This window comes from Pongo abelii, chromosome X (genome assembly GCF_028885655.2).
Source record: "Pongo abelii isolate AG06213 chromosome X, NHGRI_mPonAbe1-v2.0_pri, whole genome shotgun sequence".
Classification (NCBI taxonomy): Eukaryota; Metazoa; Chordata; class Mammalia; order Primates; family Hominidae; genus Pongo; species Pongo abelii.
In genome coordinates, this window is record NC_072008.2 from 124,824,371 (window position 1) to 124,968,549 (window position 144,179).

General features: G+C 43.0%; 2 protein-coding genes across 2 annotated transcripts; one reads left to right on the forward strand and one right to left on the reverse strand.

Annotated features, from left to right (window-relative positions):
- The first annotated feature begins 8,237 nt into the window (after positions 1–8,237).
- CT47C1 (cancer/testis antigen family 47 member C1) lies at positions 8,238–11,739 on the forward strand. Its single transcript, XM_024240414.2, has 3 exons — positions 8,238–9,066; positions 9,948–10,100; positions 11,142–11,739. The coding sequence occupies exons 1-2, from the start codon at positions 8,238–8,240 to the stop codon at positions 10,067–10,069; spliced, it is 951 nt and encodes a 316-aa protein (XP_024096182.1). The 3' UTR covers positions 10,070–10,100; positions 11,142–11,739.
- A 1,865-nt stretch (positions 11,740–13,604) lies between these two features.
- Positions 13,605–85,199, reverse strand: KIAA1210 (KIAA1210 ortholog). Its single transcript, XM_002832037.3, is given in 15 exon segments — positions 13,605–16,481; positions 17,992–18,097; positions 20,357–20,520; positions 21,518–24,718; positions 28,632–28,740; positions 28,954–29,082; positions 31,464–31,661; positions 40,025–40,180; positions 43,366–43,500; positions 44,147–44,273; positions 51,607–51,775; positions 58,711–58,781; positions 82,048–82,168; positions 84,910–85,150; positions 85,152–85,199. Coding segments are annotated over 15 exon segments (5,151 nt in total). The 3' UTR covers positions 13,605–16,305.
- Positions 85,200–144,179: the final 58,980 nt, after the last annotated feature.

Consider the following 144,179-nt stretch of genomic DNA (forward strand, 5'->3'; position numbering starts at 1 on the left):
CCTCTTCTACGAAGACATCTCTGATCACTCCACAACAAAATACTTTCTCACTACTCTGATCTCGGTGCCTTTATTGTTTGCTCTGTTTCTTTGACATTTTCTGGTTATATCAAGACTCTCCGGCTCACTACCATATCCTAAGGCCTAACACTACATATGGTTTAGTGAAGCGGTAGCATGTACTGTTATTTAACCTTTAATGCATGGGTTTTGTCCCCTCAGCTGAACTCTAAGCTACTCGAGGGCAGGAATTATATGCTGAGACCCATATGTTGCTTATGTGCCGGGCTTTGTTCTAAGATTTTACATATATTAGTTCATTTAACACTCACAACAAGCCTATGTGATAAGTGCTCTTATTATCTACATTTTTCATATTTTAAAAAACCCACTGAAGTTCAGGGAGGCTAAATAACTACCCAAGATCACGCAGGTACTAAGTGGCAGAGCTTGAGTTAAAATCCAGGCAGTTCAGCCCCCGAGTTTGACAAATTCTTTTTTTATATTCACAGCAGGGACATCTGGAATTAAAAAGTACCATCCTCTGGAGAAAGGCATCCTTATTCATTTTTTCCCTGGACCTGAGGTGGCTCTCAAGGAGTTGGAGAAATCAGAATCTCCCTAATAGAGATGAGCTCAAGGGTTAAAAAAAAAATGTGATGGATAAGATCTAAGCTTACTACGCAGATAAATGACTGCATATTACCCGCATACCAAAGCACTTTTTCCTTTACAAAACCCTTGTCTGCAAATTCCTTCAAAGAGAAAGCACCCTAATGCATTTCAAATAAGCTCTCTGTCTGCAACATTTCCCTTTTCAGCCCTCCGCCATCTCTCCTCACCCGCTCCAACTGTCAGTGGAGTGGCTTGAGTGGGAACTGCTATAGGTTTTTAGAACTTATGGTAGTGAATGTGTGTCCTTTTAACTTCCAGAAGACTCTGGAGGTCAGTGGGCTGGTGAGGCAACCTGTTGCCAAACAGTGCCAAACGGTCATTTGAAGCTAAACCAGCCCAGAAGATGAGCTGTGGGCTGTACTGCAAAGGGAGTTGTTTGGTTGTTGGCATGGGGCTTCCTGAACTAGACCTGTCAAACAGCCCATGGAGCTGTCTTGAAATGTTCTTTAGTTACAGTCATTTACAGTAGCTCCTTCAATTGCCCCATCGATAGCCATTTGGAATATAGAGGAAGGGGAAATCATTATCTATCATCTATCTATCTATCTATCTATCTATCTATCTATCTATCTATCTATCTATCTGTCTGTCTATCTATCTGGCCAAGAGCAACCTGATTTTTGTTCTCATTTCTTTGAACTGAGGTCCACTCGGTTATAACCTTGCTTTGTTCTTTCCAAGTCCTAGACTGCCATAGATAGTGGGCTTGTAGCTTTGTATGGAGGCATTCATTGGGCACCAGTGCACTGACAGTCTCTGAAGAATTATTAGGTCAGCTGGTTCCAAAGCATTTCAGGCTGATTAAGGCCCTGGAAGAATCTTTTTCCTAGCCCCTTCTGTTACCTCTTCTGTGCCTTCCCCTCCAGTTCACTCAGAGGCTGGTTCATGACCGATTGCAAAAAGCAGGGTAGTAGCGCATACTAATCTTCTCTCTAAATACTCTTCGGATGTATTTCACTTTGTATAATACGTGTTCTTGAAAATATGCATTAATAAAATTGTGTTTGCTTGAATAGAGAAGCTACCATCACTGTGTGGATTAGAATGGCATTGGTGTAAAAATCTATGAAGATAATACATGCCAAGTTAGATCAATGCAGTTTGGTATGTGGTATCTCCTTAGATCCTCACAATGCCACCCTTATCCTCCTGTTACAAGTAAGAAAAATGAGGAAGAGTGATTCCCAGAAAAAGCAGAGGAAGACAAGATAGAGAGGTAAGAGATAAGAGAAAAAAAGTACAGGAAGTTTTGGGCAGAAGGTAAGAGGATATTGGTAGAGCTTCGTGGGGGTGGGTTAGGAGAGGTGAGGGGAAGCTTTTAGGTAAGGACAGATATCCTTATTGTGAATCTGGAAGGGCACAGAAAAGAAACCAAAACTTAAACATTTCTGGAGGCACTCACTGCCTGGGCCACCCTCCTGGAATGAGAAGATCTGAGGTTAGAGTAGCTAAAAAAAAAAAAAAAAAAAAAAAAAAAAAAATCCTTCTATAACTTATGCCTTCTCTTGGAGCGAAGTGGAACCTCTACTCTGAAACAGAGTCATACAGCTCCACTCAGTGGCAGTCTCTAGGTAGTGCACTGAGAGTGTCTGCAGCAGTCACCCAGACTGTTGAAATCAGAACTTTGAAAGACAGAGGAGAGGTGGTTATGTTATTTTATTTAATCCCCACGAGGTTTTGATGTGATGCCACATTTGAGAATTTCAGGCCAAACTTGTGCTTTCTCTATGACATGAAGACTTTTTAATTTAATCCCCACGAGATTCTGATGTGCTGCCACATTTGAGAATTTCTGGCCACACTTGTGGTTTCTCTATGACATGAAGGCTTTTTCTGATGCCAATCAGTGTGGCAGGAGGCATCTGGGCAAAGCAGAACCTAGACCCTCTCTTTGCTCTTTGCATTCTCTTCTTAGGAGTTTCCTTCTTTCTCATCAACTATCACTTCTCAGTGCGTGATTATGTATTAGGTGCTGTGGTGATATAGCATGGCACAAGACAAACAAGATGTCTGTTCTCGTGGAGCTTACAGGGAGAAAGACAGCAAATCTATACTTACAGATGGTGATAGGTTCTATGAAGGTAGTAGACAGATATGGCAGTGAGACAGAAAATAACTGAGGTCAGAGAAGGCCTCTTTGAGGAGTTGACATTGAAGCCGAGACTTGAAGGTTGAGAAGAAGCCAGCCATGGGAAGAGTAGAAGCAAGGTCTTGCACACCAAGGAGCACAGCTTGGCAAGAGGACTGCAGGCTAGATTTCGGCCCACCCTACACCTCAGCTGGATACCTTTGTGTAGAGAACAGTCTGCACGATCTTACATGAGAGTAGGGGGTAAGGGGATTGTTCCAGCAGATGGAATTTCATGTGTAGGAAAGAACATGTATTCTAGAAATTATGAGAACAGTGCCAGGAAAAGACTGATCACAAAGGGTCTTATGGAGTAAGATAAGGAGTTTGTATCTTATTTAATTCACAAGAAGCCAGTGAAGGTTTTTAAACAGGACGACTGAAAGGGTATGAATTATATTCTTTAAAAAACTCTCTAGTTGTGCAGAGAATCCACTGGAAGGGGAAAAACCAGTTAGGAGGCTATTGAGTAGTCGAATCAGAAATGCTAAAGGTTTGCATTACAATGAGAGTATTAATAGCTGAAGAGATGAGAAAGGGACAGATTTGAGAGACGTTTAGGAGGTAAGCCAGCAGATGGAATGGATGTAGAAAAGAATTAAAGAGGGCAACCAGGTTTCCGATGAAAGCATCTTGGTGGGTAGAAGTGCCATTTCCTAAGAGGAAAGAACAAGCAGAGAGGAGGAGCAAATCCAGAATGACATTTTAGTTACTTCAAGTTGGAGAGATCTGTGAGATACTCAAGTGGAGATGCCAAGTCAAATTTGTTATAAACTTGGAAGAGGGGTTTGAGACACAGGTATCAATTTGGAAATTATAATCATTGGGTTATCTTCAAGGCCTTGAAACAAAGATTAGATCACTAAGGGAAGGGAGTATAGAAAGGCGAAGTCCCAGAACAGAGCCCAGAGAAACTCTAGTTTGGGGGAATGAGGTAAAGAGTGGCCAAAGAGGAGAAAACTCAGAAAACTGTAATGCCACAGAAATCCTGAAAGGGGCTGTTTAAGGAAGAATAATGTGGGTAGCTGCTGCTGAAGGATCAAGAAAACCAAGAATAGAAAGAGACTGATGGCTTTGACCACGTGGTGGTCATTGCGGACCATAATCGGAGCAAGGGCACCAAACTGGAAAAATAAGAAGTGGTGGTCAGAGTGTGGAATTCTTAAGATTTTTTAATCTTGAGATTTTGGGAGTGATGTATATTTTCATTAAGAAAGGTCTAGGATCCTTGGCATGGTCCTGAGAGTAAGTGGACAAGGTAGGGTAGATGGCAAATCATTGGAAATGTAGAAGCTAAGAAACAGAAACGTTTGTGTGTTCAACGGCAAAATTGTCAAAGATTTGGGGTGGAGAGAAAGTGTAGTGAAACTGTGGTTGCCAAGCAGTCTTGAGCATGCTCATGACCACAAATTTTTAGTGAATTTAGTCAACCAATTTTCAATATTTTTATCTGCTTCATTTAGTGGCAAGGAAAAAGTAATATAGTGCAATTGAACTAGAGTTTGGGGTTTTGCCTAGTAGATATGATAGACAGCTAAGAGGAGAAAGGGAATGGAGTGAGTGAGTAGGTATCAGTTTCCTATTGCTGCTGTAACAAATCACCACAAACTTTGTGGCTTAAAATACAGACTTAAAATATTAGAGTTGCAGAGGTCAGAAGTGTCATTGAGCTGAAATCAAGGTGTGGGCAGAGCTGGAGTCTCCTTCTGGAGACTCTAGAGGAGAATCTGTTTCTTTGACTTTTCCAGCTTCTATAGCCTGCCCACATTCACTGGCTTATAGTTCCCTTCCTCCATCTTTAAAGCCAGCAACATCAGGCCAAGTCTTTCTCAGGCTGCCATCTCTTTGGTTCTCTCTTCTAATTCCCTCTCCCACTTTTAAGGATGCTTGTGATTGCATTGGGCCTATCTGACTGATCCAGAATAATCTCCCTATCCTAAAGTCAACTGATTAGTAACACTAACTCCATCTGCAACCTTAATTCCCCTCTGCCAGGTAACCTAACAGACCCACAGTGTTCTGGGGATTAGGACACGGGCATCTTTGGGGAGGCCAGCATTCTGCCTGTGATAATAACAACACATAATGGATGGAATTTAAACTGGGTAAGTAGGCAAATGAAGAAGATGGTAGGAAGGTAGAGTGAAAAAGTGGCTAGGTCAGCAGATTGGGGAAATAATCTGATGGGATTGAAACATTGCAGCAGTAGAGAAGAAATTTTCTAAATGGTGCCATTTCTGGTAATGGAAAAGGCTAGTGTAGGACCATGGGGATAAGTATCTGATGTAAGGTTGTAGAAAAGATCAGATGAGGAGGTCACGGAAGTGGAATTCCAGGTTGTGGGATAAGTCATCCCTGTGGATGTTAAAGTCACGAAGAATGATGAACAAACTTCAGTGTAGGAAGGAAGACTGATGATGCAAGGAAAGGCATAAACCCCACAAGCTGGATGAGCCTGTAAGTGAAAAGGAGCCTGTGGTGGTGCAGACTTGCCCAGAATCAGAAGGATGGAGCCCTGACATGCAACTCCATTCCCAGGGGCTGAGCTCAAAGTCACAGAGTCTGTGCAATGACCCCCTTGGGATGTGGGAGCCAAGGTCAAATCCCAAGAGAGACCAGCATTCCAGACTGTCCCCTGCCCCTCCCGTGGCTTCCATGAGCAGCAGGAAGTGCTGGGCTTGAGGACCGTGGGCTCTACCTGGCCTGGAAGGAGATGGCACTCCTGTGCCAGAGTAGGCACAGAGTAGGCACCCACAGCCTACTCTGGCTGTGACACAGTAGACTAGGAGGCAAGCAAGGGACCAAGTCACTCCCTGTATGTCGGGGGTGGGGGAAGGGTCTCCCATGAGGGGTGAGATCCGTCATTGTCCCCAGCCTCACAGCAGAATCACACTAGGTTGCAAGAGCAGAAATCTCACACGAGGCCAGGGAGACGATCCCAAGAGAGAATGGAAGAGGAGATAGCAAGGCCCTTTGTAGACAGTCAAGCCCTAGGCAGATAGAAGAGAAAAACACCATTTATGGTGATAGTGATTCCAAAGCAGTTTGATTAATTTAGCAAACATTTATCAAACATCAACCTGGTGCAGAGCCCTGTGGCAGGCACCGTGGGTGTTACAAACTTCAGGCAGGCCTAGACATTCACCCTAAAGGGCCTGTGCTTTCTTAGAGGAGCTAAACCATGTCCACACATACCACTGTCATTCAGGATAGTGTCTGGTGAGGGTGGTGGGGGACAGATATAGAAAAGTAGGCTGCCTGGAGGCCCTGAGTTTTGAGCCAGGCTGTAAAGGAGATCTTTGGGCTGGTCTTCCAGGGGTGTTCCCTGTCATCCCAACATTAAGTGGAAACCTCTGAGGGTTGTTGTGGCTTTAGGTCTCTCCCACTGGCCCATCTTGACCTTTATGGTGGGTCTGCAAATGGAAAGGACTTGGCCACTTCTGTTGACTGACAGAAGGAGGTGGGGTGGGGAAAGAGAGCACCTTTCCCTAAGAAAATCTGAAATCCTGGGTTGTGCCAACTACCTGGCTTGGCAAAGATCAGATGTCATGGGTGGGATAGCTGGAGATAAAGGAAAGGTAGCAACTACACACCAGAGATAAGGGAATGTGACATCCTGGATGGGTCTGCATCTGCAGGCAGCAGGCTCAGGCAGATAACCAAGGCTATGGAGATTGTTCCACGGACTTCTGGCTCACGTACTTGCCATGAAGAGAGCCCCAATGCAGGAGCTAGGAGGACACTCTCCCTCAGTTTCACTTCAGGTAGTTTCACTTCACTTATTGAAAGCACATCTGCTCAGCTTTTTCCTTCCTCTTCTGTTTGCTGGTGCTAACTCGTTTCCCCTCCCAGGGACTTGAAAACAACTGGTAAGATAGCTTACTGCCACTGCAACAGAACCATCTCCTCCAGGATCTGCCTCACTCCTTCACAACAACTTGCTCCATAACAAGCCCAGTGCCCAGTCCTATCTCCCTGCAGAAAGAAGCAGCTACTGCTGTGTACTTTTTGCCCTAGAGACTTCAAGATTGACAGCAGTCATCACATTGTGTTTCACACTCACTGATAAGTGGACAAGGCAACTGAAGAGGAAATGATTTAGTATAAACTGGAGTCTCGGCAAGTATATTGGAACGTTGACACTCTATGCAGCTAGGAAAGCTCAGCTTCCAGAGGTCTTAGCTAACCTCCACCCCAAAGAGGGGCACAGGAATGATGGGGGAAGAGGCACTAGGATGTAAAGCATGAGCAGTCTGTCATCTTTGGATTTCATCAGTCAAACAAGCAAGAGGTACAAATGACAGTTGTAAGGAGGCATGGCATTGGTACATGTAAGGCACTCAATAAATTTGGTAAATGAATAAATAAATGGTTTAATGAATAAAGTTGATCACTTTAGGTAGGAGATGAAGAAGATCAGAGGGCACTGACCAGGCAAATACAGAAAATAATGGTGGTACAGGCCGGGCACGGTGGCTCATGCCTGTAATTCCAACACTTTGGGAGGCCGAGGCGGGCGGATCACGAGGTCAGGAGATTGAGACCATCCTGGCTAACACAGTGAAACCCCATCTCTACTAAAAACACAAAAAAATTAGTTGGGCATGGTGTCGGGCGCCTGTAGTCCCAGCTACTCGAGAGGCTGAGGCAGGAGAATGGTGTGAACCCGGGAGGTGGAGCTTGCAGTGAGCCAAGATCACACCACTGCACTCCAGACTGGGTGACAAAGTGAGACTCTGTCTCAAAAAAAAAAAAAAAAAAAAAAAATGGTGGTACAAATAGGAGTATGTGTCCTATGGAAGGCAGGAAACCTACTTAGTGATAGTAATTACATAATAGTCTTGATATTGCTTCTGGGCCTTGCAGAACCTAAAATGTTTCCTCTCTGCCCTTTACAGAAGAAGTTTCCCCAATCCAGGGTGCCTCCACATTGGATCACTATAGTGCTGCTAATAATCGTAAAATGAAAAGGAGAGGACTCGTGTGGACCTAAAGGCTAGCCCTGGAGGCTAAGGCCTCAAAGAAAAGGTAGAGTTCTGGATTCTGAGTTGTCCTAGAGCTTAAGGGCCTTGATCTTCATTGGACGCAGAGCATGTCAATCTGATGTTTTCAGCAAATGAGCTTAGAGCTCACTGAGAGCCCCTCCTTGACCCTTCCAGTTCCGCTCCCTGTCACTTACCAACCTGAATCTTTCCCGCCTTGTTTAAGTCCTCTCAGGCCAACCTCGGCGGGAGGCTCCTGGGATCAGCTCCCTGCCCTTCCCACCTTAGGGTGTCCTCAGAGACAGACATTCCCTCAGTAAGGAGGCAGACTCTTATTCTCTCAGCAGCCCAGCCCCTCACCTCCCCTCAGCCACAGCCACGTCAGTGGCCACCGTCTTCACCGTCGTCACCTCAGCCTAGTCGCCACTCCAGTTGAGGCACTGACTGGCGTCATGTCTGCCACAGGAGATCGAGACCCTATCCAAGAGGACCAGGAGGCCTCAGTGAGCCAGGAGGGAGTGCAGGCCGAGGCCGGAGGTGACCGGGAGGGTGGTGACTCTGGCCCCGAAAGTGGCAACACGGTGCCCGCGGCCGAGGTGGCCGGAGTCGCAGGGCCCATGAGAGGCCTCGGGGAGGAGGAGGGTGAGCAGGCGGCAGGCTTGGCCGCAGCCCCCGGGGGTGGGAACGCCGAGGAAGACTCAGAGATCAGGATAGTAGTGGAAATGGTGGAGGAGGAGGAGGAGGAGGAAGAAGAGGAGGAGGAGGAAGAGAGGAACGAGGCAGACAACTTTGACTTGGTCGCGGCCGCCCGTCGCTACCCCATAAGAGGCTTTCGCGTGGAGTTTCTGGACATGGTCCACTCCCTTCTCTGCCGCATCTATCACAACGACCACATCCTGATCGGGATGCGTGGCGGCCGCCTGATGCCGAGGCACCGCACTGCGGCGCCCAGTGGCTCAGAAGAGCCCCAGCTGTTGCTGGTGCATGAGAGGCTGGGCGCGGGGGCCGCGGGCCCTGAGGGCGAGGGCCTGGGCCAGCTCCAGGAGGCCGCGTCAGTCCCAGAGCCTGAGGTGCCAGCAGACCCAGCCGAGATAGCCAGGGAGCCTGCAGAAGAGCCCGCAGAGGAGGCCTCAGAGAAGCCCACAGAGGAGGCCGCAGAGGAGAAGCTTGCAGAGGAGGCCGCAGAGGAACCGGCCACAGAGGAACCGGCTGCAGAGGAGGAGCCCGCAGAGGAACCGGCCGCGGAGGAACCGGCCACAGAGGAAGCTGCTGCACCTGAGGGTGAGGAACGGGCTATCTGCAGTGGCGGGGAGGCAGGGACCCGTGCACCCAAGGGTTCCAGGCAGGGCCGCGGTGCACGCACAGTTGGTGAAGCGGGTGGTGAAGTGGGGGTCGGGGCCTCGGGTGGTGAAGTGGGGGTCAGGGCCGTCCTGAAACTTAAGGCCAGATGTGTCCCAATGAGTCGAAGCCCAATTCTCTAACGACCTCTATGATTTTTTAGAAAACATGCTGCCCTCTACCAACCTGTGTTTGATAGAAGATCTGAGATCATCAATGCCATTTGGGGGGCCCACAGATGAATGGCCAGGTAGATAGGGGTTCAGGAGGGAGCTCGGCAGGAAACAAGAGACAACGGAAAGAAAAGAACAGGCAAATGGCAGGCATCCTTTTTTGTTCATGACTTTTCAAAGTGTAAAGATTCTTAGAAAGTCGATCCCCAAATGATGAAGCATACAGGGGCCCTTGGTAAAAATGAAACATTCAGGGGGTTGAGGAACCAATGAGCTTCACCATATAATTTGTCTTTTGAGGCAACAAATATTTTCCCAACAAAGTTCTGACCAAAACACTTAGAATGAGATCAGACACCATGATTCTGATCTCTTCTCCAAAGAACTAGAAATAATCAGCAGCTTTGGGTGGGAGATTTACTGGAAAAAAGGGAAATAGTGTCACTGTGGAAATGATCAAGCAGCAGCAACGTGAGGGCCATGGCACTGTTGTGAAAACCAGTAAGAAGGTGCCCAGCTATTCCTTCCTTAGTTAAGTCTATCCTCCTGCTTCTCCTGAGGGTGGAGTACTGGGTGCCGCTGCTAGTTATAAATTGGGCTATATTTTCTGTGAATGTCTGGTCCCAACATCTGTATTATTCTTCACTAAAGAAGTCACTAAATATCAGCATGAAAAGTGGGATGAAGAGGCTCAAGATGCTGCAGGCGAGGAAGAGAAAGAAGAGAAAGAGAAGGATGCGGAAAACAAGGTGAAGAACTCCAAAGGGACCTAGACGCAGCAGAGGGGAAGCAGAGAAAATCCAGGTATCGGTGTATAGCTTTGAGAATCACTCAACTATTCCTGGCATTTACCTGTTGCTGACAGTTTTATTTAAAAAAAAAATTCCCAGTAAATTAATTAAGAAAAAGTTTTAGTTTAAGAATTCAATTTAACTTACTTAAAATGTTACTAGAATATTCATGTACCTAGTAATATGAACTGCAGTGTGTTCTGAAATACACTTCATGGCTACTCATTTGTTCATGTTGAGGTCTTTTGTCCTCTGGCTGCAGGACTACTAACAAGTGGCAAATGTATCAGACCTACTACCTAAGATCAATATTTGTGTAGAAAACAGTTGCCAGACGCAGCATCTAACTTGCTTGGGCCACACATTAGTTGGGACTTCATTACTTAGCCACAGAAATGCAGGCTCCCATAGTAACTAGAAGACAACTCAATGCCTTTTACAAAGTGACTACTTACAAATAGCAAAAAGCTAAGAATTTCAAGTAGGACCACATTTAATGACTAATACCTAAATATTTGTTTAGCTATATATCTTTGTATTTTATGTGACAAATGAAAAGAATGTGTGTAATTAAATCTTAAGGCATATCTGTCTTTGAGTATATTTAAATGGTTAACATTTTTTCTTTTTTTTTTTTTTTTTCATTTTCACAGCTGTATTATTTCAAAACAGCTTCTTTCCCATATGGTAGATATGGAAACCAAGGGTCTGGGAGAGTAAGGGAGTATCATTTGTGGAACTAGCACAGGCTGTTAAAGCTTGAGAGATTTATTTAAACCCCAGAATTGCCTCTCATGTAAAAACAACAACAAGCTTTTCTGGTGCTAGGGAGACAAGGTTGGTGTGATCATTTGACTGGAACCATCAGTTCCACAAGCACCCTGATATCTAAGCTTGCGAGTTACAAAAGGAAAAGGTGTTCTTTTCTACTTGTTTAAGATACAGCACACAAATGTTGCAGATATACACAGAGCTGGCCATTTTCTTCTATTTAGAAAGTCACTGGTGCTGGTTATGTACCATTGTTTATTTTTTTTCTCATTTCATTCTGTAGTTGGGAAGAATAGAAAGAAGATGAAGAAAGAAGACTCTGTTGTTCATTGTTTTTATTTTATTTTATCCAGATGCCTGTGAGAATTTTAACACATATCATTCCAAAGTTCATTACCTTAAAAGTGATATCTAGTGACATCTAACTTTTATCTTTCACAAATGTATTTGACAGTGATTGTTCAAGTTAGAAGTAAAAGTTTGTTTTAAATGAATAAATTGAAACGGGGAGATTTTTCAATAAATAATTCTGACTCAAATCTCTCTTTTACCTCTTTGTTTTGGCCCACCATACCTTCATTGAAAGGTATTACTTTCCACCATTTAGTAAGACTGTTTTAAATTCTTTTACTGCATCCAAAAGTCAATTAAAACGTCAAGTTTAAAACCATTTTTGAAAAGAGAGAGATGGGGCTCAAGTCTTCAGAGCTGTACTGTCTATTACCTTAGTCACTAGTAACGTTGTGGCTGCTGAGCACTTGTAATATGGCTAGTCTGTTTAATATGTGCTGTAAGCGTGAAAATAATATTGCATATCTTACTAATGATTTTCATACTGATTACATGTTGAGATGATAATACTTGAATTAAAATGAAATATTAAAGTTCTTGTTGGTTTCTTTTTATTTTCAAATGTGGCTACTAGAACATTTAGAATTACCCATGTAGATCACATTACATGTCTATTGGACAATACTGCTCTAGAGCATGGTTTTGAAGAAAACTTCATGGATGGCCCAGGTTGCCTGGAAGCCACATGGTATTGCTGAGCTTGGGCCCAGACTTTGATTTGGAGCAGTGGTTCTCAAAGTTTGGTCCCCAAACAGCATCATCAGCATTACCTGGGAATTCTCAGACTCCACCCAAGACCTACGGAATCCGAAATTCTGGGGTGGGGTCAGCAATCTGTGTTTTAACAGGCCCCCCAGGGGCTTCTGATGAACACTAAGGTTTGAGAACCACTGGTTTCAAGCAACAGAGGAAGAAGCTGAGCACCTCCTGTCGAGCCAGGGTTAATTCACTGGCTGGGGGCTGTTTAGGTAAATTGAAAGGGACAGCAAGGGATGGGCTGGGGAGGAGACTAGAATTCACAGGGGCTGAGGCCTAGAGAGGAAAAATGCATAAAGGAAAAAGTTGAGTCCAAAAGGATACAAACATGATACCATGCATATGACTTCTAAGAAAACATACAAATGATCACCATAAATTGATTATGGGTACATATAGAGAGACTAAAAGATGTGCTTGTAAGAGATGCATACAAGTGTAGCATACAGAAAGGTGTGCATTCGAAAGAAGCACATTTGAGATGGTGGTTACCTCTCAGGGAAAGAAAGGGAGGGGCATTCTAGTAGAGAAGGCTCCACAGCAGGCATCAACTATATTTGTAATGCTACATTTCTTAAGCTGAATAGTAGATACATGGATGTTTATAGTAATGTTTTCTACAATTTTGTGTAGGTCTGAAATATTTCTAAAGCGGGAGGGGGAAGGGTAGCAGTTCTTTCCACACCACTGGGGCAGGACTTAGAGGAGTCTGAGAATTCTAGAACCCAGCCTGGCCTTTGAGGTCATTATGAAGGTACATTTGTCATGGAAGGAGATAAACCATTAAATAAAACATGCTGTATTCGTTTATTTAAACATTTCAAATATTTAGGCATATGGTATGTGGATCCCAAGTTGAACTCTTGTTCTAAACCCTGAAAATGTTACAGGTGAGCCAGGCTCATTATCTAGCCTATAACCCCTTTCCCTTCCTCCCTCCATGCCACTTTGTTACCTGAGCACAGTAGGGCCCCTTGCTTCTGAAAAGCGCTTGTTGCAGTAGCCCACCTTGCTGTAGGACTTGGACTTCGTCCCTGACCCAGGCTACAGTGCAACCACCAATCACCTTGTCTCTTCTGCGCGCCCCCCAACCACACCCCCTCTTTATTCTCCAGGTGTCCAAACGCAAAACCTCTTCAATGGCCCTTCTCCCCCATACCAAATATCAATGCGCACCTGAAAGCCATCAGCTTGGTCAGGCAAACCTACGTGGACGCCCTTTATTCTCAGAACCACCTCTTAAGAACATTTTACTTCGGCCGGGCGCAGTGGCTCACGCCTGTAATCCCAGCACTTTGGGAGGCCGTAGATGAGCAGATCACAAGGTCAGGAGATCGAGACCATCCTGGCTAACATGGTGAAACCCCCTCTCTACTAAAACTACAAAAAAAATTAGCCAGGCGTGGTGGCGGGCACCTGTAGTCCCAGCTACTCGGGAGGCTGAGGCAGGAGAAAGGCGTGAACCTGGGAGTTGGAGCTTGCAGTAAGCCGAAATCGCGCCACTGCACTCCAGCCTGGGCGACAGAGCGAGACTCTGTCTCAAAAAAAAAAAAAAAAGAACATTTTACTTCTTTGACAACCTTCAGCTCTGAGTTGTCAATATCCTATTTGATTTCCCGCCCCATGTCACAGACAGAGATGGACTACAGAATAGGCTTTATTGAATTTATTTGCTTTGCATATATCATAAATCAAAAAAGCTAAAGAAGTAGAAAAGCTGTCAGAATATGCCTTTAGGCATTTAAAGAACTTAATCTCTTCATTTAAAAAACAGCTTTGTTGTTAACTGTGGAAAAGAAATTGTTATTGGAGAGTTCTCAGAGTGAGAATAGCTGAATACAGGTTCACTGTGAAAAAAAGGAAGGGAGGTGTAACAGCTGTGTTGTTAGCTGTGGAAAAGAAATTGTTATTGGAGAGTTCTCAGAGTGAGAATAACTGAATACAGGTTCACTGTGAAAAAGGGAAGGGAGGTGTAACAGCTAATATACCAGGAGTACCCAGATAAAGGGCATCTACCTTAATATATTGTTCACTATGGGAATACAAAGGAAATAAAATTAATCAAAATAGCATTATCAAAATGGCAAAGGCACAGTATCAGGAAAAATAGATGTTATATAGACAAAATGCAAAATTTAGCATGTAATTGTACTGTGTCACATTATACCAGCATCAGCAAAACCCAGCACCAAGTGTTTAGCTCTGACACCTCACTACCTCTCTGGATTTTTTTGCATGGGGCAGCACCCCACTCAGAATATAAAGGCACAGTCAGATGTCCAGGTCTGCATTTCTGTTTAAGCAAAGCAGCACAGTGTAACAGAGGCAGACACAGTGATAACTACTCAGAAGTCACTTCTGGGTCTCCCAGAAAAATGAGCTAGGTTTACTGCCCAGACATCTAAAGGGAGCTCTCCCTTAGTGTTTAGTGGGTTTGGGGGATGGAATGAAGGGAAAGACATAGAAAGGAAGATTTAACTAACTTCTAGTGAACCTAGATGAGATTCTAGGGTGGTCTGCATCTCAGAAAGCCAGCCAATTAAGGAACTGGCTCTGGGGGTAAAGGTGCCTACATCTTCATCCTCAGCTGAGGAGTTATTAATAGAGGCTGTGCTACAAAAGAAAAAGATCGTGTGGCAAGATGGGAAGGGAGGCATCAACATTTGCTGGGCTACTTGCCCCCTCCCCCTCATAGCTGACCATCCCTCTCATCCTCTTTCTCACTCTCCCTTTTTGGTCTTCCCTCTTCTCCGTGGCTGGGGGATGAGTGGGTCACTGGAAGGTAGGGTCTCTCCAGCCTAGTAACTTTTGAGGTGTGTGCCTCTAGGAATGAGGGTGGGGAAAAGCTGATTTACTCACTTAAAGCTTCCGGGTAGCAGAAAGTTCATTTCTCTGTGGCTTTGGGATTGCACTCTTGCTTTGGGCTAAAACCTTGTGAAGCAAAGACAGCTGAGGGGAAAGGACAAGAAGCTACATGGAGTTCTCCACCTTAATGATGGAACCAGAGAGGAAGGTGCTCCAGTGGCTCCAGATGTGCATTGAGGCAGTAAGCTTGCCATCTGCCTGATGGAAAGTACAGCTTTTGGCATCTGTAGAACTCTAATTTCAATAGAGTCTTCAGTGCTTAACAGGATATACGTGATAGGCAGTGATTTCTGTAAAATCGGAGAGGGTCACAGTAGTATTGGGACAAGAAGCAAAACATTGATGGACTAACCCTCCAGAGGAGTAAGATAATTCCCAACAAGCATTCTGCGTCATAGGGAGGTGCTCGCTGCAGCCAGGCCTGTGACAGGTCGACATGGGGCATGTCCAAAGAGGGAGCTTTGTGTAAGTGCTCTGCATGTTACTATCACCCAAGGAGAAAGCATCAGGGGCCCCCAGGGACAAAGGGAAGATGTTTCAAGGGGTGATAGGCTGATTGGAAAACTAGCTGTGCAGAAATTTTCTTGGAGACGCAGAATTTTCACTTCCACCACCTCTTTTAGGATCCCTTGCAAAGCTTAGAGCAACAACCAAATAATTGCGGCATCTATCTAGGCTCATAAAACCTAAAGGTCAATCTTTGGGTCAAATCATCTGACTGTTTCCATTAGAATTACTTTATTTGGTTGAGGGAAATGACAATTTTCTAGTTGCTCCAACAAAATGTTTTTGCTTTCTCCCTTCTAAAGCACATTGTCCAAAGTTAAAGATTTTGCAATTTTACAGCAGTGCAAATGTTTTCCATAGTTTTAATAGAGGAAATGCTGGGTTTCTGGGTGCTGGCAGTGATTACATGGAAGGTTAAGCATTCATGGCATTTATTTCATTCAAATAATTACGTTTTAATTAGCATTTCTAAGGCTATTTTTCTCAATAAATTCTTATTTTGCTTAATAAATTCTTAGTTTGCTTAATACTTATTTTGCTTAATAAAAGTGGTCACAGTAAAAAGATCACTACATAGAATTAATACAGCTATTAGTAATTATCATTTAAAATGCTGATGCTTGGCCAGGCAAGGTGGCTCACGCCTGTAATCCCAGCACTTTGGGAGGCCGAGGCAGGCGGATCACGAGGTCAGGAGATCAAAACCATCCTGGCCAACATGGTGAAACCCCGTCTCTACTAAAAATACGAAAACAAAATTAGCTGGGCGTGATGGCGGGCACCTGTAGTCCCAGCTACTTGGGAGACTGAGGTGGGAGAGTGGCGTGAACCCGGGAGGCAGAGCTTGCAGTGAGCAGAGATCGCGCCACTGCACTCCAGTCTGGGTAACAGAGCGAGACTCCGTCTCAAAAAAAATAAAATAAAATAAAATAAATAAAATAAATGCTGATGCTCCACACAAGAGCTCTTTATTGCATGATTTCTGCCATGTGGCTCCATGCTTTGGCTTTCTTCCTGGCCAGGGAGAACCAGACAGGCTCAACTGGCTCAACGGGCTTCTGGAACTTGGTTGGGAAAGTTGAAGATCGTTGGGTTTCTTTTTCCATGGCAGGCACTTGCAGTATCTTCTGAGCCTCAAATTCAACTGGAACCACAGCAAATAACACACAAGCAATAAGGAACCCCAAAGATATTGGGGTATGTTGTTTATGGAATGCCATAAAATGTTTCCTCCTTTCAGGTTTCCTCTGATCCCCCTGCTCTAGTGCTTTCTAAACCCTTCTCCCTTTGGTGCCAGACTTCTAAAAGTTAGGACCTGTGTGATGCCATGGGTGGTATGTCAAAGGGGTAAAATGAACATGGCTATGGCCACAGGGCCCTGGGCATGGGAAGGCCCGGGAGGTAATACTTATGACTATAACTGCCAGTCTTCAGGTGGTTATTACTGGATTGTCTTACATCTTTGAACTGAGACCAGAGGGAAACATATTGTATCTACTTAGTTTCTAAAATTTCAAATAAGGTAATGTTATTTGTGTTTGCCAATCTATGATTTCATGTGAAATGAATTGATTGATGACTTAATAGATGCACCCAGTAAAAGTTGATGATAAATAATATTGTACCAACCCAACTACCCCAGCCAAGGAGACTACCTCCCTATTCCTAATTCCACTCCCTCCCTCATCCTGCTTATGGTCAATTGACTTAGTGACTTAGACGCAACCAGTGGTTCTCAATCCTGGCTACACATTAGAATCACCTAGGGCTCTTTTAAAAACACCAATGCGCATGCCGTTTCCTGAAGCAAATGAATTAGAATCTCTAAGGATGGAGCCAGGACCATCTGTAATTTTTTAAAAAGCTCACCAGGTGATTCTGATGCACAGTGACAGTTGTGATTCACTTGATAGAAGTATAGTGCCCATGAGGCCATTAAAAGCTGTGAGCAAGTCAACTGCTGCTATTTCATGGCCAGAAAATGGGTTTCTGAATTCCTGGTCTAATTTCTTCATGAGCGGGATTAAGGGAGAGGACAAAGATGGTTCAATACAAATCCATCCTCCACTCCCCTGCTCCTGCTGAAAAAATTCTCTCTAGCACACAACTCTTTATGGTGAGATCACATTCTATTATATCCCAGCAGAGTATTCCTCTCAGCTGTCAACATTTCCTCACCACTTACACATCCCTGCTCAGAATACAGAGAAGCTTAAACAAGCCTTCTAAATAATTAAAAACAATTGAATACCACTGGGCCTTTAGAGTGAATTATTTTCAACAGTTTCATTGGAGATGTAGAAAGTGAGAAAGTACTGCTTTGCTATGAACTGGAAAGTGACTTGGTACTTTCCTCTTGCATACCCAGCCAGAAGAATGTTTCAGTGAGTGACCACAGTTTTGTGCCTAGACAGCTTCTTTGATGAGGCAAAAGACTGGAAGACCCTCTGAAAGTTATACACTGGACTTGTATTAGTCAAAATAATTAGATTTTCCTAAAATAAGCTAATATATGTATCTAATTAAAGAGCCATGCGAGAAATCATTAAGCTGACTTAAGGTAAGAGACAAGTATTATCTGAGCTTGAAATTGCAAAAGTTTCACAACATTCTGCCGGGGCTGTTTTTTGAGAGGTCAGAATGTAGGCTTTTACCTGATTTTGTAGGCTTAGGTGGCTTCATCTGTGCTCTCTTCTCCTGTTTATGGACACTGGAAGTGAAAATCTTTTTAGGTTGGTTTTCATTTGCAGAGACAGCTCCCTTTAATACAAAAATGAAAACAGAAAGCTTGTAAGTTCTGACATTAGAATGGCAGATTGCTTATTCAGAGGACCATAGAGTGCAAGCCCTGTCCTGGATACTACGAGTTTAACAGTATCCAAAAGGAAAGAGATTAGGGATATAGAGATAGATAAGGAGAGAAATAGCATTGAGCCTTTTGGCTTAAAATTTAGGTTCACAAAACCTAAGCTGGCTCTAGTTTACCACCTTTCAGACCAGAAAGAAAGAGCTAATTTTACAAATAGTGAAAGCAGGTTAACAAGATAATTATTTAACTTGAGAACAACCTTTTCCTTAGCACTTTACCAGCACTTAACAGCAAGCTAACAGAACATGGTAGTTGCAAATAAATCTGATCAATTCACTGAAGTGAGTTCCATAAGATTTCTACTTTTCAAAACTAGCTGACATAAGACTTGAAGCATTTCTCACATTAGAAAGTAATATAACTGTAGGTCTTTCCAAAATTCTGCAGTTTATTCTTTTCAAATTAACCTCTTCATAATTGGTCTAAATTAATGAGTTTGTATACACTAATGTATCCCTCCTGACAAAAGCTTTAACCAGGCTGAGAGCAGTGGCCTATAATCCCAACACTTTGTGAGGCTCAGGCAGGAGGATCACTTGAGCCCAGGAGTTCAAGACCAGCCTGGGCAACATAGTGAGACCCATCTCTGCAAAAAATTTAAAAAATTAGCTGGGCATGGTGGCGCACACGTATAGTGCCTATAGTCGCAGCTACTATGGCGGGGATGAAGGGGAAGGATCGTTTGAGCCTGAGATCATTTGAGCCTGACACTACAGTGAGCTGTGATTGCACCACTGCACTCCAGCCAGGATGACAGAGTGAGAACCTGTCTCAAAAAAAAAAAAAAAAAAAACTTTAATAAAGGTGGGCTTTACCCCTCTATGTTCCTGCCCCCGTGTAAATACTAATGATGAAAAAGAAAAGACCTTTAAAGCAAAGAGTTAAACACCTCCTCGCATAGTCCTTCAACAAATTTAGTCAGCACTTTAAAGTATAGGAGCTTAAGACGTATATCTCTTGATATATGAATTTGGTATGTTTCCTTGAGTCAGTTTTCTGCAGGTTTGATAAGAGGGGAGAAAAGCATCATCCCATCATCTCTTATCCACATGTGGTAGTTAGCTTAGTTTACCACATCACATTTTATAACTTACAGGTAGGTGCCACACCAAACCAAATCAATATGTAGAAATCCAAACATCAAACACAGAAAGGGAACTTGTTGTGTACTGATACGGAAAAGTGCCCAGAAATAAAATGTTAAATGAAAAAAACAGTATTTAAGTTTGATTCCATTTATAAAAATATATATACATATTGATAGGTATAAAATATTTGTAAAGATAGTCACTCAACTCTTACCCCAGTGATTACCTTTAGGTATTTTTTTAAGCTATGAGGATGCAAAGGCATAAGAATGATACAATGGACTTTGGGGACTCTGAGGGAAAGGGTGGGAAGGGGGTGAGGGATAAAATACTATGAACTGGGTTACAGTGCACCAAAATCTCACAAATCACCACCAGATAACTTACTCATGTAAACAAATACCACCTGTTCCCCCCAAACCTACGGAAATGAAAAATTAAAAATAAAATAAAATGACTTACTCCTTATTTCTCAACCAATTTCGTGGAGCCTTGCTTTAGAATATTGAGGGCAGGATTTGTTTTGTAGATTCTCTCTATGTTCATAACTTTGCACAACACCCCCCCACACACACTTTTGAGACAGGGTCTCACTCTGTCACCCAGGCTAGAGTGTAGTGGCGTGATCTTGACTCACTACAGCCTCCATGCCTGGGCTCCAAGTGATCCTCCCACCTCAGCCTCCCGAGTAGCTGGGATGTCAGCACATGCCACCACACCCAGCTATGTTTTTGTATTTTTAGTAAAGATGGAGTTTCAGCAGGTTGCCTAAGCTGGTCTTGAACTCCTGAGCTCAAGCAATCCACCTGCCTTGGCCTCCCAGAGTGCTGGGATTATAAACAAGAGCCACCGCACCTGGCCTGCACAAACCCTTTAAGAGCATAAAATCAGGGCACGTTTGTATAAATGCAAAGCAAGTCTTTTTCCCTGAAGAGTCCTCCTGCCTTGATTAATGCTCCCAAAAAGAGGGGGAGCTGCATGTTGGCAAAGTTCCCAATAGAAACCTAATCAGTGATTCCAGCAACCTTTTTGGAGTGTTTTCTTGGCTACCCCAGGTCCTACCCCATATTTAGGCTCCTTAGTCTCAGCATTGGCACCAGCACTGCTCTTAGTTTTCAGCTCTTTCACAGGAATGTGGGCCTTGAAACTCCTCTGCTTCTGCTTTGCCATAGTTATCCAAACTGGCTCTGAGACAGCATAATCTGACTGTTCACCAGCAGGCTTTCCTGAGAAAGAAATGGAAGGAGTTAGAACTGAAGCAAGGCAGGCAGGGTCTTGAGCCTGGTTGGGGCTTACCCACAATAATATCCCAAATGGGACCCTTGTTAATTGCCAAAGGAAAATAAACAGATATCAACCAGAGAAGGCCCCCCTTTTTTGGGCCCTCCCTATAGCTTGGCAAGGCAGGAGTTCCTTGGGTAGTAAAGAACCTGTACTTAAAAGTGGGCACACTGTCCCTTTACTGGACCCTTCCCTTGTCCATTCCTCGTGCCATCTGCAAATCAGGGTAGGACAACACTTGCCAGGTGGGCTGGGAAAATCCCAAGGATGCCAGAGGCTCAGGCCATTGATGCCATTCCTCTAACTCCTAGAAAAATCTTAGAGTATTTGTTACTTCATAGTCCCTCGCACAAGTGTGTGGTTACATAAGTGTGGTTACAGGAATATAAAAGATTTTCCCAAGGATGGAGCGTGAAGGTCCAAAGGTTTTGGGAGACGTTCATGCCCAAAAGATTGCCTAGCTCTAAATTCTTAGATATTTCAGATGAGCGAAGAGACATCTATGGCAAATTAAGATTTCAGGCTGAGAGACTGAACATAATGCTCTACTAATGAGTTGGCTTTAAAAATCCACATGGTGTTAGGGAGGGGCTTAATACATGTAAAAGTATTTTGAGAAAAGCATAAAACTCCATCCAAATGTAAGGTGTGCAGAGGGTGAGGAAGAGGGAATGGGGAAATGGTCATGTGTCTACTATGGAATGTAGACGGATGTCCAGAGGGGGATCCCACTGGGAAAGGGAAGGCTCAAAATTAACTACCTCCAAATCTATTAAATCTAGAATGGGGCACTATTTTGCTCCCAAACCCATAAACCAGCCCTATCAAAGCCACAATTCAGTAAAAGACTAGAATAGACTTTAATGCCCATTCAAGGCTTTGCTTTCCAGTTCTTCTTTCCACTTGATATCTACTTGCCATCTGGAGAGATAAAAGCCTTACCTGGGGTCTTGCAAGCAGGTTGCTTCTTGGCCATGCTTTCAGATTTGGGCCTGCTCTGTTGCTTATCTGCAATGTTAGATATTTTGGTGAGGTTCCCTGCAGCCTCCAGGAGCCCCTGGGAAGTGCTTCTGATTTTATGCCCCCTGCCTACAGAGGACGAAATTGGGCCCGAGGGCACTGAAGCAAGCTGGGTGAAGTTATCTTGTTTCTCACTCTTATACTTCTGCGAGGAAGGGGCTCTTTTCAGTCGAACTCCAAAAAGCTTTTCAACATCATCCTGGTTGGATAGGTTTGCATGCTGGTTATTATTACCATCACCACTCTCAAGATCTTCTTTCTTAGAGTAAATGCCCCCAGAAGTGGATGTTTGCCTGACAGGGGCAATGGTGAACTTCCCAGGTTTGGTAGCAGGGGCTGGAATGCTCTTTATGGGGTTTTTGGAACCTTGGCTGAATTTCTTGGTTTTGATTGCAAAAGCTTCATCTCTTCCTAGGAACCAGTTGTCAGAATTGCTCTCAAAAACAGATCGCCTAGCAGCAGCATTCACAGAACTTGAATGAACCTGTTGCTGGAAAGGGCTACTTGAAGGCAGGTGCTTCTCACTTCTGCTCTGCTTTACAGGTACATTCACTGGGCCCTTTGATGACATCTGTGGCTGGAATTTAGACCTATCTGAGGCTTGGGAAGAATGTTTGGGAGTCAGCTGCTTTTTAGAATTCCTCCACTCTTTAGGAGAGCTGGCAGAAACAAAGGAGACTTTTTGCTCATACTCAGGTTTCCTCAAGGCCTGGGAAAGCTGCCTGGGAGACAGCTGCTCTTTAAAACTGCTGCACTTCCCAGGAGCTCTCTCTGAATATGAGAAAACTTTCTGTGGGTCTTCAGGCCTCCCCAAGGACTGTAAAGGGTGCTTCATAGGTAGCATCTTTGAAGAAATGCCTCCCTTAGGATTAGCACTCCCTGAATCTGAGAAAACTTGGTGCTTGACTTCAGGCTTCGATAAAGATTTGGAAGGAAGATTGGGAGGCAGAAGTGCCACATCACTGCCCCTCTTAAGAGCAGAGCTCTCTGAAAAGATTTGCTGTGCCATAAATTTCACGAATGACTGGGTCGGACGCCTGGGAATCCGTGATTTCTTAGAAGTGCCTTCAACAGCCATTTTCTCTAGAAGTAAGGTCATTTCCTGAACTTTAGACCTCTTTAAGAACGGGGTAGCATATTGGGGAGGCAACGGGCTCCCAGAAATGTCTGCCTCAACAGCAGCCCGCTCGAAATTTGAGGACAGTTGCTGGACTTTATTTCCCACAGTAAACCGGGAAAGATGTCTGGGAAGCAGCTGCTCCTTAGAAATGTCCTCTTCAACAGTAGTGCTTTCTGGATGTGCAGAGAGTTGATACAGTTCCTCAAATTTAGGGGTCACCCATGGCTGGGAAGTGTATTTGGAAGGTGTTGGTGCCACAGGACTGCTCCATTCTGCAGAAGTACTCATTGAGTCCAGGAACTTAGGCCTCTCCGAGGGCTGGGAAAGGCATCTGGGAGGCAGCGGCTCCACATAAGTGCCTTCCTCAACAGCTGTGCTTTCTGAGATTTGCCGGATTTGAGGATCTGTCAAGGACTGAGGAGAATATCTGGGGAGTAGTGGCTCCACAGAAATGACTCTCTCAACAGCAGTGTCCTCTGAACCTGAGAACATGTTTTGTTGAACTTTAGGATTCATCAAAGGCTGGCAAAGAAGTTTAGGAGGCAGAGGCTTCATAGAAATGCTCTCTTCAACAGCCACGCTCTTTGGAGATGAGGAAACTTCTTGCTCCACTTTAGGGTTCACCCATGGCTGGAAAGGGTGTCTTGGAGGGATTGGCTCCACGGAATCGCTCTGTTTTACAGAAGTGCCCACTGAACTGGTGGGGACTTGTTGCTGAACAGTAGGATTCGTAATGGGCTGAGAAGGGCATCTGGAAGGCAGCTGCTGCATAAAATCATTCTGCTCTTCAGGAGTACTAATTGAAGCAGAGGAGACTTCTTGTTGGTTTTTGGGCTTTCCCAAGGCCTGAGCAGGGTGTCTGAGAGGCAGGTCTTCCTCTGAGCTGCTGCAATCATCAGAAGTGTTGTACTTTTCAACATAACTGCTTGATTCTGTGAAGACTTCTTCATCTTCAGGCTCCTCTAAAGCCTGGGAGGGGCATCTGAGGGCCAGCTCCTCCTCAGAGCTGCTCAAGTCCTCAACAAAACTTTTTGATTCTGAGAAGACTTCTTGTTCATCTTCAAACTTCCCCAAGGACTGGGAAGAGTGACCATGAGCCAGTTCTTCAGAACCATCCCCCTCCTCAGGAATATTCTCTGAATCTGAGGAGACTTCTTCAGCATCAGGCTTCCTTGAGGACTGAAAAAGGCTTCTGGGAGGCAGAGTCTTGGCATAAACATCTCCTTTGGCTGTAGTACTTGTCATACCCAAAACACTTGCTGTAAAAGTCTGGTGAACATTTCCAGGAGGCTTTTCTTTGCAAATAGTTTGAACATCCTGGGCTGACTCCATTTTGGATTGGGCCTTTTGTAAATCAAAGCTGAAAGCTTCTTTATCTTCTAACTGGATATGAGAAGGATTCATAAACACCTGAGCCTCTGCTGCTACTGAGAGAATGGCCTCCTCTTGGGTTGTAGAAAGGCTTTCCACCATCAGTGAGAGAGAAGCTCTGGCTTCTGTCTTCTCAGCTGCAGAAGCTGCATCTTCATGGTATGGTTGTGGATCACTAACCATGGAATTGTCCATGTTTTCAGGTATGGGCTGTGCTGCTGATGCTTTTCTGGATCCGAAATCTATGCCAGCATTTCTCCTTCCCATGTCATCTTTATCTGAAAGCAACCCCTGAGGGGTAGTGGTTTCTGGTTGTGAAGTTGTAGGCTGCTCCATGTTGTCCTTCTCTAAGGGCAAGTGCGAGAAAGGGATATTCCTGGCAGTCTTATTGGTAGGTGAAGACCCAGCTCTATCGCCCAGGCCATACCCTCCACTGGATTGTTTAAGGCTTCTTCCTTTGAATTCACACTCACTCAATCCTGAAACACTTGCTCCTTTTCTTCTCCATCTTCTTCCATATGCTGCTGACATTGGATAGCCCTGACTCCCAGAAGCATCAGTGTTTGGAGCCTGGTCTGTTGTCTTCTTATCATACATCTCAGTTTTGTTGTTCTGTTTCTGGCTTGAGGAATCTACACCAAACAGAAATAAGGAAAGGAGAAATACGTGTGACTTTGACTTCCTAAAATAAGAATACTGTGCCCTGGCCCAATGGTACCTATTTGCTACTGAATTTCCTAGTATGAGGAAGCAGCTATTTGGAAGACAGAGGGCAACTCGGTCACTACTAGGTTTCTGCAGTTGGACATTTTTAAGCCAAAGAGGAATCCTAGTTCTAGAAACTGACTCCAGGGTTGGCTTATCACCTTTTTACCAATAGTCTGGTCCACCATTCAGTGTGAGACATATCAGAAGGCAAATTTTGAACCTGTAACAATGACTACCTTTGGGGAAACTGACTGGGGAAGGAGGAATTGAATTTTTTACTTTCTAATTAGCATTTCTATTTTCTACATAATATTTATCTGAAATACCTGAAATTTCATATCATGTGCATGTATTGCTTTTTTTTTTTTTTTTTTTTTTTTTTGAGACGGAATCTCGTTCTGTCGCCCAGGCTGGAGTGAAATTGAAAATTAATTATGGTTCTATTTTACACTCTACCCAAAGACAAATTTCACACTTTGAATTCATACCTCATACCAGGCTGCAGTGGTGCGATCTCGGCTCACTGCAACCTCTGACTCCTGGGTTCAAGCAATTCTCCTGCCTCAGCCTCCTGAGTAGCTGGGATTACAGACACATGCCACCACATCTGGATAACTTTTGTATTTTTAGTAAAGACGGGGTTTCCCCATGTTGGTCAGGCTGGTCTGGAACTCCTGACCTTGTGATCCACCTGCCTCGGCCTCCCAAAGTGCTGGGATTACAGGCATGAGCCACCGTGCTTGGCCATGTTGCTTTTTTTTTTTTAAGAAGGGGTCAATAGGAGTTATCTGGGAGGCAAGATTATGGCCCCCTTTTCTTCTTTTTTTCTACCCTCTTACATTAAAACAATCCTAGTTGTTTTTATTTCCAAGATGCAGATTGGAGACATTGTTAGCATGTCTCTCCCACTTGGAAAGACAAATAGTATGTAGATATTCATGCTGTGAGCTTTTTCCAAGAAGCAACACAGGAACTTCACAGAAAGAGTGAAAGAAACCACAGACCCTTTGAAAGAAGTGATGGGCAGCAGCCTACACTGTGAACCAGATGGAAAACTCCCCATAGGAGACAGTGAACCTGCGCACACACCCAGCACATCACTACTACAATCAGCATCTGAGAAAGCCATCACACAAAGATACTCTGCAACCAAGGAACTCATACAGAGTCTTCAAAACTGAAAGCACCCAGAGCTGAAGCCAGGTGACAATAAACTATAATAATCCATTAAAAAGTGGGCAAAGGACATGAATAAACAATTCTCAAATGAAGATATACAAATGGACAACAAACATATGAAAAATGCTCAATATCACTAATCACGAGGGAAATGCAAATTGAAACACAATGCGATATCATCTTACCTCAGCCAGAATGGCCATTATTAAAAAGTCAAAAAACAATAGATGTTGGGATGAATGTGATAAAAAGAGTATACTTATACACCGCCGGTGGGAATGTAAATTAGTGCAACCTCTGTGGAAAACAGTATGGAAATTTCCCAAAGAACTAAAAATAGATCTATGATTCAATCCAGCAATCCCACTACTGAATATCTACCCAAAGGAAAAGAAGTCATTATATCAAAAAGACACCTGCACACATATGTTTATTGAAGCACAATTCACAATTGCAAGGATATGGAATCAACCTAAGTGCCCATCAACCTATGAGTAGATAAAGAAAATGTCAAGCCTATGCAAGTAGTTGTACAGATTACTCCTCTCCTTTCTTCTAGTACTTTTCTAAGGAACTCACTTTGATCCCCAGATAGAAGGGCCCCTCACTGCCTTTCTTCCCTCACTATCTGCTGCATCCCTAGCTCCATCTAGTGGTTTCATACCCAGCATACGGCGCTGAGAATAGCTGACTGTGCCCCAAACCACTTCCATGATATGGAAAATCAACTAAAGAAAATGTGATACTACTCAGGCATAACAAAGAATGAAATAATGTCTTTTGTAGCAACCTGGATGAAACTGGAGGCCAATATTCTAAGTGAAGTAACCCAGGAATCGAAAACCAAATACCACGTGTTCTCCCTTATAAATGGGAGCTAAGCTATGGGTATGCAAAGGCATACAGAGTGGTATATTAGACACTCAAGACTCAGAAAGTGGGAAGGGTAGGAGGGGGTGAGGAATGAAAAACTACATAATGGGTACAATGTACATTACTCTAGTGACAGGTGCACTAAAATCCTAGACTTCACCACTATACAATTCATCTGTGTAACCAAAAACCACTTGTACCCCTAAAGCTATTGAAATAAAAACATTTTTTTAAACCGATCATATGTAATACACATGCAAAGAAATTCTTGGAATGCCTTAACAATTGCATTGGTCCACAGGCTTCAGGTCAAGCACAAGATAGTAGTTGTACAGATTACTCCTCTCCTTTCTTCTAGTTCTAAGGAACTCACTTTGATCCCCAGATGGAAGGGTCCCTCGCTGCCTTTCTTCCCTCACTATCTGCTGCATCCCTAGCTCCATCTAGTAGTTTCATATCCAGCATACAGCGCTGAGAATAGCTGACTATGCTCCAAACCACTTCCATGATATGGAAAATCAACTAAAGTATCTGCCCCCATGGATGCTGACTCAGTTCTATCCTCTGTGTGTAAAAGAGACAACTATTAAAAAATAAAGCTCAAAGGCTGGGTGCAGTGGCTCACGCCTGCAATCCCAGCACTTTGGGAGGCCGAGGCGGGCAGATCACAAGGTCAGGAGATCGAGATCATCCTGGCTAACATGGTGAAACCCCCTCTCTACTAAAAATACAAAAAATTAGCCAGGCGTGGTGGTGGGTGCCTGTAGTCCCAGCTACTAGGGAGGCTGAGGCAGGAGAATTGCTTGAACCAGGGAGGTGGAGGTTGCAGTGAGCCAATATCACGCCACTGCACTCCAGCCTGGGTGACAGAGTGAGACTCCGTCTTAAAATAAATAAAATAAATAAATAAATAAATAAATAAAAATAAAGCTCAAAAAGACAAAAGAGTACTCATTTAATCTTCCTTTTTCTTTTTCTTTTTTTCTGGAGGGTTTTGTGGTTTTCTTAGTTTTCATGGGAAAACATGTTTAGGAATAGCCTGTCTTTGAACCCACATGTGAAATCCTTTGTGGCAAAAACGTAACATAACTGTTCAACTTAATTTGAGGAACTGGAATTTTTTATCAAATATTGCTTGAAATCAGCTTGCCATCAGCTGGAGCCAACATCCACATACGCACACACATGAACACACAGAGAGATTTTCACTCTGGTGATATTTGTTGTTTGGGGATTTGATAGGTGTTGGCTGCCAAGGACATCTGTCTGCAGCTGCATAAACCCTCTTTGTCCATGGATGTGGGCAATAGTATCATTATTAACACAGATATTTTCTCTCTACAGGAAGAGAAAGGCAACTTTTAAAAAATGATTTTTTGGCCAATTCTGTTATTCCTTTCTGGTTCTGCTGCTGAGGAAGAATGCTGAAGGGGAAATCAGTGGCTGTCCTCTCATATCTGGGCTCACTGAGGAATTCAGCATGTACATTAGCCTCGGAGAGGATGAAACAAATTCACAAACAAAACACCTCTCTTGTTGGAAATTCATTTACATAAAATAAGAATCCAGGTATGATCCTTTACCTGAACCCCACACAAGTGGCAATTGTATTACTTTGGCAATTTAGATGGAGAAGCCTGGACCACATTTTCTGCATATAAAATTGAAAGCTCTCTGAAGACCAAGGGCAGCAGTCTTGGGTAGTTCTTGGGTATAGCTCCTATCAATCACTGTGCAATGAAGTCTGTCATACGTGTTTCTGGGTGAGGGTGAAGATGTGCTAACCTGTACTGTCCATTCCCAGCTTCTTTTGGTTGGTTTCTTTTGGTTTGGTTATACTCTTTTCTTCTTCAGAAACCAATGGAAGGTTTGGCTCCTCCTGCTTTGGTTCCACCTGAAACAGGAAAAGAAAGAGCTTGAATCCTACTGAAGTGCTTTCCAACCACTCCTGCATGGTTGCCAAAGAAAAAGCATCAGGAAGAAAGTTCTTGATGCTGGGCACGTAATAGTACCTTTAAAGATGGACGTTATTTCAATGGAGATGTTTCCAGGGATTTCTTAATGGAATTGTTTCCACCAAGAGATCCTTGAGGATCATTTTACCTACTGGAAGTGGTTCATCCAGGTTTGGAGTTTCTAATATCTGAGTGACACACTGCAGGGATCTCTCTAAAATACTCTGGTAATGACTGAACCACACTGGAAGGCCAAGAATCCGAAAATGGGGTCGTTGGGCCTGACAACAATCATGCCCTCGGCCATATTGGGATTCTCCGATTTGCTTCACCAGACCTGTGATCCAAATTCAAATCCTATTTGGCTTCTTTTCAGGGAATGTAATGAAAGCATGAATTATCTCTTTCCAGATCAAAAGAAGAAAAAGAATTGGGGTTTTGTTGGGAGGGAAAGGAGAAAAAGCTGAAAGGTTCAGCCCTTACGCTGGATGGGCTGAAGTTGGTTTAGTATAAATAAGGTTTTCTGATAATTACGATACAGCTCTGGAAATGTCAGCATAGCACTGCACTGAACAGTGTCGGGAATTTGCTTAGTGTAAGCCTTTATGGCATGCATGTAAAGACAAACATACAACTCTTCACACTCGCACTCAAAGTGCCTGTGCAAACAGACACAGCTCATAAGAATTTATTTTTGAGTAAATGTGGTCAGATTGGCCTGGATTCAAAATCTCTTCATCATTTACTTGCTGTGTGACCTTGGGCAAGTTATTCTCTGAATCACTGTGTCTACATTGATAAACAAGGGACCAGGAGAAACTTCCTGTGGGACTTGTAGATCTAAGAAATTACAGAGCAGGGAGAAAGTGGTAGTAGTCCCTGTGTCATAAATGATCCTGGATCTTTTTTATATTCATCCACATGTCAGGGAGAGAGTCACAGGGAAGAAGTGGATGCTCTGGCCTTCTCAGAGGGTAATGCCCAGGCTTTTTCTCAACTAGGCTATACAGAAAGAAGAAAGTTAGAAGGGTCATACTGCTTCCCTCAGCCAACCTTCCCCATTTCCCAGGTTTGTGGTGAGGTATTCAGGGGATAATGCATGTATAGGGTTTGGCACCTAGTAATTGGTCACCCCTTCTTTGACACCAAACTAACAAGGTACTCTCAAGGCCACCAGAGGGCTTCCCTCTTCCGCCCTGCTCCTCCACCTGTTCTTTCAACTCGTATTTTGTCTACAACCTAAAGTGAAAATGAGATGCCTAAGCTAGAGGCAAGATGGTGGGATGAAAAAAGTGCTGAGCTGGAAGTCAGAAGACTGGATTCTGGCCCTAGCTCTGCTACTACCTGGGTGTTTGACTTTGGGTAAGTATCTGAAATTATTTGTGCTTTAATGCCCTTCCCTGTAAAATGTTTGTACTATACAATCTTTTAGTCTCTTCACCTCTGATTTACAGTCTCTTCCTTTCAGCCCAGAATCACTGGTGAATTCAGTTTTTGATCAAAGTGAGTTTTATAGACAACTGACACATCCTTTTGAACACTAAACACTAACATTTTTTAATCCTTAACTTTTTTTTTTAAATGGAGTTTTGCTCTTGTCCAGGCTATAGTGCAATGGCGCGATCTTGGCTCACCACAACCTCCACCTCCCGGGTTCAAGAGATTCTCCTGCCTCAGACTCCCGAGTAGCTGGGATTACAGGCTTGCGCTACCACACCTGGCTAATTTTGTATTTTTAGTAGAGACGGGGTTTCTCCATGTTGGTCAGGCTGGTCTCGCACTCCCGACCTCAGGTGATCCGCCCGCCTTGGCCTCCCAAAGTGCTGGAATTACAGGCATGAACCATTGCACCCGGCCCTAATCCTTAACTTCTACTAAAAGCCTTTTCCAAAAGCATTATTTCTCTATCTTTTTAAACAGGGATCACGGAAAATAATCTACTTTTTCTAGATGACTTGGACAAATAATGAAATGATCTATTACATTGGACGATGATATAGTGTGGCCCTGAAGGACGTATTGAGGTGGGCAAGGTTCTTGAGCCCCTATATTAAATGGCCCCAGATTGTTTCTGTCATTCTCTCTGCTATCAGCTGTCACTTCTCTTTGCTGTCAGGTCTGAGTCTAATCTGTGGCCATGTTTTTAACACAGTAGATCTGCTTCCTAGAAAGTCATGTGGCATCTATTTGGAGATCTTTGGATGGGTTAACAACTAAGTTCTGGATGTTTAGGGTTGCTGAAAGCTTGACCTCCAAATAAGTGGAATAGTGCTGCAATTTGTGACTCATGGGTCTCATCTGATTAATAACTGAAAGAATCCTGATCTGGGCTAGGGTTGAATATTCTCTACAAATAGGGCTGAGTGAACTCCCAGATGTTAACCCAATAAGCAGTTTATGGGGGTTTAAATCATTCACTGTTTCTGCTTCCTTTTAGTCCTTTCTAATATAAGTTCCACAGGATAGGAAACCACACCCAATAGATGCAAGCTTGCTCACCCCTCTGGGGGTGTCAAGCTCAGGACAGCACCCTTGACCTTGCCAAGCTTACTTAGGGCATGAGTCTCCTACACCATACTATTTCCCTAGTAGTAGTTTGCAAAGGTTGGAACTCATCTTTTCTTATACAGGAGTTTAGTGCCCTGTCTCTTGAAGGACTTACAATCTCTTGAAGGTTCTTCTTTTGTTTGCGGGGATTTAAAGTCATCTTGTGGCGAGCAGCTGAAGAATCCAAACAGCCCTCAGTGGTGACTGGGGTGCTGAAACCAATGGGCAGCTGGGTGCTGCTGGTAGGGGCAAGCATGGCAAATGCAGTCAAGGACTGTGAGCAATCAGGTCCAGATGATAACTCAGAGAAGCTCTGGAGAAGGTGGGAGAAAATAGACGAGTCAACCCGTATGCTGTTATTGGTCTCAAAAGTTGGATATTCTTCCGGCTGAAGAATTCCCAAAGAAGAAATCCTTCATGAACTATTGTCCCCTTTTCCTACATTTCCTGTCAATAGGCTTATTCATTAGAGGTAAGCTCCATAATTTTACTGGTTTCCTTGCAGATGAAAACAAGAAACAGGAAGAAGTTTGGGTTAGTCCTCTGCTTAGAAAGCTTTCAGGGGCACCCCATTGTCCTCGGGATGGGAACACAACCACTTAATCGAGTTTGCAAAGTCAGAGAGATTGCATGTTCTCTTGTCCTAGATCCCCTTCTTATCAACAGGACATCTGGCTGGGGTGAGAGGCACAACTGGTATCAGTGAAACCCAGCAGAGCTCTGGGATTTCTATATTGGAGGGTTGGGTGGAGGGAGGAAAATCAGGTTGGAAGAGGGCCTATCTGCAAGGTGCATTTTCATAGACAGCACACTACCTTTTATTTATATTGACAGTTCATGAGTGCAAGACTGATGGGAAGACCCTCAGGAACTGAATGCTCCAACCTCCAGTGGGATAGTGATGGAGCCTGTAACCCTGTCCTCATTATGGCTGGCCTCCATATCTCCATACTATCTGGTTCTGGGACACCTAATTGAATTCCTCTGTAGGACCTTCAAAATAGTCTCCTCTGGGATTCTGGACATAGCATTTTCCATACCTCAAAGAGCCTCCCCAGAGCTCTTTCCATTCCTAAGAAGATTTCGATTCCTGTTAGCAGAAGGCCCTTTGAAGATCAGCTGGTAAACTGTCTCTGCTAGATACTAGTAGCAAACGATATATTATAATTTAGCAAGTAGACAGAATCTCCAATTGTGTTTACCCACTAAGTTCTCTTCAGGCTAGTTTTGCACAGTGCCAGGGATCCCCTTGGTACTTGCAGCTTTCACATGCCTTCATGGTTCCCACCACCATTGTATGTTGATGCAGTGATAACCTTAGCTACTATCTTGGTAATGAAGATGGCACTGTCATTCCAGTGCATGGGGACTTAACACAGTGCTAATGGGTCAGGCTGATGACAAATCCTGCAGACCATTCTGCTTTGGATTCAGGGAGAAGACAGAGAAATAGTACAGTTGACTTTTGTGGGATCAATCACACAAAAGTAGGATTGATCCCAAGATTTCCTTTACTTCTTTGTGCAACTTTCATCTATGAATTTATATACTGCCTCTTCCTGATATCGTCTAGTTAGATTGTGTTATCTACTGGAAATATAAATTTGATATCAGTATATAGAGTAAAAGCTCTTCTTTTATTGTTCCGAACGTCTTTCATACTTCAGAGTGGTGTCATAGTTCTGGTCTTTTGGGGCTGGAGGATAACATCTATGCTCCGGCTAACCTCACATGATCTGTCTTCCTTTTATCCCTGACCACATTACCAGCCATTTCCTGCTCCAAACACACTGCTGGTCTGCTGTTCTTCAAGCACTTCAGGCATGCTCTCCCCTTAGGGCCATTGTGCCTGCTGTTCCCTCTGCTAGGCATGCTCTTCCCCCATGTCCATGTGGCTAGCTCCCCTACTTCTTTCAGGTTTTGATTCAAAAGCCACCTTTTCATGGCCTGGTGTGGTGAGCTCACGCCTGTAATCTCAGCACTTTGGGAGGCTGAGGTACGCAGATCAACTGAGGTCAGGAGTTTGAGACCAGCTTGGCCAACATGGTGAAACTCCATCTCTACAAAAAATACAAAACTTAGCCGGGTGTGGTGGCAGATGCCTGTAATCCCAGCTACTCGGGAGGCTGAGGCAGGAGAATCACTTCAACCTGGGAGGCGGAGGTTTCAGTGAGCTGAGATCACCCCACTGCACTCCAGCCTGGGCGACAAAGCGAGAGACTCCGTCAAAAAAAAAAAAAAAAAAAAAAAAAAAAAGGCACCTTTTCAGTGATGTCTTCCCTGGCCAATCTATTTAAAATGTTTGAACCACTTAATATCCCCTTCCTTACATTGTTTTTCTCCCTGTCACTTTTCTCACTGTCTGACATACAATATGTTTTCCTTATTTAGCTTGCTTATTGTCCATGTCCCTCATTATAATATAAACTCCATGAAGAAGGGTTTTTATCTGTTCTATATACTACTGTATTGGGGATACACTACCTCCAACTGTGCTTGTAGTAGTTGCACAAGCACTACATGGTAGTTGCTCAAAACATGTTTTTTCAACTGGTGACTTGATTACGTTAAAGGCTTCCACCAGAAGTTGCCTTTCTGAGATGTCATCAGAGCAAGCTCCTCTGTTCCCTGTATTATTTTAGTTATTCTTTCTGAGGCCTCACTAGCTCCAGCCAAAGACAGAAGGAGAAAAACAAGGAGGTATATGAATCTGGAAACCCTAAAAGTACACTGTACAACTTGCTTTGCATGAAAGCCAACTTATGATGCCCACATGGCAAGTAAATACATATTTAATAAATATAAAGGCCTTTCAATTCAGTTGGCATCCCAAACCTTTTGGTATAAACACTAAAGATACTTAGTTTACTTTAGTGAAACTCATTCTGTAGTGTAACAGAAAAATCAGGCTCAGCAAAAATCTGGCAATTTCTAGATTGGGTATGTGCAGGACAGAGTTTATCTGTTTCCAATCACAGCCTAAGCCAAGAGTCCATCAAACTTAATAACAGCCACTGATCTCCCTGTGTTAGCTTGACTCTCACTAAGGAATCTATAGACATCAGTCTAAACACAGACCCACATCCATTCTCAAAGCGGGGCTAAAAATTAAAAAGCAAAACCATCAAGCATTCTCCTCATCTGACTATGGAGCTCAAGCTCAGACATGTGATTTAAAACAGTCTTAAGAGGATCTCTGTTGTTAGGTTTAGAGTATGTTATGTGGGTATAGATTATATGTATATGTTATGACTTCCCTTAACTCACCAGTGAATTAAATAAACTATTTATACACTCTCTGGAACTCTACACAGTGTTTCTCAATGTATGGTCTGGAATCCCCCAGCACCAAAATCACCTGGAACGAGTGTTGAAAAAGCACATTTTGGAGACATACCAAGATCTAATGAGTAAGAATATCAGGGGAAAGGCTTTCGAATAGCTTTAACAGGGTTTCCAAATGAGTCTTCCAGGAGCCAAAGTTGAGAACCACTGCCTAGTCCTCTAGCATGAAGAGAACGGCTCCCATTTTCAAATATGAGTACAGCAAGTTCAGGAATAATCCCATCAGTTGCCTTAGAACAGGAGTCAGAAATATATGGACTCCTTTTGGGAAGTGTGGCTCCTTCTTAGGCCTTCTTAGGTCCTCTTTCCCTCAGTCCTATTGGTTAGCAGCAACTTAGAAAAGTTACCACAGGCCGGGCGTGGTGGCTCACGCCTGTAATCCTAGCACATCGGGAGGCCGAGGCGGGCAGATCGGGAGGTCAGGAGATCGAGACCATCATGGCTAACACTGTGAAACCCCGTCTCTACTAAAAATACACACACACACAAAATAGCCAGGCATGGTGGTGCACACCTGTAGTCCCAGCTACTCGCGGGACTGAGGCAGGAGAATTGCTTGAACCCGGGAGGTGGAGGTTGCAGTGAGCCGAAATTGTGCCACTGCACTCCAGCCTGGGCAACAGAGCAAGACTGTCTTAAAAAAAAAAAAAAAAAGCTACCACAGAAGTCAACCACAGGATCTTATGAGTTACCCAAGAAAAGCAAATAGAATCCATTCCTGGCAGAATTCTGAAAGAAAAAGGAGTGGAGAAAGTGGGACACCTTTCTCTACTTTTCCATCCTCACTCCCCTCCAACCCTACTTCTCCTTCCACGCACTCTGACAGCCAACATAACCTGTCTGAACCCAATCTGCATATTATTTTTTCGTTTGTATAAATCTAAGGGGTAGAAGCGTAGTTTGTTACATGGATATATCAGATATATAGCATAGAGGTGAAGTCTGAGCTTTTATTTTTACTGTAACCGTCACCCAGATAATACACGTTGTACCCATTAAGTAATTTGTCATCCCTCACCCTCCTCCCTCACTCCCACCCTTCCAAATCTCCAATGTTTATTTTCTACACTCTATGTCCAGCGTGTACACATTATTTAGCCCTCACTTATAAGGGAGAACATTTGGTCCATTATGCATATTATTAAGTACGGCTGAGATGTTTTCATTTCTTCTCCTGTGTTTTAGAGAGAGTTTAGCACAGACATCTTCAGATTAATATCTGGAATTAAATGGGCTCCCTGTGCCTCAACATCTGGGAGATGTGCCCGGCCTGGTACCTACTAATCCAGAATCTTCTTAGAGAAGGAACCTGGGTTGGACCTTGGGCCAGGGGAAAGGATTCTTCAGCACTGGTTAGTAGAGAGCTGGACACTCTTTTGCTGTTAGCTGGGACAAGGGCTGCTCTTTGGAAAATAATAACACATTTTCACTTCTTTTTTCCCTTCTGTCAAGTTTCTAGACCCAGTGCAAAGGAGTTTAGTCAATAATGCACATTTTGGTAGTCCTTCTTAATGATTTCTTTTTCTGTTGTATGATGCTAGGGTTTTCCCCTTTTGAGCAGGGATAGAGAGAAGGTTGACTGTCTTCTTGGAACAAAGGAAAGCTCTGATTGTAATGTCTTAAATAAGGGGACTACCAGGTGGCTGTCTAGGCCCAGATTTCATCAAGCATTTGGCCCATAAAGCTGTCACTCTGAGAAAAAATACATTCTGAAACTGACACTGGGATGTTGGAGAGTTGGGTTCTATGTGAGTCAAAAGCTAAAAGCATCTCCACAAGAAGAAGTGACTCTTGGTGGGAAATGTGGTTCTTAGTGGGAGACTTCTGCACCAAGAGGTACTGGCACAGAGTGTGAGACCCAATAATGGCTGTAGGGATTTTAATTCCCTGGGTGTGGCAAAGTGGCTTCTGTGCCCATTCCTGAGAGTTCCTGCACAGCTGCTGCTTCTTTCAAAATCTATGTTACTTAAAAGCTGTTGTGGTCAATATTTTTGCCAACTTAAAAGTTCTTGGAGATGGAATTTCTGGTATTCCCCGCAGCCCGCCTTCTATCACAATCTCTTCAGTTTCTTAACTAGTATAGAGAATAAGAACATGGACTTTGAAACCAAACAGGCCTGAATATGACATCCTAGCTATACCACTTATTGGCTGTCTGACCTTGAGCAAGTTCCCTAGCCCTTTTGAGCCTCAGTTTTCATGTCTGTAAAATGGGAATAATCATAATACATACTTTGGTTTGTTGTTGTAAAGATTAAATAAAATTATACAAGGGAAGTGTTTAACACAGTGCCCGTTACATAAGAAAGTCTTGATAAATGTTAGCTGTCGTTGCTATTGCTGGGCATTGGTTATACAAAGAGGACTGCTAGAAGCCACATAGTTCAGTGAAAAGTGCTATGGATTTGGTCAGGAGTCCTGGGATCAAGCCCCAGCTCTATCTTTGATTGGCTCTGTGGCCTTGGCCAAGTCACTTCACCTCTCTGAACCTCAATTTTTTTTCATCTATAATCAGAATCTTTCCTATCTGCTTTACAGAGTTATTGAGAGAATGAAATGTAACTATATAAGGAAAATCACTTTGAAAGTTGTAAATTTGTATACAATCATGGGAGGGAGAATTATGTTCTCCTTTGATGTATTAGCGGATTTTAAAACTAAAATTTTATTTTATTTTATTTTATTTTATTTTATTTTATTTTATTTTAGAGACAGCGTCTCACTACATTGCCCAGGTGGAAGTATGGTAGCTACACACAGGCATGATCGTAGTGCACTACAGCCTGGAGTTCCTAACCTCAAGTGATCCTCTTGCCTCAGCCTCCCGAGTATCTGGGACTACAGGCATACGCAGCAGAAGATTGCTTTAAAAAAAAAAAAAAAAAAAAAAGATGGCTCTGGGCTTCGGAGACTTATTTGTATACAATGCTGGGGAATTATGGTGTAAGCCATCCAGGTAAAGCATGAGATATTATAAAAAGAGGCAAATTTGTAGCACTCTAAATTAACTCTTTATTAGCCAATTCAGTGGAATAACTTAACCCCTAAATGTGAAATGCCAGCATTTATCCTGCAATGTGACTGAGGCCAGGGAATTTAATCAGCCCAAACTTTAAGCTTTAAGAATTTTACCCTGACAATGTATATTGATAGCTTATCTTCACAGGTGTGGGACAAAGGACAAAACTCAAACTCATCCCTCTGCTCACCTGAGACAAATGCATATTTGATTGCTTCTTCTGATGTAAAAATGCAGATTCACTGAGGAAGATGAAGGCATAAGTGACTATTCCTCTACCCCCTCTCACATGTAAATTGTGTATTCAGTGAAAGGCTGATCAAAGACAAAAAAATGCAACCATTTGTCTCTTATCTTTCCACACCTTTTAAAAATGTGTTCATCTTTCCCCAATATCCGCCTTTTCCCCCTTTAAACACTGAAGCCCTCAAAATCATCTTTGGAGAAAGGCACAGACCTGCCTCTCAGGTGCACATCCTTAACCATGGCAAAATAAAATTTCCAAATTGTTTCTGACCTGTCTTGGGTACTTTTCTGGTTTACAAACTCAACAACAAAAAGATAAATAACCCAATTAATAAATTGGCAAAGGAGAAATAGATATTTCTCCAAAGAAGATACACAAATGGCTAACAAGCACATGAAAAGATACTTAACATCATTATTTACTAGAGAAATGCAAATCAAAACCACAATGAGATACTATTTCACACCCACTAGCATGACTATAATTTTTTTAAAACAGGAACCTAACAAGTGTTAGCCAGGATGTGGAGAGATTGGAACCCTCATACATTGCTAGTGGGGATGTAATGTAAAGTGGTACTGCTGTTGGGGAAAACAGTTTGGTAGTTCCTCAAAAACTTAAACACAGAATTACCATATGACCCAGCAATTCCACTCCTAGGTATATACCCAAAAGAATTGAAAACAGGTGTTCAAACAAAAATTTGTACAAGAACGTTCATAATAGCACTATACACAATAACCAAAAGTTAGATAGGACACAAGTGTCTATCGATGGATGAATGGCTAAACAAAATGTGGTACATCCATACAATGAAGTATTATTTAGTCATAAATAGAAATGAAGTACTGATAAATGTCATGACATGGATGAACCTCAAACACATTATGCTAAGTGAAAGAAGCCAGCACAAAAGCCACATATTGTATGATTCCATTTACATGAAATATCCATACTAGGCAAGTACAAAGATAGAAAGCAGAATAGTTGTTGTCAGGGGAATATGAAGGTGAGATATGAATGGTGAATGACTGCTTAATAGGAACTGGGCTTCCATTTTGGAGAACCAAACAGGTTCTGGACCTTGATAGTGGTGATGATTGCATAACATTGTGAATGTATGTACTGTCACTGAATTGTATACTTTAAAAGGTTTAAAATGGTAAATTTTATGTGATCTGTATTTTACTACAATAAAAAATGTTATCTAATTCAATCCTTCCACTAGTTCAGATTATACATCCCAATTCATCTGATTTAGTGGCATTCTGCAGAAAATACTTGTAGTCATAGCCCAGATCCATAAAACTATAAGCATCCATCCACCTACTACCAGTCTGTGCTTTAACTTTGGTTTTAACCTAATTTGTTTCTTTGTTGACATATCTAACTGAGGGCTGCTTCACTTCATAGGATCTTTTAACATCAAAATAGAGTTTTGTTCTGACTGGCCAATTCTCTTCCTTATAAATTAGGTTTCTGTTTACTTTTTATTTCCAAAGGTTAATCATTCTAAACTCTACCTCACTCTCAGAGCCCTTTCAAGTTCACCAACAACCAATTCAATTAAACACACATTAGTTTGAGAATGGAAGTGTTGATATGAGCACACACTACTATACGCTGATTGATATTATCTGGTTGACAAACCTAGACATATGAAATAGACACACCGCCCTCTCATGTGTCAACTGATTTTTCACATGGATATGTGTCTATCAAATAATACTATATGCCCTAACCTCTGATATTTTTTGGATTTCTAAGTGTAGAGTCTATGCTTCAGTAAAAGTCTGCATTTTTATCTTCATGAAATAACTCAAAACATCTGCAAACTATTATTTTTTCGAAAATACTATCTTCCCTTGCTTATACATTAAAATGGTGATTATTTGGTTTGTAGAATTGGATGGAAAACCACCATGCAAATCAAAAGCCAAGAATGTCAGCTCCTTCCCCAATCATCCCCCTAGTGTTGAGCTCCAGCAGGAGAATAGATGATACAAGAAGAAGTTATGCCTCTGATCTGTGAGGCCCCTCAACCTGCCCCTTAATATATACTCACCTGAGTCGCTGTCAAACTCTCATGTGGTAAAGCCTTCTTTTGTGGATCCTTAGGTGACTCCTCATCGAGAGAGATTTCCACCAAGTTCTTAGAAATTATTTCAGGTTGGATAACAGGTGGCATGATGCTGAGTCGGCGTCGGCGCGATGGTGGGTTCTGTCAAGAGAGAGAATAGAAGGAACAAGTTAAAACCTGTGCTCTCTTCCCCAAATTAGTGGTTTTCTCTTATTCTTTAATAAGAGAAAGGAATCCAAAGTTGGTTGAAGGACTAAGAATCCAAAGTGAAAAAAATAAGCCCAGGGAAGAATTTCCTACCTCCCCGTCTTCATTTCTAGTACCTACTCAAACCAAAGACTACTAGCCTTGATTTCCCCTCTGGGGTGCTGCACACTTTTGCCAATCCCCAAACAAAGACAGAAACTTCAAATTGCTTGTTCGTGCAAGATCAGAACCCTGATGTTATCTCCTTACTGATGTTAAATACAAATCTCATTTAGTTCTGATCTTTGTTTTAATGTCTGAATTTGACTTTGGAAGTCCAGTTCTCGTAGAGGCGAGTCTTTGAGTTATGACCTGGAATTGGCATCCAAACTACACTCTTTGCTCCTATTATTCCAGGAATTATTTGGATTGAATCTTGACTGTGTTAGTTGCTTATCTTAATCCTGTCAATAATGATTTTCTGGGATTTTAAAGAAAATCTACAGAATTTTAAAATCTATAGATTTTAAAGAAAATCTACGGAATGGTTTCCTTAAAGGACAAAAATTGATCATTTGGGCTTTCCTTGGGATTCAGCAGACAATTTAGTTGATTTCATTTTTGAAGAAAATGGTACACTTGACTTTGAGGCACTGGTCTCTGCCATGGTCCTCTTGATGTGGGTCAGAATCCCTGCTTTTTATCTTTAACAAATACTGGCTAAGCATCTACAATGCATTATACCACATTCCAGGAAATGGGTCTACAACAATAAACAAAACAAATTCTCGCTGTCATGAAGTTGACATACTTGATTCTGTTGTAGACTCTGCTCAGCTCAGGGCAGATAGCCTTCAGACACTGTAGCCAAAGAAGGAACCACAGTGAAGCTTACCAAGGTTATGCTCCTGGGTGCTCCTGGCCAGTTTCTCCAGTGCTTCCTTATTACTACCAGGCCCCATTGGGAGCTCTTGGGGAGAGGCCATATCAACCAACTCCAAGCCCAGCTTTAATAATAATAATTACAATAATGACAACTAACTTTTACTAAGAGCTTACAATGTGCTAAGCAGGGAGTGCTCTCCGTAGATAGATCTCACTGAAGCCTCACAACAATTCTTTGAAGCATTTGCTATTGTGGGCTCCATTTTACGGATGGGGAAAACAAAGTTTGAGAGATGATGTAACCTGCCCTAATTCTCTCAGTGGCAGAGCAAGCATTTGAAAGGTCTGTCCAGCTTGATAGCGCTTGTTCTTGATCACTGTAAATTCGTGTCTCCTAATTATAGGGGCCAGAAAAGGGAGAGCCCATACTGAAGCCCAAGTTCAAGAAGTTTAAAGGCAACAACCAGAACAGATGGTGTGCCTGCTTCCTTAAGAAGGGCTGAGGGACAGTCAAGCCCGTGAGCAGTAAGAAAAACTGTTTTGAAGTCTCAGTTTCTTAAATGACTAAATTCAATTTGATTCAACAACAGCAAGATGCTAATAATCTGCCGTTGTATCTTTTTAACTATTTGTGCTCAAACAAAGGGAACAGAAAATGTCTTGGAGAGTAATGTAGGCATCCACATTCCTAACACTTCAGATAGGACATCAGGTGAAAATCTGGCAGGAAATAAAATTGGCTCAGTGTCAGTATTTCTGACATAACTGTATACCTGGATTTCTTCTTTCACAATCTCCTTGTTGCTCTGAATGTCACTTAATCCATTAGAATCCTGCCCCTTCAAGGGAATTGACCCCACTGGCCAATTCCATGCTTGCCCCAGCTTTTATGTAGCACTGGGTGTCAGGACCCTTGACTTAATGCTATCAACCATCCTTCCATTGGGGTTGTCATTTTGGTACTTAAGGGAAATTTCCCATGCAAAGGTCAGGTTGGTTGTTGATGACTTAGGTCCTATTAATACCCTATGTTGTCTTCAGCCTTGTTTTCCAGGGTATCAACTAAGGGATCAGGCCAAAAGTGTGAGGTGTAGGCCCAAGCCAAACATTTAAGAAAGCTTGCCTTTAGGCTATTGTGGCCTTCCCCAACCACTTCCTTGTGAGAAGTAATGCCCCTAGAATATTTTCCTTTAATTTTCACAAAAAATAATTTTTTTAAAAAAATGGAATATCTCTGCTATATGAGTCTCTCTGTTGCTGGGACTAAGAGAGGAGGGGAAAGAAGGAGGAGTCCAAGAAACCAGTTTCCTCTTTCTGAATGTGAGAACACTGTGCCACTTGGTCATGGTCGTGAGGCTGCAGGGAGTGTAACTATGGAGGTGAGTGAAAGCTAGTGTTGATGTTTAAAACTGAAGATTGAATAGTTCATGGAAGTGACTTTTCCTGCTGTAGTACAAGAGGGAAATAGTCTTCTGACCCTAGGGGCTGCTTAACAACTTTAGGGTCAACACCATTAGTGTCTATCTGTGTTTTCTCCTCTATAGCTAATGGATCCAAAAGAAAGGAAACCAGAGTGAGAGATATGGGGTTTTAGCAGACATGTCAGAAATAAGCCCTACTTACCTTTTGCCAAATGGAAAATAATCATCTCTCCAGTGGAGAAGGGTCTCCTCCTTGTTCTCTTCCCACTTACACAGGGACCTTTGGGCATAATTCCACCCACAGGCTGAGATGGGGAAGGCAGCTGTTAAGGGTTGTCTCCTTGACAATATCTTCAGCTCCCCCTGAAGCATTTCTGGATCATAGCTATAGTCTGACTGAGCAATGGATCCCTACCATAAGTTTAGGATTAGCTGGAGGCAAGATGCTACATACATGCTACATTACATAGGCGCTAAGGTGTACCCTTCTTTCTGTCCAGGCAGGTATAAAGAAGTTGAGCATCTTGGGGTAATGGAAAGATCATGGGGTTTGAGTTTAATACACCTGGGTCAGATTTCCAAGTCTACAATTTACTACCAGGGTGGGCTTGAGCAACATCTTTAACTTCTCTGAGTCTTCATTCAATCATCACAAGCAACCCTTTGAGGTAGATGTTAATATTATACTCACTATAGATGAGGAAAAGAAGGCTCAGAGAAGTTAATCAACTAGCCCAGGGGTCACACAGCCAGTAAGTAGCAGAGTAGGAATTCAAGCATAGATCTGTCTTTCTGACTCAGCTGCCCATGCTCTGAACAATTCCACTTTGTTACCTCAGTGATCTTGGGGCCAGCAACCCAGACTGCACTTGTAGGCACATTTTGAAGCACGGCTTCTGACATGGCTCCAGACACAACTCCAGGCACCTTACTCCTAGGTTTAGGCAGAGTTCTGGAAATATGGGATCTCTGTGTAAGAGAGAGAGAAAAAAACTTGAGGATTGGTATGCCAGCACATAAACAGTGGAATGTCGCTGCCAAAATAATTATTCTTATGGTATGTTAAGAGAAGTGAATATAGGCCAGGCACGGTGGCTCATGCATGTAATCCCAGCACTTTGAGAAGCCAAGGCGGGAGGGTTGCTTGGGCCCAGGAGTTTGAGACCAGCCTGGGCAACATGGTGAAACCCTGTCTCCACAAAAAGTACCAAAAAAATCATCCAGGCGTTACAGGCCTGTAGTCCTCAGCTAGTCGGGAAGCTGAGCTGCGAGGATCACCTGAGCCTGGGAAGTTGAGGTTGCAGTGAGCCATGATCATGCCACTGCACTCCAGCCTAGGTGACAGAGTGAGACCTATCTCAAAAAAAAAAAAAAAAAAAAGAAAAAAGAAAAAAAAAGAAGTGAATATGGCAATACTAATCAACACTGTGTGCCAGGTAATAGGCACATTATGTATTTATACATTCTGTCACTCAAGGCTTACAACAGCCCTGTGGGGGTAGGATCAGCTGAGAAGCAGAACCAAGTTCCCACTCCTTTTAATTTTGGCAGGGTTAGAGTAGGGAACAGAAGAGAAGTAGTCCAATTAGACACTGATGCTTGAGTCCACTATTACCTGCTGAGGTCTGCCTCTCTGGGAATCCATAGAAGGAAACATTTTACTTGCTGATCTTTCAGGCTCAGGACCCAACATGAAGATGCTATCATGGGATAGGGCTTTGCTCCCCATGCTGCTCTTGGCCCTGGACAGAAAGGAAAGGTCTTGTAAAAGCAACCCAAGGGCCATGGGAACTGAAGACAAATGTATATTCATAATATGGCCTACCATAGATACCTCAGAAGGAGAGCAGGGATGCATATGTGCTGACATAGAAAGTACTATCATGAGATAGTAAGTGAAAAAGATAATAGTATGGTCCCATTTAATATATACACACATATATAGTTCATATTCAAAGAAAAAAGTCTAGAAGGATATCCACAAATTGTTAGAGGTGGTTCCCTCTGAGGAATGGCACACTAGGGACAGGAATGAAATTTTCATTTTCTACTTCATGTCCTTCTGTATAATTTTAATTTTTACATTATGAGCATATATCCTTTTTACATAACAGTCTTACTGAGATATGGTTTACATGCCATACATTTTGCCCATTTAAAGTATATAATTCAATAGTGGCAATTCCGGGGAATGGGAGGAAAGGCCATGAGTTTTGCTATTATTACAGTGAGAATTATAAAAGATCTTTCACATCCAAATTTCTCTCGTGTTTTTGTTTTGATTTAAAAAAATATCAAAGATCTTCACAGATACACAAGGCTTTAATTCATCAAATCCTTTCCTCTTTCACACAAGAGCTCTACAATATATCTATCCTATTTCAAAGTCATCTTATGTACCACCTGCCCCTCCCTTCCCCAAGCTTGCTAAATCCAGATGAAAATACCTTCTGATTGGGAATGGTGCCAGGTTGATGATAATTATGTGTTAAGAAAAATCAGAAGAAAGATAAAAACAAATGCAAGGCTAAAGACATGAAAGACTCCTTTTTGGAGTGCGGTAATGTATTTTACCTTTAAAAAATTTCAACCAAAGATATCACAGGAAGAGCAAACTACAGACCAATATCTCTTATGAATATAGATGCAAAAATCCTCAATAAAACACTCACGAACTGAATCCAACAGCATATAAAAAGAATTATATACCATGACAAAGTAGGATTTACAAGGAATGATTGGCTTAATGTATGAAAATCAGTGAATGCCAAACACTGTATCAATAGAATAAAAACAAAAACTATACGACCATTTCAATAGATGCAGAAAAAAACATTTGTAAAATTCAACACCTTTCCATGATAAATGCACTCAATCTTGATAGAAGATATCTGTGACAAACCACGGCTAATATCATGGTGAAGGCTGGATGTATTCCCCCTAAGATCAGGAACAAGACAAGGATGACTGCTTTTATCATTTCTATTCAACAGTGTATGGGAGATTATAGACAGGGAAATTAGGTAAGAAAATGAAATTAATGCCATCCAGAATGGAAAGGAAGAAGTGAAATTATCTCTATTCACAGATGACATAATTTTGTATATAAAACTCTTAATGAATACACTAAAAATGACTAGAACTAATATACGAATTCATCAAAGTTGAAGGATGCAAGTGTATTTCTATACACTTGCAATGAACAATCCGAAAAATGAAATTAAGAAAACACTTCTATTTACAATAGCAACAAAAGAATAAAAACTTAAAAGTCAATTTAACAAAAGATGTGCAAAACTCATAATCTGAAAACTATAAGACACTGATGAGAAAAAATGCCAAAGTCCTGAATAAATGAAAGGAAATCCCATGTTCATTCATTGGAAGACTTAAACTTGTTAAGATGGCAGTACTTCACAAAATGATCTACAGATTCAGTGCAATCCCTATTGAATTTCATGCTGGCTTTTTTTTTTCCAGAAAATTGATCTTAAAATTCATAGTGAAATGCAAAGGACCACAAATAGCCAAAATAATCTTGAACAAGAAGAACAAAGTTGGATAACTTATACTTCAATTTCAAAGCTTATTATAAAACTACAGTAATCAAGACAGTGTAGCACTAGCATAAAGATAGACATATAGATCAATGAAATAGAGTTGAGAGTTCAGAAATGAACCTATACATCTATGGTTGATTTTCAGCAAGGGTGCCAAGACTATTCAATGAAAAAAGAACAGTCTCTTCAACATATGGTGCTGGAGCAAGTGGGTATCCACATGCAAAAGAATTAAGTTGGACCTTTATCTCACACCATATATAAAAATACTATAAAGACACATGCACATGTATGTTTATTGCAGCATTATTCACAATAGCAAAGACTTAGAACCAACCCAAGTGCCTATCAGTGATAGACTGGATAAAGAAAATGTGGCACATATACACCATGGAATACTATGCAGCCATAAAAAAGGATGAGCTCATGTCCTTTGCAGGGACATGGATGAAGCTGGAAACCATCATTCTCAGCAAACTAACAGGAATAGAAAACCAAACACCGCATGTTATCACTCATAAGTGGGAGCTGAACAATGAGAACACATGGACACAGGGAGGGGTACATCACACACTGGGGCCTGTTGAAGGGTGGGGGGCTAGGGAAGGAATAGCATTAGGAGAAATACCTAATGTAGATGATGGGTTGATGTGTACAGCAAACCACCATGGCACATGTATACCTATGTAACAAACCTGCACATTCTGCACATGTATCCCAGAACTTAAAGTGTAATTTTAAAAATTAACTAAAAATGGGTTAAAGGCCTAAATATGAGAGCTAAAACTATAAAATTATTAGAAAAAACATAGGAGTATATCTTTGTGATCTTGGATTTGGCAATGGATTTTTAGATATGACACCAAAAGCTCAAGTAACAAAAGAAAAAATAAATAGATAAATAGTGATATGGTTTGGCTGTGTGTCCCCACTCAAATTTCATGTCAAATTGTAATCCCCACATGTTGAGGGAGGGACTTGGTGGAAGGTGATTGGATCATGGGGGCAGTTTCCCCCATGCTGTTCTCGTGATAGTGAGTGAGTTCTCATGAGAGCTGATGGCTTAAAAGTGTGTGGCAGTTCCCTGCTTGCACTCTCTCTCTACTGCCACCATGTAAGACGTGCCTTGCTTCCCCTTTATCCTCTGCCATGATTGAACTGTGAGTCAATTAAACCTCTTTTCCTTATAAATTACCCAGTCTCAGGTAGTTCTTTATAGCAGTGAGAACGGACTAATACAAATGGATTTCATCAAAATTAAAAATGTTCGTGCATCAAAGGTTACTAGCAAGAAAATGAAAAGATGAACTACATAATGGAAGAATATATTTGCAAATTATATATCTTATAAGTCTTGGATCTGAAACATATAAAGAACTCTTTCTTACTAATAGGAATTCTTTTTATTGAATTCTTAAGGAATTCAATAATAAAAATTTAAATAGTCCAATTAGAAAATAAAAAAATGATGTGAATAGACATTTCTCCAAACAAGAAAGATATACAAATATATTTTCCAAAGATATACAAATGGCCAACAAGTACATGAAAAAGATGCTCAACATCACCAGTTGGCAAGGAAACACAAATCAAAACCATAATGAGATGCCATTTCATACCCACTAGAATGGCTAGAATCAAAAATTCAATTCAGATAATAACAAGCATTGGCAAGGTTGTGGAGAAATTGGAACACCCATACACTGCTAGTGGTGCCCCCATACACTGCTGGTGTTAAAATGGTCCAGCCACTTTGGAAAACAGTCTAGCAGTGCCTCAAAAGGTTAAATATATAACGGCCATTTGACCCAACAATTCCACTTCTAGGTATATACCCCAGAGAAATAAAAACATATACCTGCCCCAAAACTTATACACAAATGTTCATAGCAGTATTATTCACAATATCCAAAAGGTGGAAACAACCCAAATATCCATTAACTGATGAATGGATAAAATGTGGTATAGTCATACAATGGACAGTCAGTAGAAAAAGGATGAAATTCTGATACATGCTACAACATGAATGAACCTTGAAAACATTATAATGAGTACAAGAAGTCAGTAAGAAAAGATCACATTCCACTCATGTGAAATGTCCAGAATAGGTAAATCCACAGAGACAGAAAGCAGATTAATGATTTCTAGTGCCTGGCGGGCATCGGGGGAAGGTTGAATAGGGAGGACTGGTCAATGGGTACAGGAGTTTATTTTTGAGGTGATGAAAAAGTTCTAAAATTTATTATGATGATGATTGTACAACTCTGTGGATTTACAAAAAATGTTGAATTTTACCATTTAAGTGGTTTAATTGTATAATATATGAATTATATCTCAATAAAACTGCTACCAAAAAAGAAATCAAGTTCTTGATGCATGATTTTAAATAAATGACCCTTGAAAACATACTAAGTGAAAGGAAGCCAGTCAAAAATAGCCACATATTGTATAATTCATTCATGTGAAATGTTCACAATAGGCAAATCCATAGAGGCAGAAAGCAGATCAGTGGTTTGAAAGAGGAGAGGGGAATGGAGAATGACTGCTACTGGGTGCAGGATTTCTTTTTAGGGTGACAAAATGTCCTAAAATTGGGTAATAGTGATAGCTGCACACACTGAAAGGTAGAACTTTGTAGTATGTGAATTATATTTCAAGAAAGCTGTTATATAGAAACATAAAAATTTTAAATGATAAAGTTATTCCTGTTAGGTAGGAGAAAATGTGTATGTTTATATAAAAGATGAGATTAGACACGAAAAAATAAAGGAAGAAAAGAAAAAAAGCAAGTAAGCTGATATATGCTACAACATGAACGACTCTTGAAAACATGCTAAGTGAAAACATACTAAGTGAAACAACCTTTGTATGATTCTACTTACATGAAATATCCAAAATGAGCAAATTTATAGAGGCAGAAAGTAGATTAGTGGTTATTTAGGGGAAAACTGTTAATTGGTACAGGGTTTCTTTTAGGGAGGGATAGCAATGTTTAAAAACAGATAAAATAAACTTAAAAATGTTTAAATGCCCTTTTTGTACTTATTATCTTTATTACAAAACAATACATTTATGTTGGCACTTTAAAAAAAATCTTCAAATGGTAACTAGAGTAGCAGCTTGGGCATTGTGGGGCTAGCACCCGCCCTGTCATTATGAGCCTGTGGGGACTTCATATGGATATATTTGATAATGACACACTATAAGGACAATCTCATGTTATGGGGATTAAAACAGAACCCGCCCTAAGATGGCTTGTGGGCCAACAACAGAGGAGAGGAGAGAGATGTCTGCTACTTTTTACTAAACTCCTACTTACCTTTCCCCTATAAAACTCTGCTATCCAGGTGGCCCTGGTGTTGGAAGCAACGTAGTCTGCTTTATAAAACAGCAGTCCAGCAGAAAATTACTGTGACTCTCTAGAAAATTACTGTGACTCTCTAGATAAACACTTAATGGGCATATGTATGATTGACCCAGCATTGAGAGAGTAATGTTTCCAGACATCTCTATATACACACATATGCTCAGTATGCACACATAACACGCTTTCATTCACTGCTGCTCTATGATCTACTGGCTCAAATCAGGTTCAGAACCAGTGTAGCATCTGTGACCACCTTGCCTCCTCTGCTTTTTGCAGAAAAACTGAGAGGAAATCTTGGGCTATGAGTGGGCTTAGAAATGTCTCTCATTTCCACGCTGTGCATTAACCAGAGTGAAACTGTTGAATTGGCTCTATAGTGCCAAGCCCCCCCGATCAAAAGATTAAATTAGCACCAGTTGTGGCCAAGTCTGTCAGAAATGAAAACTCTTGTCCACTTAGCATATCTAGTGCTCATTGATCTGTTCCCTGGAGGCGAAAATAAAAATAAAAATAAAAACTCCCAAACAAAATCCCAGCCTTAATTCAGGGCAGTGAAGTATATTATTACAACAGCATTTATTAAGAAATCAAATGAAGGAACAGGATTTGTCCATTCCATCAGATACAGCTTAATACAGTCTTGGAAATAGATGCTGGTCCTATGGTACAGGCCAGGGGAAGGCTGGTCATAAGTTTCGTTATGATTGATTGCTTCAGTGAATGAAAAAAGCTGATCTCCCTTCTCCGGAGTGACATTTTCCAGGGTTTCTTCCCCTAGCACATTAAACAGAAGACTGAGATCAGGGGTGACCTTCAGGCCCCCTAAGTTATATTCTTTGAATTTCCTTGCACACAATAAAAACTCCCCCTTCTCTCTCTCTCTCTCTCTCTCTCTCTCTCTCTCTCTCAGGTTCACGTGCACACACACTTCTGGAAAGGAAGGAACAAGTAAAAGGGAGAAATGTAAAACTTTAGCAGAGATAGTAAACCTGAATGCCCCTCCCCGACCTGCCCCTGGGTTTTAGCAGGGCTAGTCTTAGTCTTACTGAACACTGCAAGGCAATGGGCTATAATAGTATTACTTGTGAGGTACTACACAAGCCCCTCTTTCAAAACCGTCTCCCCTACTCCCAGCAAGACTACCTGAAATTCCTCACACTGGATGCACTCATGAAGGTTGTTCTTAAGGAGCCATATATGATAACTATCAGGCCATTATGTTATAGAATGTATTGGGGGAGGTGTTGGGGACAGTATAACATGTCAGCTAACTGCCTCATTCCCTCAAGGCTTTGCCTGGTTGGAATGGGCAGCAGGACCGGTGAGCTCTGTGGGGAGTCCAGATAAGTCTGGCATTTAAGGCCAGGAGAACAGGCCTAAGCAGAACTTCATAGAGGGGGATCTGATTGATCCAGAGACAGCTGGGGATCCTAGGTGTCCAGATAGCACAATAGGATGTGGAAATTTGGGCACTGTAGATGAATATCTGAATAGTGGTGGCAGTGGTAGCTGTAAACAGTCTTCCCCATGCCTCCTGTGACTATAGCATTTCCCCTAGTCTCCTGAGATGGAGGGAGAAAGGGATCTGGGTTGTTTGCTCGCATGTGTGTTTTTACAGCAACACAGTGATCTCATGCTCATGACCCACCCCACTTCCAGCTAGATAGCTTTACTATATGAGGTTTTCATCACTTGTTATGAGATCTTGACTAGATCTGCAGTCTGAGAGCCAGGCAAGCAAACCAGACCAAGCCTCCTGAATGATGTAGGCCCTTCTTACCAGATCAGACAGGCCTTCAGCTCCTCATTGGCTGCAGGCCCCACATCTCAAGTTATTTTAGTTGCGACAGGCAGGGCTTCCCTAAATATCTGCACCCTCTTATTCAGTGCTCTTGGGAAGTGGGGTATGCATTTGCCATGCTCCAACCCACTGAGCTGTGCAGCTCAGACAACAAACATGCATATGCACACAGAGAAAAGCACCACCCCCCTCCCCCGGACATGACTGCACTGGCAATGGCTGCAAGCCTGGCCCCCACAGGTGGGGACTCTTGGTGTCCCTGGTGATTTGGCTGCCGAAAGGTGACCTAGATCCAACTGCCTGCCTCTTCCCCTGTCCCCATCACTCTCCACCGCATCTGAGCTGACCTGGCCTTAGTTGGTTGATTTTCCCAAATGGGCTGCAGAGAAGAGATGTTAATGTTGCTGCTGGACAAGCTCAGTTCCAGCATTTCTTCTTCCTGGGTATCTTCGGCTTCTTTTTTCTTCTTCTTACCAAAAAAGCTCTTAAGGGCTTTAAATTTGCATTTCTTCTTTCCTGGAAGTGAAAAATGAAAATGAGGCAGAGTGTGATGGTAGAAGGGAAGACAGGAGAGGAAATAGAGACTTCATGGGAGGAACGAGGACCATGATCCCACTCAGGTGGCCTGCAGAGCTGGGACTCAACCCCAATGCTGACAGCACCCTTCAACATTCATTTGATTAGTCATCCCCTTAATAACTGAGTAACAAAGTGTCTGAGTTACTGGTAAAAGCAGAAGCCCAGGCCACAGCTTGTGATCTCTGGGCAGCCGCTATTCAGGTCAAACTCACTAGGAATTCACTTGCCTCTCAATTTCAGCTATTAACATATACACCTCTTTCTTTGTCCTAAGAAGTTCATTCATGTGAAGCAATGATTGAGACAATGAAAGCACTTAGTACTCCCCTGACTCTACCCCAGTGGCTGAAGTCATTGCAATCCAATAGGAGAGCCAAGCTCCCAAATGTGAAAAACACTTCAGAATCCTTAGAAATCCAAGTCTAAGTGGCAGTTGATACTTCCCAGCCTGCGTGCTCAAAGGATGCAGACCCAAAGAGTGAGTGTGGTTGGTTAGTGCAGTCCAGGAACACTTCCTTGAGGAAGGAATTTATGAGCAAGGGAGATGGCCGGGAATCAGAAGGAAGAAAGAGCTGCCCAGGCGAAGAAGCTGCCTGTGTAAAAGGCATGTCAAAATCAGATACCAAAGAGTTTTTCAAGGAGTGTCTGTGTGTGTGTGTGTGTGTGAGAGAGATGATCATTGTGTGTGTTCTTCAACTCTTGCCAATTGCTTTGGATTATCTACAGGGCTGCTGTCCTTTGCACATGCAGATAAATGAGAGTTTGCTCTATCTATAATAATTACCAGGGCAGCAGTGAGGAGTGTGAGCTTTAAATGCCCTTAAGGTACTGTCTGTTTGGGCTTTACTTTTTTTTTTTTTTTTTTTTTTTGAGACAGAGCCTCACTCTATCACCCAGGCTGGAGTGCGATGGCGTGATCATGGCCCACTGCAACTTCCACCTCCTGGGCTCAAGCGATCCTCGCACCTCAGCGTCCCCAGTAGCTGGGACTATAGGCACGCACCACCACACCTGGCTAATTTTTTTTATTTTTTGTAGAGACAACGCTCTAGAAACTAGAGTTGAGTTCTAGAACTAGAGTTGAGTTCTAGTCTCAAACGCGAACTCTTGGGCTCAAGTGATCCACCCGCCTTGGCCTCCCAAAGTGCTACAATTACAGGCATGAGCCACCGTGCTGGGCCTCTTTAGTTTCTTAATAAGCACATATGTCTTTATTGTGCTTATTAAGAAACTAAAGGGGAGAAGGGGGAGAGGGCTAATGCTGCATTCTTCAGAGGGAAGGAATTAGCTCTTATTGATTTCACATGCAACAAGTGCCAACTAAGTTGTCTCATTCCAGGTCTCAACTGTCTGGTCTCCAGAAGGTCTCATCAGCACAGCAATTCGGTGCTGGCAATGAAGGGTCCAGACAAGGGAGTTGCCAATGCAGCAGCCATCATGAAAGGCTTAATGGTGTAATGGAAAGCACCATCCAAGAGTCAGAAAATTCTGGAATCCTAGGCTTGAATTCACTATCAGTTAGCTCTGTGATCTGGAGTAGGTCACTCAACCTCTCTGGGACTCAGCAGGAAAATTAAAGGATTGCACCTGATCAGCATCTCCAAAGTGTGTTCAGAGGGATGCTCATAAGGTTTGTTGTATGAGAAAGGGATCCGTAGTCCAGTCAATCTGGAAAATTCTGGATTAGACAAAGTTCAGTAGCTTGCTTTTCAACAAAACCTTTCTGAAACTTCAAAATGGTTATGTATATGGTGAAGTTCCAAGAAACCAGGCAACAATATTATCTCTTAATGTGCGTAAGCAGAATGTCTGGCAAAAAACACTTTGAGAAATGCTGAACTAGAGTTCCTTTAGCTCTGAAATGCTATGACCTCTTTGTGCACCGATTACTCCTGAACCTGCCAGGGTAAAGGTTCCTAAACTTCAAGGCCTGCCTTAAGTCTAGTTTCCCACCAATCAGTGAAATTCATGCTTCTCTCTATCTTCTGAACACCTAAAACTTGGCTGTTAGCATCAAACGTTTCGCATCTGAATGTTCTTAGCCTGCTCACTCATTCATTCGTTCATTCATCTATTCAACAAATATTTATTAAGGTCAAGTACTTACCATGTTCTGGGTATCCGTGAGAAAGAAATAAGTTATAGCTCCCTATGTCTTAGCTACTGCCCCTACATCAAGGCTGTAGGCAAGCCCTCCTTAACATCCCCCTTAGCAACTAGCACAGTGCAAGGCATGCAGTAACAGCTATGTCCACTGGAGAGCGCAGAATACCAACACGGCTTGTCACTTCCTTTGACTTGAGACCACTGAACAGAGTCATCCTTCAGCATACTATAGTTTAAACACTGGCCCTTATAAGGAGTTGATGCAAATTATAGATGACATAGGTAAAGAGCTTAGCATATGATCTGGCATGTAGTAAGTGCTCAATAAATGTGAGCTAGTGTTAGGGACTCAGTAATTACTTGTTTATCAGGGCTGGATTCAATTCTACCTCATTAGAAGCAGCCCCATATCTGTAACTGAATAGTGAACTGTACAATATGCATAATTGGAGGCAGAAGCCAGCATGGAGTAGAGCAACGAAAGATTATAGAACTGTTTGCTTGATAATTGCTGCTTAAGTAATTTCTGTTTTGGATGACTTGGGCAATTTCTTATCTACTAGAATTTGCCTATATAGGGGCATGGTTAGGAAAACTTGGCAATTCTACCTAAAGAGAGAAAGAATAAAAAATGAAAATGAAATAGGAAATGTATATTTTCTCCAAGATCCCTTTTAAAAATGTTTTCAGAAAAAAATAATTTCTACAATAATAAAATATTTAACGCTGGGCATGGTGGCTCACACCTGTAATCCCAGCACTTTGGGAAGCCAAGGCAGGAGGATTGCTTGAGCTCAGGAGTTCGAGACCAGCCTGATCAACATAGCCAGACCTCATCTGTATTGAAAATAAAAAAGGCCGGGAGCGGTGGCTCATGCCTGTAATCCCAGCACTTTGGGAGGCCGAGGCAGGCAGATCACGAGGTCAGGAGGTCAAGACCATTCTGGCTAACACGGTGAAACCCCGTCTCTACTAAAAATACAAAAAATTAGCTGGGCGTGGTGGCGGGTGCCTGTAGTCCCAGCTACTTGGGAGGCTGAGGCAGAAGAATGGTACGAACCCGGGAAGCGGAGCTTGCAGTGAGCCCAGATCGAGCCATTACACTCTCAGCCTGGGTGACAGAGCGAGACTCCATCTCAAAAAAAAAAAAAAAAGAAAGAAAAGAAAAGAAAAGAAAAAAAAATTAGCTGGGGGTAGTGGTTAGTGCCTGTACTCCCAGCTACTCAGGAGGCTGAAACAGGGGGATTTCTTGAGCCCAGGAGGTTGAAGCTGCAGTGAGCTATGACAATGCCACTGTACTCTCGCCTGGGCAAGAAAGTGAGATCCTTCTACCTCTGCCTCTCAAGGTGCCGGAATTACAGGTATGAGCTACTGTGCCCAGACGATTTATTGATTCTTGACAGGTGGATCTCATTCTGGCCTTCTGAAAGGGGAACAACTTTATGTTCAGAAGATTTAGAAACACAGCAATTGTTGCCCCTCTTGCTTCAAAATCCCATAGTGGAAGGGAGGAAAGCAAAGCTAGGGAATCTGAGTTGCAAACCTCCTTCTAATAATCCAGCAAAGACAGGGAGAAGAGAGTCAGCAGCTAATAGCTCCATTTGTGACACAATCTATAAACACTGAATAACTGGATAAAAACATGTCTAATAAACTATTTAGGCTGTAATAATGAATTCAACAAACATAATCATTGTATGAGCAGCAAAATTGTACATTAACACATTTTTATGTTCCTAAATTAACAAAATGACTAGCGACTTTGGAACAGTAACAGGTGCTGAAAGTTAAGTATGCACATAGTCCAATTTCCCCCCAATTTTCCATTCTTTTCTGGGCAGAAACAACTTATTTTCCTGCAAAGATTCAAAAATAGCTAAAGCAATGGGTGTCTCTTTTAACCATGGACCCTAGAAGGAAAAGAATGTTCCATTCCATCCTGTAGTGTGGCTCTGAGTGTGGTGGTGGTATAGCTTTGTTAGCAGGGAGCTGGGGAGACATGGAGAGATGGTAAATGCCCAACATGGTAGGTTGGCTGCTGTTGCTCTAGGTCAGTGGCTTGAAAGCTGGATACGGCCTTTGTGACAACCCACTGCCAGACATACAATGTCAGTAGCAAGGGTCTATGTCTTCAACCTGCTTTCCATTAGGAGACTGCCCTACCCCTAACTGTATCCAACACCCCCATCCCCGCTATCCCATGAATGAAGACAAGCCCTGGTCTCAGCCCTGGAAGTGAGATACAAAGCTGGGTACTGTCCATGTGCTATGTTGCTTTTGAAACCCTAATGGAATCTGAGATGGTTGCCATATATTCAAGTCTATAAATTTGTCCTTTGAAGCTTTCTTTTTTAAAGTGTGGTGGGGGCACCTTTAAATCACCAGCAGCTGAGCCCTCCACAGGCTGTTTTTCAAAATCTATGAAAAGCACAAAGGGTAGAGAGATCTAGACAGCAGGTATGGGTAAAAACTCACATTTGTACCCAGCAATGTTTATATAGGTCACCTACACACTGGGTAACTTATGCCATCACAGGGTACAGCAGTTGCAGTCAGTGAGCTGACAGCTGAGAGCTGACAACTGTCTGGACTTCTATAACAAAGCCACTGATTTCCCTGTCTAAGCCCAAAGACTATGCATTCCCAAGCAGCAAGTAGCTTTCAACATACTCATCCAGTCAGGGTCTGCAGTGTGTCACATGCCAGAAAACAGCTCATTGAAGGCTGTTTTTTCTCCAGAGAAGAAAACACAGCTAAATCTAATGAGAAATGGTTGCCTCTAAGTTGTATATTTGCTTATCCACCATGCATACAGGCAGCCCATCTGAATTGAACTGAATGAGCTTTTAAAATACATCGCATAATGATGACTTTGTTCTCTTGCATTGCTGCTTGGAAAGAAATTTATTTTTTTTAATTTTTATCTATTATTATTTTTTTTGAGACGGAGTCTCGCACTGTCACCCAGGCTGGAGTGCAGTGATGCAATCTCGGCTCACTGCAACTTCCACCTCCCGGGTTCACGCCATTCTCCTGTCTCAGCCTCCCAAGAAGCTGGGACTACAGGCGCCCGCCACCACGCCCAGCTAATTTTTTGTATTTTTAGTAGAGACAGGGTTTCACCGTGTTAGACAGGATGGTCTCAATCTCCTGACCTCGTGATCTGCCCGCCTAGGCCTCCCAACGTGCTGGGATTACAGGCGTGAGCCACCGCACCCGACATTTTTTTTTTTTTTTTTTTTGAGATGGAGTCTTGCTCTGTAGCCCAGGCTGGAGTACAGTGGCGCGATCTCGGCTCGCTGCAACTTCCACCTCCCAGTTTCAAGTGATTCTTTTGCCTCAGCCTCCCAAGTAGCTGGAACTACAGACGCCTGCAACCACACCTGGCTAATTTTTAAAAATATTTTTAGTAGAGACAGGGTTTCACCGTGTTGGCCAGGCTGGTCTTGAACTCCTGACCTCAAGTGATCCACCCACCTCGGCCTCCCAAAGTGCTGAGATTACAGGCGTGAGCCACCACACCCGGCTGGAAAGAAAACATTTCTAACTAAACTTTCTTCCCTTTAACCTCCCAACAGCCACCTTATTCTCTGGCCAGCCCTGACTAGTTCTAAAACTTCTAAAACCGTACTCAAATATTTGGTCTTACAAAAAAACAAACAAAAAACAAACGAGAACAGAGAAAAGGCATTTCGTCGCTACCACTCTTCATCAAGATGTACTGTGCTGCCACCTTCTTTTGTAGGCATCTGTTTAGTTCATATCCAAAAAGTCAGTTGGTTTGGTAGTTGGGTTTGCTTTGGTGAGAAGGCCTTTCACTCATTTATTCATTCATTCATTCATTAAATATTTTGGAGTGCCTAATCTCTTTCTCTCTTTTTCTCTCTGTCTCTCTCTCTCTCTCTCTGAGACACAATACTAAACAGTGATAACACAGAGATGAAGAAGACCCAAGCGCGGCCATTAAGAATCCGTGATCAGGCTCTCAGCATCCCCTGCCCCACATCATGTGTGAAGCCAGGCCTCCAGGAAGCCACAAGGAGGCTCCCCTCTGTTCTTCCAGACAAAGTTTTCTGTACCATACACCACTAAAGAAAACTCAGCAAAAGAATGGAAGAACAACCCAAAGAACTGTTCAATTCAATTCTGTCTTTACACTCAATGTCTCACATTGCATCTTATGAGTTCCTTTTTATTGTGTGTGTGTGTGTGTGTGTGTGTGTAAAGCTTATCATTGTTTAGTGACATTTGCCTCCCTTTCTAATTATTCCATGCATGATCACCTATCACTCATAGATTGTGCCGCAATTTAGGCAATGGATACACGAGTAAGTTTTGCCAAAGAGAATTTTTGTAAATTTAATCCTATTTAACAGAAGCCTATGGAGGCATCTTTTGTTTCTACCTCCTTTTACTCTTCAACAAATTAATCTCTTGCTTAGATCTGAATTACTATCTACAGCAAAACCTCAGCTGAATTTGTCAGATCATGGTCTGTTCTGATTGGTTTTTTCTGATGAAGCAGAAAAAGCCTTAGTAAGTAAAACCTGGTAACCATTTTCAAAGAAGATTGCAGGACCTCAGGCAAATCTTTGACTATCAGAGTTGGAGGTGCCAAAGAAGAAATTAGAAAATCGAAAAGTAAACGTGACTGAGTCTAATGATCTGAACTTGTTTTCTTGTGCCTTGCTTCTTTGTCCTAGGAGCTAAATAAACACAGTAAACAAATCTAATTCTGGTTATCAAAGTTTTATTGGGTTACTTACCCTCATCACCAGCCTCCAGAACATCCAGACTGTCAGAAATTTCACTTAGTGATTCAGCCATTGTAGGATGACTAAAATAAAATACAAAGCAAAAAAGCAAAAGATCATCATTTGATATTCAGGGCATAAGGCAATCCTTTCACCCTACCCCTTATCCTTCAGTTATATTCTTAAAATAGCCTAGAAAACATATACAAATGGAATTGCCATTACAGAGAATTATCCTTCCTTTAAAAAAGACAATGATTCCAAATGATTCCATTTACATAAAATGTCCAGAATAGGCAAATACGTAGACACAGAGAATGTCTTGCTTAGGGCTGGGAGGATGTTTTTTGTAACTTTGGACGCCTATTACTATTCACGGGTGTGCCCAGGGAGACAAAATTGTTTTGATAAACACACAGAGCCATAAAGAAAAGACTGAAACATCTGACTACATGAAAATTTCAGGCCGGGTACAGTGGCTCATGCCTGTAATCCCAGCACTTTGGGAGGCAAAGGCAGGAGGATCACTTGAGCACAGGAGTTTGAGTTGAGGCTGGGCAATATAGCAAGATCTCATCTCTACAAAAATTTTTTTTTAATAGCTGGGCATTGTGGCATGTGCCTGTAGTCCCAGCTACCAGAAAGGCTGAGGCAGGAGGATCACTTGAACCCAGGAGATTGAGGCTGTAGTCAGCCATGATCATGCCACTGCACTCTAGCCTGAGTGACAGAGCAGGACCCTGTCTCAAAAAAAAAAAAAAAAGTGAAACTTATGGAAAAAAAATAAGTCAATAAAAGAATGACAAACTAGAAAACAATACTAGCAACAAATATGACAGATACAAGGGCCAAATTTCTTAATTTATAAAGAGCTCATATAAATCAATAAAAGACAAACAACTTGGTCTAAAAGGGACAAAGACTACAAAGCAGTTAGCAGAAAAAGAAATACAAATAATCACATATGAAGAGGCTCCGTCCTACTAATAATTAAAGAAATAGAAATAAACATATCAAATAAGTATTGTCATCTATCAGATTGTCAAAATCCTTAATTTGGATGATATTGCATTGCTGACGAAGGTGGGAAAAAATAGGGACTCTCATGCACTCTGGAGTAAGTAGTTCTAACTCTCTAAAGAGCAATTTGGCAGTACCTATCAAAATCTAAAATGCACATACCTTTTGATCCAGGAACATCACTTCTCGAACATTACCTTATAGATAAATAGTCACACTTGCACACAATAATATACATACAAGAATGTGTATCACAGCACTGTTTCAAATAGTTAAAAACGGGAAACAACCAAAGTGATCATGAAAAGGATAATTCTCCCATAACTCACTCCATGTCATGCTTCTAAGGAAGCATGCCGGTTGATAATCAAACTTTTAGAAATCAATGCTGACATTATTTTTAGAGACAGAGCCTTGCTCTGTTGCCCAGGCTGGAGTGCAGTGGTGCAATCATAGCTCACTGCAGCCTCAACCTCCTTGGCTGAAGAGATCCTCCCACTTCAGCCTTCATAGCAGCTGGGACTACTGGCGTGCTCCACCATGCCCAGCTAATGTATATACACACATATACATATATATATATATATATTTTTTTTTTTTTTGGAGAGATAGGGTCTCACTATGTGCCCAGACTAGTCTTGAACTCAACTGATTCCCCTGCCTTGGCCTCCCAAAGTGCTGGGATTACAGGCATGAGCCACTGTGCCTGTCCCAATGCTTTCATTCTTGATGAAAGTTTGTGTGGGGGGTGGGGGTGAGGTGGGAGGGAGATCTGAGGAGCACCATAACCCAGAGAAAGGGTGCTATATTCATCTGTGCCAGAAGGCCATAGAAAGGCAAGCAGAGACTTTGCCCCTATGATAACTCTCCTTGAGGTCTTGATGTAACTGAATGAACTATTGTAAAGTGGGGTTAAGTAGATTCTAGAATCCCCTTGCCACTCCAGATCTGCTCTGTTCCCAGACATAGCTATGCTGCCATTGCTGTTTCATGGGTGGGCTTCAGGCCCATCCTGTCCTGCTTTCTAGCTGTAAACCCCTGATGCATCTCCAGAGGTGGGGGGCCGGGGGGCGGGGGTGGTGACCACAGGCTCTAAGGCTAAGGAGAACTTGAGAGTTCACATAGCCAGAGTGACTGAAGCCTTGGAGAGCAAAAGATTCCAAATCACCATGAGAACTGACAGGGCTGTGGTGTCAAGATTGCTTCAGACCCACTTAGTGAGATGCCCTGTGGTTCCCCACAATTCCCCCTCACTGCCACAAGTAATAAACCCAATTTGTTCAACGACAAGTATGTTCCTGGCTGAAAGGTATTGATATTTTAAGTCACTCAACTTTTATGAGTTAATATTACAATTCTGCCTAAAGATGACTGAGTCCCAGGCCCACACAGTGATCAATAATTACCCCCCTCAACACACACACACGGGGACACATGCACACACACACCCTCTCCACTCCAATAACCACACTGCCTTTCTTATCATATGCAGACCATCAGGAGAGCCCACATCAATGGATTTACACACCAATGCATTGTCCCAGAATGAATGGCTTTGCCCTTGGCATTCCTGTCTCTGCTAGTTTTCCAAGATCTGGAGATCTGGCAGGAGCAAAGAGGAAGGAAAATTCAACATCTGACTGCACACAGTGGCTCACACCTGTAATCCCAACAATTTGGAAGGCCAAGGTGGGTGGATTGCTTGAGCCCAGGGCTTTGAGACCAGCCTGGGCAACATGGCAAAACCCCGTCTCTAGAAAAAATACAAAACAAATTAGCTGAATGTTCATGCCTGTAGTCCCAGCTACTCAGGAAGCTGAGGTGAGAGGATCGCTTGAGCCTGGGAGGTCAAGGCTACAGTGAGCCAAGATCATGCCACTGCACTCCAGCCAGGGTGACAGGGTGAGAACCTGTCTCAAAAAAAAAAAAAAAAAATTCAAAAGCTCTTAGGAAATTCAGAGGGAGAACAGGAGGAGTTTGTGTCACTGGTAAGTTCCTGGCCATCTTAATAAACACAGCAGCACCCCCACCCCTGCCACTTTAGAAGCCTTTTTAGACATTGGGGAAATAAACTATCTTAGAGAAGCCTGTGGGCAAAAAGCCCGTTAACCAAAATGTGGGGCCATGGTAAGCTAACATTGTCATTGACCTACCACTGTCAAGTGTAGAAGATAGAAATGGAAAAAAAACACTGAAGAGAAAAATATGAAAGACGAGGGAGAACAAAGAAAGAGGGCATCTTGGCTGCATCTGAACTTTTAGAGCACTAATAGAATCATTGCATTCAACCCTTGAGCTTAGACTGTCCTATCTGAAATTCTTTGTAGCATACTTGCCTTATTTCCCCAACCAAATCCTAAAAGCCCTGAGGCTTTTAGCAGGCACTCTGTTGACAACACCACCATCAGCCAGTCCAACTGGACATGTGGAACTGTCTCCTCTCCTAAACAACCCAGCAACTACAGCAAAACACAAACCTCCCTTGAGTTCAAATTCTCTTGCTGTTACCATCCCATTCCTCTGCATCTCTTTAAAGTAAAACTCTTTAAAAAGTTATCTATACTTACTGCCTTTATGTCCTCACTTTCTATTCTCATGAGCTCTCCAATCAGGCTTCCAAACTGAACTGCTTCCAAGCCAGTCCACCAGCACTGCGCTTGCTGAATCCACCAGTTCCTTTAACTTTCAGCAGCATCTGACGTGATTGGCCATGCCCTTCTTTTTGAATAATTTTATCACTTGTCTTCCAGAACACTACACTCCCTTAATTTTCCTCTTACCTTATTGGCTGTTCCTTCTGGGTCGCCTTTGCTGGATCTCTCTCCTCTCCCTGATTTTGAAATGTAGCACTGCAGGGCTCTGTCCTTGGCTCTCTTCTTTGTCTACAGTCACTTCCTAGAACCTCACCATTAAATAGAAAAGTTAACCTGAGCAGAATTGCAAGCCACGTATTTTCAATTTTCTAGTAGCTACATTTTTAACAAGAAAAAAGAAACAGGTGAGACTGCTTTTAATAATATATTTTATTTAACCCAATATAACCACCATATTATGATTATTTCAACATATAGTCACTATAAAAATAATATTAATGGTATATTTTACATTGTTTTTGTTCACAGTAAGCTGCCACATCAGCTGTATCAGCCTCCTGCTCCAAACCCCCAGCGGCTTCCCATCAAGCTCAGAGTAAAATCCCAGCCCCTTACCATGGGTCTTATGTGATGCAAGCCCACCCCCATGCTCCACTGATCACCAAACCCGCTACCCCCCTACTTCATCCCTTCACCTAGCCTCACTGGGCCTCCTGGTAATGCCCCCTTTCAATCTCAGGATCTTTGCATTTGCTGCTTTCTCTGCCTGGAGGACTCTTTTCCCACATAGTTGCATGGCTGGCTTTCTTGCAGCATTCAAGCATCCAATGTTACTTCCCCCAGAGAGCACGTCCATGATCATCCTAGTTAAAATGCTCCCACTCTCTCTCCATCCCATTATTCTTTTTTTATTTATTTTTCATTTTTTATTTATTTTTTGAGACAGAGTTTCACTCTTTTTGCCCAGGCTGGAGTGCAATGGCGCGATCTTGGCTCACTGCCACCTCCGCCCCCCGGGTTCAAGTAACTTTCCTGCCTCAGCCTCCCAAGTAGCTGGGATTGCAGACATGATCCACCACGTCCTGCTAATTGTGTATTTTTAGTAGAGACAGGGTTTCTCCATCTTGGTCAGGCTGGTCTCGAACTCCCGACCTCAGGTGATCTGCCCACCTCGGCCCCCCAAAGTGCTGGGATTACCGGCGTGAGCCACTGTGCCAGGCCAATTATTCTTTATTAACATCTTCATAGCCCTCACTGCTGCCTAAAATTATATTCTATGTTAATTACTAGTTTCTTGTCTATCTCCTCAACTAGAATGTAAATTCCATAAGGTCAGGGGCCTTGTCTATTTTGATCATCATTGAATCTCCCAGGACCCAGAATGGTGCCTAGAATGAAAGAGGCAAAAGATTTACTGTTGGATCAGATGTGGTGTGTCAGGGGAATAGCAGGCACTCAATAAATGTTTGTTGAATGAATGCATAAATTCAATAAAAGAAAAAAAATTCTTCGATTTTTTATTGAAAAATTCAATAAAATCCACCTTTGTGGATTTTACTCTGAGCCTGATGGCAAGTCACTGGGGGGTTTGGAGCAGGAGGCTGATGCAGCTGATGTGGCAGCTTAGTGTGAACAAAAATAATGTAAAATATATCATTAATATTATTTTTATAGTCATTATATGTTGAAATAATAATATGGTGGTTATATTGGGTTAAGTAAAATATATTATTAAAATAAAAAGTGGTTCCTATCAAAGAACCACCTTTGTGGTCAGAAATTTCTTCAGACACAGAGGCATGCTATAGGGGGCAGAGGAAGACTTGTCCTAGCAGAAGAACCCCCTTGTTTTCCAGTTTAGCAAGACCTGTCTTCCCTCCCAGCCCTGGGTTATTCACTTGTACAGAATCAAGCACTCTTGGACCCCTCTTTCCCTTGATACAAAGAGCCTGTTCCTAGATATCCTAGCCACGTGAACCGTGAGTGTGGAGCCCCATTCAGCTGGGCTAGGTCTGGACCCTCATGGAGAAAGAGGTTTCAATAAAAGAAACGCTGCCTCTTCCTGCTTTCCAGCCACCGCCTTTTCTGTCCTTTTGCCCCCACAAGCTGATCTTATTAAACAAAGCTTTCCTTCCCAAGTATCTCCTTTTAGAGGCATCACTATATATTTCTTTCACGTGCCTCATTATGGCTAATATAAATTTAAAATAAATTTGTTCCTTAATCATACCATGATTCATTGGTAGTGACCTTGGGGCTGCCTCCTCTGAGCTATACTTTTATTTATGATATTTAGAAAAAGCTACAGTCACCTCACAATCTCAAAAAAGGCACAGTGTTCTCTCTGAAATATAACCATGAGCCTCCCCTGCTTAAACTTGTCCACCAGCTTCCTGCTGCCTGCAAGATAAAAGCCAAGTTCTTAACACTCAAGGCCCTCTGCAATCTGGTGTTCTCTGCCCACTGGAGGGGGTCCAGTCTCCCAGCAGCCCACCCCCGACTCACACCCCCATGCTCTGACCTCCCAGAATCACCATGTTCTTTTGTTTTCTCTGTGTTCTGCACAGGTTGTGCACTTGGCTTGGAACATCTTCCCTCTAATTCCCACATCCTTGAAATTACACATATGCTTCAAGACCCAGCTCAAAGGTACCGGTCACCCATGCCCCATGCTCTCAGACCTTTGCGCATACCTCTTGTCATAGTTGATATCACCTTGAGAACAGTGACCATGTTTTGATTATCTGAGTATTACCAGCACCTAGCACAATACCAGGCACGCAGGATGTGCTCACTATATATTTTTATGGATGGATGAATGCAGGGGGTGGAGAGGGTCTTGCAGTGGCAAACAGAAATCAGTGGGAAAAGTGGTCTTTTTTAAACATATGGGGACACATTGAGACACACTTTCAGGAAAAGACCCTTCTGCATGAAGTCCCATGAAAAAGCTGGAAAACCGAATAAGGGAAAAGGAACTATATGTTTTTATCCAGTAAATTATGAGAGGCTTTCAGAACCACTTCCAAGGACCAAACATAGTCATGTAATAATGGTTATCAGGAAACCTGGCAGAGCAGAGGTATCGAGTCTCGTTATCAAGTCATTATTAAAGTGCTTTGTTCGCTTCTCTAGGCCGACCCCAGATGCTTAGGCCCCAGAGCTGCCTTTTCCTTCTCAAACTGGCTCATTTGAGGGTTGAACAAGGGTTTTGGGGGAAAAAGAGGAGAAAAAAAGGGGAAAAGGCCCTTCTTCCAACGTTGTTGAATTTTTTTAAACTACGGCCTGATTTGGCTTCAGGGATTCAGAAGACTTTTCCTGACAGCTCTGTTGCCCTCCCGGAATGGAGAATGCTAATGGAAAGCAGCTGGCCTCATGTTGTTGGTTTTCTTTAAACAATGTAATAGGGTGAAATGTATTTCACGGAGTCTGTGGTAAACAGAATTCTAAGATGACCCACAAGATTCACACCCCCTGGTATGCATGTCCTGTAAATCCCCTCCCCTTCAGTGTGGGTGGACCTAACCTAATCAGGTGGGCCTCTAAAAAGGCCCATGCTCTCACTTATACGTGGGAGCTAAACATTGCGTGCGCATGGACATAAAGATGGGAACGACAGACACTGGGCACTGGGGACTACTAGAGGGGAGAGGGTGGGAGGGAGCAGAGTTGAAAAACTACCTATAGGGTACTATGCTCACTTCCTGGGTGATGGGATCAATCATACCCAAAACCTCAGTAACATGCAATTTACCCATGTAACAAACCTGCCCATGTACCCCCGAACCTAAAATAAAAGTTGAAAAAATAAACAAAACACACATTTGAACATGAGTAAATAAAAGGAGGGTTTAGAGATCAGATAATAGAAGCTAGAGAGAGTCAAAACTGCAGCAGATGCTGTCCTGTTGGCCTTGGAGTAACCAACTGCCATGTTGTCGAGGGCCACATGGCAGGGCATGGCAGGACATGACATGTGGCCTCTAGTAGCTGAAAGAACCCCTTAGCTAACATCCATCAAGAAACCAGGGACCTCAGGCAGGGCACAGTGGCTCACGCCTATAATCCCAGCACTTTGGGAGGCTGAGGCGAAGGATCACTTGAGCTCAGGAGTTTGATACCAGCCTGGGCAACACAGGAAGACCCGTCTCTACTAAAAATATAAAACGTAGCCAGGCATGGTAGTGCACGCCTGTAGTCCCAGTTAAGGCTGAGGTGGGAGGATTGATTGAGGCCACGAGGTTGAGGCTGCAGTGAGCTGTGATTGCTCCACTCTAGCCTGGGTGACAGAGTGAGACCCTGCCTCAGAGGGGGAACAAAAGGAAATCAGGAACCTCAGCCCTATAGCCTCAAAAAAACTGAATTCTGCCAACAACCATTCAGTTTAAAAGATAACCCTGTACCTCAGAGGAGACCTCAGCCCTGACAGCGATTGAGCCTTGTGAGACCCTGAGCAGAGGACTCAGCTAAGCCCAGTCTGGACTCTTGACTCATAGAAACTGAGAGATAGTATATTTGTGTTGTCATATGACAGTATTTTTTTGTCATTTGTAACATAGCAATAGAAGACTAATAGAGTCCTAGAGGCTCTAGCTCTAATTGCAGATGAAGCCAAAACGGGTAGGTTTGGAGCCATGTAAGCTGCAACACAGACCTGGTATAGAAGCACACGAGGGGATTATATGCTCCCTTCCCCCAGCACACCCCACTGCAAACACTTCTTTATGAAGAACTTAAGTTGTTACTCTCTCAAGCGAATTGTCAACTGGACTGATTAGACCCTGCCAAAATGTTAGAACATGCAAAATCCCCTTAAAGGCTCAGCTTGTTTGAGATGGCTTTCCCTACCCCCAGGACAATGTCTTTAACCCCTTTCAAACTATTTTATTTGAGACAGGGTTTCACTCTGTTGCCCAGGCTAGAGTGGAATGGCATAATCATAGTTCACTGTAACCTTGAACTCCTGAGCTCAAGCAAGCCTCCTGCCTGAGCCTCTTGAGTAGCTAGGACTTACAGGCATGTGCCACCATACACAGCTAATTTTTTTAAAAACTTTTCTTGTTGGGGGCATCTTGCTATGCTGCCCAGGCTGGTCTCAAACTACTGGGCTCAAGCAATCCTCCTGCCTCTGCCTCCCAAAGTGCTGGGATTACAGGCATGAGCCACTGCACCCAGCCTTTCAAACTATTGCTACACTTTGTGCCCTCAACCAAGAGTATGTGCATCCACCAAGCAGTGGCTAAAGAGCCCTGGAGTTGAACATTCTGAGGTATGGTAAGGGGAGAGAGTGGTGGTGATTGGATTCTTCTAGAGGGAGTGTCTGATGCCAGGATGCCAACTCATTGAGGAACGAGGAACCACCCGAAATGAAAGTATCAGAAAGGGCCCCTATACCCCTTAATTGCAAAATAAAGTATCCTCCAGGGGAAAGGAGGCTATAATCACCCCACAGCTTCGTCTTTTCTTGCAGAAAGTTGGCAGGAGGGCATCAGAGGTCCAGCCAGCTCCTGAAATGCAGCCCTTGGACACTCCGTAATGAAGATGGCTGCCCTTCAGATCACACAACGAGCCCCAGAAGTCCTACTCCACGAGTCCACCAGTAGTCAGGATGATTCCATTGTGGAAAGTCACCCCACTGATTGGCAGAGTTCATTTGGTGGGGTAGGGGTTTGATACCAAGTTCCACCCAGGATACAACTACGTCCATGCACAAATCAGGGCTGTGGGATATAGACGGAATGATTGGCATTTTCCCAGCCGGGACCAAGAGCAGCAGCAGTTCTCAGCAAGCCCAGGGACAGCTAGCTAGCCTTGAACTTCTGTTTGTTTGTGCTCCTAGGAGCAGGTGTGAGCACCCTCACGGGAACCTGGGTAGAGGAGAACAATCTTTTTTCTTTTTCTTTTCTTTCTTTCTTTTTTTTTTTTTAATACTGTGTCTCACTCTGTCGCCAGGGTGGAGTGCAGTGGTGGAGGAGAACAATCTTGATGGCCATTTATGCTGGCTCTGAGAGCCCTGGGTGGGTATCTACCCAAAGCAGAAACTGATGCATGGCTTTGGTGACACATTATTATATTTTTTAATTTGGAAATTTTGTATTGATACATTATGTTTGTACATATTTATGGGGTATATGTCATATTTTGTTACATGCATAGAATGTTTAATCATCAAGTCAGGGTATTTAGTAGATATTCATCACCTCAAATATTTATCATTTGTGTTGGGAACATTTCAAGACCTCTTTTGTGGCTATTTTGAAATATACAATATATTATTAATTATAGTCATTCTACTCTGCTATGGAACATTAGAACTGATTCTTTCTATCTAACTGTATGTTTGTATTAACATACCTCTCTTCATTCACCCCTGCCACCCATACACTCTTCCCAGTCTCTGGTAACTATCATTCTACTCTCTACCGCCATGAGATCAACTTTTTCACCTTCCACACATGAATGAGAACGTGTATTATTTGCCTTTCTGTGCCTGCCTTATTTCACTTAACATAACGTCCTGCAGGCTCATTCACATTGCTGTGAATGACAGGATTTAATTCTTTTACATAGCCAAGTAGTACTCCATTGTGTATATATGCTGCATTTCCTTTATCCATTCATCTATTGATGGACAGTTAGATTGACTTCATATCTTCACTACTGCGATGGCACACTACTTAAAATAACATCTTCAGCAAATTCTGCAAAGTCAGCCCTCCAAATGTCCATGGATGTCAGTAGCAAGACATACCAGGGAGAGAAGGTCATCTCTCTACATTGCACACCCTCACCTGTGGGTATTTGAACATCTGGATCATCAAACTGATGCCCAAATAGGCTCTAGGGGATGCCTGCCTCAGATACTTGCTGCAGGACAATTGTCACTGAGGCCTTTCTTACACACTATAAGGCCAAAGAATAATGGAATCCACCCTCTCCACCTCGCCATCACGAGGAAGCCCATTTCAGAAATACCTCTGAGCACCCTGATTGTCATCCAGCGAACACGCAAAGAACTTGGCCTAAAAGGTCCTTTCTGAGATCTCTCTAGTGGCCTAAAAGCCTAGCAGACAGGGAGTCCTATTCCGTCTTACAATCCACAAACCCTATGATCAAAGGCTCTGTTCTTGTGCAGTGAGGGGCAATTAATATTATGCAATTAATCCAACTAATGAAATTGCTGAGTCCTCAGTCTGTGCCAGGCAGGCACTGTGAAAAATTATTTTATGTGCATTATCTAATTGAGTCCTCACAAGAGTCCTATGTAGTAGGCATTGTTATTTTGTTTTTATTCTTTTCACACCCATTTCCCAGATGAGGAAACTGAGTCTTGCTGAAATTAGGCAGTCTGTGCAAGGTCATACACGTTGGGAGTAATAGAGTTAGGACTCAAACCCAGTTCTGGATTTTAAAGCCCATGATTCGACCACTACACTTTTCTCTTTCCTCACTTGGCAAAATCTGGTCAATTTGAAATGCCAACTCACTGCTGCCCTAGAGAATCTTCCTTACTGGTCTATTACATGACCCGAAAATAGAATAGTTCATCAGGCCATTAGCAGCCCCTAACACCTTTGCAGATATTTGTTGACATTTTAACAATGCACAGAGTCCTGCCAAAAATGACCCACTAGATACATATATTGTGATGAGGGATCTTAAGGGAGGTAGGTCTGCAGCATGGGGATCCTTGGGTGGTCAGACTGAAGTGCTGTTCCAGCACTGGGGAGAAGGGGCAGGAAAGCATGAGAACACTGGGAGACTCAAGAGAAAAGTCAGAATTGAGGGGCCCCTAAGGATTGACTTCACAGCTTTGAGTGTGTGTTGGGTGCCAAGAGTTCTGCCCCCAAATGCTCTGCCAGTTCTCAAGCCCATCCCAGCAGAATGTGTCTAAGGCTTTTGATCTTATTGTTGAGTTACTGCAGTAGCTGTTATTACTGCTTCTAGTGGTCAATAATATACCAGTTGAGGGAGGAGGTAAAAATCTCCAAAGAGGAAAAAAAAGTAAAAGTAGAAGAAGGCCAGGTGCGGTGGCTCACGCCTGTAATCCCAGCACTTTGGGAGACAGAGGCGGGCAGATTACCTGAGGTCAAGAGATTGAAACCATCCTGGCCAACATGGTGAAACCCCGTCTCTACTAAAAATACAAAAATTAGCTGGGCGTGGTGGCGGGTGCCTGTAGTCCCAGCTACTCGGGAGGCTGAGGCAGAGAATCGCTTGAACCAGGGAGGCAGAAGTTGCAATGAGCCGAGATTGCACCACTGCACTCCAACCTGGTGACAGAGCAAGATTCCATCTAAAAAAAAAAAAAAAGAAAAAAAAAAAAGTAGAAGAAAAGGGGGTTGCTAGTGGAGGATGTGAATTTTACATAGCTCACTGGATTCTGTGGGATTTGATATAGATATCTCCTGCTCTTAGAATTCAAAAGCCGTCAAGGAGTGGAGACACCAGGAGTCATTTTCTGGCCAGGGGAGGTAGGGGAGATAAGGGAGAAAGAACAACCAGTCCTCTGGAATGTGACCCCAGCCCAAGCTGAACTATCTGTGTCCTCTGTGCAGGCACATTGTAACTTTCCGGTTTCATCTTGCAGCCTTTTGGCCCACGGGGTGGAGGTTGGGGAAAGCAATCTCAGCATCACCCCATGGTTATGAGAAATAGCCTTTTGGTCTCCCAGTTCTGGAAGGATATAGAAGTCTCTGAGTGAATTTCATCTTAGCAGGAAGGGAATGGGCATAAGGAGGGGTGATGCTGATGTCTTTGTCCCCAGAGGGCACATACCCACAGAAATAAAAATGCCATGGCCAGGTGCAGTGGCTCATGCCGGCAATCCCAGCACTTTGGGAGGCCGAGGCCAGAGGATCACTTGAGCCCAGGAGTTCAAGAGCAGCCTGGGCAACATGGCAAGACCCCATCTCTACAAAAAAAAAATTTCTAAAACTTTAGAAAATTTCTAAAAAAATTTTAGAAAAGAAATAACGCCTCCAAGAATCTGAGATCACTGGACATTCTCAGTCAAGGTGACATCTGAGCCTTTAGGACCTCAGATTTCTTTAACCCTAATCCCATGTACAGCTCTGCAGCTCGGCAGATGCAGCTCCCTACCTGGAGTTGTGGGAAGAGTTATCCGAAGGTTCTCTAGCCCCAAATCTTTCCTTTTACCCCAGCCATGGCATCACCCTCTCTTTCTACCTGGCCTAAAATATCCACCATCAGAATCCTTCCCCTTGAACCAGACAGCAAAGTCAGAACATTATTTCCCAGAGCCTGTCTCATTAGTAACCCCAAGGTCTTTATGCACAGCTACTATGTGCTTAGACCTGCTTCAGGTGCTATGTAGGCAATGACAAAATAAAATCGTTAACACCTACTTGACAATGAATATGTGCAAATGCTGTTTGAAGTGCTTCGGATACATCATCTCATTTAATCCTCAGAGCAATCCTATGAGGTAGGTACTAGTTATCTTCCCTTCTCCCCCATTTTGTAGATGAGGAAACAGAAAGGCTAAGTAACTGCCCAGGGGCACATGACAAGTTCGAATTCTGAAGGTAGGATTTGAATCTAGGCGATCTAACTCCAGAGCCAATAAGTGCTACAGAAAATGACCAATTCCCTGATGACAAAGAGAAAGAATACACATGAAACAATTGAGAATAGAACTACATTAGGAATCACAAAGCCCGTATCCTGAAATCTGCTATTCCAAAAAGTTGTCCTTGCAGCCTTGCCCGAGTCATAGCCCCTCTTTGGACCTCAGTTCTCACATTTGTAAAATAAGATGAGGTAAAATTATCATGTGTTGGGACAAGGATTCTCAGGGTTAAACTCTAGGGCAAGCTTGTCCAACCCACGGCTCCTGTGCTGCATGCAGCCCAGGATGGCTTTGAATGTGGCCCAACACAAATTCGTCAACTTTCTTAAAACATTATGGGATTTTTTTTTACAATTTTTTTTAAGCTCATCAGCTGTAGTTAGTGTGTTTTATGTGTGGCCCAAGACAATTCTTCCAATGTGGCCCAGGGAAGCCAAAATATGGGCCACCCCTGCTCTAGGGCACTGGCTACATGTGGAAGGAGTCTGCAGGCCCCAAGAGTTGTGGAACAAAAAGCTGGAATGTACTTTGCTTACATGTGTGGTACAGGGGGCTAGATGCCAGAAATGAAGCAGAGGGGTAAGATCAAGTCAGAAAAGGGTGTCCATAACACATGGCAAAGCAGAGAATGGCAAGGAACAGCAAAGCAAGGCTAGTATGCTGAGATTTAGATGTAAATGAGGTCAAAGAACAAGGGAAGGTGAGACTGAAGGGGAACAACATAGGAGGCCGTCAAGCTACAGAAGGGACCAGAAGATGCTTTTATGGGTGGCTCCATCTACAGCAGAAAGGACTAAAAGGGACCTTTCCATGCAGGCTGAAGTCACCATGAAAGGCTCAATAGAGAAGGCAGAAGTTTGGTTTTGTTTTGTTTTGTTTTTTTGTTTTTTTTGTTTGTTTGTTTTTTGTTTTTGTTTTGTTTTTGAGATGGTGTCTCGCTCTGTCACCCAGGCTGGAGTGCAATGGTGCAATCTCGGCTCACTGCAAACTCTGCCTCCCGGGTTCAAGCAATTCTCATGCCTCAGCTTCCCGAGTAGCTGGGATTACAGGTGACCACCACCACACTCAGCTAATTTTTGTATTTTTAGTAGAGACGGGGTTTCACCATGTTGGCCAGGCTGGTCTCGAACTCCTGACCTCAGGTGATCTGTCCGCCTTGGCCTCCAAAAGTGCTAGGATTACAGGCATGAGCCACCGCTCCAGGCCGAGAAGGCGGAACTTAAGAAGCGCCAGGTGCTAGGCAGAAAAGTTTGCTGACAGCTTGAGCACTGAGGCACTGAGAGTCAGCACAGATGAGTTACAGATGAGGACAGAGAGGGCAGGTGACATCCACAAACCCTAGTGACCAAGAAGGAGTAAATGATGTGCCCAAGCTCTTCTTCCTAGAGTATACTACCTGGAAGGAAAAGTGGCAGTGAACCCCAGGAGAGCAGAAATCTGTTGGGCTTCTCTAAACTTCAGGCACAAGAATCCCTAGTCAGAATGACTTAGGAAAAAGAAAAAGCCACACTGGAGTAGCATCTGTCCACCCAGTGCCTGGGAGAAGCTCCTAAATGGGGGTGGCAGGTGGCTGGCCCCTGACCCGGCTGGACACTGCCCTGTTGTCCACTTGAGCATGAGAGAAAAGCATACCCCAGCATGTGAGGAATAAATGAGATGCATAGAAAGCGGCACAGTGCCTGGCACAAAGAAAGTGCTCAATAAATAGTGAGGTTTACAAAACTCCCATGACAGACAAAGGCAAACTGTGAGCACAGGGCTCAAGGAGGAAGGCTGTAAGTCAAGAGCATGTGTAACAATCACTGATTCCTTGGCACTCACTCACAGGGATGCTGCTTCTTCAGTGGGAGTGGGGCCCAGGAACCTGCAAGTCCAGAACCTTCCAGGTGACTCCTGGGAGGTGAGGGCTCCAAATACCTAGCTTTAAGGAAACCCTGCTGTAAATCACCTTGGGTACAGGGCATGGCTGAAACAGAAAACCTAAATTGGGAAGCCATAAGAAATGGATGGCAGCTAGAGAGTGGATTAATAGACATTGGAGCCTCAGGAAAGTGGGAAGGTGGGAGGGGAGTGGATGGTGAGAAATTACCTATTGGGTACAATGTATACTATTCGGGTGTTGGGTGCACTAGAAGCCTAAACTTCACCAAGTATCCACACTTTATCACTCATATAAAGCTCTTGGCAAGAGGCATAACACACAGTAAGCACTCGATACATGTTCACTGTTATTGGTATTACTCTCCCTTCTGCACAAGAAGGCTGTCCTCCCCATGGTGGTAATGACCTGTGTTCCCTGCTCTTCATCAGTTTCCCTAAAGTAGGGGATGAGACATCCTGCAGTTACCCACAATATATCCATGTAACACAACTGCACTTGTACCTCCTATATCTATAAAAATAATAAATAATAAAAAGAAATGGAAGGTAGGGTAGGGCAAGCGTGGTGAAGAAAAAGCAATTTGAATGATATCTAGAGAGAATTGTGACCACAGATGAAGGTATTTTTCTTCTAATAAACACCTCTAAGATGTGAGCCTCCAATGAGGCCTCTAGCAATTTTTGGACAGTTCAAACCCCAGCTCTGCGATTAACTAGCTGTGAGGCCTGGGGCACATGGAGTCCTTTCTTGGAGCCTCCGTTTACTCCCCTAAGGACTAAGGGGTCGAACTAGACTTGAAGTCTAGGGTTATTTTTAGCTCAGGCATTCCTGGATTCTATTATTTCCTGAGATGATCTTTCAAAGTTCCCAGTTCATCCTAGAGTAGCCAGATTTTGCAGAGGCTCACTATAAGCCCTCCCTGAGTTGGCCAATGGTGGCCCAGCCTTCACAGCAAGACTTTCAGAAGCCTGTCAATATTGCAGAAAACTGTCTTACTTTCAGATAGTTTTGAAACCTAAGCTATATTTCCCATTTAAAAAATGCACAGGCCGGGTGTGGTGGCTCACACCTGTAATCCCAGCACCTTGGGAGGCCGAGGCGGGTGGATTAACTGAGGTCAGGAGTTCGAGATCAGCCTGGCCGACATGGTGAAACCCCATCTCTACTAAAAATACAAAACTTAGCCGGGTGTGGTGGCATGCGCCTGTAATCCCAGCTATTCAGGAGGCTGAGGCAGGAGAATTGCTTGAACCCGGGAGGCAGAGATTGCAGTGAGCTGAGATTGCGACATTGCACTCCAGCCTGAGCGACAGAGCAAGACTCTTTATTAAAAAAAAAAAAAAAAAAAAAAAGCACAGGTTGCAGATTTAACTAAAAATTCCCCATATTTCCTCCACTTCTAAAGAGAACTACCTCATCCCAAAGAGTTTCCTCCTTCCTCTAACTCTGAAGAAGCAAGCATAAGCCATTTCTGTATAAAATAAGTCTCAGGATCATTGATGTTTGGCTTCTGGGGCCACAAGGACAAAAGAAACAAACATTCTTCACGTATGAAGTTAAAATTATGTCCTTCAAAAATAGGGCATGGCTGGGCATGGTGGCACATGCCTGTAGTCCCAGCTACTGGAGATGCTAAGGCAAGAGGATCACCTGAGCCCAGGAGTTCAAGGCCAGCTTGGACAACATAGCAAGACCCCATTTTAAAAAAGGGTTTTGGAGGTTTAGTGGGGATTTTCCCCCTCCTCTTTCCCTTAACAGGTTTCTGGATACCCCTCCAACTATCACAAATGAACAGTGAACTAATGCAGAAACCTCTGTTAATATGCTTGATGGCAAACTCTAGAGAGGAAGCTTTCCCTGATCTACTGGGTTCTGTTGCAAATCTGAGGAGGCAGACGTGCCCGTGCACCCAGGACCCTTTCCTTTCTCCCATGGGCTCAGAAGACTCTCCCTTTGACTTACTTTCCTCTCCATTTTCCCAGGACAGTTGGGCTTATGGAAAGGGAAGATCTAAATGCAGTAAGGAAGAAATATCATGATCCTTAGTTCATAGGATGGGCTAGTTAGTACTTAGCTCATGAAGTTCACAGGCCAGGAAATAAGAAATAAAGACCTCGTTAATGTAAAAATGCAACATGACTTTATCAAACTTCTGTAGCAATATTTTTCTGAAATACACTGCCTCCTGTGCTGTTGCTCTTTTCTTACTCATATCTGGACTTTCCCAGGTCCATATGTCTTCTTTTCCTGTTCTCTTGTTTCTATTTCTCATTTTGAACATCTCCCTTATATGGTATAGTAGATAACTGAATTATATTGTTCAAAGTTTTTGTGTTTGTAGCAAGAAATATGGTTCAAAATGTTCAAATTAGATGGGTAAAATATTTTGTTTCTACTTTAAAAAGTTCAAGCAAGTTGATTTAACAATATGGGGCCCTTTGTTAATTTTTTCCCCTGGGGCCTTGGCCTCATTAGATTAAACTCTCCCTCTTCCTATCAGGCTGGGGAATTTTTGAGGACCAGAACCTCAGACTAATGCAGATCTTGACAAGCTGAGTGGCCTAAGGTAAGTCATATAATCCCTTCATGCCTCAGTTTCCTGATTTATAAAATGAACATGATAATAGAAGGGTCTGGGGACAGAAGTTAGGAGATGAAGGAAGTAGGAGGAATGAAAGAAGTATGAACATCATAAGTCTTCTTTGTGTAGTGCTCTTGACTCTCTGATCCAGTAGTTTCTAAGCAGATGTGCTTTTGTCACAGAAAGAGAAATCTGGCACATTGACCTTCTGAGTAGGAAGCATAACATAATTGTGAAAGGGTTAGGCTATGAAGCTGGACAAAGCTAGGTTTGAATCCTAGCTCTTGTCAATTACTAGGTGTGTGATCTTGGGCAAGACACTGAACTGCTGAAAACCTAAATTTCCTTAGCTGATAAGTGGGGCTTAGTACTTTCATCATAGGCTAACTGTGAAGATTCATTCATTTAATAATTGTTCATTGAGCTCCTGGTATGTGCTAAGAAGAGTCCAGAGCAGTGCTCAATAAAGAGAAGGGCCCTGCTCTCACAGACAGCTTGGTGAACTAACTCACTGTGTTTGTCCATTTTGAATTGCTATAAGGGAATTGAGGCTGGGTAATTTATAAAGAAAAGACTTTGATTCGGCTTATCATTCTGCAGCCTATACAAGACTGCCAGCGTCTGCTTCTGGTGAGGGCCTCAGGAAGCTTCTAATCATGGCAGGAGTGGAGCTGGTTTGTGGAGATTATGTGGTGAAAGAAAGGAAGGAGGTGGGCACGGTGCCTCACACCTGTAATCCCAGCACCTTGGGAGGCCAAAGTGGGTGAATCACCTGAGGTCAGGAGTTCAAGACCAGCCTGGCCAACATGGTGAAACCCCATCTCTACTAAAAATACAAAATTAACTGGGCGTGGTGGTGCATGCCTGTAATCCCAGCTACAGGAGGCTGAGGCAGGAGAATCACTTGAACCCAGGAGGCAGAGGTTGCAGTGAGCCGAGATCATGCCACTGCACTCCAACCTGGGCAGCAAAGTGAGACTCCATCTCAAAAAAAAAAAAAGAGGAAAGAGAGGGAAGGAGGTGCCAGGCTCTTTTTAACAAACAGATCTCATGTGAAGTAATAGAGTGAGAACTCACTCATTACCACTGGTAGGGCACCAAGCCAATCATGCGGGATCCATTCCCATGACACACACACCTCCCACTAGGCTTCACCTCCAACATTGGGGATCAGGTTTCGACATGGGACTTGGAGGGGACAAGTATCTAAACTATATCACTCATATAAAGCTCTTGGCATGAGGCATAACACACAGTAAGCACTCAATACATGTTCACTATTATTGGTATTACTCTCTCTTCTCCACCAGAAGGCTTTCCTCCCCATGGTATTAATGACCTGTGTTCCCTGCTCTTCATCAGTTTCCCTAAAGTAGGGGATGAGACTTTCTGCAGTTACCCATACTCTCTCCATCAGCCTCCCAGTAACCAGCAGGTTTGTCCAATGGTTACCTGCATTGCGGGCTGGGGCCCATGGGTGTGTGAGGGCAAAGCCAACTGGATCCAACCTGTGCCCTTGGCCCATTAGCCACCATTGGATCAATAGGCCACATGTACAGCTTGAGTTTCAATCCCAGACTCCTGGGAAACCAGCTGTCCCCAGAAAGCCTCTCTCTGGGTTCACAGAATGGAGTGACTTCTTTGGGGCAAGTATCAAGCCCAGGCGAGGCCGCTCAGGCTCCTCCTTAACTGTATTTGTGACCACCCAGGCCCTGTGCTTTTTATATTTCACCCGAGGCTGTTCTTAAACAGTTCAGACTGCTCTTTTGGACACTGTAGTGGCACAGCAAGGAAAATCCTCCCTCCTTTCCTCTTCTCCAGAAAGGACTAAATGGCTTTCCTATACCAACAGCAGAAACTTTCATTTCCTTTGGCTGTCCCAGAAGAACAGAAATGGGATAATGACTACCTAATTGGTTAATGGTCACTCTCTGTTTGTCAACATAAGGTGACAAGGGAACTCATATTTACTGAGGGCAACCTATGTGTGCCTGCCAGTTACCTAATTTAATCTTTGTGACAACACCGTGAGGTAGGAATCATCTCCATTTTACAGATGAGAAAATTAAGGCTCAGAAAGGTTAAGGCATTCACCCATGGCCACATGGCTAGTAAGTAGCATTGTGAGGATTCAAACCCATATTTGACTCCAAAGCCCCATGCACTTTCTACTATATGGTACCAAAATATTTTCCACATGTGTGCATATGTATCTGTCAGTCCAGACACTCTGCCTAAGTGGCTGAACTCTTGGGCAGTATGGCCTTTGATTGCACACTATAAGCTGCTCTTCTTTCCCCTTGGACCAGATGACTTGCTCCTTCATTAGGAGCCTGGGAGACAGGTTTGTCCATATAGTGCTCTGGCTTCCCAGCCCCAAATGCCAAGCTTCAATGCATCCTTAAAATGGTGCCTGGGCTGTCCTGCCATACACTGGTCAGGTGACCAACAGAGCAGGGCCTAACATCGTGAGGAACTCCCGGTTTCCTGCTGTTCTCTGGTACAACCTTCCCAATTCAGACACTTACATTCCAAATTTAAGACAGTTTTACCAAGGCAGGACTTTTGTACTGAATCTGGATGAAAGCACAGCTGTGTAATGTGCAAACTTTTGGCACAAACCTTATGCTTCCAGAGGGCTTTGTACTCTTCAGAGCACATCCCAACAATGCTGTAGCATAGACAGCTAGGAGAGAAGCACTACTATGATTACCATTTTATTATTCCCACTTTACGGATGTGGCCAAAGAGGCATGGGGACATGACTAGAGGAATCCTGTGAGGGCTGAGAGTTGGAGCTCTGCCTCTGAAGTGGCCTTTAAATAATATTCCAGGGGAGGTCTTGTTTTTAAGCCCTGCACAAGCCCCACTTACATGATGGCAATTACTATATTTATCACAAACCTCTAGCAATAATTGCTAACATCTCTCAAATTCTTACTGTGCTGGATACTGCTACATGTTTTATTTCTCATGCATAATTTAATATGATACTCACCATCCTGAAAAGTAGGTACCATTGTTACTTCTTGTTTTACAGATGAGAAAACTGAGGCTCAGAAGGCCTAGATGACATACTCAAGACCATAAAGCCAGAAAGTGGTAGACTATGGACATGAACCAAGGACTATGCTCCACTAGACCATAATGCCTCTAACACTGAATCCAATATGAAAGCCACTAGCCACATGTGGTTGTTTAATTTTAAATTACTTGCAATAAAATAAAATTAAATACTCAGTTCTTCAGTTATGCTAGCCACCCTGCAAGGGCTCAGTAGCCACACGTGGCTAGTGGCTATCTTATTGGACAGCACAGATAGAGGTCATTTCCATTATCACAGAAACTTCGAGTGGACAGTGCTGGTCTAAATGCTCTTAAGGTGGGTCCTCCTCGGACTTCTACTTTGGGAAACTGTTATTAGTTTAAGGTAGAGTCTCATAATCTCGGCATGATTGACATTTGGGGCTGCAAAATTCTTTGATAGGAAGTAGGGAGTGGCTCTTCCTGCTCATCCTTGGATGTTTAGCAGCATCCCTGGGTCTCTAACCACTAGATGTCAGTAGCATACCTTGGCCCCGGTTTTGACAACCAAAAATGTCTCCAGACATTGCCAAATGTCCCCTGGGGAGCAAAATGATCCCCCACATGCCCCTGCCACCCTCCAGTTGAGGGTCAAGGTAAGTACTATACATGCATTTGAAGTAATAGCATGCAACAGGGGCCTACAACCCCCAAGCCACAGACCACTACCGGTCTGTAGCCTGTTAGGAAACGGGCCACACAGCAGGAGGTGAGTGGCAGGTGAGGTGAGCTCATCCAGCTGTTAAGAGAACAAGTACTTACCTTGACCCAGAAGTACTGGATCAAGGTAGTACTATATATGCATTTGAAGTAATCAAATGGCAAGCCTTCACTAACTTAACTTGGCCTTTTGAAAGCAAGCCAATTCACTAAAACTAATTTCTTCTAGTGAATTATAAAGTTTACAGCAAATTTGAATTGAATGGGTGGTTTTAATAGCTATTGAAGATTTCATGAAAGAGTAAAACCGTTTAAAGCAGTAGAAGGAGAGTAAAGATGCCAAGAAGGGATTACTATAATACATTGAAGGATTCATTCCTCAAATTTGCTACCCACTGACTATAACTATGAAATTGTGAAGGAAGGATAAGAAGCAGATTGGTTTAAAAAGCTAAAAGAATGCTAAAGTAGAAAATCAATTAGGAAATGACAGGGGCAATCACATCGCATTTTACATTTTGGTTACTAATTTCCAGAAATAACACACAACAAAAAATTGTGCTATATGAGAAACTGATGAAAGAATTCTAAAAATGCTAAAGTTGACACAACTGAAAATGCACTTTCAAAGGATTCAAAAGAAGCTAGTGCACAAAAAATAAGTATATGAGGTGATGGGTATGTTAGTTACCTTGACTTAGTCATTCCACAATGTATACATATATAAAAACATCAGGTTGTACACCATAAATATACACAAATATTCCATTGTCAATCAAGAAAAATACAGAAATTTCTTTAAAGAAACAAATGTAAGCATTCCCATATAATATGCTGAAATTTTGGCTCCTGATGAAATAACATACTTTTCCAGATTGTTCATATATTCCCAAGGAAACCAAACCTCCCTACAACAAATGGAACATCCCTTAGAATGCTGCTAAAGACCAAATGAAACCTGTCAACTACATCTTTAGAGACATCTCCAAAAGCTTTAAAATCATTTTCTCCTAAATGAATTTTTGCAAAGACTTAAATACTTTATGTTGTAAATAACTGAAAGGAAAAACTTTAGGTAAACTGGTAAATATGGAAAATAATTTATTCAAGAAATTGCCCAAGAGCCAGTTTCCCCCTAACTCCTTACAGAGGGTGAGGCTGGGGGCCTGGGACAGTACCTCCTCCCTCTGACCCCTACACTGGTACCTGCCACTCCATTGGCACCCATCAATTCTCCTATCACTCTCATGAATGAAAAGTGCAACTGAGTGAATGCAAGTTAGCAAAATGTGACACCCAGACTGAGTCCCTTGCCAGGGAATTAAAGTTAACAATCTTTCTTCTAAAACGAGGGGGAAAGAAAAAAAAAACATGAAAGAAGGGAGGGAGAGAAGGAAGTGAAGTGCCACAGGGATCTCTAATGACCACATTAAACACTTCTAATTACAGTGAGGAGTGGAAGTTGGGTCTGATCTGGCAGGCTAAGCTGTAGCTACACATTTCTGGTGCTTTCAAATGGCCTAAATTTGCCTTCCCTAACTGGAAGGTGACATAGAGCCAAATTTCATGTTCATCATTGTTCTCTCCGTGCAGCTAGGTATGCCACAAGGTCTCAGGTTCCAGAGAACTGGTTGCAGATGCTATGGGGAGATGGGCCCAGGTTGGTAGAGGGCACTTCAGGGTTGGCCGTCCTCTAGCATCTGGATTCCAGGGGGCTACTCAGGGCCAAGAAAGAATGCATGGATCCCCAGAATACCAGCAACTGGACCTCATTACAAGTCAATATTTGTGGCTTCAAATCTCAAATTGCAACCCACACTGCTTCCAGGGGCATCAGGGAAGTTTTGCAGCCAAGGGGAGCAGGCTGACACATAATTTACAATAGTAATTCCCTGGTCAGGTGTCAAGTACCTGTTGCAGAAGCTCTCAGCCTCACTTTCCTGAATCCTGTTCTTGGAGTAGGAGAAGCTGACTAGCATGATGTGAGGGGCCCACTATCCTGGCCAGATCCCCAAGATTACCAGCAATCACTGGAATGACACAAAAGCATCCAGGTCCTGTTGAAATACACATTATCAGGAGTTAATCATTAATGTCTACTAACCTATCATCACAGGTCAGTTGGCTAAGAGCTAGCCCCTGGGCCACAAGATGGCAATGTGTTAGCCAAGAGGAAGTCCACAGCCTAGAAGGCCAGAGGCCTGGAGAAGACAGGCTTGGAGAGAAGGGCAAAGTTCAGGCCCAGAACACCTGGGGTGGAAGGGGTACTGAAATTGGAAATGGGTTGTAACAGGAGAGACTGGGGTTGCTAAAAACAAAGTTGCCCTGGGCTAGGCACGGTGGTTCATGCCTGTAATACCAGGCCAAGATGAGAGGATCACTTGAGCCCAGGAGTTTGAGACCAGTCTGGGCAACATAGCAAGACCCTGTCTCTATAAAAAGATTTTTTTTTTTTAATTAGCCAGGCATGGTGGTAGACACCTGTAGTCCCATCTACTTGGGAGGCTGAGGCAGGAGGATCACTTGAGCCCAGGAGTTCAAGGCTGCAGGGAGCTATGATTGTTCCACTGCACTCCAGCCTGGGTGACAGAGTGAGAGACCTGTTCAAAAACAACAACAACAAAAAGTTGCCTGAGCTCACCATTTTGCCTTAGGCTGAATTGACCTCTGCAGCAGTCCCAGAGAGAGGCCACAGTATCCCACAATGTATGCTTTTGGTCTACTACTCAGATGACAATCTTTCCTCTATCTGAGCTAGACAGCTCTGTGCTGGGAGTCAGGGTACTCAGGAGTCTAATCTTTGTATTGCCACTGACTGTATGACCCAAAGAGGATAGCTAAAAACCTCTGGGGCCCACTTTGTTTACCCTTAAAGTGAAGACATTGTCACCCACCCCACAATTACAGGGTCTTGTCAGATTTAAAAAGTTCTTTTGCTTTGCCTTCATCTCCTTCTATACTTGTGCAATATGGTGTCACATAATTCAAGCCTACTGCTATTTTCTCCATTCTTCCAATAAGCGTATTCACCAATCTCTTGATAATTCTCCTGTAACCTGCCGTCCTTCTATCTCTATGAAAATAGTAACAGAACTTAATAACTAGTTATCTTGAGCAAGATCTATATCTACAGTAACTAGTTTGGAATTTAAAAACCCAAACTGGGTTTTTAAACTAGAGACTCATTTGATTAGAGCAAAGTGCCAATGAGGCTCTTGGCATGGAGTCAAGGCCCACAAGAATATGGATGGCTGCTCTGAACATACCCATTTCCACCACTGGCCAGACATTTCAAACATCTCCACGATGAGAAATGTATATATTTATACATAAAATCTAGACTGCAATTGTTATGTGGGAGAGGAGACTGTGAACCAATCCTGTGTTTCTGCCCAAATTTGAATTTCAAGGCCTATTGGGCTTCCTTGAGAAAGTGCAACCCTGCTGATTTGGCCAAGTTGTGATCCTAGGAAACCTCCTTGTGTTGGGGGGAGGTGGGGGTGTTAGGGGGATGGAGGGTGCGACAGTGCCCAAGGTTTATGGGGGAGCAGTGAGTGTTTGAGCCAGCACCATTTCCCTCCCAGTCTTCCTCTCCCACAACACCTGGAGCCTAGGAAAAAGCTCAAAGAAGAGGACCCCACCGTTCCTCCATCTGCTCGCTTCCAAGTGCTCCTACTCTCATTTACATTCTCTCCTACTGAGCTTATGTCCCCATCCTCCACCTCTTGCAGACTGCTGTTTACTGGCCTAGTCACCCCCTAAGAAGGCAAGCTCCTTAAACGCATCTTCGTTCAGTCAACAAGATTCCTTCAACAAATACTTGTGCCAGACACTGTGCTTGCTTGGCTCCAGGAGGGGAAAGGAAAAGTTTCTCCCGGAGGGAGAAGCTAGCTACACTGTAGCTACACTGTAGCTACAGTGTAGCTAGCTTTGTGCCAAATTGTCAGGGCCAAATGAACCCATGCAACGCTCAACGCTCAATGATTGGATTGCAATGAGTGAGGTGGGTTTCTGGCTGTGATTCCAAGTTGGAATAGTTAAGGGAAAAGAAGAGTGTTCACTCCATGATTGAAAATTGGCAATAATCATGTACACTCACATACCCACTAATTAACCATATGACTAAATCCATTTTGGTTAATATCTTCTTCCTTTTGGAATTGCTTGCAATATGTAAACATATGCACACACAACATCCAAAAACAACACTGTGGACACATAATAAGAATATACTGCTTGAATACAATACCCCATCAAGTAACTGGGAGACTGCATATTGTACAGCTTGGAATAAATTTAGAAAATTAAGACAACTCAGAAAATTTAAGGTGATTCTTCTCTACTCATCCATGTTTCCCTCTCTCTTTCCACCCCTCTCTCGGCCTTCCTCTCGTCTCTCTTCCACTTCTTGGCCCCAGTTCCCCATCTCCCTTATCTCCCTACAAGATCATTTATTGTCAGTCATGCTAGCTGCTTGCTGGCTGCTTACTAGTGCCAAAACATCATGTTCTGATGTAATTGAACCACATTATTTGACGGAATTATTGCTGTCAGTTATTTGAATGGTGTTACTAATCAATGAAATGAGCCTTGTAAAATCCAGGTTTGTGGGGTGCTTTACTTTGAGATGATGTTGGCTAGGTTTCTTGACACATAGAGAAGCTATAGCTTTGTCCAGTCTCTCTGCCTAGTCTGTCTGTTATATAAACATCACCCTTGTGCAAATCTCCCTTCTCAGACTTGAGTCATTTCTTACAAACTCTGGCAAAGCCAAGGCTGTAGGAGTGCCACAAAGTACCCCTGCACCAAGTGGTAGGGAATCGCGGTGTGCAGGACAGGAAGCCTCGGGAATAACTAGGTATTTCCAGGTCAGTCACTGCAGCTGGGCGAAGCTCCCCCTTGGTGCTTCCCTCCTTCTTGCCTTTGTAAGTCAACCAAAGACAACTGCAACAGCCGTGGGAATACGCTCGACTTCCGGTCCTGGCCCCTCGGTCCCTGGGGCCCAGGTGAGCCAGGTAGGGGTGCCGGGCAGGAAGGAGAGGAAGCGTGAAAGGCAGAGAAGCCTCGAGGCGTCCAGCCGGCCCTCATTTCCCCACGTAGAGTTGACCTGTCTCTGTGTCCCCCGACCTGCCGAGTCACAGAAGCTGGGTCGAGGGCTCTCCCGCTGCTGAGCTTTCCCACGCACACGCACACGCACACCTGCGCGAGCTCTCCCAGGAGGGCACCGCCCCCAACCGGCGGGGTGCACAGGGGAATGATGTTGCAAGTTCGAGCCCAGAGGTGTCTCGCTGCCCCCCGCCCACCCGCGGGTCATTCCTCGCCGCCCGTCTTTGCGGCGAGCGCACGACTAGGGCGGGTAGGGGCCCCTGCAAGGCCGGCTGGCGTTCTGCCACCCTCCACTCCGTGGTGTCTAGGGGGAGTAGGTCGGCTGCGCCCGCCACTTACTCTGAAATCTTGAGGCAAGCATGAAAGCTAGCCATGGTGCTGCTGAGGGAGCCGCTGGCCGGTTACGTGCCTTGCCTGCTGGGGTGCATGGGAGCCCGCGCTGTGGGCATGCCCTTAGAGGCTGCCACGTGGGGGCAGCTCCGCACTTCAAGCGCCCACACGCACGCAGCCCCAGACCCACAGGCCGAAGCAATAACCAGCCAGATAAAGTTTCTTCTCTAAGGCCTCTCGCTGTCTTCTGATCTCAGTCCAAAAAGGGCTGGGCTTGTTCCTTACATGGTTAGGAACTGTTAACTCCCCTTTTCCCTCTGTCTCCATCTTCCCGCCACAACAGCATCCTTAGAGCAAAATACCAGATGCTCTTTCTTAGCCTCTCTGTATCCCTGCAGAGCTGAGCGTGAGAAGTAATTTGGAGATGAAACCCTAAGGAAAGAGTAGAGGCTTTTATCCGAGCAGTAAAGGACACTCAAGGGCTTTGGGAAGGCGATGTAAATAAATCGCTTTCTGGCATTTTAGATGGTGTGGGATGGAGGGAGAGGGAAGCAGAGGGGAGAAGAGAGAGGCCAGGGAAGCAGGGAAGAAAGAAAATTTAAGTAGCAAGGCTGCAAGCATTCCCATCTAGATGTGAACACTGCTTTTGAGGTGTTCTAAGCTGTTCTTGTTCAGTCTTAAGGAAAACTATTTACTCCCTAAGCCAGTCTGGGGCCATGAACCAAAAAAGCAAGAATTTCCTTAAATTTGTGAAATCTTTTCTGCCCTTGAGATGAAAGTCCCTACCAAAGGTTGTGTGTACACGGGGAACCCCAATTATAACATGGCTTACATTACATGGATTCAGAGATGTTGCAGATCAGATTGTGTCCACAGAAAACCAAAAGAACTGGAGACAGAGAGACAGCGAGCAAAAGTGTGACCTAATGTTGACTGCCTGGAAGACCCAGTAGGACACCTTTCCCAATCTCAGTCCCATAAAGAGGTGTGTGTCCCTACCTTGGCCTCTGAGATGCACAGATCAGAAATATTTTGATTTTTTAAAAGTGCCTAGTGGGAGTGCGACAAGCAAACAAATGCAGATGCAGGCTTTTGGCTTTTTAAAATGATTTTTGAGGAATCAAGAGTTTCAAAAGATTGTGATTTCTCCTGTGCATGTATTCATGAGGAGCATTAAACACTGTCCAGCTGGGCCTAATCTGACAGGCTTTCCAAATTGGGTTTGTCCAAATAAGAATAAGAAGAAAGAAGAAATTTAGGCTGGGGTCCCTTCAGGGGGTCTTCGCAAGTCTGGTAGCAGAGGCCTGTTTTTCCTTTCAGTCTGAAATAGGCAACATCCTGCTTCTGGAATTTCATTGGGGGGGTAGGCTGGGGTCTCTGGACGGGGCAGTGCATGCGACCCTCTCTTGTTAACTTTGGGGAAAAGGAACATAACTGAGCAAGAACTAGATTTATGTTGCAGATGCTAAAGTCTGACCTGTGGCTAGAATTTCTAGCTAGAATTCCTTTCTAAGTCAAATTTGTGGTTAGTTCTCCATTATTCATATGTGGCTTTGCTTACCCACTTAGTACATTTCCTGTAATTGTGTTTTTAATCAAAGAATAACTTTTGGAATACCTACCCTGGTTGTAATGTCAGCAGGCTGTTAAGAAAGACCAATTTTAATATTGGCCAGAAAAGAAGCTAATTAGAAAGGCAAATCTGTATCATTCCCTTCCCACCCAAATAGAACACACTCTGAAAACCATGAGCTTTAGTGTTTGGATAATGCATGCTTTGTGATTCTCTTCCTAACTCCTTCCTTCCATTACTTCAAATAATCAGAAGTAGAGAGTCCACAGAAAATCCATCTTATAATCCCCAAACTGCATTGATGGCTCCTTCTACTGAAATCTCATAGCACCTGTGGTCAAGGCTCTGGGGTCAGAGTTGTGTTCAAATTCTGACTCTGGTTAAGTTTCTGAGGTGCGGTAACTGCATTGTGATTATGTAGGAAAATGTCTTTGTTCTTAGGAGATACATACTGAAGTATTTAGAAAGGAAGTGTAATGATATCTGCAATTTATGCTCAATTAGGTCAGAAAAAATGCATAGGAGTGTGTTTGTGTGTGTGTGTGTGTAGTGAGACAGAGAGAGAATGATGAAGCAAATGTGGTAAAATGTTAATAGTTGGTGAATGTAGGTGAGGCATATATGGGTCTTCATTACAGTATTCTTCAGCTTGCCTGTAATTCTGAAGTGTTTTCAAAATAAAAAGTTGGGAACGAGATGTTAGCTCTGCCTGCCTTTACCAACTGCCTTACAGCAAATTATTTACTCTTTGTAAACCTGAGTTCCCTTGGCTCAAAAGTGGAGATATTAATAGAACCCATCTCAAAGGGTTGTTATGAGGATTAAAATGAGATAATAAGTGTGATGCCTTTAGCATGGTGCCTGTCCCTTAGGAAGGCCTAAATAACTGATAGGAATTGCTATTATCATACCATTCCATTCCACATTTTATTATATACTGTCTTTTGTTGTCCTTGTGGTGTTTCAAATGCATATAACTTTTCTCCTTAACTTAGATTAGAAGTCTCCAGAGGAAAAAAACACATTTCCTTTTCTTTTCTTTCTTTCTTTTTTTTTTTTTTTTTTTTTTTGAGATGGAGTTTCACTCTGTCACCCAGGTGGAGTGCAGTGGTGTGATCTCCACTCACTGCAACCTCTGCCTCCAGGGTTCAAGTGATTCTTGTGCCTCAGCCTCCCAAGTAACTGGGATTACAGGTGTGCACCACCACACCCAGCTAATTTTTGTATTTTTTGTTGGGATGGAGTTTCACCATGTTGGCCAGACTGGTCTCGAACTCCTGGCCTCAAGTGATCCACCTGCCTCAGCCTCCCAAAGTGCACACTTTTTTCTTATATCTGCCATGGTACAGTGCTGAGTGAATCATAGGTAGTGAATAAAACACCTTGTTGAGAGACTTTGTGGTTACTGTTCTGTGGGATCTGTGGTCATAGCATTGACTTGAAAATGACCACATGCCCAAAAGCCAGTCATTAGGACAGACCAGTAGAAGAAAATGTTAGAATAACATGGTGGGAGCTGGATAAGGCTGGATAAGAAGATAGGACTACAAAAACAACTATTTGGGGAATGTTTTTTTGTTTTGTTTTGTTTTGTTTTTTTTAAGCTCTGGGTTTTGGAAAATGTTCATCCTTTGTAAATCCCAAGAGGGCATACATTCCATTACTTGGCATTCCGGATGCGTATAACCTCTACTAAGAAAGTTGTGCACATTCTTAAGATGCCGGGCCAATAATGTAGATTTCCAGGTGCAGCATAGCTCAGCCACTTGCTTCCAGCAAAAGATAAAGTACAAACACCACGAGTGAATCCCCCCAAACCCCAGTTCCTAGATAAATGCCTCCATTGCTTTGGGGGGAATCTGATCTTCCTGGCTCTAATGAATGATTCCAGTGAGTCTAAAACATGCAGGATAAATTTAACTGAAACCTTCAGAGCTGATTCAAAAACTCTACCAGGCTTTTTAAACATGCGGCTCTGGAAAAATCTCTATAATCAGCCAGGTGCAGCAGCTCATGCCTGTAACCCCAGCACTTTGGGAGGCTGAGGCGGGTGGATCACTTGAGGTCAGGAGTTCGAGACCAGACTGGACAACACGGTGAAACCCGCTCTCTACTAAAAGTACAAAAAATTAGCCGGGCATGGTGGCTGGCACCTGTAGTCCCAGGTGCTTGGGAGGCTGAGGCATGAGAATCGCTTGAACCTGGGAGGCGGAGGTTGCAGTGAGCAGAGATTGCACCCCTGCACTCCAGCCTGGGTGACAGAGCAAGACTCTGTCTGGAAAAAAAAAGAAAAGAAAAGAAAAAAAAAAGAAAAATTTCTATAATCAGTAGATCCAGAAATGGAGAATAGTGAAACATCCTTACTTCCGAACTGGTGCAAACCATTCCAGACGGTCGCTCTCAGTCTCTTTCTCTCCTCCCCTTCCTTTGGCTCATGTCTCCCTGCTTTCTCTTTCCCAATCCCCTCAGCCCACCTCCTGAGGCTCACTGAATGAGCTCCCACTAAAGGCTGGCAAAGGTATGGGTGGGTTTAAGGGTGAGAAATGAGAGAGACAAAGCGGTTTAGTGTCTAAATCCATGTGACCCTGCTGATTAGAGCATCTCAGATGGAGTGACATCTCATGAAGCCCAGGAGGATGAGCTAGAGATCTGAGTTATGGCTTCTATGGAGCCATTTCACCAGGCTTCTCAGAGTGCCTTGAGAATATCTGCCCTCACAACGCTCTAGGGAGGCTGGGGGCAAGTGGGACCACCAGATCCAGAGTTGTCCTTAAGGGAGCTAGACTGGAGGAAAGTACACTTGGTAGGGCAGGGACCTCCCCCAGCCCTCCCTCAACATTGTAAACAGGCCAAGTCTGACATAAATTCACATTATGGACAAAAAAGTATGGTGGAGGAGAGCCAACAAGATACTATGGTGGGTTAGGGGGAGGAGAGGATGCCTCCTAGGGAGGAATGCTTACATAATGATGCTTATATAGGCATTTGCTAATGGCAGTTATCAGTCCTGACTACTTCTTCCTCCCCCTCTTCCCATTCCTCCTCCTTTCCCATCAGGCAGTATTCAGAGTCATTGGACATCTCTTGGCTGGGGTTGGAGTAGTTGGGGAGGACAACCAGAAAAGTCGCCATGACTCACCACACTCCTGGCTCATTCTTGTAGTGGAGGAGATTTAGAGGAAGTCTGTATAGTATAGAATGTCTACAGTACAGTTTTATTACTTTTGGGCTACATATCCAATAACATGACACAAACTTGGCTCTAGGTGTGGTCCTAGGGGATCTGCCTGACTGAGCAGAGATGAGTGGAGTTTGTAACTAGACATTGCGCAATGTTTCTAAACACACACCTGTCCATCCACCTGCCCGCTTGTTTGCCTGTATTTCAGATTGTCCCCTTCAGGAGTGGAAACTGGAACTCAGATGGGGTCAATGATGCTATGAGTAAAGGTGCAAGGATGTGGAAGGCCCTTGCCAGTTTCTTGCTGGATGCCTTCATCTCCTTTCTCCTGGCTGCACAAAACTCTAAAATAATTCCCTCCATTCCCTCCAGCTCTCTGGTCCTCAGGAGCTTGAGAATGGAACAGTGCTCAGGAAGGAGGAGGAACCCAATTTTTTTCCCTCACCTCCAGCCATGGCCAAAGTCACAGTCTCCAACCTGAAAATCCCCAGCAGGGAGAAAACACACACATTTATCACTCACACTTCACTTAGCCAAGAGCTTGGAGGGGTGAGGCACTGCCCCCACAGGCAGCCTTATCCAAAGCCTGCATGCATCCCCTCCCCTCAACCATCAGCCAAGGGAGCAAGGGCCCAGCCAGGTATGCCACCCCCATTGGAGGAGGGACACTTGCTTGGCATAGTAAATGGCATTTTTAACCACCTAGCCAGGCAGAGAATTCTTCTGGCTTCCTTGGCCAGGCAGCTGAGAGGAAAGCAACTCCCTGGGTCTGGAATCAGTGATTCACACTGGCCTACCCAAACAGCCTCCTGCTGTGATTTTCTTTCCTTCCTTCCTTCCTTAATATCCTGGAGAAGGAGTTTTCAGTACTTCCTCCTGGGCTGCTGACATCCTGAGCTGAGTGACTGGTCAATTGGACAAGCAGAGGCATGTAGCCAGGGTAGCTGGCCTCCAAGAACTTCCCCAAAAGACAAAGAAAAAAAATGGCTGGAAAATTCTAATGGTAGACAAGGTATAAAATGATGAAACATGAAAACCCATCTCTACCCTTCACCACCACCATGTCCCTACCTACTTCTTGGTTTCCTTCCAGGAAACAAAAGAGCCGCGTGTGTGTGTGTGTGTGTGTGTGTGTGTGTGTGTGTGTACCTGTACCTATATGTACATATATATACACATACACACACATATGTATGTACATACATATGCATATGTGTGCATGTAAATGTATATATATGTTAAGTGTATGTGTGTGCATATATATGTTATCACTATATATATGTTATCACTATATAAGTTATCACTATATATATGTTATCACTATATATAAGTTATCACTATATATATGTTATCACTATATATATATATATAATCACTATATATATATATATATATATATATATATATTTCTTTGCTATCTTAGCAATCTTCCTCACAGGCCAAGGTGTTCCTCATACTTTGATAACTGTGGGCTCTCGAATGATCCTTGGGAAGGAAAATTTGAGAACAGATACACTGGCTTCTCTCATACTCAACCCCAAAGTCTCTGTCCTGCTTCCTTAGCATCTCAGAACCTTGCTGTGTGCCTGGTGACAACAGCTGGTAATAGTAATCAAGCCAACGAATCGATGCATACTTGTCTCAAAACACAAAGAGCGTAGGCCTGCGGAGAGGGTCCCCAAAAGTGGTGTTAATGGCAGGAGGTTCGAGTATCATGCTGAGTGCAGTGCAGAGGCTATTTGAGTTGAAGTGGGGTGGGGGAAAGAAAGGTGTAGATTTTCAGGCCACCTCCTACATGCCACCTACTCAACTACTGAATTGAACTGCCCTGCTGAATTACTGCCATACTCAAGATGATTTAGCATTTATATTTCAGTGTTCACCTACACAAGGGACCCAAGAAAAGGGGATAAACAGAGGAACAGAAAGGGCTTTTCTTTTTAAATTAAACTTTTTATTTTGAGGTAGGTTCACATGCAGTTAGTTCACATGTAAATTGTAAGTTATCACAAGTTATAAGAGAGATCCCACATACCCTTTACCCAGTTTCCCCCAATGGTAACATATCATTAATATAAAACTTAGTATAATATTAAAACCAGAATATTAACATCAATACAGTCAAGATGAAGAACGTTCCATCACTACAGGGATCCCTCATGTTGCCCTTTTATAGCCACACCTATTTCCCTCCTTCCTTTTCTTTAACCCCTGGAAGTCACTTATCTTCATTTCTATAATTTTTCATTTTCATTTGACATGTTATATAATGGAATCATGTAATATGCAAACTTTTGGGATTGGCTTTTTTTAACTTAACATAATTCTCTGGAGATTAATCCACATCATTCTATGTATCAATACTTCATTCTTATTTTGTCATTGAGTGTCCATGGTATGGATGTATCACAATGTGCTTAACCATTCACCAATGAGGCACAGCTGAGTTCTTTACAGCCAGTCTCCATCCAGATGGGAGATATATTTCCTTGAAAATTCATGAAAAGAATGTCAAACCAAAAAAAAAAAAAAAAAAAGAATGTCAAACCTCCCAGTATCCAAGGTGAAAGCAGATCCCAAGAGCACACATAGCAGCTATGCGCCCACAGACTGCTGAGGTTCAAAACCCAACAGTTCACCCAAAGCTCTGGGCCCTGCTTCTGCCCAGCAGGGCACTGAGGCTAATGGGTGCTTTGACGAAGGGGTATGGGAGGGAGGCAGGTGTCTTATTCAGAAACTTGAATCTGGACTTCAAAGCAACTAAAGAAATGAAATGGCAACCTCATCCCAGGGAAGTGGGGGAGCAGAACTTGTGCCAAATCTGAAATCTCTTGCATATTTTTTTTCTGACCTTTTGGGCAAGATGGGGGAGGAGGATTCACTCCTAAATGACTTCCTATAGGGCCTATAGGGAGATATATGGTTTCTCTCAACAGTGGTTACCTCTGGAATGAGAATTCGGGGTGGGCAGGATCTTTCCTTTTTAAATTAATGTACTTCTGAACCAGATCGTTTTTTCCCACAATGAGTATATATTCTACTTTTGTCATCATAGAAACAACTAATTGTAAAAAGTCATGGTAGGGTGTGGCATGGGGGAATGAAAACAACTGATTGGCTGCAAAGGTGTTCTGAATGGAGGGTCCCAGTTGAAAAATGTCTTCGGCATTCCTTCACTCCTACTTTTATTTATTTATTTATTTATTTTACTTTTTACTTTTTTGTGATTAAAATAAAACTTTTTAATGAGATATTTTGCATTTTCATTTTCTCACAAGTCTTTAAAATGGTTATTTTACATTTAATTTTTTATTTTTAAATCTTGGGGGTACTTAGGTGTATATATTCGTAGGGTACATGACACATTTTGATACAGACAGGCAATACCATCACATCATGGAGAATGGGGTATCCATTCCCTCAAGAATTTATCCTTTGGTTACTAACAATCCAATTATATTCTTGTTATTTTAAAATGTCAATTAAATTATTATTGACTATAGTTGCCCTGTTGTGCTATCAAATACTAGGTCTTATTCATTCTTTCTATTTTTTTGGTACCCATTAACCACCCCCACCTCTCCCCCAGCTCCTCACTACTCTTCCTAGCATCTGGTAACCATCCTTCTACTCTCTATGTCCCTGACTTCGTTTTGATTTTTAGATCCCACAAATAAGTGGGAACATGTGATTTATCTATCTATTTATCTATCTATCTATCTATCTATCTATCTATCTAGTTGTTTATTTATTTTAGAAACAAGGTCTTGCTCTGTTTCCCACGCTACAGTGTAGTGGTGCAAACTTAGCTCACTGCAGCCTCAACCTCCGGGGTTGAAGCAATCCTCCCACCTCAGCCTCTGGAGTAGCTAGGACTACAGGTGCACGCCACCACATCCAGCTAATTTTCTTTTTTGAAATGTTTTGTAGAGACAAGGTCTTGTGATGATGCCCAGGCTGGTCTCGAGCTCCTGGCCTCAAGCAATCTTCTCGCCTAAGCTTCCCAAATTGCTAGTGTTACAATTTGAACCACCGTGTGCAGCCCCACCCCATTTAATTTTGGGGGCACCCACTCTTTAATGCCCTCCTCCGACCCCCAGCTTAGTCTCAGTAGACTGAACATAGCTTCAGGACCTCAGACACCATGCCCCCTGTACCCTCCAAACACAATGTTTTATCTGGACTCTGCTCCCACATGCAGGAAACTGCTTTCTGATGCATGATGATGAAAAGCATATATGGGTCAATCAGAATCAGTCAGATTATGAAAACCCTGTTGGAGCCAATGTGAAAAATCTCCAGAAACACAGTACCATCAACCCCTGGGGAAAGACATAAGGACCTCAGGAAATCCTTTCACTTTTTTCTAATGCTGATAATGAATATTTCAGCCACAGCAGTAGATTCCTCAGTTAGGACAGTTTGACTGGACAATGGCCAGGACCATCTATGACAGTAAGATTCTGACCCACAACCTCTACAGCCACCAGCCAGGAAACCAAACCACAGTCTCTCAGCAATCACTCCAGAGCAGTCAGGACATGGTCAATCTCACATCCCAGATTCACTATCTTTGCCACTGTCCCTTCCACTTCCAACTCAGGAATAACCAGAGAAAGTGAAATAGGTCCGGCACACAAATCATGTAAGATGCCTTGTTTCTAGTTAAACTGGTCCAGCTTTCCCTTGCCAACAGCCTCCAATCAGGGCATATGTTTAGCCTTCCCTTTTTTCACTATAAAGCTTTGCCACCCCCTGCCTGCCTTTGAGTCTCTGCCAACCCAAATTGTGGTGGCTGACCCCTTTGCTATAGCAAGCTCCGAATAAATACCCTCTTTTGTTCTTGTTTGGGTGATCTTTGTTTATTCTACAATGTCCTACTACATAGCTGGGTGCTTGCTCCAGCCTGCTGCCTGCCACTGGCCAGGGCTGCCCACAATGTCCACACCAGCACACTTGAACTGTTCCAACCACATTGAAATTCAGCACTTTCATGGTTAAGTACTGTCCCCACAGTTGCTACCGCCTTTTGGCAACTTGGTAGCTTGGTGTAGTGATAAAAAATATTAATATTGAAGCCAGAAACTCCAGCACTTATTAGCTGCATGACTTCAGGCATGTTATTTACCCTCATTACCACATCTGTCAGGTGGAGGGAATAATGTCCTCTGAATCTCTTTTGTAGAACTGTTGCTGCATCTTGGAGGGAGGCAGCCTTGACCTAGAGAGGTATCTAAATGTTTGGGTCCCTGTCCCTCAAAGCAATGGTTTTAGCCAAGCGCTCACTGCTAAGCAGTGGGATAAGAAGGGAAAACTTAACAATCCTCAAAGCCTTCATGTGGGAAGTATGGATCAGGCTCTGGCCCAGGTCACTGAGAGGTTATCATACCTGGCTTTTCCTGCTCTTCTGGCCCAATGCCAGGGAAAAGAATGCCTGTTCTTGTGATGGGCTTGCAAAAAGATTTATTGAGGAATGAATGAAAAGGTCCAAGAGTCTTTGTTTTCTTCTTATTTAGCCACACATCGGGCCTTTTGGAAAGCCACTTAATCTTCCTGAGTCTCAGTTTCCCCATCTGTAAAATAGTAAAATAACCTTCACCCTTCCTGAATGACTAGATCATTATGAAGATGTGATGGAATAATATATGTGAAGGTATGTTTAATTTTTTTAAGTGTTACACAGTTGCAAGTAACGATTCTTAGGGGACATATATTTACAATGGAAGTCTTGGCAAAGAGAGGCCAAATGAGGAAGGTGAAGGTTCTTCACGTTTTGGATCTGGGCTCCAAGTTCAACCCCAAGTGCCCTGCCCCTCGCAAAGGACTCTCCCTGACTCCTCATGATCCTAGAGTGCCCCAGAAGTGGCTTTTCCATGTCAATGAGCCCTCATTCTTTTCAGAGTATGCTCAGAAATGAAAGCCCTCTCTGCCTCTCTCATACACAGCACTTAACAGTCTACAGGCCTTCCTCCTACCCTGGCTCCTCACAGAAGCCAGGTTTTAAAGCTGGGTTGTTTGGTAACATCTCTGTTCTGGCACATGCTGCCTGTATGGCCTTAGGCAAATTACGTACTCTCTGTAACCCAGTTTCCCCATTTGTAAAATAAACATGAAAATAAAATAGTACTTACTTCACGGTATTGTTGGGAAGATTAAGTGAGCTAATATGTGTAAACACTTAACAGTGCCTGGCACTTAGTAGGTGCTTGATAAAGGTTAGTTACTGTTATTTTCAGGCAGGGCAGGGTATGCTATCCCCATTTTAGTCAACTGTAGAACTAGGATCAAAACTGGGACCCTTATTCTAAGAAAAGTCATTTTTTTTTTTTTTTTGGTCACTCTATCACCCAGGCTGGAGTGCATTGGTGCAATCACAGCTCACTGCAGCCTTGACCTCCTGGACTCAAGCAATCCCTCCACCTCAGCCTCCCAAGTAGCTGGGATCACAGATACATGCCACCATGTCAGGCTAATTTTTTGTAGAGATGGGGTTTCACCATGTTGTCCAGGCTGGTCTTGAACTCCTAGGCTCAGGAGATCCACCCACCTCGACTTCCCAAAGTGCTGGGATTAGAGGCTTGAGTCACTGTGCCCAGCCTTAAGAAAAGTCATTCTATAAAACTGAGAGCACTCAAGAAATACAAGAAAATATTAATATTTGCAAACCATATATCAGATAAGGGATTCATATTAGAATATATGAAGAAAGCATCAACAACAAAACAACTCAATTAAAAAACAGGCAAAAAACCTGAATAGTCATTTCCCCAAAGAATATACAAATGAAAAGATAACAATCACTAATCATCAGGGAAATGCAAATGAAAACCACAATGAGATATTACTCAGACCCATTAAGATGGATAGTTTTGTTGTTTTTTTTTTTTGAGACGGAGTCTCACTCTTTCGCCCAGGCCAGACTGCAGTGGCGTTATCTCGGCTCACTGCAAGCTCCGCCTCCCAGGTTCACGCCATTCACCTGCCTCAGCCTCCCGAGTAGCTGGGACTACAGGTGCCCACCACCACGCCTGGCTAATTTTTTGTATTTTTAGTAGAGACGGGGTTTCACCGTGTTAGCCAGGATGGTCTCGATCTCCTGACCTCGTGATCCGCCCTCCTCGGCCTCCCAAAGTGCTGGGATTACAGGCATGAGCCACCACGCCCAGCCCTGGATACCGTTTTAAAAACGGAAAATATTAAGTATTGGTGAGGATGTGGAAAAATTGGAACCCTTGTACACTGTTAGTGGGAATGTAAAATGGTGCAACCACTATCAAGAGCAATACAGTGGTTCCTCAAAAAATTAAATATAGAATTACTTCACAATCCAGAATTCTAATTCTGGCCATATACTCTAAAGAATTGAGGCCAGGTGCAGTGGCTCACGCCTGTGGTCCCAGCACTTTGGGAGGCCAAGGCAGGCAGACCACGAGGTCAGGAGATTGAGATCATCCTGGCTGACATGGTGAAACCCCGTCTCTACTAAAAATTAAAAAAAAAAATAGCTGGGCGTGGTGGTGGGCACCTGTAGTCCCAGCTACTCGGGAGGCTGAGGCAGGAGAATGGAGTGAACCCGGGAGGCGGAACTTGCAGTGAGCCGAGATTGTGCCACTGCACTCCAGCCTGGGCGACAGAGAGACTCTGTCTCAAAAAAAAAAAAAAAAAAACAAAAACAAAAACAAAACAAAACAAAACAAAAAACAGAAGGGAAAGCAGGGACTTGAAGAGATATTTGTGCACCCATGTTCACAGCATTATTCACAATAGCAACTGAAAAGTTCATCAATGGATAAACGGATAAACAAATGTGGTATATACACGTTAGAATATTATTCAGTCTTGGGAAGGAAATTCCGACACATACTACAAAATCAATGAATGTTGAAAACATGCTAAGTGAAATAAGCCAGTCACAAAAAGACAAATATTGTATGAATCCACTTGTTTGAGGTACCTAGAGTGCTCAGATTCATAGACACAGCAAGTAGAATGGTGGTTGCCAGGGGTTGTAGGGGTCAGGGGGAATGTGGAGTTACCATTTAATGTTACAGTTTCAGTTTTGTAAGATGAAATGAGTTCCATAGATGGATGGCAATGATGGTAGCCCAACAATGTGAATGTAGTTAATGCCACTAAATTGTACACTTTTAAATGGTTCAGATGGTAAACATTATGTTATATGTATTTTACCACAGGCTTAAATTTGTTTAAATTTTAAAATTAGTACAGTGGCTGGAGAGGATATAGAGACATGGTATAAAAGGAAGAACAGAATTGGGAAAATGCTATTAGAGGAACAGTGCCAGACCCTTTCCCAGCATGCCACAGTTCTCATTATCTTGTTAGGCTCTTTCCAGCCTAATGATTTCTGCTCAATTTCAGAAGGACTTTTCCCTTTGGAATCCAAGAAAGTAGGAAATGAGGTTTACTTATATGTAAATACACCACATATATTCAAAGAAGGAAAACAACTCTTTTCTTTCCTAAGTAGTAATTGCTCCTCAAACAGTATGACATTTTCAAAAGGAACTTGATCAAGAACTTCCCATAGCTTTTAAGGTTAAGACCAAACTTCTTAGCAGACTCCTTAAAGGTCTGTCATGATCTGGCCTTGGAAGCCTGCTGACTTTGCCAGCCTCAGCTATCACCCTGCTTTTCCTTGATCCTCTGTTCTACCACATTGGTCTTCTTGCAGGCCCTCCATGGAGCCTTTGCACATACATTTCCCTCTGCCAGAAATATCCTTCCTTCCACCCTTTGCCTAGTTAAAGTCTACTCATCCCTCAGGTCTCAGCAAAATCTTCACTGCCTCGAGGAAACCCTCCCTGATCTCCTGAAAAGTCAGAACATCCCTATTATGTGTTCTCATAGCATTTACCTCTCCTTTCTAGAATGTTTCACAATTGTATTTTAACATTCATTTCTTGATAATGTACTTAATGTCTTACTCGCCAACTAGTCTATACGTTCCATGGGGGCCGGGATCATGTATGGTTTCGTTCATCACTAGGGCCAGCACAGTGCCTGGCCATAGTAGAGTGCTTAATAAATATTTGTTGAATGAATTAAAGAATTAATGGCAAACAAAAGGAAATGATTTTTAAAATGAAACTGATAGACAGTCAAGTTTCCAAAGTACAGAGATGTCTGATCTTAAAAATCCCTAATAAAAATATTGGGGTGTTTCTCTGTGTCTTGAAGCTCCTCAAAGCCCCTTCTCTTGAAATGATTATATTCTGATTAAATGGGACAGGTTCATAGGAACTGTATCTATTTCCCTCCCTCCATATCCCAACTTACCTGCCAGTTTTTTAGCTCTCGAGTGCACCAGCTCCATGCATCAGAGGCACATTCTGCTGATGCCCATCCAGCCCTGTTTGCCACCCCCTTAACCCAGTAGGCATAATGCATGATCCAGAATCAGTGTAGCTACAGCAAGAGGATGGCAGTTCGTTTGAGCTCCCCGCTAAGGACTAACAAGGCTAGAGGCCAGGGATGGATTGCGAAGTCCTGTTGTACCTGGAATGCAAAAAGCTCAGGGTGATGGGCAAAGCCTCGGGGCTGGGGAGGAGGGAAAGAAGCACCCAGTTACCCACTCTGGAGTCGAGTCGAAGAATACATACCTGCTGCTATCCACCTATCCCCTAAGCCCTGTCTAACTGCAGTCAGGAAGGAATTGTCAACAGATTCCAGATGGGAGTCAGAAAGATATTTTTCCTCCAGAACTTGGCACTTCTGTTCATCTGCAGAGATTAATACAGACTAGCAGAAAGGATTGCCTCCTGATTTATGAGGACTCTATGACAAGATAGTCTGGGAGCCAGGAGAGGTGGGATTCCAACTCCCACGTCCTTATGTCTGGAGAGCCACATTTTTGTGGGAAGAAATGCAAAGTCAATTAATTTTTGACACCATGTAAAAAACTGGTATTTCCTGACCCAACATCAGGGCAGCCAGAAGTTTATAAATGAAGACTCTATGGTTGCTTCGTTTGAAAATATGTAAGTTGTTGTTGGAATAAAGCAGCTTTAGTTCTTTATTGGAAATATTCTGTGTTGGGTAAATAGAAGCCAGAAGCATGTTCCACTGACGGTATGACTTCAGCATGGGCAGGCTAATGAAATGTACACTGTCAGCCTGGGCTGCAGAGGCACATGGCAAGAGCAAGCTGCACATTGTTGCCAGAGTCAAAGGAAGCCCACAGAGTAGATGGAAATCAAAACAAAACTTCCCAAACTTTGCTGAAGTGTGCCTTGGACAAGGTGGCTTTGTGACTGTGCCTGGCCTGATTCTTCTCTGTGCTTGACCTCTCAGTCAGCACCTCTAGGACTTTGCTCATGCTGGTCTTCAGCCTCTCCTGCCCCACTAACTGGGATGTCAGGGACCCTAACCTGGGCAGGTCCCCACTTTTCTTTTGCTATGTTTCTTCATCTAGGAAATGAGAAGTCTGGACCAGAATCTAGTAACCAGATGTTCTCTCTGGTGCCTCCAATTCCTCACCCCATCTGTCTCTCTTCCTTCTAGGTGGGTAAACAGCTAACATCTCCTCCAGGAAGCCTTGCCACCTTATAAATTCTACCTGGCCCTACACTGCATAATCACATTCAAGTCATTTCATGGGTGCAAAAGCTAGATAAGTCTTTGGATACAGGAGCCATGCTTTCTAGTTCTTTTGTCTCACACCCCATCTTCAACATGTAGTAGAGTTTTCTTTGTAAAACTAGTATGCAATCCAGGCTGCTGACTGACTAGCTGAGTAATCAGGTGGTTACTTACCGAAGATAAAAGAAAATTAGAAGAATTTTTGAAAGAAAAGCAATAAAAATGAGAGTTAAATGGCGTCAAGTATGGTTGAGAACAGGGATTCTAGAGTCAGTCAGCTGCAGGCTTAAAACCCAGCTTTACTGAGTACTAACTCTGGGCTCTTGAGCAAGTCACTCACACTCCATGTGCCTTAGTTTTCTCATCTATAAAAACAGGGATAATAATAGTCCTACCTTAGGGCTGTTACCAAGTTTCTGTGAGATCATGCATGAAAAGTCTGCAGCATAGTGCCTGGCATATAAGAAATGCTCCAAGAAATGTTAACTCTTTTATGTTCATGATGATGATGTGAACCCATCCCAGGAGGGCCGATCTCAAGGCAGAATGTCCACAGGATTGGCCCACTGTTTCTTCCTCCCCACTCCTAAAAAAGTAGATGTGATTTCCAGAATCTTGAATAAATGCTCGGTTGCCTTTGGAATATCCACACTTGACTTCAAGGAGTCAGGAAGTGGTGATCCGAGGTCCTCTTTTACTTGTCCTCACAATTTAAGGAAATGTCTTTAGGAATCATGGAAATCCAAGGGTACATATGTGACCTGTTACAAATGGCGGACCTAGGAGAATTAGGGAGGGGAAAATATAGATTCGGGGATATCAGCAAACTCTATTCTTAGACGTGTAATAAGAGCGCAAAAGGACACATAAGAAGGGAATTCACACAGAATCCAGAAATCCCTCCTCAGAAACACCTCAAAGCTGGGCCTCTCTCTTGTTATCAAGCTGCCTATTGGACGTCTCCACCTGGATGTCCCATGGGCATTTGAAACTCAACTTGTCCAAAGTTGAGCTCCTTCTCTCCCCTTTATTCATAATCTCCTAAGCCTCTCCTTACCACCCAATTTGCCAAATTAAGAAATGGAAGGTCATCCTCAGCACTGCCTTCTGTCTCAGCACACGACTGTCAACTAATCCACAAGCTGTGTGGATCTGAATTCCTAAATAGCTCTCTAATGCACTTATGGCTTGTCTTCCGCCACTGCACTGCCCCCAATTTATCAACTCTCCTTGGACTGGAACAATATTCTTCTCAATATTTCCTTTGCTATTACTCAGTTAATTCCATCCCCCTGCCATCTACAAAACCACCAGAGGGAACATTGTAAAAGTCAAATCTGCCCAGGTCAATTTATTGCTTTCAAAACACCTCCCTGTCTTCCCAGAGCCTTTGCAGTGAAGTGAAAATACTTGGAGAGACACAAGCCCTGGCCCCAGCTAAATTGTCTCCAACACTCTTTCTTCTCCTGGGGGCCTCAGACAGTTTACATCAAGAGGAGGGACAGATTATAGGTCTATGAGCTGCCCTAATTCATTATTGGTATGCCATGCTATTTTACTCTTCTATGCCACCTCTATCCAAAAAGTGCTCCCTTTCCCCTCCTTTGACCTGGTGAATCTTACTCACTTTTCAAATTTTACTCAAACCTCACCTCCTCTTTGTATGTCCTCCCTTCACTACAGCCTCTCCTTTTCATGCTAATGTTCCATATAAGGCCTTGAACACGCTCCTCGTACTGTAATTGTCTGCTCAAACTGAGGCCCCTCCTGGGCAGGGACCATATTTTATTGATCTCTATCTTTAGCACTCAACACAAGACTGAGACCAAAGAAGGCATTTGAAAAGGTTTGTGGAATGAATTCATGGCCTCACTAAGTCCCTATTCCCAATAACAACAGGTCAGTGTCTAATGAGAGCTCCCAGACTTTGGCAGGGATGGAATCTGAGAAATTTCAAGGGACTTGAGTTCTGGCCTTGGCTGGTACTCAATGTGAATGACTTTTTGTCCCAGGCCCGACTGTTCCATCTCCACTCCCCAGAGAAGAAGCACAAAGAGAAACAGGGCAGTGGCACTATCATAGTCTTGATCCTCTGGTCACATAATTCCTCTGCCCTTTTCAAATCCTCCCTCCATCCCTCAAGGTCTAGTTTGGACCTTTTCCATAAAGAAAGAACATTCTCACCCGAGCCCAGGAAGGGATTCCTTCTCCTCTGAATTCCTGTAAAGTTCATTGCCTGGGCAAGTCTGAGACATTGAGGCTCAGAAAGAGAAGTGACTTGCCATAGACCCCAAGTCTCCTGGGGAATGTGATCAAAATAGATTCCTGTGCCAGACCCTAGACCTATGAAATCAGAATAAGGATCTAGGGGACATCTCTTGAAAAGCACTAAACTATCTCATGCCAGATCTATGTTGTGTCTCCTCAACTGGCTTACCAGGGGCTGATGGCAGAGGCTCTTTCTTCTTAGTTCTCTGTGTCCTCCATGGCCTCATATTTGTGTCCTCCACAAGGACATATCTGTGTCCTTCTTAGTTATCTGTGTCCTCCATAGCCCCAAACTACAAAGGTTTTTTCATTGACTAACCCCTGGGCTGCTTCCCCATGAGAAAATTAAAATGAATAAAGAAACCCAACTTAAAGTTAGTCTGAGGGCACCAAGGAAAAGCTGGCCTTGGCAGTGGCAGCCTTCCTCAGATGCTGCTTTCTGTCTGATTTTCTAAGTGCCAAGGTTATCCTTAACCAAAATTATTCCAAGTTGGAAGATTCTATTTCTTAGGATGATAAAGGGTCATTTACTTGGACCCCCTCAGACATTTTTCTCAACTCTCTTTTGGGAAGAAAAATGAACATTCCAAAACAAAACAAACAAATGAACCCACCAATGCATGAATACCTGGACATACACTGAGATCACAGTCTTTTTTTTTTTTTTTGAGACAAGGTCTCGCTGTAACCATAGGGTGCAGGGGCGCAATCGCGGCTCACTGTAGCCTCAAACTCCCCAGAGCTCAAGCGATTCTCATGCCTCAGCCTCCTGAGTAGCCGGAACTACAGGCATGTGCCAACATGCCTGGCTAATTTTTGTATTTTTTTGTAGAGACAGGATTTTGCCATGTTTCCCAGTCGTGTCTCTAACTTCTAAGCTCACGCGATCCTCCCACCTTGGCCTCTCAAAGTACTGGAATTACAGGCATGAGCCATGGCACCCGGCTTGAGGCCACAGTTTTATACTTTGTTGATTTCTATCCGTAGCCTGGGCAATGATTCCAGATAATCAAGAAGATGAACCACCTCACAAAGGTTCGTTACAGTCACTAGGCTGAGCTCATTAAGGCAGGAAGGTAGCCTCAGATATTGTGGTAACTCTTCTGACAAGGAGGGTGACAAAATAGGCTTTCTGTTTGAGCCTCAGTTTCTCAGAAATTCCCACTGAGCCCCTTCCCCAGGATTCTGACCAGTTAAGGTTCTACTTGGCTAAGAAGGCCAGAGTTATCTAGACCTCACGCGTAGGTCCCCACTGACTCCACTGTCCCTGCCTCCGGGAAGAAAAGTGGCCAACATCCTTGTCACCCGTCAGAAAATAGACACAGGATCAGCCCCAGCCTGACCCCAAAGATTCTTTCTCATACTAAAAAGCCATTGCCCTGTCCCTGGGCCTTTGGGCACAGTTGGATAGGCAGGAACCCTGGTTAGAGGAAGAAAGGGAGCTCACTCATTCACTTTTGTCACTAGTCATCCCATGCACAGAGACGTGGCCAGCAAGTCCTCTCCAGAGTCCATTAACACTCATGTGTATCAGAGCTTCTCTGGTCACCCCTCTGGGAGTAGAGGGGTGACCAGGCAAGCTCCCCTGAGAAGGATGCCTAGGAGTTGAATATACTCAGGCAAGACAATTACCTCAAGTCTCCAAAAACATACAAGATGTTTCCTGGGACGCCAGAGGGTCAGTGTGGGGAAGGTTATGTTCGGTTGTTAATTTCCAAGGGCAAGTTCAGAGTGAGAAACAAGAGATAAGACCTGAAGTGTCAGGCACCAGGTAGACACTACAGTGGAGGCAGGATTGAAAAACAAGGGTGTGGGCAAAGTGAGAAAGCCCAATTACATTAGGGATGGCAGAAGTGGGAGTAGGGGTAGGAAATTGAGGCATAACTATAGGTCTCAAGGACATGAGCAGATTATTCTGAGTTAAAGCCCCAGGTCCTGGATGGATACTAAGGTTTTCTAGTGGGGCCTCAATAGGACCTTGCCCTCAGTGAGTCTGAAGTGTAACAGGGCCTTTCTGTACTTAAAGAAGAAACTGCAGTACCTCCCAGCCTTGGGTCCCCAAAGGCCACCAAAATGTTGAAGCTAGAAAAAGTCATTGGCATGATGCTAGGCCCTCCTCTGTGTAGGAAGGTGTCACTAGTCAACACTTCTGCATTGGTTTTGAGTTGTTTTGCTACATGTGAGATGGACTGGCCCTGACTTCGCCACATTCTCTCATGGAGTTTGCAGTGTAGCTAAAGAAATATATTTGCCAAATCAGGCTCACTTCGTTATCAAGGGTTTCCTGACTGATGCACTATGTTCCTAAAAGCTGATATAACTTGACCGCCAATCCCCGAAGGCACCTAAGGAAAGAAACATTCCAGTTTCACCCTGGCCTATGTAGCTTGATAAGCACTAAGCTCTACGGTTTTCTGGGCTTTATTCTTGTTAGCTGAAATCAGTGGAGGCCCAAGGGCCCATGAATCATATGAACTTTCTGACTTTCTGATACCTTTTGAATCTCTACAATTCCATGAAAAGGACAATAAACCCTTATAATCCTGGGGGAAGGAAGGGGAGCCATTCCATCGTCTTTCACTCTGGGATATTTTTAACAAGAATAAGAACTACTGAGCTAGGCTTGGTGGCTCACACCTGTAATCCCAGCTACTCAGGAAGCTGAGGGAGGATCGCTTGAGCTGAGGAGTTAAAGGCTGCAGTGAGCTATGATTGCATCACTGTACTCCAGCCCTGGACAGCAGAGCAAGACCCCATCTCTAGAAATAAATACGTAAACAAAGAATTTCCATCCAATGGAGCGTTATTCTTCATGCAAGGCAGAACGTAGAAGTGCTTTACCTACATTACCTGAACTAATTCTTACAACAGCCCTAGGGCAGAGGTGCTATAAGTAGGTCCACTTCACAGAAAGGTTTAATGACTTGCCCAAGGTCACACAGTTAATCTGAGGCAGAACCCAGATTCAAACTCAGGTCTATTGAATCTTAAAGCCCATGCTCTTAATCACTGCACCTGTGTTTCTCAAAGCAGGATTTTGGTAAACATTAGCAGATTCCCAGGCCCCACCCCAGATCTGTTGACTCAGAATCTCGAAAGGTGGGGCCTGGGAATCCACATGTTTAACACCACACCAGGGGCTCTTCTACATTCAGAAGTTTTAGGGCCCTGGTGACACTATATGGCCTCCTGCGTTTGCCATACAGTACAGGCAAGAATGGGTAAAGCTTCCATACCAGGCCTGACATTGCTCAGCAATTTTCCCAGCAAATCTGCCACCTGGGAATGGTCACTGAAAATCTTTTAGCAGGACCAGGACATCCGAGCCCCTTCATCTAGAACAGGGACTCTTAGCCCTTACGGGATCATATACTTCTTTGGGAATTTGTTGAAAGCTCTGGGTCTCTCCTCTTTCCCACACAGGCACATACACACAGAGGCCCACACTCCTTCGGTGGCCTCCCCTGACAAAATACACACATAACCCTTTGCATATATTTTCAGGGAGTATATATATATCTTCTGAGGCCCCTTCATGAGCCACTCTGCAGCTCAAGGACCCCACATCACAGAGGCCTCTGATCTAGAAATGTGAACACAGACTGGGTCCAGTGGGCATGTTGTTTTTAAATCCTTTCTATGTTAGTGATGCATACTGGAGTATTATAGATGATATGATCTGTTGTCTGAGATTTGTTTGCAAATACACCCAGCTATGAGGGGATGATGGGCATGGGGAGCAGCAAGATAGCTCCAGCAAGAATGCCCATAAGTTGCTCATTGTCGAAGCTGGGAGACGGGTACATGGGAATTCATTCCACTGGTCTCTCTCTCTACTGTTGTTTGTGTATGCTTAGCAATGTCCATAATCAAAAGTTATATAAAAAAATTAGGGTGAGTGACTTGGTATGTGAAATGTGAATTACATCTCTGTCAAAAGACAAAATTGCAACAAATGCAGTTTAAAGATATGAATTGGCTTTAATTGTGATTCTAGAATCTAGCAGCACCTCATTCTATAAAATAGAATAAGTGTTCACATGCACTGAGCAGAGGAGGTTGGTTTTATAGACAGAAAAGGGCCGAGGAGAGCAGAAACAGAGAACAAAAAGCAAATTCCAAAGTTACTTTCCTTGTAAAGGTTAAGCAGAGGGGACTTTTCATAATGGCTAAAACTGGCTTGTGGTATTTGGCTATTCTCTCTCACTCTTTTGATTTCTCAGAAGATCAGATAAACAACTTAGTTTCAGCTTGGTGAAATGCAGCCTTGGCATGAGTGACTCTGTTTTGGTTTGGTCTGTTGGGTCTAGTGCAGGAGCTCAGTCCAAATCAATGGGCTCCTATAAATTTTATTTAATATCTTCATAAGACTGCTTTTAAAAAAAATTAACTTCCTTATCTGATCCACCTAAATCTGCCAGTGGACATGTACTAAAGGCCAAGAGAGAACGATTTAATTTCCTGCTTGCTGTTCTTTAAAGTCATAACAGTTAATCAAAACCTCTTGATCTTGCTAAGATGGCAGAACCACACCAAGCAGGCCTCATTAGGGAATTGAGAAGACCAGTTGCTGTATATGAAGGACTACAGGTAAAAGGACTACTTGCCTCTAATAATAGACATTACTCTGCTAATAGCACAATAATGATAATCATCATTTACATTCCAGGTCAGAGCACTTTATGAAGAGACATGAAACTGAGAGCTACAAATACCCTCTCCAGAAGCAAAAAAAAAAAAAAAAAAAAAAAAAAAAAAATAGCAGAGATTCCATTAACAGGCCTAATTCTCTGCTGTTTAAAGCTTGGAATAAAAAAGATGTTTCCTGAGTGGATTTCAAAGTTCTTAAAGCTAGCAATTTGTGAGGTTCCTTAGCAAGATCCCATAATAATCAAACAGGTTTTCTATGCAGGAGGATATAGGGGTGGAGGGTGAAGAGTGACATCCCTACCTGTGTGCAAACATCTGCAAAGAGGCTCCCTCCTCTCCTTTCTTGTCCTGAAATGCTGAAGGGAACTTCCCTCCATAAGCTCTCCAACCAAAAAAAAAAAAAAAAAAAAAAAACTGTGGTTCTTGCTTGGGAGGTAAATAAACCTATAGCTATCCGCAGAGTTGACTTAACCACATCTCCATTTTTTTATAGCATATGTTCCTCTACCACTGCAACTTCTTTATAAAACGGGGATGACAATGGTCCCTGCCTCAGAGGGTTGATGTGAGGTTTAAATGAGATTTTCCGGGTGAATACCTCAGAATGAGGCCTGGGCACACCACAAACTCTCAATAAATGTTACTTATTCTTATTCATGTTGTTTTCTTTGGCTCACTGCAGTACAAGCCAAGCCATTCCTTAGATATAGCAGAGTGATAGCCAATAGCATCCATCTGGCCCCTTCCTCTCTAGTGGACTTACATAGGACCAGGCTGCTAAAACTATCCAGGGGGCAGTAGGTTGGGAGGAGGAAGTAGAAGGGAGGTGGAGATAAGAAGACAGTGGAGTCTCCACTGGGCTTAGAAAGACCTAGAAGTCTGCTCTGTCTGGTCGCACACACTGGTGTAAGTTGCCCATCCTCTTTCTTTTCTTTAATCTGCATTAGTGATATCTCCATGCCTTCTTTTTTCCCTTTATGACTGTCCTTGATGTGCATTTTCCCCAAATTTCATCTGGATGTGCACTAGCCCAGAAGGAAGTGACTGACCACAGAGTGTGATACCCACCTCTAATCTTCACCCAGGGCTGGCCATCAACTTGCCAATCCCACAAGTGTGATGATGTTACCTCTAATTGAGTGCACTGAATCAGTGCTTCACCATTCAAATGGTAATTGTTCCCTCTCTCAGATTCTCCAAACGGAAGTCCTACTTTAGCACCATGTTAGCAGCAAATGGAGAAGTGGTAGCCATCCTTCCCAAAACCTACTCCTTCTCTATTCTCTTGTTTCAGTTAGTTTTGTTTACAATAACTTTGGTTATTTCTTTAAACAATTTTTCTATGCAGAAGGCCATGAAGGCATTTTAACCAGCCCAACCCTCTAAAGGATGCTCTCTGAAGTCCAGCCAGTTTACAACACAGTGAGGGGAGCCCTGTGATCTGCTCTTCAGAATATACCCTGATCCTTATTTTGATATTCTGTAAGTGGTACTTAATAAGGATGCCAGCTGAGTGGCACCAAACAAATAAGACCAAAAGAAACCTCCACAACTCCTGGTAAATAAGCAACACAGAACATCTGATTTTACCTAAATCGAATCTTGAGTGTCTCTTGGATGAAATTTTTAAAATAAAAAATAAAAGTGAATCCTTATTTAGTGGATATAACAAAAGTCATAAGGAGAGAGTAACCAGCATGCTCAGAACAAGTCCAACCACCCCCACAAAACAGACTCCACTGCCATTGGTCACAGCCACATTCCTCTGGGACCCTGGAGACTACATCTGCAAAGAGCCACAGGTTTTTGGGGCCTGGTGAGCAAGGATCAACAGATGACAAATTGTGTGGGGCCCAGAGCCCAAAGAGCCAGTTAATATCTTTCCAACAATGGCCCTTCTGGAGGACACTGGCCCCATTTTTCTCTTGGTCCCATTGTTCTGCCCAGGACCCAGGGTTTCAAGGGCAGGCTCCAGCTGCCTTTGATGACAAGACTCAGTTGTGAGAAACCACAGATGGGAAATGGTGGCATATGCACTCTGGGCCACACTTACAGAGGCCATTACAGCAGGGATATTCAGCACCCAGCCATCTGGCCACTGCAGGAGCAGAGCAGGACCCTGCCTTTTGAACAACTCTCCAAGGAGCCTCTCTGTCACCAACATATCACCGTGCAGTCCTGTGATCCTCTGGATCTCTTTTTTTTTTTTATACTTTAAGTTTTAGGGTACATGTGCACAACGTGCAGGTTTGTTATATATGTATACATGTGCCATGTTGGTGTGCTGAACCCATTAACTCGTCATTTAACGTTAGGTATATCTCCTAATGCTATCCCTCCCCCGTCCCCCCACCCCACAACAGGTCCCGGTGTGTGATGTTACCCTTCCTGTCCTGTGTCCATGTGTTCTCATTATTCAATTCCCACCTCTTTTTTTTTTTTTTTTTTTTTTTTTTTTTTGAGACGGAGTCTCGCTCTGTCGCCCAGGCTGGAGTGCAGTGGCACTATCTCGGCTCACTGCAAGCTCCACCTCCTGGGTTCACGCCATTCTCCTGCCTCAGCCTCCCGAGTAGCTGGGACTACAGGCGCCCGCCACCTCGCGCGGCTAATTTTTTGCATTTTTAGTAGAGACGGGGTTTCACCATGTTAGCCAGGATGGTCTCCATCTCCTGACCTCGTGATCCGCCCACCTCGGCCTCCCTAAGAACTGGGATTATAGGTGTGAGCCACCGCGCCCGGCCTGAATCTCTTTTTATATCACTGCCTCTCCATCCCCAACCTGGTGCCAGATGCCAAGGCAATAGCCACGCTTGTGGGGCCAAACCAGGAACCCATGTGTTAACAAAGCAGCTGGTTCTTCCATGCAATCTGGATCCAGCTGTAAATATGACAGTCATGAGGAAGGGCATAGAGCTGGGGAAGAAATGCAGCAAGTCCACTTTTCCTTAGGCATGTGGAAATCATATGCTTTGCTGATTGCTGTGACAATTTTTTTTCTTTTGAGACAGGGTATCACTCTGTCACCCAGACTGGAGTGCAGATCTCAGCTCACCACAACCTCCGCCTCCCAGGCTCAAGCGATTCTCCTGCCTCAGCCTAAGGAGTAGCCTGGGATTACAGGCGTGTGCACTATCGCCCAGCGAATTTTTGGTATTTTTAGTAGAGATAGGGTTTCACCACGTTAGCCAGGCTGGTCTTAAACTCCTGACCTCAAATAATCCACCCCCCTCAGCCTCCCAAAATGCTGGGATTACAGGAGTGAGCCACCGTACCTAGCACTGTGATGAATTTTTTAAACAATTTTAGATTGGGTTCACTCTGATTGCCAAATCTCTACTGCTAACTGCTGTGCACACAGGGAGATCACACCGGTTTTTGTTCTGAGCGTAAGTCAGGAATGGATTGAAAAGTCATAGATGTGCTGTAATAAACTCTCAGACTGGAATACAAAAATATTTTAATTCCCTTGGAGCCAGACCTGAACCTCAATGAACTAGAACCTTCTTGACCAGTGACTTCAAATACCCAGCAATTTTCTCCTGGCTTGCTTCAACCCCTTATAGGAAAATGAGCTATCTCTTGTTATATCACAAGAGAGTGGAAAAAAAAATTGAAGTGGGGAATAATTTGAGCACATCACATTCAGCCCAGTCTCTATTTCTCTACCTGTGGCACTTGGTCATTTGTTGTCAAATTTGAGTGGGCACCAGGATCATCTGGAGTGCTTGCTTAACAAAAAGAGTCTCAAGCTCACCTTCAATCATTCAACTGGAACATCAACTAATATCCAGAAAATACCTGCTACATGCCAAGCACCATAGTAGGCACCAGGAATCCAACACTGAAGAAGAAAAAGTCCCTGTTCACAAGAAGCTTACGATTTAGTGAAAAAAAAAAAGGCAAGAAAGAAAGAAGGTAATAGCAGGCATCTATGAGTGCTATGAAGTAGATAAACCATGGAGGTGATAAGGAGAGACTAGGGTGGGGTTATGGTTTTCGATAGGGTGATCAGGACAGGCTTCTTTGAGGAGGTGACACTCAGCTGAGGCCTGAATGGATAGAAGGAGACAGCCATGGAAAAGGCATTATATCAGAAAGACGAGCAAGTGCAGAGATCTTGCTGTGATAAGAATGTGTTTGGTCCATTCAAGTGCAGAAGGACAGACAGGGCCAGGTGCAGTGACTCACGCCTGTAATCTTAGCACTTTGGGAGGCCAAGGCGGAAGGATCACTTGATCCCAAGAGTTTGAGACCGACCTGAGCAACAAAGTGAGAACTTGTCTCCAAAAAATATGAGCAAAATTAACAGGGCATGGCTGTGCATGCTTCTAGTCCCTTCTACTTGGTAGACTGAGGTAGGAGGATCGCTTGAGCACAGGGAGGGCTCCAGCCTGGACAAGAGAGTGACAGAGGGAGACCCTGTCTAAAAAAATAAATAAATAAAAAATTAAAATAAAAAACAGAGAAAAATAGCCGAGAGAGGTCCAAGAAGCTAAATATTGAACAAGTGCCCTCCTCCTCCAGGTGATTCTGAGATACAGGCCCGGTTGAAAATCCCTAGAACAGACAGTCATTCAGAACCCTGACCCTGAGGCTTGAAACATCACCCCAATCAGCAAACCTGTGCTAAGTGCTATTTACCGAAAAGGAAAAGATTTCCCAGAATTACGACTGGTACACAGTAATATCTGATGAATGAATGGCAGCCAGCACCAAAAAATCTCCTGATGCTCGATGAGTTCATTTTCAAAGAACCAGAATTTTTCTCAAACAAACCTCCATAAGAAGTGAGATAAAAAACTTTCTCAAAAGCCAAAATTGACAAATGGGATCTAACTAAACTAAAGAGCTTCTGCACAGCAAAAGAAACTACCATTGGAGTGAACAGGCAACCTACAGAATGGGAGAAAATTTTTACAATCTACCCATCTGACAAACGGCCAATATTCAGAATCTACAAAGAACTTAAACAAATTTACAAGAAAAAATCAAACAACCCCATCAAAAAGTGGGCAAAGGATATGAACAGACGCTTCTCAAAAGAAGACATTTATGCAGCCAACAGACACATGAAAAAATGCTCATCATCACTGGCCATCAGAGAAATGCAAATCCAAACCACAATGAGATACCATCTCACACCAGTTAGAATGGCAATCATTCAAAAGTCAGGAAACAACAGGTGCTGGAGAGGATGTGGAGAAATAGGAACACTTTTGCACTGTTGGTGGGACTGTAAACTAGTTCAATCATTGTGGAAGACAGTGTGGCGATTCCTCAAGGATCTAGAGCTAGAAATACCATTTCACCCAGCCATCCCATTACTGGGTATATACCCAAAGGATTATAAATCATGCTGCTATAAAGACACATGCACACTTATGTTTACTGCGGCACTATTCACAATAGCAAAGACTTGGAACCAACCCAAATGTCCAACAATGATAGACTGGATTAAGAAAATGTGGCACACATACACACAAAATACTATGCAGCCATAAAAAAGGATGAGTTCATGTCCTTTGTAGGGACATGGATGAAGCAGGAAACCATCACTCTGAGCAAACTATCACAAGGACAGAAAACCAAACACCTCACGGTCTCACCCATAGGTGGGAATTGAACAATGAGAACACTTGGACACAGGGTGGGGAACATCACACACTGGGGTCTGTCATGGGGTGGGGGGAGGGGGGAGGGATAGCATTAGGAGATATGCCTAATGTAAATGACGAGTTAATGGGTGCAGCACACCAACACGGCACACATATACGTATGTAACAAACCTGCACGTTGTGCACATGTACCCTAGAACTTAAAGTGTAATAAAAAATAAAAAATAAAAAAATAAAAAACTGTTTCTTCTTGCCCACTAGTTACCCAAGAAAGCATTGTGAGAATCTCCCACTTTCTGAGCAGCCATGTCCAGGGTAGTCACTGCGTTCTGAGGTAGAAGCTCAGTCTCACTGTGGAGCCCTGTGGGCTTACAAGGATAAGAACTGATTGAATCAGCTGAGCTCACAACTGGGATCAACCAGCTGTGGCCACAGCCAACTGGGCTCCTTGGAAGGCCCACATCAGAATTTGTTGATGCCACGTGCCACCTACAGGCTGCTAGGAGCCTGGCCTATTCACTCAGGAATCCCGGCCAGGGTTGCTATCGGGCCTGCCCAAGCCTCCTGGAATCTCTGCATGATCCAATTGAGTAACGAGGTGTGGGTCATGTTTTGGGGCCTCTCCCGTCCCTTTATGCATCTCTCCCAACAACTCTTACCTCAGGCAGCCAGGACCACGTGGGGCAACTTTAACCTGGACCAGTGGTGGTACCTGGTGCCATACCTAGACAGGGTTATAAAATCTACACTCCAGATCTCTTCCTTTCCCTCCTGCTTCCTTTCCCAAATGAAGCCTTCCTGTGGAGGCTTCTACTTCTGGGAAGATGGAATAAATGTACTACTTTTCCCCATTCCTCCCACTAAGTACAGATAAGAATGCTAGACTGTATATACATTACGTACATTATATACTTTTTAAAAGAGAAAGAAAAGAAGATTCAAAGGTGGAGACAGGGGCCAGACATGTGGGGTCACACCTGTAATCCTAGCATTTTGGGAGGCCAAGGCAGGAGAATCCCTTGAGCCCAGGAGTTCCAGACCAGCCTGAGAAACAAAGGGAGACCCTGTCTCCATACACAAATAAAATAAAATAAAATAAAATAATGAAATAAAATAAAATAAAACAGAGACAGAAAGCCCAGAGAGGTCCAAGAAGCTGCATTTTCAACAAGTGCCCTCCTCCTCCAGGTGATTCTGAGATACAGGCCCGGTTGAAAATCCCTAGAATAGACAGTCATTCAGAACCTGACCCTGAGGCTTGAAACATCACCCCCGTCAGCAAACCTGTGCTAAGTGTTATTTGCCGAAAAGGGAAAGATTTCCCAGAATTATGACTGGTACACAGTAATATCTGATGAATGAATGGCAGCCAGCACCAAAAATCTCCTGATGCAGAATCCCATCAAGTTTATTCAAAATGCGAGGAGGAGCCAAGATGGCCGAATAGGAACAGTTCCGGTCTACAGCTCCCAGCGCGAGCGACGCAGAAGACGGGTGATTTCTGCACTTCCATCTGAGGTACCGTGTTCATCTCACTAGGGAGTGCCAGTCAGTGGGTGCAGGTCAGTGGGTGAGTGCACCGTGCGCCAGCCGAAGCAGGGGCGAGGCATTGCCTCACTCGGGAAGCGCAAGGGGTCAGGGAGTTCCCTTTCCAGGGGTGCCACTCCCACCCGAATACTGTGCTTAGGAAACGGTGCCCCAGGAGAGTATAACGGGCTTAGGAAACGGTGCCCCAGGAGAGTATAGCCCGCACCTGGCTCAGAGGGTCCTACGCCCACGGAGTCTCGCTGATTGCTAGCACAGCAGTCTGAGATCAAACAGCAAGTCGGCAGCGAGGCTGGGGGAGGGGCGCCCGCCATTGCCCAGGCTCGCTTAGGTAAACAAAGCAGCCTGGAAGCTTGAACTGGGTGGAGCCCACCACAGCTCAAGGAGGCCTGCCTGCCTCTGTAGGCTCCACCTCTGGGGGCAGGGCACAGACAAACAAAAAGACAGCAGTAACCTCTGCAGACTTAAATGTCCCTGTCTGACAGCTTTGAGGAGAGCAGTGGTTCTCCCAGCACGCAACTGGAGATCTGAGAACGGGCTGACTGCCTCCTCAAGTGGGTCCCTGACCCCTGACCCCCGAGCAGCCTAACTGGGAGGCACCCACCAGCAGGGGCAGACTGACACCTCACACAGCCGGCCAGGTACTCCAACAGACCTGCAGCTGAGGGTCCTGTCTGTTAGAAGGAAAACTAACAGAAAGGACATCCACACCAAAAACCTATGTGTACATCACCATCATCAAAGACCAAAAGTAGATAAAACCACAAAGATGGGGAAAAAACAGAGCAGAAAAACTGGAAACTCTAAAAAGCAGAGTACCTCTCCTCCTCCAAAGGAACGCAGTTCCTCACCAGCAACGGAACAAAGCTGGACGGAGAATGACTTTGACGAGCTGAGAGAAGAAGGCTTCAGACGATCAAATTACTCCGAGCTACGGGAGGATATTCAAACCAAAGGCAAAGAAGTTGAAAACTTTGAAAAAAATTTAGAAGAATGTATGACTAGAATAACCAATACAGAGAAGTGCTTAAAGGAGCTGATGGAGCTGAAAACCAAGGCTCGAGAACTACGTGAAGAATGCAGAAGCCTCAGGAGCCGATGCGATCAAATGGAAGAAAGGGTATCAGCCCTGGAAGATGAAATGAATGAAATGAAGCGAGAAGGGAAGTTTAGAGAAAAAAGAATAAAAAGAAACGAGCAAAGCCTCCAAGAAATGTGGGACTATGTGAAAAGACCAAATCTACGTCTGATTGGTGTACCTGAAAGTGACAGGGAGAATGGAACCAAGTTGGAAAACACTCTGCAGGATATTATCCAGGAGAACTTCCCCAATCTAGCAAGGCAGGCCAACATTCAGATTCAGGAAATACAGAGAACGCCACAAAGATACTCCTCGAGAAGAGCAACTCCAAGACACATAATTGTCAGATTCACCAAAATTGAAATGAAGGAAAAAATGTTAAGGGCAGCCAGACAGAAAGGTCAGGTTACCATCAAAGGGAAGCCCATCAGACTAACAGCGGATCTCTCGGCAGAAACCCTACAAGCCAGAAGAGAGTGGGGGCCAATATTCAACATTCTTAAAGAAAAGAATTTTCAACCCAGAATTTCATATCCTGCCAAACTAAGCTTCATAAGTAAAGGAGAAATAAAATACTTTACAGACAAGCAAATGCTGAGAGATTTTGTCACCACCAGGCCTGACCTAAAAGAGCTCCTGAAGGAAGCGCTAAACATGGAAAGGCACAACCGGTACCAGCCACTGCAAAATCATAACGAAATGTAAAGACCATCGAGACTAGGAAGAGACTGCATCAACTAATGAGCAAAATAACCAGCTAACATCATAATGACAGGATCAGATTCACACATAACAATATTAACTTTAAATGTAAATGGACTAAATGCTCCAATTAAAAGACACAGACTGGCAAATTGGATAAAGACTCAAGACCCATCAGTGTGCTGTATTCAGGAAACCCATCTCACGTGCAGAGACACACATAGGCTCAAAATAAAAGGATGGAGGAAGATCTACCAAGCAAATGGAAAACAAAAAAAGGCAGGGGTTGCAATCCTGGTCTCTGATAAAACAGACTTTAAACCGACAAAGATCAAAAGAGACAAAGAAGGCCATTACATAATGGTAAAGGGATTAATTCAACAAGAAGAGCTAACTATCCTAAATATATATGCGCCCAATACAGGAGCACCCAGATTCATAAAGCAAGTCCTGAGTGACCTACAAAGAGACTTAGACTCCCACACATTAATAATGGGAGACTTTAACACCCCACTGTCAACATTAGACAGATCAACGAGACAGAAAGTCAACAAGGATACCCAGGAATTGAACTCAGCTCTGCACCAAGCCAACCTAATATACATCTACAGAACTCTCCACCCCAAATCAACAGAATATACATTTTTTTCAGCACCACACCACACCTATTCCAAAATTGACCATACACTTGGAAGTAAAGCTCTCCTCAATAAATGTAAAAGAACAGAAATTATAACAAACTATCTCTCAGATCACAGTGCAATCAAGCTAGAACTCAGGATTAAGAATCTCACTCAAAACCGCTCAACTACATGGAAACTGAACAACCTGCTCCTGAATGACTACTGGGTACATAACGAAATGAAGGCAGAAATAAAGATGTTCTTTGAAACCAACGAGAACCAAGACATAACATACCAGAATCTCTGGGATGCATTCAAAGCAGTGTGTAGAGGGAAATTTATAGCACTAAATGCCCACAAGAGAAAGCAGGAAAGATCCAAAATTGACACCCTAACATCACAATTAAAAGAACTAGAAAAGCAAGAGCAAACACATTCAAAAGCTAGCAGAAGGCAAGAAATAACTAAAATCAGAGCAGAAGTGAAGGAAATAGAGACACAAAAAACCCTTCAAAAAATCAATGAATCCAGGAGCTGGTTTTTTGAAAGGATCAACAAAATTGATAGACCGCTAGCAAGATTAATAAAGAAAAAAAGAGAGAAGAATCAAATAGATGCAATAAAAAATGATAAAGGGGATATCACCACCGATCCCACAGAAACACAAACTACCATCAGAGACTATTACAAACACCTCTACACAAATAAACTAGAAAATCTAGAAGAAATGGATAAATTCCTCAACACATACACCCTCCCAAGACTAAACCAGGAAGAAGTTGAATCTCTGAATAGACCAATAACAGGAGCTGAAATTGTGGCAATAATCAATAGCTTACCAACCAAAAAAAGTCCAGGACCAGATGGGTTCACAGCCGAATTCTTCCAGAGGTACAAGGAGGAGCTGGTACCATTCCTTCTGAAACTATTCCAATCAATAGAAAAAGAGGGAATCCTCCCTAACTCATTTTATGAGGCCAGCATCATCCTGATACCAAAGCCTGGCAGAGACACAACAAAAAAAGAGAATTTTAGACCAATATCCTTGATGAACATTGATGCAAAAATCCTCAATAAAATACTGGCAAACAGAATCCAGCAGCACATCAAAAAGCTTATCCACCATGATCAAGTGGGCTTCATCCCTGGGATGCAAGGCTGGTTCAATATACGCAAATCAATAAATGTAATCCAGCATATAAACAGAACCAAAGACAAAAACCACATGATTATCTCAATAGATGCAGAAAAGGCCTTTGACAAAATTCAACAACTCTTCATGCTAAAAACTCTCAATAAATTAGGTATTGATGGGACGTATCTCAAAATAATAAGAGCTATTTATGACAAACCCACAGCCAATATCATACTGAATGGGCAAAAACTGGAAGCATTCCCTTTGAAAACTGGCACAAGACAGGGATGCCCTCTCTCACCACTTCTATTCAACATAGTGTTGGAAGTTCTGGCCAGGGCAATTAGGCAAGAGAAAGAAATCAAGGGTATTCAATTAGTAAAAGAGGAAGTCAAATTGTCCCTATTTGCAGATGACATGATAGTATATCTAGAAAACCCCATTGTCTCAGCCCAAAATCTCCTTAAGCTGATAAGCAACTTCAGCAAAGTCTCAGGATACAAAATCAATGTACAAAAATCACAAGCATTCTTATACATCAATAACAGACAAACAGAGAGCCAAATCATGAGTGAACTCCCATTCACAATTGCTTCAAAGAGAATAAAATACCTAGGAATCCAACTTACAAGGGATGTGAAGGACCTCTTCAAGGAGAACTACAAACCACTGCTCAAGGAAATAAAAGAGGATACAAACAAATGGAAGAACATTCCATGCTCATGGGTAGGAAGAATCAATATCATGAAAATGGCCATCCTTCCCAAGGTAATTTACAGATTCAATGCCATCCCCATCAAGTTACCAATGACTTTCTTCACAGAATTGGAAAAAACTACTTTAAAGTTCATATGGAACCGAAAAAGAGCCCGCATCACCAAGTCAATCCTAAGCCAAAAGAACAAAGCTGGAGGCATCACACTACCTGACTTCAAACTATACTACAAGGCTACAGTAACCAAAACAGCATGGTACTGGTACCAAAACAGAGATATAGATCAATGGAACGGAACAGAGCCGTCAGAAATAATGCCACATATCTACAACTATCTGATCTTTGACAAACCTGACAAAAACAAGAAATGGGGAAAGGATTCCCTATTTAATAAATGGTGCTGGGAAAACTGGCTAGCCATATGCAGAAAGCTGAAACTGGATCCCTTCCTTACACCTTATACAAAAATCAATTCAAGATGGATTAAAGACTTAAATGTTAGACCTAAAACCATAAAAACCCTAGAAGAAAACCTAGGCATTACCATTCAGGACATAGGCATGGGCAAGGACTTCATGTCTAAAACACCAAAAGCAATGGCAACAAAAGCCATAATTGACAAATGGGATCTAATTAAACTAAAGAGCTTCCGCACAGCAAAAGAAACTACCATCAGAGTGAACAGGCAACCTACAAAATGGGAGAAAATTTTCGCAACCTACTCATCTGACAAAGGGCTAATATCCAGAATCTACAATGAACTCCAACAAATTTACAAGAAAAAAACAAACAACCCCATCAAAAAGTGGGCGAAGGACATGAACAGACACTTCTCAAAAGAAGACATTTATGCAGCCAAAAAACACATGAAAAAATGCTCACCATCACTGGCCATCAGAGAAATGCAAATCAAAACCACAATGAGATACCATCTCACACCAGTTAGAATGGCAATCATTAAAAAGTCAGGAAACAACAGGTGCTGGAGAGGATGTGGAGAAATAGGAACACTTTTACACTGTTGGTGGGATTGTAAACTAGTTCAACCCTTGTGGAAGTCAGTGTGGCGATTCCTCAGGGATCTAGAACTAGAAATTCCATTTGACCCAGCCATCCCATTACTGGGTATATACCCAAAGGAGTATAAATCATGCTGCTATAAAGACACATGCACACGTATGTTTATTGCCGCATTATTCACAATAGCAAAGACTTGGAACCAACCCAAATGTCCAACAATGATAGACTGGATTAAGAAAATGTGGCACATATACACCATGGAATACTATGTAGCCATAAAAAATGATGAGTTCATGTCCTTTGTAGGGACATGGATGAAATTGGAAATCATCATTCTCAGTAAACTATCGCAAGAACAAAAAACCAAACACCGCATATTCTCACTCATAGGTGGGAATTGAACAATGAGAACACATGGACACAGGAAGGGGAACACCACACTTCGGGGACTGTTGTGGGGTGGGGGGAGGGGGGAAGGATAGCACTGGGAGATATACCTAATGCTAGATGACGAGTTGGTGGGTGCAGCGCACCAGCATAGCACATGTATACATATGTAACTTACCTGCACGTTGTGCACATGTACCATAGAGCCTAAAGTGTAATAATAATAATAATAATAATAATAAAAAGAAAGAAAATTTTAAAAAAAGCTTATTCAAAATGCATATGAAGAGACAGAGGAACTAGAATAGAGAAAACAATTTCGATAAAGAACAAACTGGGAGGAACCATTCTATCTGATTTCAGGACTTGCTACATAGCTACAGTAATCAATACAATGTGGTATTAGCAGGGGGGTGGACACATTGATTAATGAATAAAATTGAGAAGCCAGAACTAGACACACACAAATACGCCCAATTGATTGTTGACAAAGGTGCAAAAGAAATTTAATATAGAAAAGATGGCCTTTCCACAAACGGCGTTGGAACAAATGGGCATCAATAGGCCAAAAAAGATAAAATAACGCAAAATGGATGATGGATTTAAATACAACATGTAAAACTAGAAGACTTTTAGAAAAAAACATAGGAGAAAATTTTCAGGATCCAGGTGTAGGCAAAAGTTCTCAGATGTGACACCAAAAGCACAATCCATGAAAGGAAAAATTGATAAGTTGGACTTTATCAAAATAAAACCTTTTTCTCTGTGAAAGACCCTGTTAAGAGGATGAAAAGACTAGGAGAAAATATCCAATAAAGGACTAGTATCTAGAATATATAAAGAATTCTCAAACTTACCAGTAGAAAAACAATCCAATTAGAAAATGACCAAATGACACGAACATATACACATATACAGATGGCAAATTAGTATATGAAAATGAGTTCAATATTGCTAGACATTAGGGAAATAAAAAATAAAATGACAATGAGATACCTATCAGAAAGGTTAAAATGGAACATAATAGTGACAACACAAATGCTGGTGAGGATTTTGAGAAACTGGATCATTCATACATTACTGGTGGGGGTGAGAAATGATAGAGCCACTCTGGAAAACAGCTTGGCCATTTGTGCTTTCTGGGGGGAGGGGAGAGTTTAAGGGAATTTTTAATATACAAGTAGTTCCTCACAGTGATTTGAAAAAGTATGAGACCATATGAAGAAAGTTTAGTAATTTCAGATTTACTTTGTAAAAGCATGCTGACAAATATTAAATGTTATACTTGCAACATTTATATATATATAAACATCTATATATCTGTACAGATATATACATTTGTCTACATACATAGAGATACATAGAGATTTTATATATATATAAACATCTATATATCTGTAGAGATAGGGTCTCGCTATGTTGCCCAGGATGGTTTCAAACCTGTGGCCTCAAGAAATCCTCCCGCCTCGGCCTCCCAAAGTGCTAGGATTACAGGTGTGAGTCACCATGCCTGATCAAATGTTATACTTGCATTTTGAACGCTGTAATATGAACATGAAACACAAAACATCCGATGTTAAACACTGATCTCCCCTGCCTGACTTGGATTTAGATATTGAATATTTTGTATTTTATAGAAAGGAACTTCCAAAGTTTTGTTATGTGTGTACTTACAGTATATATCATTATTCCTCACCAAAATTGTCATGAAATTTAAAAGGCTGGTATTAAAAGTTTTTTTTTTTTAATATTTTAAAACCAGTTTGGATTAACCTTCAGATTTTCAGGGCATGATCGATATGCAAATAGAGAACCCAAGAATGGGTTTTAGGACATTTAGGGTAAGTTTGTTTACAGTTGTGACAAAAATACCTCCAACTTCTAGATATGAAAAAAAATACCCTAAGCAAACATAAAAGTATTTGGGTCAAGTTACTTTTTAATACAAATAATACATTGTGTCAATCAATTTTTAAATCAAATTCTCAAAAGCATTTAGAAAACATTTGTATTTTATAATTGTCAAACAATGCATTTATGTAGTGGAAGAAGATACAAGTAAAGCTTATAAAATCAAAAACTCTCAAACTTTTCCAAGTTCGAAGATAAGAAATTTGCAAATTAAGAAATTTCTGATTTGTTGGAAAATATGCCTTACTTTTACTCTCAACTGCTTGACGTACAATTAACTGCTTGACATACCATTAACTGCTTTACATACATTAACTACTTGACATACAATTTAATACTTAAAAAGACTGTATCTAAGCTATTTAATAATATTCATAGAGTATTACTTCTCTGGACAGACATGTTTCATACAACAGTTTTCAACTGCTAAGAGGAATTCACTTGATAATTTTAATCATAATTTAAGATTGATTAAGGAATTAATTTATTCGGTAATTTAGATGCAATAAACACCAATAAAAGGAATAATCCAGTAATTGCTCATTATGCAATTCTGCCCATTAATACTGAGCTGAGAATTTGATAGATATTTCACTCAGTTGAATTACGTGTTTCTATGTGAGAGATTGATCAACAAAGAAAAATAGGTACACAATATTAAGCTTTTTCCTTTTTCTTTTTTTGTTTTAACAGCAGATCAATGATTTAGGGAGTTGGTTAGTACAATCTATGAACATAGCAGAAAAGTACAAAATGTCACATAACACCAGTGCCAGTACTTGTCCCATTATGGTTTTAAATAAGGATATGATTCGTTTTTATGTTGTTTTCTTCTTTAAAACATAAAACAAAGCCATTAACTTGAATTTGAGGTATATACACAATACATACACAATTGTATGCAAAATACTTTTTTTTTCTTTTTTTTTATTATTATACTTTAAGTTCTGGGGTACATGTGCAGAACATGCAGTTTTGTTACATAGGTATACATGTGCCATGGTGGTTTGCTGCACCCATCAACCCGTCACCTACATTAGGTATTTCTCCTAACGCTGTCCTTCCCCTAGCCCCCCATCCCCCGAGAGGCCCTGATGTGTGATGTTCCCCTCCCTGTGTCCATGTGTTCTCAATGTTCAACTCCCACTTATGAGTGAGAACATGCGGTGTTTGGTTTTCTGTTCCTGTGTTAATTTGCTGAGAATGATGGTTTCCAGCTTCATCCATGTTGCTACAAAGGACATGAACCCATCCTTTTTTATGGCTGCATAGCATTCCATGGTGTGTATGTGCCATGTTTTCTTTATCCAGTCTATCACTGATGGACTTTTGGGTTGGTTCCAAGTCTTTGCTATTGTGAATAGTGCCACAATAAACATACGTGTGCATATGTCTTTATAGTAGCATGATTTATAATCCTTTGGGTATATACCCAGTAATGGGATGGCTTGGTCAAATGGTATTTCTAGTTCTAGATCCTTGAGGAATCGCCACACTGTCTTCCACAATGGCTGAACTAATTTACACTCCCACCAACAGTGTAAAAGTGTTCCTCTTTCTCCACATCTTCTCCAGCATCTGTTGTTCCCTGACTTTTTAATGATAACCATTCTAACTGGTGTGAGATGGTATCTCATTGTAGTTTTGATTTGCATTTCTCTAATGACCAGTGATAATGAGCAAAATACTTTTCATAAGTAGCATTACATTTTAAAATATTGGAAATGCTATCTGTGCTGATTTGCATTTTGACTTAATAGAACAAGAAGAGAACAACATTCAACTAAAGAAGGCTATACTGATAATAAAGCTCTTAAAATTCAAAATGTCTTCCTCTCCCTTTGTATTTACCACAGGCTACACAATGTCCTGAGAGGATTCATTATGAGAAAAATGTCAATCACAGCTTTAATAACTTACTTTTGAGGGAACTAATGAGAAAGCAAATTGGAAGGTGAGACTTATCTGCTTTCAAGTAAGTAGTCTTTTCTTCTTATAGAAAAAGCTTAAATAGGTTTATTATTAAATATATTTAAACCATTAATTTTTGCAGCTTTCATAAAGGTCAGCACTTCGTATATACCGAGTCTATGAGAAGACGTCAGCAAAAATCATTTGATCTTAGGTGACATCATCCATTCAAATCCTACCTTTAATAGAAGTTAGCTTCAAAAAACTGGGAGATTTCCGCTACAGTCATGCATTCTTTAACATCTTGTTAATTAGCAAAAATCGGCAATCCAGTTTTTCTTAAGTCCTCATGTGCTAACATTTTACAGAGTTCTTCTCTAGTTACAGAAATCCTGTCTGTACTGTCCACACAACTATTACAAACTCCGTGTTAGTATAGTAAACATTCCAGAAAGAAAGAAGAGACTCTTGACCACCAATATTCCACAGTAAGAAACGTGTATTATTAATCACTGTCTCCTTTACATTACTTCCTATTGTACAGGAGTTATGTACAACTTCACTCACAGAAAATTTGAAAAGAATGATAGTTTTCCCTGCATTATCCAGTCCCACGATAATAACTTTGTGCTCCTGGTGACTGAACAGTCTCCATGTTTGGTGAATTCCCACTCTCGGGCAGCAAACCCCCATCCAATCCCCATGGACTGCCTGACCGCCCCTGTCTCAGGCTGAGTGGGAGGAGAGAGCCGCGCCAGAGACTCCGCCTCTGCTGCTGGGGCTCCTCCTCTCCTGGCTCGAGAATATAGCCATCTTGTTGTCAGCCATGAGCCTCGAGGGCCACCATCCTCCCCAAGGTGCTCTGGGCAGCTCCACGTAGGCCATTTCTTTAAAAAGGTCAACATTCTTCCTAAATCGTACAACTACTATATGATCTAGCAATTACACTTCTTGGACATCTCTCCCAGAAAAATGAAAACTTATGTTCACATACAAACCTGCACACTAATGTTCATAGTAGCTTTAGTCATAATAGCTCAGAATGAGACAAGAGAAAAAGGCCTGAAGGCAGGGAACCTAAGGCCGTTTCACCCTGAATTCCTATGACAAAATTGAAAGGAAAGCCCTAACTTTCCATACCTAAGTAAAAAAGGACCAGAGGCTACTCCCTTTGCAAACCCCCACCGGCAGATGGGAAATTGAAAGTACCTCTGATTGTTTGCTTTTTGCGGCCAAGTCTTTGTTTGCATAGAAGTGCAACTTCGTAACTTCACTTTAGCCTCTGATTGGTTGCTTTTTGCTGCCAAGTCTTTGTTTGCATAGAAGTGTAACTTTGTAACTTCTCTTTAGCCTCTGATTGGTTGCTTTCCACAACCAATCAGATGTTTGCATAAGAGTGTGAGCTTCGTAACTTCACTTCAGCCTCTGATTGGTTGAGGAAAGCTTTCTGCAACCAATCAGACTGATTGTGGGCCACCACTTCATTTACATGAGGTAAACACCAAATGGCCAATGAGAAACCTCTAGAGGGTATTTGGCCCTGAGAAGATTCTATATCTGGGGCCCTTGAACTGCTGCTCCACAGCTCCCACACTGGAGTGTTCTTTCTTTCTTCCTTCCTTCCTTCCTTCCTTCCTTCCTTTCTTTCTTTCTTTCTTTCTTTCTTTCTTTCTTTCTCTTTCTTTCTTTCTTTCCTTCTCTTTCTTTCTTTCTTTTTCTTTCTTTCCTTCCTTCCTTCCTACCTTCCTTCCTTCCTTCTTTCCTTCTTTTTGAGACAGAGTTTTGCTCTTGTCACCCAGGCTGGAGTGCAATGGCATGATCTCGGCTCACTGCAACCTCTGCCTCCCAGGTTCAAGTGATTCTCCTGCCTCAGCCTCCCAAGTAGCTGCGATTACAGGCACCTGCCACCATGCCCAGCCAATTTTTGTGTTTTTTGTTTTGTTTTGTTTTTTGTTTTTTATTTTTAGTAGAGATTGGGTTTCACCATGTTGGCCAGGCTGGTCTCGAACTCCTGACCTCAGGTGATCCACCCGCCTCCGCCTCCCAAAGTACTGGGATTATAGGCGTGAGCCACCGTGTCCGGCCCTGTGGAGTGTACTTTCATTTTCAATAAATCTCTGCTTTCATTGCTTCATTCTTTCCTTGTTTTGCTGTGTGTTTTGTCCAATTTTTTGTTCAAAATGCCAAGAACCTGGACAACTTGCAGTCAAGACCCTCTACCGGTAACAAAAACTGAAATCAGCCCAGATGGTCTCGAACTGGTGAATGGTTAAGCAAACTGACACATCGATACCATAGACTACTACTCAGCAATTTAAAAATAAAATAAAATGTATGGATACATGCAACAACTTGGATGAATTTCCGTGGAGTTATGTTGTGTGGAAAAGGCCATTCCCAAAAGATTACATAGTGTATGGTTCTATTTTTGTAACATTCTTGAAATGACAAAATTATAGAAATTGATATACACCTACTATATACCCACAAAAATTAAAAATTAAAAAGATATACAGAAATGGAGAACAGTAGTTGGCAGACGTTAAGGAGGGGATTGGTGTGGGAGGAAAGTAGGTGTAGTTATAAAAGGGCAACATGAGAGATCCTTGTAGTGATGGGATGTTCTGCATCTTGATTGTATTAACGTCAATATCCTACTTATCATAGTGTACTATAGTTTTGCATGATTTTATCATTGGGGAAAACTGAGTAAAGAGTACGTGGAATCTTTCCGTATTATTTCTTACAACTGCATGTGAATCTATCTCAAAATAAAAGTTTAATTTAAAAAGAAATGGCCTTTCTGTTTATCCTCTTCTCTTGGACTCTGCTATGATAATTCTTGCTGAGGTGTCAGTGGGTAGTAAAGGCACTGATATTATCCCACCTCTCACTTACATCTCAACAGGGGCTTTCTGGAATTTGTAGAAGGCCAACATTTTGTAGAAAACACTACCTTTAAATTAAAATCAAGATACCTTGAGGCCTGGTCTTAATATTCTTTGCAACACTGGGCAAACTGCTTAGCCTCTCTGAGATTCTATTTCATCATCTGTAAAAAAATAAAATAAAATAAAATAAAAAATCTTTGAGGGTTAAGTGAAAACACTTGGTAAATCTTGGTAAATTATAAAACACTACACAAAAGGAAGGTCTTCTTCCCTCTCTTCCTCCTTTCCTGTCCTCATTAATTCAGCTCAAGGAAGGGATTGTGTCCTAGGTCTTCTTGTATCCCCACAGCTTAGCTTAAGTCTGTGCTCTAGGAGGTGTTTCGTAAATGATGGTTAATGCCGATAATGGCAGAATGCTTAAAGCAAGGGTTTGGCTCTAACAGATTAAAGGTGGTTCAGCTCCTAGTGGTGAGAATTTGAAGAGCCCTTCATAGCATCCCAAGTAGACAGTGCCCTGCCCTGGGCAAAACTTTACTCACAGACATCAAGGGAAGGAGAGTCAGAGCCCATGGAACTGGCCAGCTGCCATTTTGGGGAACCAGAGAGGTAATGGCTAGAAGCAAAAAAGCTTCTCACTTTGACCAAGAACTTTCCTACCCATTATCTCCTTTGCTCCTCACCATCCTCCTGAGGCAGGCATAGCATAGATCATCCCCATTCTACAATTTGCAAACACTGAAGCTAAACAGGACTGTGACTTGCTCAAGGTTCACACAGCGAATGAATCAGTGACACAGCTGGGGACAGACTCGTGGGCCAGATATTTTCCACAGCACAGATGGTTACCAAATGGAAAAGCTAAGACAAAGAAAATGCAGGCCTTCCCCACCCCAACTCGGAGCCTCTCCCCAGAGAATTGTGGCTAGGCTTCCCAGGCCTCTCCACACAACCTCCCATCTAAAGAAGCTGCTGTTGCTGCGGGCCTGGCAGTGTTGGGATGCTGCCTGAGACGGCTTCCCTCCTTCCAAGCTCTGAGCTTTCAGTGACCTATTTAAAGGCAGAGAAATCAGTCTGGGGTTTGGGCCTCTCCCGAGCAGGCGGTGCCTCTCACAGATGGCTCTCCAGAACCTTCCCAGGCACTTCTTCCAACTTCTTCTCGGTGATGACAGCTGGGGGTGGGGTGGACAGGAAAGCTCACTTCTCATCTGTCCCTGAAGGCCCAGAATGTCCTAAGAGGCTCCCCAGGGTCTAAAGAGAACCAAGTCAGGGCCTCCCTGGAAGGCAGGCTAAGGAAAGGTAACAGTTCCCCTCCCTGTGCCCTGGCCAGGGTCTGGGTGCTTTTCCCAGGGGCCCTATCTCTCCACTGCTGCCTCCACCGAAGCTCCAGGATGAAACTGAAAGGGAAATGTGAAAATGCAAATGCTGCTTGGGAGGGGAAGTGTCAGAAGCCATTTGCTTGGATTAGTTCATCCATTTGTAGGTTGCCAACTTGGAAAGCAGAGAGGAGCACTGAGGCCAGGACGAGGTGAATGGCAGAGGAGCGGGGTTTGAGGTTGCAGTGAGGGCTCCTGAGCATCCAGCCTTTCAGTCAGCAAGCCATTCAGCAATCCCTTACTGAGTGCCTGCCCTGTGTCTGGCCCTATGCTGTGTCCCAGGGGCCACTGTTTCTGCCCTCCTATTGCCCTCAATCTAGAATGAAGGGACAGAACTCCCAGAGGAGACATGAGGCAAGAGGTATGAAGACAAGAGCATATGCTCAGGCCAGTCAGTTTTGGCTTCCAGTCATCTTGTGGGACCTTCAGCAACTGGCCTAACCATTCATTTGTTCGTGCATTCATTCACATTAACCATTCCTTCTCTGAATAAGTACTCATGGAGTGCTTATTATGTGCTGGGCACTGGAGATACAGCGGTGCCCTTCTGGAGCTTACAGCCTAATGGGGGAAAAGACAAAGGAAGTGAGTGGGGAGGAGGTGGAGCTCCTTTAGATAGGGTGTTAAAAGAGAACTCTCATTACCATGAAGTCACACTTTAAGAGTTACCCCTTAAAGATCCACAGATGCTTTCCAGCGAGCGCTGCCAAACCTGAAATCGAACAGCATCCTGAAGAACCTGCCAATATTTTGCAGACATACAAGACTCAAAAATGGGTCCCTAGCACCTTGTAAAAACCTTCCCCCTTACAAGGCCTCTCACCAGCATACAGGGAGGTTTGAGTAGGGAAGCAGAAAGGGCGTTGGAATGAGGCTCTTGAACATCCAGCTATTCGGTCAGTGCGTCATTTAGTACTGGCTTACTCCCTATAGCTCCAAAAAGTTCCTCCCTGTCTTAAAGGCACAGTTACTTAGGACCAGTCAGCTTTACTTTCCTTCATTCATGTGTTCAAGAAGAATCTACTAAACATCCACAAAGAGCTGACACTTCTCTGGAGTCTGGAGATTCAGGGGTGAACTAGATAGCCATGGCCTCTCTGGGAGCTTACAGCCTAGTCCATGGGAGAGACAGAGATTAATTAATTGCATGAATAATTAATAACAATTGTGCTAAGTGCTTTAAAAGAGACTATAATAGGGAGAACCTCATTCAATGGAGGAGTCAGTGAAGGTGTACCTGAGGAGGTGACTTCTGCAGCTGAGGCCTGAGGGATAAGCGGGATTAGGCCAGGTGAGGAGGTAGGAGAGGAGGAAGTGTTGTCTTACAGACATGTGGAGGAATGTGGAATTCCAGAAGCCAGATAGTGTGGTACTTTGAAAGAACACACAGGTTGAGGTAGGAAGAGAGGCTCAAGATGAGTTCTGGGAAACAGGCAAGGAGAGGCCAGACAGGCAGAGCCTCACATACCTTGATAAGGATTTGGGTTTCATCATAAGAAATTTGGGGAGCCACTGAAGGGCTTTGGGCAAGAGGCCAAATCAAGTTTGCACTGAGGGGAGGGGGGGCAGCCATAGTCAAAGTGCAGAGACAGCTGGAAGGCTGCCACAGTCATCCAGGTGGGAGATGATGACAGGAGCTTTGATTCGTGTGGCGTGGTAAAAATGGAGAGCAATGGACAGAGTCCAGACATATTTAGGAAACGGAATCAACAGGACATTGTGATGGATTGCCTATGGAGCTTCAGTGAAGGGAGGCTTCATTCCCATTCTCTAGAGTGGGGCTGAGGACACATAGGAGAAAATCTTCAAAACCAAGGGCTTGGTAAAGACTTGGATGGATGTCACGGGCATTATGCTGAGTGAAAAAAGCTGACCTTCAGGCTGGGCGCAGTGGCTCATATCTGTAATCCCAGCACTTTGGGAGGCCGAGGCGGGTGGATCACGAGGTCAGGAGACCAAGACCATCCTGGCTAACACAGTGAAACCCCGTCTCTACTAAAAATACAAAAAATTAGCTGGGCGTGGTGACATGCACAGTAGTCCCAGCTACTCGGGAGGCTGAGGCAGGAGAATTGCTAGAACCTGGGAGGTGGAGATTGTAGTGAGCTGAGATCATGCCACTGCACTCCAGACTGGGCGACTGGGCAACAGAGTGAGACTCCGTAAAAAAAGAAAAAAAAAAGCTGACCTCCAAAGGTTGCATACTATATGATTCCATTTATATAACATTCTTGAAGTGATAAAATTATAGAGATGGAGAACAGATTAGTGGTTATCAGATAAGTGGTATTCTTACCAGGTGAAGGGAATTAAGTGAATGTGATCACGCCACTGCACTCCAGCCTGGGTGACAGAGTAAGACCCTGTCACAAAGAAAAAAAAAAAAAAGAGGAAAATAAAAGAAAGCATTCAATAAAATGAAGCTACTATTAAAACCAGGTACTGCCCCCTGTTTTCAGGAAGCCTCCAATTCAGCCCTGTGGACAGGAAAATAAGGGAACCTGTGCCTAGGGTGACATTCATGAGTCCGGGAGACTCATATTGTGTTAAATAGAGGAGGTAGGAAAAGAATGGAGAGGGTAAGGGAAACCATGAGGACATTTTAAAGAAAAAACTAAGAGTACTTAGGCAAATTAGAAGTTGAGGTTACAGAAGGAATACCTTAAAAGTCTTCGAAAGACCAGCCTGCATTTATTAATGTGTTCACAGGTTAATAACTCTTTAACTGAAAGTCTGAGGAGTAAATGTCAGGGAAACTTCAGCATTGGGAGCCCCCTTAATGGCATATCAGTGGAAATAACTGTGTCCTACTAGGGACATGTTACTTCTTTAATAATACCCTCCTGACCAAAACTCATCTTTTAAAAAAATAGGCTATTTTTAGACATATAGAATAGTTTTAGGTATATAGTAATATATAGGAATAATACATATAACTATAGAATAGTTTCCCCATAGATTTTCTGTCCTTTAGCTTAAGGCCAGACTCCCTTTACAATCCTAATCTTACCTAAGAGTAGATTTTCATAGGGGGAGACTACGACATCTCTCAGGTGACAGAAGAAGGGAACAGGGAATATGGTTAAGAAGAGGGAGAAGGCTTCTCTTTCCTGTATAAGTCTGCCAGGGCCTGTGTGGACAACTTATCATGTCAGGGTGCATCCTTCACCCTTCTTATTCATTGCTGAGAGCTCAGTTCAGTAGGGCAGAGCAAGCAGGCCCATGATGATGAGGAGGAGGAGGAAGAGAAAGATGACATGAGCTACCATGTTTCAGGTACCTACCATGTGCCAGAAACTATGCATGCATTTTCTCTAATTTTCACAACAAATCTTACAAAGAAGGTAGTACTGTTAGCACCTTTTAAAAGATGTAGAAACAGCTTCAGATAGGTCAAAAAGTTTGGCAGAGCCAGGTTAAGAACCCAGGTTTAGTCTTGTCCCAGATGTCCACTTTGAAGGAGACCATAATAGGGAGGACTTCATCTGATGGAGGAGTCAGGAAAGGCCTTCCCGAAGAAGTGTGTCCGAAGGCCTCTTCTCCAGACACCCTCTCCTTCCTTAGGAGTCAGCCAGCACTTGCTCAAACATGGCTGTTAGGCTCCCATTTCCCTGGAGACAGGCAGTAAGATGAAGATCAGATAAAGAGCCAGAGGATGATCAGAATCCCAATCTGGTCACGTGTTTGGATTCGAATCTTCTGTTCCATCAAGTTGGGCACCCCCCACCCCACCCAAAAACGAGGAGGCCTAAAATCTGCACAGTGTAATTTTAGAGTGCCTACCTCTCCTCTCATTTGCTATACCTGAACTTGCAGCCTTCCTTTAGCCTAGCCCTCTTTTCTCCCATGTGGGGTAGGGACCCACTAGGTCCTCTAAGCTATCATCATGCAAACCTCTCCAGGAGAGGCCATGGTGGCCTCACAGTGAATTCCAAGTGAATTCCAAGTAGGATAGAAGCTTCTGATGGATGTGGAGATAAAGAGAGATGAATGAGTTAAAAGGGAGAAAGACCATAATAAAATGAGGGGAGAACTGAAGAATGATGTTGGGGAAGGAGTGAAATTGAATATACTAACTTTGTGAATGTTTCAGAAGAGAAAACCAGTGTCTCCTAAGGTAGCCAAACAACAGGCTTAAAGTCTTGATGCGAAGAAAACCAATAAATGAAACCTGGCACTGAAAAAATGACAAGAAAGAAGAACATTAAGTTAATTGTAGTTGACTCTGGGTTATGGGAATATGGATATATATATATATGTATATACATATATGTGTGTGTGTACACACATTAATATAATATAGTACAGTAATATGTACATAAAGAAAGAGAGGCATTCCCTGGCATCCAGGAGCTGCCCTGGTACCATCAGCTAGGTCTTGGTGTTGGTGGTAGCTGTCCTTGCACTTACAGCTGGACCATGGTGATCTCCTATTGAGCATGAACAATCTCACAGAACAGCAACATCAGACAAGGCCACTCTGTGACAATGATCAACCAAGGCAAAAACCAGACCACACCATAATTATGTCTTAACAAAGACTAAACATGAACATTGTCCAAGCCACATAAAGAATCAAATGTCCCCCTCTCCTGGCTAATAAGAGTGATTGCTGCTTCTTTGCCAATTGCAGCTTTAGCCTCACTAGCTTGCCCTCTCTCTGGATACTCTCTAAATAAGAATACCTAGTCACAGAATTGGCCCCGCTTCCTGATAGCATCCAATCTGGAGTCAACCCCAGCTTCCTTAAATCCTCCCAAAATCACAGAACGCAAGCCCAAGTCCTATAAGTGCTTTCTAACACTCTCTTCTTGAGATGGCCGTGGTTTCCCATAGTGTGTATTATTCCTTGCTGCTGGAGAGTATGGAGTATGTGTGCTTGATAGACAGATAGATAGATTAGATAGATAGAGAGATAGATAGATAGGTGAATAGATAGATGTATTTCACACATGCATTTTTTTTCTACATGATTTGGTCTTAGCTTTAAACTCTTCATTTAGCATTAAAATGGAGCCTTGGTTTGACTTCTGAAAAACAGAACGAAGTCATTAGCAAAGACAAGGGATCAACCCAGGTTCCCATCAATGGTGGATTGGATAAAGAAAATGTGGTACATATACACTATGGAATACTGTGCAGCCATAAAAATAATGAAATCCTGTCCTTTGCAGCAACATGGATGGATCTGAAGACCATTATCCTAAGCAAACCAACACAGAAATAGAAAACCAAATACCACATATTCTCACTTACAAGTGGGAGCTAAGCATTGGGTACACATGGATATAAAGATGGGAACAACAGACACTGGGGAATAAAAGGATCGGGGAAGGGAGGTGGGTAAGGGTTGAAAAACTACATATTGGGTACTATGCTCACTATCTGGGTGACAGGTTCAATTGTACTCCAAACCTCAGCATCTTACAATATACCTTTGTAACAAACCTGCACATGTACCCCTTGAATCTAAAATAAAAGTTGAAAAAAAAAAACAGAGTGAAGTCTCATTAATTGAAAGAGCCATAACTCACAATACTTGATGAGTACTATAACAGGCAGCTGAGGTTTACCTTTGCCCCAACTATAAAAAATGAACAGCAAGCTATGAAAATTAATCATCTGAATAAAAGTGACTGTGAGACAGTTCAGCTAGTTTAAAAGTAGAATCAATTTGCATGCTAATTATGTGCTAATTACTTTATTCATTAACAAAGGTCAAGGGAACCTCTACTTAGTTACATCCTGTTAGGTGTTAGTTGAGGTTACTCTTTTACTTGAAAACAAAAAGTCTATAAATCAGACTTCTTATTAAATCAGATCCCCTATTGCAGGGGGCCTTTACCTACTAAATTATTTTGAAACAGCAAGGCCAACTACCCATCACATACCATCAGGGGTCTCCAGTTGATTCATGGAGCAAAGTCACATTGAGTGAATACAGTTATTCCGGCAATTTCAGCAAAGTAATTTGCCATCTTGTCTCAGTCTATTTGTGCTGCTATAACAAAATACTTGAGACCTGGTAATTTACAAAGAACAGAAATGTATTTTCTTACAGTTCTGGAGGCTGGTAAGTCCAAGATCATGACACCAGCGTGGTGTCTGGTAAGGGCATGGCATCTTCCCATGGTGTCCTCATAATGTGGAAAAGGCAAACGCCGTGTCCTCACATGGCAGAAGGGTAAAAGGGGCAAAAGGCAGCTAGAGCTCTCCCTTAAAGCTTTTTTTTTATTTTTAAAGATGGGGTCTCACCTTGTCACCCAGGCTGGAGTGTGGCGTGATCATAGCTCACTGCATCCTGGGCTCAAGCAATCCTCACAACTCAGCCCTCCCAAGTAGTTGGAACTATAGGCATGAGCCACCATGTACGGATAATTTGTTTTATTTTATTTTTTGTAGAAATGGTGTCTCACTATGTTGCCCAGGCTGGTCTTGAATTTCTGGCCTCAAGTGATCCTCCTGCCTCACACTCCCAAAGCACTAGAATTAGAGGTGTGAGCCACCACACCCACCCAGAGCCTTCAACATCTTTTATAAGGTCCCTAATCCCATTCACCTCCCAAAGACCCCACCTCGTAATATTATCACATTGGGGATTAAGTTTGAATGCATAAATTTTGGGGACACATTCAGACCATTGCACACATCTCTTCACCATTCAGGGCATTTCAGGGCCGCAATCTTCACTCCTCCCTAATCCATGGTTTCTCAACTTCGGCATTATTATTTTGGGGCAGATAATTCTTTGTTGTGGAGGATTGCTTTTCTGCCAATTACAGCTTTAGCCTCACTAGCTTGCCCTCTCTCTAGATAAGATTTATTGAAATACCTAGACATAGAATTGACCCTGCTTCCTGATAGCAACCAATCTACAGCAAAGCCTAGTTTCCTTAAACCCTCCCAAAATCACAGAACACAACATGTATATTTTACTGTACTATATTATATTCATATATACACACACATTTACATATATGTTTGTATATATATACATCCATATTCCCATAACCTTGAGTCAATTACAGTTAACTTAATGTTCTTCTTTTTCACCATTTTTTCAGTGCCAGGTTTTCATTTATCTAAAGGTCTGTCCCCACAACATTAATATTCATTATAGGATATTTAGCAGCATCGCTAGCCCTCTACCCATTAGATACTAGTAGCGCAACCCTCTCTAGTCACAATAATTAAAACAGCCCCCAGATTTTGCCAAATGTCCCTCGGGGGCAAAATAACCCAGTTGAGAATCACTGTTAGAATCCCCCACTTTCGCTGAGTGGCTTGCACTTCTAATCTCTTTTGACTACCCCCCAACCAGCAATCCCCCATATGGTTTGTCTGTATCCCCACCCAAATCTCACCTTGAATCAATTGTAATTATCCTCACATGTCAAGGGCGGGGCCAGGTGGAGATAATTGAATCATGGGAGCGGTTTCCCCCATACTGTTCTCGTGGTAGTGAATAAGTCTCACAAGATCTGATGGTTTTATAAATGGGAGTTCCCTTGCACAAGCTCTCTCTTGCCTACCACTATGTAAGACGTGACTTTGCTCCTCATTCACCTTCCAACATTATTGTGAGGCCTCCCCAGCCATGTGGAACTGTGAGTCCATTAAAATCTTTTTCTTTTATAAATTACCCAGTCTCAGGTATGTCTTTATTAGCAGCATGAGAACGGACTAATACAACTCACCTCCCACCCTCCCACACAGACACACACACACATACACACACACACACTTACTTAAAATAGATAACAGAGAGTCATCTGGAGTCTTGACCCGCGGCTTATTGCTGCCTCCACACAGATGCAAGGGCAGCATACAACCAGGGCACAGTTGGAGAGATGAGGCTCAGATAACCCCCCAGTCAGCCTCCTGGAATAAAGGAGGATTTCCAGGTGTCTGTCTGTCACTGGCCCCTTTGCCTTTGAGGGGACTCCAGTGGTTCCCCTTGTTTAAACACCTTTCCCCTCTACAATTATAGGAGGGACCCCTTGCCTCCCAACTGTTTAAGTGCTCAGTGCTAGAAACCTACACTGTGTTGGCCCTGGGTTAAAAAGATAGGTAAGGCAAACAAGTGACAGACAATCCCAATACAGTTTGGCCAGGGATCTGAGAGAGAGAAAAGCCCCAGGAGACTGTGGGATCCCCAAGAAGGGGGCCTGGCCTAGCCTGGAAAGTCAGGGAAGGGGACCTGGAGGAGGTGGCATTTAAGCCAAGTTAGGAAAGAAGAATGAGAATGAGCAAGGCAAAGACTGCACTGGGCTGAGCTGGTCTGGGATAGGGCCAGGGAGGGGTTTAGAACAGATGGATGGGATAGCATTGTCTGTGTGTGGAGGGCAGTGGTAACTCCAAGTTGTTGGGTACTGCCCTAGCTTGAACAGGAGCAATGAGAGATGGAGCAGAGTGATAGGCAGGGGCTTGCTCAAAAAAAGCCTTGTATGCCAAGGTCACAATGACATTCTTTATCCTCAAGAGTTGCAGGTCTTGAAGAACTCCTAGAAACGTTACTGGATAAACTCCACTTGGTCATAGGGCATTATTCTTTTTATAAGTTGCTGAATCCCATCTGATAATATATTGTTGAGGATTTCTGAGTCTATATTCATTAGAGATATTGGTCTGTAGTTTGATTAATTGACTGACTGATTGACTGCTTGATTGATTGATATTTGGACTAGCTTTGTCTGTTTTTGGTATCAGGGTGATGCTGGCCTCATAAGGTGAGTTCTATTTTCTGAAATAAATTAGATAGAACTGCTGTTATTTTCTATTTAAATATTTGTTAAAATTTACCAATGAAGCCATCTGGGCCTGGGCTTTTCTTTGTGGAATGTCTTAAATAACTAATCCAATTTCTTTAATAATTATAGAGCTATTCAGGCTATTTAATTCATTTTGGGTAGTTTTAGTAGTTTGTGGTTTTCAAGGAATTGATCCATTCCATTTCATCTTTTTTTTTTTTTTTTTTTTTGAGACAGTCTGTCTCTGTTGCCCAGGCTGGAGTGCAGCAGCACGATCTTGGCTCACTGCAAACTCCACCTCCTGGGTTCAAGTAATCCTCGTGCCTCAGCCTCTCGAGTAGCTGGGATTGCAGACGTGCACCACCACGCCCGGCTAGTTTTTGTATTTTTTGTAGAGACAATGTTTCACCATGTTGGCCAGGCTGGTCTCGAACTCCTGGCCTCAAGTGATCCACCTGCCTCAGCCTCCCAAAGTGTTGGGATTACAGGCGAGAGCCACCATGCCAGGCCCCCCCATTTCATCTTAATTGTCAAATTTATGTATACAGTTGTTGGAAGTACTTCCTTATTATTCCTTTAAGGTCTTCAGTGCCTGTGTTGGCATCCCCTGTTTCATTCCTGGTACTGATCATTTGTGTCTTTCTTTTTTTCTTTGTCAGTGTTGCTGGAGATTTGTTATTTTCATTGATCTTTTCAAAGAAACTGTTTTTGGATTCATTGTTTTTTCTGTTGTTTTTCTATTTTCAATTTCATTGATGTCTGCTCCTTATTATTTCCTTCTTTTGGTTTGCTTTGGGTTTATTTTACTCTGTAGGTTTTTCAGGTAGAAGCTTAGGTTATTGATTTGAGATCTTTCTTCTTATATAAGCCTTTAATGCCATTGTAGGGGCAGAAAGGGGGTGATTGCTTTTCTCCCCATTTATAAAAGGTCATAGCCAACACCCCTATAACAAAAAACAGGTTAACAAGAGAAAAGCATAACAAATTTATTATGTGCACATGTGTGCATGGAAGTCGTACAAAACATGAACTCAAAGAGGGACCAGATGGTTGAGGTTTAAATGCTCTCTTCATAGGGGAATGAGAAATGGATGAACAAATAGGCCCAATGCTCAGATAATGGTTTGTAAATGATTCTCCTTGGAAAGATGAGGGGCAGAACTGCACAGGAACCAAAGTTGTCTTATTATGCAAATAAAGTCTCCCAGGTAATCTCTGGGAGCTGTCCTTAGAAGAATCCATGAAGGTTTGTCTGGGCATGGTGATGACTCCCAATCTCTTCTCTTCTCCGATGATTGATCTTTCCTGGTTATTTCATGAGATCCCTAGGGTGGAGGTCTTAAGACAATTGCATTTCTTTTGGAAAAATATCTTTCTTAGGCAGATAAGGAAATTCCAGAGAGAGAGAGAGAGTCCTTCCCTGTGCTTGGGGGAAAAAGATCAGAGAAACAAGGAAGTGGGGGGTGGCGAGCGGGGGTTGTTCAGAGAGAGACCTTGGCTATGAGGCTTATTTCTGAGGCCTTTCAATTTTCAAAGCACTCAGCATGCCAAAGAGCTATGTTTTGGGGGATTTTTTCTGCACCCCAACACTATAAATTTCCATCTCAGCTTTGCATTAACTACAACCCACAAAACTGATATGTTGTATTTTCATCTTCATTCAAAATATCTTCTAATTTTCCTTGAATCTTTCTCTTTGACCCATGGGTTACTTAGAATTATGTGGTTTACTTTCCAAGTTATTTGGAGATTTTCTTTTTATCTCTCTGTTATTGATTTCTAGCTTGATTCCATTGCAGTCAAAGAACATATTCTGTAATTTCAATTTTTAAAAAAAAAATTTATTTAAATTTTTTTATTTTTTATTTTATTTTTATGTTGTTGTTGTTGTTGAAACAGAGTCTTGCTCTGTTGCCCAGGCTGTAGTGCATTGGCACAATCTCAGCTCACTGCAACCTCTGCCTCCTGGGTTCAAGTGATTCTCCTGCCTCAGCCTCCCAAGTAGCTGGGATTACAGGCATGAGCCACCACGCCCAGCTAATTTTTGTATTTTTGGTAGAGATGGAATTTCACCATGTTGGCCAGGCTGGTCTCGAACTCCTGACCTCAGGTGATCTGCCCGCCTTGGCCTCCCAAAGTGCTGGGATTACAGGTGTGAGCCACTGCGCCGGGCTTAAAAATTTTTTTAAAGATGGGATTTCGCTATGTTGCCCAGGGTGGACTCGAATTCCTGGGCTCAAGCGATCCTCCTGCCTCAGCCTCCCAAATAGCTGGGACAAGTAGCTGGGACTATAGGCATGTGTCATCACACCTGGTTCTTAACTCTTTTACATTTGCTGAGACTTATTTTATCACTGCTATGGTTTGGATGTTTGTCCCTTCCAAAATTCATGTTGAAATTTAATTGCCACTGTAACAATATTAAAAGGTAACACTTTTAAGAGGTAATGAGATCCCAAGGGCTCTCGCCTCATGATGGAATTAATGCCCTTATGAAAGGGCAAGTTTGGCCTCTTCTTGCCTCATTCCTCTTTGTTCTTCTGCTATGTAAGTAATAGCATTCCTCCCCTCCAGACAATGCAGCATTCAAGGCACCATTGTGGGATCAGGTCCTTGCCAGACACCAAACCTGCCAGTGCCTTGATCTTGGACTTCCTAGTATCCAGAACTCTGAGAAATAAACTTCTGTTCTTTATAAATTACCCAGTCTCAGATATTCTGTTATAACAGCACAGAACAGCCTACAATGATGACTCAGGCTATGACTTATCTTGGTGAATGTCCCATGTGCACTTGAAAAGAATGTATATTTTGCTGTAGTGAGTAGAGTGTCGTTTCAATGTCAATTAGATCTTACTTGGTTGATAATGTTGAGTTCATCTATAACACTTGCTGACTTTGTCTTAGTCATCTACATTTTTACCCAGATTTAGGGAAATAAAGTGCAGCCCTCACTTGATACCTGCTGCTCTGAGGATTGAATGGGGGATGGTGAAAATCTGATTTAAGGGGTGCCAGTACAAAAGGTCTCCCTGACTTCAAGTTTCTCTTACACACAGGTGCAAAATTTGATGATGTTCACCAACCTAAAGCTTCTTCTCCAGCAGGAGGCCCCTGAGATTAGATACATTTCTCTGATTAAGTCTTTTCCATCCACACAGCAGGATATTTAGATAGGTTGGCCTGCAAGAGAGTTTTTTTGTTGTTGTTGTTTTTTGTTTTTTGTTTTGGAGACAAAGTCTCTCTCTGTCACCCAGGCTGGAACGCAGTGGCGCAATCTCCGCTCCCTGCAACCTCCGCCTCCCAGGTTCAAGCGATTTTCCTGCCTCAGTCTCCCGAGTAGCTGGGATTACAGGCGCACGCCATCATACCTGGCTAATTTTTGTATTTTTGTAGAGACGGGGTTTCACCATGTTGGCCAGGCTGGTCTTGAACTCCTGACCTCAGGTGATCCACCCTCCTTGGCCTCCCAAAGTGCTGGGATTACAGGCGTGAGCCACCACACACGGCCTGTAAGAGAGTTTTGATGGGAGGTGGGGCGCAAGCAGGGGAAGCACTACATTGGAGTTTCTATTACATTTGTCTCTATCACAACTTTGCCTTGAGCCAGTCCCTGGCTCTGTGAGCCTGTAGGAGCCTGGCATGAAGGACCTCAGAATGCTGACAGCTCCCACAGGACACATGAGAGTAAAGGAAACCTTGATGTTCCTTGACTAATGTGGTCCAGGGGCTTGCCCAGGGTTGGTCCTGCCCAGCCCCATGCCCATGCTCATTTGAGCACAGTTCCTGTGAGTTGGGCAGACCAGAAGATAATCCATCTGAAAGATGGCATCTTCCTTTCTTTCTTCTCTGGGGCAATGTCAGTAAGAGCCACCATTCCCTACTCACATGTATTTGCTCCAGCACCAAGGAGCACACTGCCCTCTCCTCCCACCAGTGCCTACACATGGGCCTTGTACACCCCCAAACATGCACCTCCAGTCACAGTTTTCCCTCTGAGCAGTGGGGTGGGAGTGAAGGCATAAGAAATTGGGTAGGGGGTTGTGTGGAGAACCCCATATTCTCTTAGCTAAATCTTCCCACTCTTCCTCTCTCTTCCTTCCTCCCAAATTATGGCTGGAACACAGGTAGGGACTTCCAAGGGTGCTGTGTGGGTGGGGTTAGGTGCAGAAGAAAAAGTAGTCAAAGAGAGTAGTTCTTAATGATCAATGGATCCCAGAGCCTTTGGGAAATTTGATAAAATAGTTTTGGACTTTCTTCCTAGAAAAGCAATGCCCTTGGGATGGACCCACAGTTATTCCTGCAGTTTTAGGAGTGTTTGTAACCTCCTGAGGAACAGTCCTTGGGACCCACTTTAAGAACCTCTGGATTACAGGAAGTGGCAACCTATCTGTCCCTCTTCCCCTTCAGATGGGAGAAAGCTTCCTTTCTCTCTAACTCGCAAAGCATCCCCTCTATCTTCTTGAATGACCAAGATTACTTCTTATTGTTATATTCAAAGGCAAAAGACAATAGCCAGATAGTAAGGCTGTAGCACTAGCTATTAACCTAGAACTTAATCACCAAAGAATGATTCTCTTAGTTTCATGTCCTTTAGCCCACATTTGATCTCACTGATTTGTGCTTCCAGTCCCTAGCCATTTGGGCTGTTTGTGGGGGTTGATTTTTCTGGATATCATTATGTCTACAGAGAGAGTGTGATGACTAGGGTATCTTGGGTGACTGCAGATTTATGCAAAGTGAGATATAGGGAGTAAAGGGTGAAAAGGGTGCCACACGCTTGAACTTGGTTGCAGCACCAAGGGAACTTTAAAAACTTACAGGAATATTGGGCTTGGAAGGTTTGGTGGGGTGTCTGAATCCCTGTTAATTTTTATTTACCCCAAAAAGTAAATAAAAATTATTTATATAGTACAGCCCAAGATCAAAACGCATCTTGCAACATTTTATGATGTTACTTACTTTGTACTTTTAAACTGCTCAATCTCAGACTCTCTCAACCAACAAAATTATTTTGATTATCTTATTAGGCAAAAAAAAAAAATTGACTTGGCCATCCTCCTCTATCTCATCTGTCAGTCTGGTAAGCGTTTTCTCTGGGAGATCCCAAGGACTGTGGCTAAGTCAACTTGATTTGCACTTATTTCTTCCCATTGCCATGTCCAAATCATTCAGCACTGTTGTCCTAGACATGAGGCTGCCGCTCAGGCCCAGACTCCCAAATAGTTGTATGCAAGTAACCCCAGCTCCCAAGGCTGGGAGGTACTTCTGAAGGTAACAGAAGAATCCATCTTCCTGCAGATTTATTGAATACGGTGTCAGCTTCCTTCCCATCTATTTCCACCACATGCAGACGTCTGTGCTCTGGTGACTCTAAAGGATAAACAAAGTCTGTGGTCAAGTTGAGAGGAGCAGTTAAATATTGTGATGCCCTGAAATGCTTGAAACATATTTTTTGCATCTTAGAGTACTGACCTCAGATCCCAGAGGCAGATAAAATGCAATGGGATCTGTTTTATAGAGTAGTACAGTAAATAAAGCCATTTCAGGACAAAAGTGAAAACCATACCATCCTATATCTCATTCAGCTATGCAATTTTCCTTTTAAAATTTTTTATTTTTATTTTTTACTTTTTAAATTATTAGGGTATTTCTGCATTTCAAAACTCAAAAAGTACAAAAGACATTCAGAGAAAAACCTCCTTCCTATGTCTGTTCCCACCCAAGTTCCCTCACCAGAGGCAAGCACTATTATTAGTTCCTTCTATATCCTTCCATTGATAGTCTATGTATTTTTCTGTTTTATTACCTCCTCTCAAAGTTTGGATTGGGATTTTTGGGTAGCATTTCTAGTTTGTTTCTGCAAATGTAGAAGTGTTTGTGCTTCACTTGTAATAATAGGTCACAGGACAGGTCACAGCCTGCTCTGCAAGGCTTACCATTTCATGTACTGCATTTTAAGCATTTTTATTCCATCCCACAAGAACTAATACTTTGCATCCTTCTCTAATCTCTGTGAGGGACCCCAAGACGAGTAAAACCTTTATCACTGCCCTAAGGAACCTCTTTTTTAGTTGGGGAGACAAGACTAACCATCTGAAACAAATGACAGGAGCAGATGGAGTGCATTGGTGATTCATGGGACTGGTTTTTTGAAAACTTTAAATGCCAGGAGGAAGTTTGGCTTTGATACTGTTGGTCTTTTAACCTGGTGGTTAAATGTTTTTGGAGTCAGAGTAAATCTTGGCTCCAATGCCAGCTCTGGTGCTTAATCAATTCTCTTAAGCTCTCTGAGCCCCAGTTTTTTCCTCTGTAATACATAAGAGTATCATTTACTACCATGGATTGGAGGAGATGATGAAGATGCAGCACCTGGCATGAAATGGGTGCTCAATAAGTGGGTTGATTGTGCTTTTTGCCGGGGAAACTACATGAAATTTGGGGCCATTAGGACACCATACATGCATGTGCATTTGTGTCCATTTGTGTGTGGGCGAGAGGAGGAGGGGTATTGGCAATTAAGTCTGTGAGCTCTAAGGCACATGAGCAAGACAGAGGCAAGGAGAAGGACCAGATGGAAGCTCTGCTGATGCATGGTAGCTGATGCTGAATCCATGGGGCTGAGCTTCCCAGTTGATTGCTAAGGCAGGAATGGGATGGGGTATCTTTAACAGCTTCTGAGCATGATCATGACATGCC

What these genes read in the sequence shown, in the direction of transcription:
- CT47C1 (XM_024240414.2), top strand. Translation starts at nt 8,238, where the DNA reads ATGTCTGCCACAGGAGATCGAGACCCTATCCAAGAGGACCAGGAGGCC. An exon ending in GGAAGCTGCTGCACCTGAGG is followed by an intron (nt 9,067 to 9,947) that starts GTGAGGAACGGG and finishes TCTTCACTAAAG; the next exon opens with AAGTCACTAAATATCAGCAT.